The sequence below is a fragment of the Oreochromis niloticus genome, linkage group LG23 (genome assembly GCF_001858045.2).
Source record: "Oreochromis niloticus isolate F11D_XX linkage group LG23, O_niloticus_UMD_NMBU, whole genome shotgun sequence".
Lineage (NCBI taxonomy): Eukaryota > Metazoa > Chordata > Actinopteri > Cichliformes > Cichlidae > Oreochromis > Oreochromis niloticus.
Window position 1 is genome coordinate 1,600,163 of NC_031986.2, and position 120,660 is coordinate 1,720,822.

The window sequence follows — 120,660 nt, forward strand, 5'->3', positions numbered from 1 at the left end:
AGAACTGCGGAGCTTCCTGGGCCAAGCCTCCTACTACTGCCAGTTCATCAAGGGGTTTGCAACGATAGCCAGCCCCCTCCACCACCTGACTGATAAGGGCCAGCCGTTTGGCTGGGGTGATGCCTGCACTGCAGCTTTTGCACAGCTGAAGGAGGCCCTCACCAGAGCCCCAGTCCTGGCCTACCCTGATGCTCGGCGACCTTTCATTGTGGACACTGACACTAGCAATGTAGGAGTCGGGGCGCTCCTTTCCCAGCAGGATGAGGCCGGAGAACGAGTGGTGGCATATTTCAGCCGTGCACTGGGGCGAGCCGAGAGGAACTACTGCGTGACTCGGCGGGAGCTGCTCGGCGTAGTATTGGCGGTGCGTTTCCTCCTGCGCACTGACCATGCGTCTCTCACTTGGCTCCTGAACTTCAAACACCCAGAAGGTCAGGTGGCCCGCTGGCTGGAGGTCCTCCAGGGCTACGACTTTGAGACCCAGCATCGGGCAGGTCGGCAGCATGGCAATGCTGATGCCCTCTCCAGGTGGCCCTGCATGGCCGTCGAGTGCCGCTACTGTCTGCGGCAGGGGAGCGGGCCTAGGTGGCACTGGGCGTGGCTACTGCTCAGGCCACAGCCAGTGGAGGCGGATGGCTCCCGTTGACCACGCAGCAGGTGAAGCAGGAGCAGGAGGCTGATGTGATGTTGGCTCAGGTGGGGGACAGGGGTCCGAAGTGAAGGCCTACCGCTCCCAGTACAACAATCTGGAGACCCACAACGGCCTCCTATACCGGAGATGGCGGGCCCCTGGTCAGGGCAAAGATCTCCTGCAGCTGTTGGTGCCTCGGTCGCTGCAGTCACAGGTGCTCGAGCTTGTCCACGGCTCGGTGTGGGCCGGCCACTATGGGAATGCCAAAACTGTCCGCCGTCTCAGGGGAAGGTTCTACTGGCCTGGTTGTCGACAGCATGTGGAACTTCATGTGCACTGCTGTGACACCTGCACGGCACAGAAGGGCCCAACTTGACGCTCCACTGCCCCCCTGCAGCAGTACTTGGTGGGGGCCCCGATGGAGCGAGTGGGGGTGGAGATCGTAGGGCCTTTCCCTGTCACTGAGTCAGGGAACTGGGAAAGGCCCCAATGGAGCGAGTGGGGGTGGAGATCGTAGGGCCTTTCCCTGTCACTGAGTCAGGGAACCGGTATTTGTTGGTGGCCATGGACTATTTCACGAAGTGGCTGGAGGCCTGCGCGGTGCTGGACCAGAGTGCAACCACGATGGCAGAGAAACTGGTGAAGGAGATGTTCACCCATTTTGGGGTCCCGGCTGAGCTCCACAGTGACAAGGGGCGTAACTTCGAATTGAAGGTCTTCGGGGAGATCTGTCGGCGGCTGGGGGTGGAGAAGACGAGAATCACACCACTCCACCCGCAAATTGATGGCTTGGTCGAGCACTTCAACCGCACTCTGGCCACCCAGCTCGCCATTCTCACCAGCCGTCACCAGCGGGATTGAGACCGACATCTGTCCCTGGTCTTCTGGTCGTACCGGACTGTGGTCCAGGATTCCAGCCAGTGCACGCCTGCCTTGATGTTTGGACGGGAGTTCCGGGCGCCTGTGGATTTGGTGTTCGGGTCCCCTCCCCGAGCCGGAGATTGATGGTGGGCCAGAGATGGACTACTACAGAAGGCTGAGGGAGCGGCTGCAGGTGGTTCATGACTACACCACAGTGATAAGGTTTGGGTGTACTGCCCTGTTTGTAAGAGAACCCCAAGTTGTGAAGTCACTGACAGGAGCTGGCGGAGGTCGTGGAGCGACTAACAGAAGTGGTGTACCGGATCCACATGCCGGGCCTGGGGTGCATGGTGGTGTTGCATCAGGACAGACTCCCACCGTACCGACCGCTCGCTCAAGCAGTCGCCGGGGCAGGGGATGCTGGTGGCACCCCATGTTCTGATCCAAGTGACTCTTCCCCCGCCCGTCGAGATCGTCCAGTGCGCCAAGACACCTGGACGTTTGCAGGATTTTGTGTTGGGTAATGGGGTTGTCGGGGACGACTGACCCCTTAGGTGGGGGCTATGTAGCGGGTCAGGGCTGTTTGGGGTTTGACAGCTATGTTCTGTTGTTCCAGGCAGCAGCATTATGTTGCCATGGTTACAGTGTGACGCGCTATCTCTGCGACTGTGTGTTTCTGGGTGGAGAGAGCGCCTTTGTTGTTGTTGCTATGCTAAGCTACGTTGGGTTTAGCGGTGGTGTGTTCAGTGTTGGAAAATAAACAGCTGTGCTCCCTGGCTAACTCGGGGAAGCAAGACCAAACGACACCTCTGTCTCCTCCTTCTCTGAGCTCGCCCCAGTATTATTCCTTTAAATACCCTTCCTTCCAGATTTTGTGATCTGATGAATAAACTCTTACATATACAAATGCAATAAGCCACAAAAATAACAGCTGCAGTGAGAATTTTGCTATTAAAAGGAGTCTTCTATATCCTGCTCAAAGTTTGCTTCTACAAAGCAATAGTAAATCCAACTCTTTGTTAAGAAATTCTAACAAATCATAACTATTTTTCACATCCACACGCAAAAACATAAACATACCGAGAACATTCATATTCATCCACTGCACTGAAAGATCTTTTAAACTGCTCTTGAATGAAAGGTTAAATAAGTGAAAAAAGGTGAGTGCTTGCTGACAGGGACTAGAAAGAGACAGCAGATTTCTCCTGTATTGGTTTCCTACTAAATCCAGAATTGAATTCGAAATCCTGCTCCTCATATACAAGGTCTTAAATAATCAGGCCCCATCTTATCTTAATGACCTTGTAGTACCATATCACCCTATTAGAGCACTTCGCTCTCACACTGCAGGCTTACTTGTTGTTCCTAAAGTATTTAATAGTAGAATGGGAGGCAGAGCCTTCAGTTTTCAAGCCCCTGTTCTGTGGAACCAGCTTCCAGTTTGGATTCGGTAGACAGGGACTATCTCTCTAGCATATAGTTAGGGCTGGACCAGGTGACCCTGAATCCTCCCTTAGTTATGCTGCAATAGACGTAGGCTGCCAGGGATTCCCATGATGCACTGAGTTTTTCCTTTCCAGTCACCTTTCTCACTCACTATGTGTTAATAGACCTCTCTGCATCGAATCATATCTGTTATTAATCTCTGTCTCTCTTCCACAGCATGCCTTTATCCTGTTTTCCTTCTCTCACCCCAACTGGTCACAGCAGATGGCCCCGCCCCTCCCTGAGCCTGGTTCTGCCGGAGGTTTCTTCCTGTCAAAAGGGAGTTTTTCCTTCCCACTGTCGCCAAAGTGCTTGCTCATAAGGGGTCATATGATTGTTGGGGTTTTCTCTGTACCTATGAAGCGCCTTGAGGCGACTTTTGTTGTGATTTGGCGCAATATAAATAAAATTGAATTGAATTGAATTGCTCTTCTTGAATATCATCAGGCTAAATCTGTTCAAAAATGTGCATTCATTGTCATTTTCTGTCAGGTAGTCACACTGTCATGACTTTCTGATGGCAAATGTTCCCTTTGTGAACGTGGTCGGGTTTTTGAACTCTATATAAGCAGCGTCTCTCGCAGCGCGCCATCGCTGCTGAGGTGGGACGCAGTAAGACGGTCATTTGGAATTTCTTAAATGATCCTGAGGGTTATGGAACAAAAACGTCAAGTGGAAAACCCCTAAAAAATTTCACCAGCACTGAGTCGGAGGATCTAATTGGATGTCCGTCAAGACACTGGACGATCCTCAACCCAAGATAAGGCCGTTACTGGTGCCCACTGCAGCCCCATAACCATCAGACGTCATCTGATGTCAAAATTGTTATGTATGGACCAAGAGTTATTGTGTGCTATGTAAGCCATCGCCAGTAGGGGGCACCACGCCCAGTCATGTGTGTGTGTTACATCTGTGTTAGCAATAAAGAAGAAGTCACTTGTAAACAAACTATCGTGTGTGTAGTCTGACTCGGCATAAGCTCTAATGGTGTACTGACACTACAGTGGAAATATAATATAAATTGGCGACGAGTTGTGACGTCTAGAAGACTTGGCCGTCTACTGAGAATGTACTGACTGCGTGGCCGAGTTTGGACGGAAAACGGACGATCGCGTGGCGAATTAGCATCGGAGCTAGCTGCTAGCTGCTTTTTCTCCGACGAGTCAGAAACGACAGTGTTGGCTGTGGACAGCGGATACATCATGGCTGGAATGATTGGGCAGATGGACCCCTTTGATGATGCTGGTGAGCAATGGGCAACGTATATTGAACGTTTTGAGCATTACATCCTTGCTAATGACATTCAGCCTGAGAAACGGGTCCCGGTGCTGCTGAGTGTGATGGGTCCCAAGACGTACGGTCTTCTGCGTAATCTGGTGGCTCCAAGCAAGCCTGGGACAATGCAGTATGACAATATTGTGGGTGTTTTGCAAGCTCATTTTGCTCCCAAACCGCTGGTAATAGCTGAGAGGTTCCGGTTCCACAAGAGGAATCAGGGGGAAGAAGAAACGGTCGCACAGTATGTGGCGGTGCTAAAAAGACTATCAGAACATTACGAGTTTGGTGCGTATCTGGAAGATGCTCTACGGGACAGATTTGTGTGTGGATTAAAGTGTGAAACTGTGCAGAAGCGTCTTTTGACTGAAAAGGATCTCACGTTTCGCAAAGCAGTTGATTATGCCGTGTCGGCAGAGACAGCAACACGTGAGGTGCAGCAGTTAAGTGGTTCCCTTAAAGTGAATGCGGTGCTGTCACAAAAAGGTGATAAGTGCCGCCGCTGTGGGAAAATGAATCATACTGATGATGACTGCTGGTACAAGGACCGTGACTGTCACCAGTGTGGGAGGAAGGGCCACACGAAACGCATGTGTAAAGGTAGAACCAGAAGCAGCCAAGATTGGAACAGGAAAGCGAAAGAGGGAAAACCTGAGCTGAAAGGCTATGCAGTTAAAAACAGAGCAAAGGACAAAAAGAGGAGAATTCATCATGTTGCTGCAGAGGAAAGTGGAAGTGAAGGAACCAGACCTGACACTGATAGTGAGTTGGAGCTGTATTCTTTGTCTCGAAAAGAGAAATATTCACGTATCTCCCTAATGCCTGTAGTTAATGGGAAGAAAATGGAGATGGAGCTGGATACAGGGGCTGCTGTGTCTTTGATCCCATGGGAACAGTACAAAAGTATGCTGAGTCAGTTGCCGCTGCAACCCACTGACATTATGCTGAAAACATACACTGGGGAGCCGCTGGCACCAGAAGGGGTCATAAAGGTGCAAGTTGAGCTGAATAAGCAGCGTGCTACACTACCCTTGTACGTGGTAAAGGTGGATGCTCCACCACTGTTTGGTAGGGAGTGGCTGAGAGTTATCAAGCTGAACTGGAAAGACTTAAAGATGATTCATGCCAGAGAGCAGAGTGGGAATGACAATCTGGAGGCTGTGTTAAAGAAACACTCAGCCGTTTTCTCTAAGGAGCTGGGCACAATGAAAGGCATTAAAGCCAGATTGACTCTTAGGCCTGATAGTGTCCCCAAATTCTGTCCACCACGTAACGTGCCTTATGCTCTCCGCCCTCGGGTGGAGGCGGAACTGAAACGCCTGACTGAGCTTGGGGTGATCACACCAGTGGAGCATAGTGATTGGGCTACGCCCGTGGTCCCTGTCAACAAGAAGGATGGCTCAGTGAGACTCTGTGGTGATTTCAAAGTCACTCTAAATTCGCAGCTCTGTGTGGATAAGTACCCACTTCCACGCATTGAGGACCTATTTGCTTCTCTAGCAGGAGGACAGCATTTCAGTAAGCTACACTTAGCAAATGCCTACCTACAGATGGAGGTAGAAGAGGAGTCTAAGAAGCTACTGACTGTTTCGACACAAAAAGGGCTGTTCCGTTTCAATCGCTTGCCTTTTGGAGTGGCGTCGTCACCTGCATTGTTTCAGAAGGCTATGGATCAAGTGCTTCTCGGCCTACCATACACCCATTGTTATCTGGATGACATCCTCGTCAGTGGTCCAGATAAACAGACACATCTGAGAACCCTTAAGGCAGTTTTGGGCAGGCTGGAGGACTATGGCCTGCATCTCAAACAGGAGAAGTGCCTGTTTTTCCAAGAATCAGTGGAATACCTGGGCCACATAATTGATGCGGCAGGGTTACACAAATCACCAGAAAAGGTGCGTGCCGTTATGGAAGCTCCAGCACCAGCTGATGTCAGCCAGTTACGTTCTTTTCTGGGAATGCTCAACTATTATGGGCGTTTCATACCTGATTTAGCTACAGTCCTGAAGCCGTTGAATGAGCTACTCAGTAAAGAGAAGAAATGGCAGTGGACATCAGCCTGTGAGTCAGCTTTCCAGAAAGCTAAAGAACATCTGGCCTCACCAGAAATACTCACCCACTACAATCCTGAACTGCCTCTCCGTTTGGCATGTGACGCTTCACCATATGGAGTTGGAGCCGTGCTCTCACATGTCATGCCTGATGGCCAAGAACGGCCAATTGCCTATGCTTCACGAACCCTCAGCAAAGCAGAACGAAACTATGCTCAGATCGAGAGGGAGGCGTTGGCTATTGTTTTTGGAGTGCGCAAGTTTCACCAGTATCTCCATGGTAACAAGTTCACCTTGCTCACTGATCACCACCCACTGACCTCCATTCTGAGTCCAGTGAAAGGTACACCATCAATGGCAGCTGCACGAATGCAGCGTTGGGCGCTCCTTCTGTCAGCACATAATTATACCTTGCAGTATCGGAAGGGGGCACATCACGCCAATGCGGATGGACTGTCACGTTTGCCTCTGCCCCTTGCACAGAAAGAGAAACAGGGAGCGGTGGAGGTCTTCTACGCATCTCAACTGGACACATTACCAGTCGGTGTTGCTGAGATCAGACGTGACACCTTGTCTGATGTCACATTGTCTCGTGTCCTGGAAATGGTAACAACTGGACGCTTTCCAGCAGCAAAGGACGCAGATCAAGAGCTGTCACCTTATCTGATGCGCAGACATGAACTCACAATACAGCAGGGATGCCTCATGTGGGGCGTGAGGGTGGTAGTGCCACCTAAGCTGCGCTCTCATGTTCTGAAAGAGCTCCACGCTGCACATCCAGGGATGGTGAGGATGAAGAGCTTAGCTCGCAGCTATGTTTGGTGGCCTGGGATTGATTCTCAAATTGAGCTTCAAGCTAAAGCCTGCCACTCTTGTCAGCGTGTGCAAAAAGAGCCTGGGTTAGCACCTTTGCACCCTTGGCTGTGGCCTTCCTGTCCGTGGGAACGGATCCATGTGGATTTTGCAGGTCCATTTGAAGGTCACATGTACCTGGTGGTGGTAGATGCACATTCCAAGTGGCCTGAAGTGCATATTATGGATAGCACCACAGCTGGTAAAACCATACAAGTGCTGCGGGGTCTTTTTAGTCGCCATGGCATTCCTCACGTCCTGGTGAGTGATAACGGACCGCAGTTCTGTTCTGAGGAATTCAGGGTGTTCCTGAAAGCTAATGGAGTTAAACACATCCGCTCCGCGCCGTACCATCCTGCCACTAATGGTTTGGCTGAGCGTTTTGTGCAGACATTCAAGCATGCACTGAAAGCTTCCAGGGGTACAGCACCTGTGCAACAATGCCTTGACACGTTCCTTTTGACATATCGCAACACTCCCCATGCAACAACTAGAGAAACGCCAGCCATATTGTTCATTGGACACAAGCTGCGCTCTCGACTGGATTTTCTGAAGCCCAGTGTGGCCGGAGCAGTGCGTCGGGCACAAGATGCTCAACAACAATGCCGACAGCAACACTCCAGGGACAGACAGTTCACTCTGGGCGAACCTGTCCTGGTGCGTGATTATAGGAAGGGAGAGGACAAGTGGACGCACGGTGTCGTACTGGAGAAGACTGGGCCAGTGTCATACAAGGTGAATGTGGGAGCCCAAGGAGTGTGGAAACGTCATGTAGATCAGATGCTGACGCGACCCGAGTCAGTATCTCAGCAGGTCACAGTGGATCCTCCGACAAGCTCTCAGATGTCACCAGCCCAGAGTGGTAGTGACACCATGCTTCACCCTTGTACATCTCTGCAGGAAGAGACTGTTGAACAGGTTCTGGGGACCACCTCACCTCCAGAAACACTCCAGTCTCTTAAACCATCACCGACTGACTGTACGCAGGTTACAGAGTCTGTAAGACGTTACCCAGTGAGAGTCACTAAGCCACCCGTTCGTTATCGTGATGGGTGAGCGTATTAAGTAGTTCAGTGAGAATGTTTGTGTTCAGAGATATTGTTCTCAAATACAAAGAAATTCATACAGAAAGAAACATTAGTTCCAGTTTTCATGAATGTTGTAAAAAAAAAAAGGTACTACTTTGGTTATGGGAAATGTTTCTGTGGGTGGTGCCACGGTCGCATAGCTTAGTGGGGAGGAGATGTTATGTATGGACCAAGAGTTATTGTGTGCTATGTAAGCCATCGCCAGTAGGGGGCACCACGCCCAGTCATGTGTGTGTGTTACATCTGTGTTAGCAATAAAGAAGAAGTCACTTGTAAACAAACTATCGTGTGTGTAGTCTGACTCGGCATAAGCTCTAATGGTGTACTGACACTACAGTGGAAATATAATAAAAATGTCTTCAAAGGCCTCGTCTCTTTGAACGCCACAGAACTGACTGTTTGGACTTTGCAAGAGAGCGCCAAACATGGGACAGTGAAAGGTGGAAGAAAGTTTTATTCTCTGATGAGAACTGCCCACTACGAAACCCAGTTACTCATCTTTGTACATGGGATAACAAAAGAGTCTGAGATTACAGAGGTGCTTGGCAGCAGAGCACTCAGTGAAAGGGACTACAGGAGGAAGTTTACTCATGGAGGTACCTGCATGCTTGGATAGGCTGGGGCTGAAATGGGCCAAATTGGCAGGTGTTACATGTGATGGCTGTCCAAATGTGGCAGAAAAAAATTTGGGGCTTTTGAAGTGGATCAAAAAGTGAGTGAAATTAAATGAGAACTGAAATTGATATTTTTTGCTCTGTATTATATACCAGAAGGGGTTAAAAATGAACCATCTTGTTGATGTTTTAGCTAAAATAGCTAACGTCATCAGGGACAGATGACTGAATCACTGATATACTGTTGCACTTTTGGAGGGACACAAGAGCTTGGTGACAAAGGCACAGATGACAGGTGGCTCAGCCTGGAAAAAGTGTTTAAAAAGACTCCTAAGAGGAGAAAGAAAAACAGTCCTTAGAAGGTACAACACAAAAAAAGTTTAATCCCTAGTGGGAGTTGTCCCTTAAGAAGGTTGTTGACCCACTATTGATCATGTGCTAGACAGTTGGTATCACAGGCCACCCTGTGATACCAACCACCCAAGATGGTCGTTCACAGTGGACATAGATGCTTCTTTCACTCCACTTTAAAAACATTTGTCTTCTCTGCCCAAAATGTGAACACTGGCATCCTTGAAAGAGTGACCTTTGACCTTATCCTGTACAGCTGAGCCATGTCCTGTCTGGCTCTTCTATGTTGTGCCATGTGTTTGTCGAGTGGCTGTTTCGTTTCTCCAGTGTACAGGTCTAAGCACTCCTCGCTGCACTGCACCGCATACATGAAGTTGTTTAGCTTGTGTTTAAGAGTTTGGTCTTTGGGATGAACCAACTTTTGTCTGAGTGTGGCTGGGTGTGAAGTGCAATTGGATGTCATGCCTAAAGAAAATGCAGACACTTGGAGACAGAACTAATCTTAACAGAATCAAGCTGTTTATTGAGGCTGATTAATAACATACAAAATTACTAAGCAAAATGCAAATGGGAACTAAGACTTCCATTTACAGAAAACTAAATTGGGTAAACACTAGAACCATAAGCAGCACACATTTGAAAATGAACTGACATTCTGGCAAAGGACGAGGGGAGACTTGGACAATATATACTCAGATAGGTGATTAGGAGAGTGGAAACATCAGGGCAACACAGCTGGAAGAAATTAGACACAACAAGACAGGAAGCACATCAGAAAACAACTATCAAAATAGAACAGGAACCACGACAAACACAGAAACAGAGACAGTAAAGCTGTTCTAAAAAAGCTTTCACTCTGTGAGGTCTGTGTCATCATTGGTGATAACCCTAACATAACCCTAACCTATTGGAGAAACGCAAAACTGACATTTCTGGAAAACTGCAAAAAAGTTTTTCAAACTTACTGACAGTGTCTGACACTCTTAACCAGAATGGTTATTTTATTTGCTTGCCAGAATTAATATTTGGGAGAACATGTTTTTGTAAAAACTAAAATTACATAGACTTCATTGCCAGCAGTTAGACTGTTCGTGGTTGAGGTTGGAGTTGGGATAATCACCAGTGATGACTCAAATCTCAGACGGCGTAATAGCCCTCATTTTTTGCATCAACTTTGAGTCTAAACTGGAATTATTATATGTAAGTATGTAAAAAGGAAAGCTGTGAAAAAGTTATTAAGAGGAACACAAGGCATGGTTATTTAATCAAACTAAAGAGCTTTCATACTCAAGAGTCCACTCTGTTTTCATTTTGAGTTGTGAAGTGGACACATTATATAAATGCAAATGCATCAAAAATATTTTGAAAGTTTAAATCAAATCTAAATCAGACGACTCTGAAATCCATGCAAACTGAATCTGTACTTTACAGTTAATCAAATGAAGTCATTAACAGTATGTCTGCAGGGAAATGACCTGTGAGCTGCTTAGCATATGCATTTCTGTGTGCTTCTAATGACTGCTGTAGCTAATTATGCAGGTTTTCCTGGTCAGCATTTCCAGGCTTACTGTGATCAATGGAATTATCAGGAGAACATCCCACTTTGACCAGAGGCCTAAACAAAACACTGGAATGGCTAATGTCAGTCTGTGGATGTCTCTCTTGGTATTGATCATGCTTTGCCCATGGAACTGTGAGGGAACTTGCTGAATGCTCTCATCCTGTGATTGAGCTCTGACATTAAAAACAAAATGCCTCGTAGCCTCCTGTTTATAATCAGTTTGTATGCTGTTCAAATTAGTCAGGACATGGAATCTGTCTCCTTAGTGACTTACATGCCCTGAGGCATACAAGCATGAAATGCTGTTATGTGTCATGCAAGAAAAAAGGATCCCCAGTGAAATTAGAAATGTACCAACATCTCTGACTCCACTGGTTTATTTTAAGTAAGAATCAGCCCTCTCAGACAGCAGATCTGTTCTGGCAGAAAACAAGCAAAACTGCAACTTTTAAAAAGCTCACATGTAGACAATCTTTAATGGCAAAGAGCAAAAGGCAAAGATCTTTTTGCAGATGAACTTCTCATCCTTGAAATAATTATTGGATATCAAGGTGCAAAATATTTGTCAGAGTCAGTCCATACATTTATTTTTATCTGGACTGGATTCAAACCCAGCGCAGTATTGCTGTGGACTACAGTGCTAACTACCACACCACCTCGTTAGTATCTGAGCAGATCTATGGGCTCAAACTGTGGTCAGAAATTATTTTGTACTTGTAAATCAACAAACAACAAAAACAAACAAAAGAAACAAAATCAAATTGGTACTTGTGTAATTATTTTTTACAAATACAAATCTTTTTTACACACACACAAATTCTCATCTATGAATGCACAAACATAAAATTTCAGATATTTTTGTTTACAAGGTTGCAGAACTCCTGCATGATGGAGGCAGCATGTGAATAACATGTAAATTTATAACGCACTTTAAGTGTTTAAGAGAGCTATGTATAAATGAAAGCCAAGAAAACCCAACTAATTTTAAATAGACTTGTACTTATAAAGTGGTACTCAGTACTCTCATTGACCCAGTTACACACATTCATACAGCTTAGTTTTCTGTGCATGACACTTACTAACTTTGACACACACACACACACACACACACACACACACACACACACTGATGGATGGATCAAGAGCAACTGGGCTTTCCATACCTTGCTCAAGGCTACCCTGCCATGCAGACTGGAAGAGTCCAGGATCAATCGTTCATCTGAAGGTTTAGTCATGGACTGTTTTTCTACTGTTTTTATACTAATTGTGCATTTTGGCTTAAATAACGTCATGTGTTGTTTTGTATGTGTGTTTTGTGTTTTATCTCAGGTTGTAGTTACCTAATTTTAGGGCCCTGTAAGGACTACTATGATTTGTTCAGTTATAAAATTAGTTATAATATAATATAATATAGTATAATATAATATAATATAATATAATATAATATAATGATTTTGAAATTCATGTTTCATTTTCATAATTATAATGCATGAGAAAAATGCAAAATGATCCCTTTTATGCAGTATAAAATTATTTTTATTATCAGTTATTTACTTTTAAATTTCTTTTCCACCTAAATATTGTTGCAGTTTTTACCCACCCACAGGACTTAAATGCTCTGCTGGCGTTGTTTAGTGTCAAGACCAGATCACAGTAAAGCCACTTTAACACTTGTCTCTAACTTATCGACCATAAAAACAAAAACAATACAACAAAGCAATGATACAAACCCAGAGCAGTGGAAAAGGGATGGATGCACAACAAAGCAACTGAATGCAGTCTGGAGTCTCGTGGAAATAAAGTGGATGACTCATAAGTGTTTGGTTAATGGAGGAAGAGATATAGATAACAGTGAAGATGCTATGTGAAAACTACCTGAGCAGCTAGTGTGGAAAAAGACGCACAGCTGTACTAAAGAAGCTTTATGGTAATGTGATGAGGATGGCACTGTTTATTGTTCATCAAAGTTGCATGATATCTGCCCTTTTCCTTCGTGGTCAGATTTATTTCTGTCCCCCGAATGTTTGGAAGCTCTTTTTTTTAAAAAGCATAATCAGAAGTATTTTCTTCTTGCCACACACCTGTGACACACTAAGTGAACAGAAGTCCCCTCGATCGGCCTCAAATGATGTTAGCTCATCTTTTGTCTTATCTTGTCTTACATGTATGTTGATGTTGTGGTGGTCCCCCCGGTATATCCTCTGTATCATTTGCCTGCTGTCCTTTAATATGTGCAGAATGTTCTTTGATATTTATCTGGTTGCCATGCAACAGTAAAGCACCTGAATCAAGGTGGTCATAATGCTTTGGAAAAAACTTTAGAAATTTCAGAAGGCAATAACCCAAACAAAGTCTGATAAAGATGAAGGATCTATAATACGAGGATCTACCAATGTGTTTCAACCCCTCTGTTTGAAATGTACTTTAAAATTCTGAAGTGACCCTTTAATTCTGATGGCCCCATTATTAAGAGCTTACAGTATGAACAACAATCCACCTGTCACGATCCTGGGTCTTATGACCCAGTGTTTTGAGTTTGAGTTTATGTTGATATTTATAGTATATGGTTAAGCTCATTAGGTTTTCTAGTTCATTTGTTATTCGATTCCCCTTGTGTCTTCCAACCCCTGTTAAGTCTCCCTTGCCCTTCATGTGTTTCATGTCTGTCTTATGTTGTCAAGTTCAGGTTGTCATGTCTGCGTCTCATTATATTTCCTGTTTTATTTTGAAGGGGTCCTGTGTTTCCTATGTTCAATGTTTTTAGTTTTACTCTCTCCTTGTGACGTCGTTATGGTCATGTGTGTCAGCTGTTTCTCCATGTGTTCCCACTTCCCTCATTATCCTCCTGTGTGTATTTAGTCCGTGTGCTTTCAGTAATTCGTCAGGTCGTCTGCTCATCCACGCCACAACTTCAGGTATCCATGTCAGTTCACTGTGTTTAAGGTTTTTTTTTCATGTTTAGTTTTAGTTCACCCAGTTTAGGTTATTGTTTAGTTTCACCTGTGCCCTTTGTTTGTACCTTGTCTCCTAGCCTCAATAAACGGCTTGTTTTTTGTTAAATCCACGTCACGTTCAGTTTTTGGTCTGCGTTTGAGTCCTCTTTTGCAAACACATACAGTCTGCCTCAGCCAGACTGTGACACCACCTGCAAAAATACAATATGGAATACCTTCAGGATCATCTAAATAAGAGCTCAGTAGAAAAAAAAATTGATTGGGTTCTTTGTGCAGTGTTAAAGACATACATTCAGACGTCCTCAAAAGTATTTATTTAAGGCTGGATGTACATATAAAAGCATTTTGGCATTTCTGTAGGGTTAATTGAGGTTACATTTTAATATGCAAATGATTAATTTGAGGAGATTAAGATCCTAATTATCCTCCTTGACATTCCAAATCTGACAAAAATACATTTATATCTCTCTGTACACATCCATTTGTTTTGTTTTGAAATGTGCAATATTGCAGACATCGATCCAGCCCCTGGATGATGTGCTATAGTAAAATATAATGTCATATGGACATGGAACAAAGGAGAGCAAAGAATGTGTCTAAGGACTTATAACGATACAAAATCCCTTCTGTCTTTTCCTTCCTTAGAGATGGATTTTCAGATTTATTTTTAGAAAAAAGAGATAAATATTTAATCAGCTTGAGCAACCCACAGAGTGAGGACACCATCTGCAATTAGCTTCAAGGTTTGACAAATAGCAATTCATGACAATTAGTTTTATTCATGACCATATTTTTATGTTTTGTTTATGTTTTAGGCTGTGGCCCCAGCGACTTTGATGTGGCAGAGGATGGATAGACGGACGGAGGGACGGACAGATGGACGGATGGATGGACAGACTGACGGAGGAATGGACGGACGAATTGTTGAAAGGATGGACGGATAGACGGACGGACGGATTGACGGATGGTTGGATGGACGGATGGATGGATGGTTGGATGGACGGATGGATGGATGGATGCACGGACGGATGGATGGATGGATGGATGGACGGATGGTTGGATGGAGGGACAGATGGATGGAGGGACGGATGGACAGAAAGACGGACGGACGGACAGATGGGCGGATGGACGGACGGACGGACGCATGAATGGATGGATTGACGGATAGATGGACAGACGGATGGATGGATGGACGGACGGACGGATGGACGGACGGGCGGATGGATGGATGGATGGATGAATGGACGGACGGACGGACGGACGGGCGGGCGGATGGGATGGATGGATGGACGGGCGGACGGACGGACGGACGGGCGGGCGGATGGGATGGATGGATGGACGGGCGGACGGACGGACGGACGGACGGACGGGCAGATGGGATGGATGGATGGATGGATGGATGGATGGATGGATGGTTGGATGGAGGGACAGATGGATGGAGGGACGGATGGACAGAAAGACGGACGGACGGACAGATGGGCGGACGGACGGATGGACGGACGGACAGACGCATGAATGGATGGATTGACGGATAGATGGACAGACGGACGGACGGACGGACGGATGGATGAATTTTTTCTGAGCAATAACCTTTGTCCTATAATCAAACCTTGTAGTGGTTCCTCATGATGGAATAGGGAGTACTCTGTGTTTTGTTTCTTCCCTTTAATTTTTCTGTATCTAGATGACCACCAAAGTCAGCTCTCACTGGAGATCTGGGGGTCACAGTGTCACAAGTCTTTCAGTGTGAAAGAGAATATGCTGGTGATAAGAAAGAATGTAGTTCACACTGTGGTTATTTGTTGTGACACAACCAAATTAAAGCTGAGATTTAGAACACAGTAGTTTCTGTAAAGTTGTTCAGTAACAGCAAGACCACAAAACTTTTAGACCTTCTCTTTCAACTAAACTTGTCTGATTGCAGAAAACGATTGAGTTTCGACTGGGTATAATGTGATACAGAACACAGAGTTTTCTTTTTTCCTCCCCTGCCTGGGCATCCGTTCTAAAAATCGCAATTACAGTTGTTCCTCTTTTCTCCTCCTGAAGGATATCCAATTTTCTCTTCCTTAAATAGTTTGTCCTCCATTTTCCAGAGGAGACACTGTAAGATTTTAGAAATTGCTCTGAGACGCCGGGCTACTGCTCATTCCTGTGATCAATGCAATTCTACTTTTTTCCTGCTCAGCTTCTCAGAATGTTAACAGTCTCACATGGGCGTGACACTGTCCTTTCACTTCAGCCTCAACTCAATCTACACCGATGTTATTCAATCAGGGCTGCTTGTTTCTATTTGTTGTCTGTAAGCAACTAATCTTTAGTCCAATAGGAGATTGCTATGAAATACCACTAACACAGAGCTGACATTATGATGAGTCATCTCCCAGTGAGGTGAGTAATTCTCACCTCCTCGTCCTCTGTATGCAGATCTGCAGCAATATGACAAGTACATGTTTGTACTGTGTTGATGTGATTGGCCTAATGGCCTTTCAGCCAACCATCACCTCTCATCTGTCGCATCGTGTCTGTTCTCCTTTTCTTGTTGTTGTTGTCTTCACACCCACATGCTGTCTTTCCATCACAACCTCAGCCTCTCTGCTCTGCTTTCAATTTCACTTTGATTTTCTCCTCTCCTGGCTTGGCTACAGATTCCTTCTTTTTTTTTTTTATCTGCAGGAACTATTTGATCTTTTAACAGATTTTCTTTATCTGTATGACCTTGTGATGGCTTTCCAGCAACACGTGTGGGAGTATATAGGGAGAACAAGGAGGGGGTTTTCTTTCTCTATAATTGGCCCGTGGAAAAAAAAGCTCTGTCAGCTGGCCTGAGCCCTGAGAAGTATAATTCCTCCCACAATTTCCTCCGTCCACTCAAATACAAAAACATTCAGCCCATGTTCTCACAGTAAATGTGACTTGAAGGGATAATGCTTCCTCCATCATTTTTCTGAAAGTGCCTCTTAATTATAACTTTGCTCTGGATAATGACTCTGATATCTGAAATTGGAGTTCTTCGTTTCTTTTATCCCAGAATTTCACAGACTGTGGGATGACAGTGTGTCACACGTACACTTTCTAACAGCTAAGCTTCGCCACAGGCTTTCCACTGAACAACTACCAGCTCCTTTGTCTAGAAGAATAATTAAATCACAGCTCAAGGCTAAATAATCATGAATTTAACCGCTGCTGCTACTTGAACAATAATGAATGACTGAGGTTAACGTTGCTCTGGTACTTGTGTCACCGTGTTTGGGTATCTAAAAAAAGAGTTTCAAAATAAATAGACGAGACAGCAGCAGGTACATGTTTTATTTGTGCTCATGAACATCTCTTTATTTGTTTCAGTGAGCTCACATTTGAAGAAAATGCAGTGAGTGTTTGTGAAGAGCATTCACTTAAGGAAAAGGAAAAAGAAATGCTGTCTGGTTAGAATGTGACTTGATTCACTGACCTTCCCGTATGAGCATTTCCAAACCTTTCAAGGTTCTGTGGGCAGAGGTTGCTGTAAAGTGTAAAGTGATTAGCATTTTCTATTTTCTTACTGACCACCACAAGCCTCACTCATACATACATCTACGGGGCATTTTATTTTAAAGGTGCACACCTGATGCCTGAAAGCAGTTTCAGTATTTACCTGCCCTCAATGATCTAAGCACACATAAGCAGGCAGATAATTCTTTGACAAGTGACAGGTACATTGTCTTCTTTATCAAAATGTTCCCTTTTCTTTAGAGTTATACAACTATATGAACAATGGCAAATGCACTGCAAACATATATGATATAAAAGAAGACCTGCTAAAAAAAACACTGCATTAGTATGCATTAGACATAATTGGTGCTAGATTACACCAAAAACAAATGCAGTTGAGAAATTTTGCACAATTTAGCTACACACCTGACACATTCATAGAATACAACGCAGACAAGGTGTAATGAAACCTGCACAGTCACTATATGCAGTCTGTTTGTTGAAATGACCCTAAATATCTTTCATAAAAAATCACAAACATACTTAAAGAACCACAGTGATCATTAGAATTCTTTTCAACAACTAAAAGTTCTCATAGGCACTGTTTTCTAATAAAGAAGGGTGCCTCTAAAATGATAACAAATCTGACCTCTTCAACTTTCAACCCTGAGAGAACGAGCGAGTCACTCCGTGTCCGGCTTTACAAACTCCTGACTGGCTACTGCAACACACAAAGTAGGGACTCAAAAAACAATAGCGCCACCTGTTGGTGAGATTTCATAAAGAAACAGGACAAATAAAACAGGACACATAACTGTGCCTGACACGACTGTCTGGCCTTCAGTTAGCTGTTCTGGGTGTTTCTCATCAACTGGCAGCCGGTTCATCTGTGCTGCCAGATGCTCGTGGAGCGCACTCAGCTTCTTCAGCCAGTATGTGAACCATGTCAGGGCCTGCTGCTGTCCAACTCTCCATACTGGAGACCCTTTCTTGGATGTCTGACACTGTGATGGTTACTGGACCCTGTTCAGGGAGGTTGCTGTGGTCTGCTCTTAGATCCAGTAGCCACTGAGCATTGCTGTTGTGGGTTGCATCCTTCTCCCATATGCTCTCCAGCCTTGGTGCTGCTGTTCTCATATTGTTCACCTGCCACTGACCGTGGATGGTTCTGTGGAGAACAGCTGGTTTATTCTCCTGCCTTCTATCTCTCTGGTGTACCTCTTCAAGCGGCTGTCCAAGGCCTCAGGTATGGACAGCTCCCCCCTGTCGTCCTGGCTCTATAGAAGACAATGTACCTGTCACCTGTCACTTATACTGGGTGTGGGCCATCGCTTTGTTTTTTAGCATACGTTTTTCACTGGTGTGCACAAAGCCATGACTTGAATCTCTTTGAAAATCTATGGGATGAACTGAAGACCAAAGTTCATGCCAGAAAACCATCAAATCTGAAGGAGCAAGAGAAATTTGCCAAGAAAGAATGAGTTGTATACAGTAAATCATTAGCGAGATGTCTTTGAAAGCAACTAGACTTTGAAAATAAACAAGTGCAAATAAAGTAAATTTAAGAACTTGTAAAATACATATAAGAAAAGATCCAATAAAGCTACACCATAAAACACAGATAATAAAACATTAAAATCACTTCCACCCCATGACAATATGGGTTTTCGACATTTGCGCTGTTGTTCCATTTCCAAAGCAGTTTCAGTGAGGACAGTAGGTGCTCATTCTGAAGTAGCAAAATGCCAAGACAGCAATAGTCAAAATTATGCTCTATAATAAGATTATTCAATTATAAAGTTTTGCTAATGGCACGCAAAGGTTTATTAAATTTTAATTTCATTAATTTAGAGTTCAGATTAGATTTCATATGGACATTAGAAAGATTTTCACCTTTGGACATACATTTTGAGGGTCTGTGGGGTTGGTATGTTGCACAGTACTCTCATGAGTATATGGATTATACATGCTGACCAGAAAAGCCCAAAAAAAAAGAAAAAAGAAAAAATCCGCTCTTCTATCTCAGAGAAGCAGACAGATTCAACATCAGGGTCTGAAAATCCAGTTCTGACAAAACCTGTTGGAACAGTAACTTAGTCGACATTTAATAATGCTATGGCGATTTGTGTCTTTATCAAAAACCAAACAAACAAAAACATTATTATAAGCTAAAGAATGGTAAATGGACTGATTCTTATATAGCGCTTTTCTACTCTCCTGGAGTACTCAAAGCGCTGTATACAACACACCACATTCACCCATACACTCTACGCTTTGTCAGGGCTTTCTAACTAACGTACACATTCATACAAGTGGGGATTAGTATCTTGCCCAAGAACATTTGATATGTGGACTGGGGGAGCCAGGAATCGAACCACCAATCTTCTGATCAGTGGATGTCCTGCTCTACCTCCTGAGATACAGCCACCACTTTCTCTGCAGCAGCCAAAGAAAAGAAAAAAACTGAACTGAGCCGAATGCATGTGTTTAGTGCCAGAGTTTGGAGGGCCAGGAGTGACAAAATTAATTAATTAAATATGCCATTAAATAATTAATTAAATGTTTTATTAATTTATTTAAAATTTTAATTATTTATTAACAGATTTAAATCATTATTTAATGATGTAGCTATTTAATACATTTTCGCACTACTGACCCTGCGGCTGTCTTCATGAATTTATTTTATCTGTCAGCCTCACCCATCAAAGTCAGGGGGTGGAGTCAACACCATTGCTTCGGCCTAGCGGCCATGATTTAGTGGGTGTTTCTCAGTGCCAGCAATGGACATGTGGACAATAACTGAACTGTACTTTGAAATACCCTGTTTGTGTGTCACCAAATATACTTTAAATATTTTTCTAGCCGGGAATGTAGTGTTTTATTCTTCGAATATCTGGTCAGTTTGTCAAGATTTGTCAAGAAATTGGAATTAACTGATTAAATAAATATTTCAATGATTAATTAAATGCCCCTTCATTTCATTTAAAACATTTAAGAAATTATTTATTTATTTGTTTCACATCTTAATTTTAATTATTGACACATTTAATTATTTATTTATTTATTTATTTGTTTCACATCTTAATTTTAATTATTGACACATTTAATTATTTATTTATTTATTTGTTTCACATCTTAATTTTAATTATTGACACATTTAATTAATTATTTATTGGTGTATTTAATTAATTAATTTTCTCACTCCTGGCCCTCCATACACAGAGTTGAGGCCGCGTTATCGCGGGGTTGGTCTTATTTTGAATTCAGGAGCAGGGGCATCGTTTACTTCCGGTGTACACAGAAAGGTTTAAAACGGCTGGTTCTGCAAGAAAAGGTACTAAATATGTTGATAGTGATCGTTTCAGCATTAACCACTAAGAGCCGTATTATAGAAAATGTGTTTCGTCACTTTTTGTGTACGTTTTCAGCGAGCTTTGCTTTTCTGTCCTGTTATACGATCACGACGGTAAAATAAGCTTTTGGCATTAAAACTGAAGCTTGGTGACGCATACGCGTACACGCTGAAAAAAGGGACTTTCTATTGGACACGTGTTTTCATACAGTCACGTTTGGAGCAGAGCGGAGGGCTCAGTTTCCCCTGCCTTCTTGGTTTATTTTATACGGGCTTCGTGCTACTTATTTATGTTGCACTAAATATGCAGTAACCGCACGCCTGGATTCAACAACGCCACGTGTGACTCATGTCATGTTTGCATGTTTGTGCAGGTGTTAATGATGACAGTCCTGAATCTGTCCTTTGCTGCGTGTGGTTTCCTGGGGATCTATCACTTGGGTGCCATGGAGGCCTTTCTCCGGCATGGGCACAAGCTGCTGGGCTCCCTCAGGGCCTGTGCAGGTGCTTCTGCTGGGGCACTGGTGGCTGCTGTAATGATCACAGCTCCTGAAAAGTTGGAGGTATCGAGTACAGTCCAGGGGCATGTGGGGTTAGTGAAACACTCTGGTCTCTTTGAGCAAAATGGAGATGAACATTTAATAGTATTTCTTTCTCACGATTCTTGTTTCTTCTTCTTTAGTACTGGCAGTTTTTATATGTGTGTGTACGGGACTAAAGACTTTGTCAGGGTGACTGATGCTCAGGGATACTTGCTGTCTCAGACTTGAAGAACTGTCTGTTTTAGTAATACACACTGTAACAGCCGATGCATCCTATAAAATAACAACTCAGATCTTAGTATATGCAGAATGAGTAATTAACTGTAAATTCAGGAATCTAGATGAACAACAAGTGATTGAGTGAAATGTTATTTACAAGGCGCACTGTGATCAGCCCTCCATATTCTCTGTTATGCAGTTAGTTTTGCAGATTTCAGACATTGATTGTATTGAGATAAATTACCAGTTGTCCAGGAAAAATGAATCTATGAGTGTAGAGCTGAGTGAATGAACTTTGTTACACTAGGTGTGACTGAATGATATACGATGTGTGCTTTCATCTAAGTGTTTGTTTCCTTCTTCCAGCACTGCAAAGATTTCACCTACAGGTTTGCTGACAGTGTGAGACAGCAGCGGTTTGGGGCCGTCACACCAGGATACAACTTTATGCTCACACTCCGGTAACTACTTAGCAGATGTCTCCTCAAAAATCACCGGACGATCTTACACGATGGAGGTCTTGATGTCTCACATTGTGGACCTCTAACATATGTTGCTGTGAATGCTGGTTGGTGGTCAATAACCAGCTTAAACATTGAAAACACTGTGGAGATATTTTCCACCTGCTGCAGCGTCATAGCTCTGTTTCATGCGGTGGAAGGTGTACTGAGTTTGTTTAATGCCACAGTAGCAGAGGTTTGTAGTATTGGTCCAATCATCACAAAAATCCAAAGTGACATAGACGTTTTGCCCCGACAGATTCCTTATCCCCTGAGGTTAACTTGCAGTTACTTTTATGATCCTCGTGTTTCACTACCTTACACCATTATCAGGTCAGAAAGCTAATGCCACTGCCTTTACCAAACCACAGCAGTGAGTCTCTTCAGATTCAACAGGCATGAATCACAAGTTGTATCCATGGGTTAAAAAGCCTGTTTCAAACATTCTCACAGTTCACACTTCATGTCAGGACAAAACAAACTACGTAGTCCACATAACCCTGGAGCAACGTCGCCTGTAGCTGTGTAAAGATGTTTGGTTCTTTATAAAAAATTAACTGTTTGGCTGAATTGAGAGTCTGAGCAAGAGTTGTCTTTGGCACGGATGCTATCAGAGATCAGGACTTTGTGGAAGAACAAGATTCGACTGAACTCTTAAGACAGCACACACATGCTTTCTGTCAGTGAACTGGGACCATCTGTCAGAAAGACTAAACTGGTCAGAACTCCAGGTCTGTTAATCAGAGTAATCATAATTTGGTTTTTAATTTTCAGTTTTTGTTTTCAACTTTGTTTAGTTTCAGTGTGCTTCCACAGTGCAGTTGCATGCTTCAGTTTAGTTTTTTAGTTTTATTGCAGTTTTTGTTTGTTTTTATTATTGTTATTATTATATGTTTATACACTGCCAGTCAAAAGTCTGGACACACCTTGTCATTTAATGGTTTTTCATTATTTTTACTACTTTCTACATTGTAAATAAACTGAAGACATTTAATATATTTAGCAAGATATATGGAATTATGTAGCAAAGAAAACATTGATAAATGCTTCTAAATATGGTTTAGATTCCTGAAAGTAGCCGCCCTTTGCTTTGTTGTCAGCGCTGCAAACCCTCGGCCTTCTCTCAGTGAGCTTCATGATGTCGTCACCTGACATGGTTTCACCTCACAGGTGTGCCTGTCAGGGGTCATTGGTGGAGTTTCTTGCCTTCTTAATGAGGTTGGGACCATCAGGTGTGTTGTGCACAGCTGACAGCTCTATTTGACAACTGTTAGAATTCATATTATGGCAAGAACCAATCAGCTAAGTAAAGAGAAACAACAGCCCATCATTACTGTAAGAACTGAAGCTCAGTCAGTCTGGAAAATGACTGAAACTTTGAATGTGTCTCCAAGTGCAGTCGCAGAAACCATCGAGACCACGATGAAACTGTCTCAAAGGACAAACACAGTAAGAGCAGAAACTAAAAGCACAAAAAGGGTGTACACAAAGGTGTACACAGAGTTTGTGATCGAGACAGAAAACAGAGGTAAACAGGCAGAGGGCGACCTGCTGCTGGAAGTCACACCGGCAGCTGAATAAGGCCAGCATGCTTTGGTCAGTGTAAATGCTTGATAGCTTGATTAATAATCGCACGTTCCTGTAAAACAAACAGTTTACGATGCCCCGTGGAGATGATTTCATTAAAGCTCTGACAGATGAACATCTGTGTCTGGATTTTCCCACAGGGAGGGGATAGAAGAGATTCTCCCCACAGAGGCTCACAGTCTGGCCACTGACCGCCTCTATGTCTCAATAACACACTCAGAAAGTGGCACGAACCACATCGTGTCAGCGTTTACCTCCAGGGAGGAGCTCATAAAGGTACGCACCCCTCTCTGTAAACACATACAGCCCGTTCTTTCAGTTTCAAACATAGTCATAAATGTTTATGATTGTTTTACACCCTTGTTTCTCTCCAGTCTTCAGTTTAGTGCTTTTACTACTATAAATGACACCATGCTGTATATGAGCTGTTGCCTAACTGCACGTGCCTCATGACCAAAATGTTGAGTGACGAGCTGCCGAACGGGACTTTGATGAACAAGTGTTTTTCCTGGATAACTGTCCCCCTCTTGTACCTGTCCAGGTTCTGTTAGCCAGCTGCTTTGTCCCAGTCTATGCTGGACTCAAACCAGTAGAGCTCAGAGGAAAGGTAAGGGTTTACCCACGGTGCTGGGAGGATTCAGTGACTCCTCAGAACAAAATAAATTGGTTAATGATGTTCCACAGGAAGCAGCGACAGCTTTGCTGACTGACTTCAGAGTGTACGGTGCTAGAAAATGTTAAAAATACAAAAGTAGGTGTTACTGAAATAACTCGTGTCACAGGGTCTGAGAGATACTTGACCAGGGAATACATGTTAACAACAGCCAGATGTCACAGTCCAGGGTTAAAATGAGCTTTATGTACAACATGTGGGCATAAAAGAGGTTATGAATAATACCTGAGATTTTATTACGAGCCAAAATGCCTGGTAAAGAAAATATTTGAATGTGTCTTGAGCCACTTTTACACATGAACTGTGGATAATGATGGCATTATCTGAAGTTAATATCGGCCTTTCCTTCAAATAGCACACAGCAGGTCCTCTTCAGATGTGCTCTTACTACTGGAAACCAATGGAAACCTAGTTCCTTTGGTTTAGGTGAGGGTACAGGAGGCACGCAACACCCACTCACTGTAAATCCACCAGGCCTGTGCTGTTCTCACATGGATGTAATCTGACATCACGTGGACGTTATACTGTGGAGCTGGCAGGTTTCTCTGCTCCGGCTGCTTCGTGCACTAGATTTGAATGTGTCTGTGCTGGCTGGGTTGTAGGAAAGTTCAGGTTTGCAGTGCTTGTCTACAAAGTATTTAATGACAAGATTATTTATGCATTTGGTGTGGCTGTAGCTCAGCATGTCAAGCAGGTCATCTGCTAATCAGAAGGTTGATGGTTCCATCCCTGGCTGCTCCAGATATCCTTGGGCAAGATACTAAACCCGAGTTTCTCTCCAGTTCATCCATCCGAGTGTGAACGTCAGATAGAAAACACTAAAGCACAGAAAGACTTGCTTGTATGAATGGGTGAATGAGGCATGTTGTCTAAAGAGCTTTGAGTAGAAAAGAGTCCTGTTAGCATGTTTATGATTCTTTGAAAGTCTAAACAGTTTTCTTTGCTATAAACTTTATTTGTAGATGTTGTGTGACAAGAAGATTGTCTTTGTTTTCTTTAGAAATGGATTGATGGAGGATTCACTGACAGCCTGCCAATCCTGCCCGTGGGACGAACCATCACAGTGTCACCCTTTGCTGGACGGCAGGATGTGTGTCCAATCCACAGAGGGCGGTTCAAAACTCAACTCAGATTGGCCAACATGAACATAATGGTGAGAACCGGAGCATCTGATTGGTCTGTAAGGAGAAACCTGAATTACCTCATATCATCAGCAAGATTATTCTCCACGTAGCTGAGCAGCGTGTACGGCTAATAGTGCTAAAGATATGTGCCAGGCAACAAGCAGCCCCACAAACCCTTCTCACCCTCTGAAATAGTACTTCCTGTTAGTGCACCCAGTGCTCCAATCTGCTGGTTGTATTCAGCTTCTTCAGCAGCTTCGACCTCCGTCCAAAATGCCAAATTTCTGGAGAGTCCGAAACAAAAGTGCTGCAGTTATGAAAGAGTCATGTTCAGATATGTGGGAGGTGTCATTCACATCATCACAGTTCAAATATTATTCTTTGATATTATTTTAATTGTTATATAGTGTCAGGAAATCAATATCCTTAGTATCCTTATTTTCCTATTAGATTGTTTTATGTACTTTAATAATGAAGGCTTGTAGAGCAAGGCCACCTTTGACTCACAAACTAAGTGCTCAGCCAGACTGAAAAACAGGAAGTTGTAGTGCACAGGCATGTTAATAGATAAGACACAGAAAAGAGGAACTTTCCATATAAGCAATGTTTGAGACTGTGTGACGTGTAAAGTACCAAAATAACACCTATATGAGACACAGCTTATGATTCTAATGTTAGAGCTCTTGCAACTGGCGTTTGAGCCGTGCAGGAGTCTCTCTCTTCCGGAAGATGATTGAATAAAAAGAAATATAAATGTTTTAACACACTATGAGTCGGTTTTCTCTGTTCTGTCATGGGGAAAAAAGGATCGGGGTTTAATAATAGTTAAAGAGTGCTATAATCTTAGATGTGTTGCCAGAACCATAAATGTGGCTCTTTTGATCTCATTAGAAGATGAAGTCGAGCTGTAAATGTTACTTGACTTCATCCAGCTTACAGCACAGAGTGCAGCACGTTCAGCTGTGCTGTGAATGGCTGCTGTGAGTGCAGAACGACGTGTGTTTCTGTCACTGACTTTGTTGATGCGAATGCAGTGTTTCCATTGGTTTCCTCAGTTTTCCGTGGAGAACCTCAAACGTCTGAATCAGGCTCTGTTCCCTCCATCTGCCGGCACCATGCATTCGTTATGTGAAGAAGGTTTCACGGACGCCGTGAAGTTCTTAAAGAGAGAGGGCTGGATGAGCTGAGTGCACATCCCTCATGGACAATCGTGACACAGAGCATGTGAAGCCTGAAGTGTCATTTACCAAGAATGAAGAAACATCATATTTTCTGTATTTATACACATTTCCTGGGTAATTTATTAGCTCACCCAGGAAACAGATACATAGTTTGCTAGAAAAGTAACTGCACCGATGTTTGCATGCAGTGATGTTGGAAGTGATTCAGCCTTTCAGACTAAGTCTAGTCTTGTTGCATGTTTGGAAAGAACGTATGTGACATTGTGGGCTTCACTCAGATTCCTTTTATCACACAGGCATCCTCTCTCTGTGACAGCACCTGAAGATGGACTTTTATCATAGTTTAATTGCTTTTGACTTGAAGCAGAGCGAAAAATATCGGATATCCATTACCCGCTTCACAGAAAAGTTTGTGCCGCCATCGTGGATGCTGGTGGCTCCCCCAGGACACGAGGGTGCGTCTTTGAAGTGTTGGATGTTTGTGCAGGTTTGACTGCTGCTGGGTCAGCGTTTGATTTCCTTCAGGCGCCGACTTGACGGTGTGCGAGAGCTGCTCTGCCTCTGCACTCAGCCACATTCTGCAGTGATGTCCAAGCGGCTGGAAGAGCGAGGCTGATTTATCCTATGTTATCCACACAGCGAGGCAGCAGTTACACACATGCACTAGACTGCAGACTGTGGAGGACAGTCTTGGATCGGGAGTTTTGCTGTTAGACTTAATATTCCAGGAACCCTCGGTGGCATTTCCATCTTTTATATACAGTCTTTTTGGTAAACAACAGTGTGAAGGCTGCGACGGGGCTGTCAGTGCTTTTGATCACTGAAGTTCTGCTGATCTTTAAAACCAGAAACTTCATGTGTTCTGTTTTTTGAGATTTTATTTAGTCTCAAACGCTGATGTCCTTTAAATGATGTTTGTTGTAAAATGAGTGATTTGAATGAGTAAACCAAGGAATGTCAAATAATATTGTTCTTGTCATCATTCTCTCAGATCTGAGCCGGCTGTTGGGATGTCTTCAGCTCCCTTATCATCTCTTATTTAGCATGTCTGTGTTGACATGCACTCCAATGCAGCAGATCTGATGACCGTATGAAATCCATCACAGATACTGTGCATACTCATGAAAGTGACAGGGAGCGCCACAGCTTCATTTTAGGCTTAAGACGTGCAGAAGTCCATCCAGGGATGTGGATCATGAACAATCCTGAATAATACAGACCCTGAATGTTGTATCATAGTCAGTTAAACATTATTAGTATTAGAGATCTGTGAAGATCTGCTGCAAACACAGGAGAGGTCACTGACATCCTACTGTTTCTGCTGTCATCAGTGAACTTTTATTCTTACCTTTAAAAACAAAAAGTCTTCAATTCTAATGTCAACAGACAAACATGACATGTACCTGGGTCCACCTGGACAGGCTTGAGTTTGGTTTCATTTGGACACCAACACACGTGGCAGCTTTTGTTTGAGTTACATCTTACTGAAACGATTCAGGGTTGTTTTGCATTTTAAACTTGTTACATCTAAATTTGATTTAGACACACACACACACGTATCCCACTTGTGCTTCCTCAGTGTTATTATGTAAGCTCACCTGCTGGTTGTGGTAATAAGACTCATTTAAAGCTTCCGCCTGCGGCTAAGAAACCTCAGCTTGTGTTTTTCTCCATAATGTTGGGCTGTTGAGTCTCGGTAATGAACTACAGTAGGGGACTGCTGTGTGGACGGAGGCCAGCTGAAGGAGCTCATTTGTTAGTGTAATTATTCAGCTGTTGACTTCAGTGTATGGGACTGAAAAGCTGTTGTTCACACCTGCAATGTGTTACTTGGGTGATAAGCCGTTCAGATCCACTGAAAAGCAGAGAATGCCAGCTCCCAAAAGTTTTTCATCTGCGAGCTGCACTGTCCTCTGGTCCTAAATGAATGCAGTGGAAACTGATTCTACAAAGGCCCAAAGAGGATGGAGTGGAAAAAAGCAGTCCTCTCAGGTCTAGTATTTATGCAATCCAGGAACATCCGTGCCCTTTGTTGTGTTTCTGTCCACAGTTATTTGGGGAAATGGGATTCTGGGCTGTAACCACATTACTGTAGTAGAAGCTCCTGCTGTGCCCCGGGGCTGCTGGGAGATCCATTCAGCAGATATGATTGGTACCTTTGCACAGGCTCATAAACAACTCCACAAGCTTGCAAAGAATTCTTTGTTACCCTAGTCTGCACGCTGGAGAAATAAGCAAAACATAACGGCTGTTTCCTGATTGTTTTCTACACTGTACGATCTGTGTATGAAGGAACGTAACATGTATTAAAGTATATGGCCTAAACTGAGGGCCAATCAGAAGGCGTGATATCCCACCCCGTGTTCTCAACAGACAGTCTGTTATCACAAGCTCTGATGTGACGTCAGGTCTGCAGTCTTCATCATAGTCGGCCTGTCCACGTCTTTTCCCTCAAAGCAAAGAGCTCACTGCTGAAACGCACCAGGCTACAGTTCTGTTTAGTGATGCTGAGGGTTGATTTGATATTTTTTTGCATGCACATTCAGACAGTGTATCCAACTACAACAGGGCTGTTCTGCAGGTTTTAGATCTCACCCTGGGTCAACACACCTGAATCAAATGATTAGTTCATTACCAGGAAAACTTCAAGACATGTTGTTGAGGTCATTTAACCATTTGAATCAGCTGTGTTGGATCAAGGACACATCTAAAACCTGCAGGACCCCGGCCCTCGAGGCCTGGAGCAGGGGTGTCCCACTCCAGGCCTCGAGGGCTGGGTACTTCAGACCCAGCAACACACTCAGACAAAAACTAGAACTGAAGAAGCTTCTCGGACGAGAGGTGAAACGTCTTCAAGCAACTTAAAGAAGTCCAGATGCTTTTCTTTCCAGGCTCTTTAAATTACCTGGCTTGTTTGGCCAGTGTGCAGGTTTTATGCCTGAAACACACATTACAGGCCACATGCCCTGATGCTCAGCCCCAGATTAAGCTTTCATTGGTTGTTTGTTCACACGCTCACATTCTGTTCAGTTTAGGCTGATTTCTTTGGATATTGATGAGTTCAAATGAACTTTTAACAGGAACATAACACACTGTGAATCAGAGCTGAGCTGACAACAGCACTCTCCGTCACCAGCAACGGACGCCAGTGCAAAACCTACTGATTCAGCCTGTGACTCAGTACTGCCACTTCACTCTGTGTCCTCCAAAGTTGTTTATACCTGCGTTGAGCAAAGAAAGCTCGAAATCTTCAGAATGCTCACACTGATCAGACTTTTTGTTTAAATTATGACTGAAACAATCCATCAACCACCCGTCTCAGCAGTTAGCTAAGAAAATGATAACAGATGATTTCAGCAACATTAGTAACTGCCTCATCGTATGCTTCCCAGACTGACACCTGGAAATGACTGGTTTCCACATGTATTGCATGTTTGATTTCATGATGTGGATGGAAGGAGAAAAAAAAACTGCAGCTGCTCCTCTTCCTCATTCCTGAGCTCTGAGGAATGAATAAATACTGCTGTTCTCTAATCTCTCAATCCACTACCACCAGTGCCAGATATGATTACAGAGGTCCTGCAACTGTCATCAGCCACAGATGCACTGTTCATGGAGCTTTTCAGAGAAGTCAGGCTTGAACCTGTTACAGTGCTGCACAAGATGATGTTTTTCAGCCGTACATCTAAATGTGGTTCCAATAAGTTTATTTGAATTTCAAGCTCCAGTGACTGTGTACTGAACCTAAACTGGAACACACAGACACAGTAACTGATGCTTATAAAAAGGCTAGGGCAGGTCCTGACTTAAACACATCCTCAGTTAGATTTGATGGAGAATCATGAATTGAGGCTGTGGTGTGGAAAAGGGCTCAGACAGGACTGGCTGCAGGGACTGGGCTGAGCATAGTTCTGCTGCAGGTTACTTCCTGTTAAAAGGGTGTTTTTCCTTCCCACTATTTTATTGCTCACAAGACATTTATAGTTTTCACTGTAATTATAAAGCACCACTGACACCATCAGTGAACTGGTGCTATAAATGAAACTGAACTGAGTCTTCTCTGGGAAAATAACCCACGTGACAGCAACATGACTCTCTTCCTGCTGAAGGTTGTCCACTCTTCGTGTCACCCCTGGCTGAGGTCAGTGTTATCTTGGATTCCAAAAGGTTTCATGCTGAATGTTTTCAAGATGGAAAAACACAATGATAAAAAATCTCAATAAAATTTGTGACCACAATTGCTGTACACATGCTGAACGCTACTCCCACAGAGGTCGATTATCTAGTTAACAATTTCACTTCTTTACTACATTTACAACCTGCTCCTCTGAAAAAGAAATTCTCACATCAGAGGTATAACTTTCAAACACTCACCTTAAAGCAGATGACTCGTAAGCTGGAGAGGAAATGGTGTGTCACAAATTTAGAGGATCATCATTTAGCCTGGAGAAATAGTTTGCTGCTTTATAAGAAAGCCCTCCGCAAAGCCAGAACATCTTACTATTCGTCACTGATTGAAGAAAATAAGAACAACCCCAGGTTTCTCTTCAGCACTGTAGCCAGGCTGACAAACAGTCAGAGCTCTACTGAGCCAACAATCCCTTTAACGTTAACTAGTAATGACTTCATGAACTTCTTCACAAATAAAATTTTTATCATTAGAGAAAAAATTACCAATAATCATCCCACAGATGTAATATTATCTACAGCTACTTTTAGTACCATTGATGTTAAGTTAGACTCGTTTTCTCCAATTGATCTTTCTGAGTTAACTTCAATAATTACTTCCTCCAAACCATCAACGTGTCTTTTAGACCCCATTCCTACAAAACTGCTCAAAGAAGTCCTGCCATTAATTAATTCTTCAATCTTAAATATGATCAACCTATCTCTAATAATCAGCTATGTACCACAGGCCTTCAAGGTGGCTGTAGTTAAACCTTTACTCAAAAAGCATCTCTAGACCCAGCTGTCTTAGCTAATTATAGGCCAATCTCCAACCTTCCTTTCATATCAAACATCCTTGAAAGAGTAGTTGTCAAACAGCTAACTGATCATCTGCAGAGGAATGGCTTATTTGAAGAGTTTCAGTCAGGTTTCAGAGCTCATCACAGCACAGAAACAGCTTTAGTGAAGGTTACAAATGATCTTCTTATGGCCTCTGACAGTGGACTCATCTCTGTGCTTGTCCTGCTAGACCTCAGTGCAGCGTTTGATACTGTTGAGTTGATCATATTTTATTACAGAGTAGAGCATGCAAGACCTGGATGGCCGCTAACTTTCTGCTTCTTAATTCAGATCAAACTGAGGTTATTGTACTCGGCCCTGAAAATCTTAGAAATATGGTATCTAAGCAGATTCTTACTCTGGATGGCATTACCTTGGCCTCCAGTAATGCTGTGAGGAACCTTGGAGTCATTTTTGACCAGGACATGTCCTTCAATGGACATATTAAACAAATATGTAAGACTGCTTTCTTCCATTTGTGCAACATCTCTAAAATTAGAAATATCCTGTCTCAGAGTGATGCTGAAAAACTAGTTCATGCATTTATTACTTCCAGGCTGGACTACTGTAATTCATTATTATCAGGATGTCCTAAAAACTCGCTAAAAAGCCTTCAGCTAATCCAAAATGCTGCAGCAAGAGTCCTGACAGGGACTAGAAAGAGAGAGCAGATTTCCTTTTTGCTAAAGCATATAGTTAGGGCTGGACCAGGTGACCCTGAATCCTCCCTTAGTTATGCTGCAATAGGTGCAGGCTGCTGGGGGATTCCCATGATGCACTGGGAGTTTCTTCTTCAGTCACAGTTGACACCATGTTTATACTCTGCATCGAATCATACCTGTTATTAATCTCTGTCTCTCTTCCACAGCATGTCTTTATCCTGTCTTCCTTCTCTCACCCCAACCAATCACAGCAGATGGCCCCGCCCCTCCCTGAGCCTCCTTCCCACTGTCACCAAAGTGCTTGCTCATAGGGGGTCATATAATTGTTGGGGTTTTGTTCTGTTTTCTTTGTATTACTGTAGGGTCTACCTTACAACATAAAGCATCTTGAGGCGACTGTTGTTGTGATTTGGTGCTGCATAAATCAAACTGAATTGAACTGTATACAAACATGTCAGACCACACTACACTTTCCAAATCTAGCTGACTTTCTGTTTACATAGCTACAGTCCAATTCTATTCTGTTTTATCATTGCCACCTGTGTACTGACTAGATTCTAAATATGAAGTGTTACGCCCCAGTCTAGGGGTACAGGAACGCAACATAAGTTTGAAAAGTTTGCCCCGCCCTGGTCCCCAAAACCATACACAGGGAAAACCAATTTCTCAATGAATGGTGGTTTATTTTGCTACACTGGAATAAAGAAGCTCTGGGGTGAACAAAGGCCAAAATAACAAACAAAACAAGCTAAGTCAGGAGGAGGTGCTGTCTAAACCCTATGTGAAACCAAAAACCAAACAAAAGACAAGCGCTACACCTAACTCCCTAACTGTGATAAACAGGAGAAAACAGTGCAAGGAAAAACAATAAGGCAGCTCACCCCTTATGTTCCAGTGCTATTTACAATGAAAACTAATGTACACACTATATACAAAACTGAGAAAATCGCAAAAGTCACAGGAACAAATGTCATGGGTTTTGGAGGCCAGGATCAGGTCTGCTGCTGCTGTCAGTGGCTGCCCCGGGACAACTGCTGGTGATGGGTTTTGAATGCGGCCACATGATCCGCGGACCAATCAGCAGCCGTCAGCTCATCCAATCAGGGCCTGCAAAGATTTAAAGACACAGACAAAGAAAACACAGCCACCAAAACAGATTATGGCCAGGGCCATAACATGAAGCTTTTGTTACTACACCGAGTGAAATAAAATCAGTGCATCAGATGACTGCACCCTGACAAAACAAAGGTTTAATCATGGATTTGAGGAGTTCATATGAAGTGTCCATATTCAGATTAGTGTGACTAAACAGCAGCAAGGATCTTCCAATGAAGCCTCCACAGAAGCCTACTGGTACAGCTGGCACTGACAGAGCTGTGTGACTGTGGAGCAGCAGGGCTGCAGCCAGGGCTTCCACATCAGGTTCGCTGGACTTAACTGGTTCTCCACTGGCTTCAGTGAGCGCTGATGCATCTTCACAGCTTCCTTCATTGTGGCCAGGACAAAGTGAAAGGCAGGCTCAGTGTCTGGGGTCAGCGGTGTGCTCTCTGATGGGTCCTTTGAGAGATCGAAGAGCAGGGGAGGATCGTGGAAGGTAACGTAGTCCGGCGTGCAAAAGCAGGCAAGTGTATGGAAACATGCCTTCTTGTCTTCTGGGTAGAAGTTTGGAGTGAAGTAAAAAGCTTTCCACACCGAGCTACCTGAGAACGATAAATGAAAGCACTCAGTGCCACTTTCCTTCCATGAAGCAGGGTGTTGAAGTGCACACTTTCAGCCTTAAATCTAAGACTTTTACAAACCAAAGGAAGTTCAACATTTATACATTTTCAAATGCACAAAATTAATTCAACAAACTAACAATTTTATTTTAATGCTTGGATGAAAATCTGTTGTAGAACATGACCAGCTGGAGTCTAAAACCCATGGACATCAACAAATGCAGCATTTCCTCCTGAGAGACGCTCCGTCAGGCATTTACTGCATCCACCTTCAGTTTGTGGATCCTTCTGGTTATCATCTGAAAAGCTGCTCTGCTAGGTTGAGATCAGGTTTGTGCAGCATTTGTCTGAATCTGAGCAGAGTATCGTCCTGTGCACTTCACAGCTCGCCCTTCAACGTCAGTGCTCTTCCCCACACTATAACATTAGCTTTATTGTGCACTGAATTCTGTTTGGGCCTCTTATTTAAAATTACAGCAAGAAGCTATAAACTATTAATTCAATATTCTCTCCATGGACGCCACTCTCTTCCTCACTGTTGGTGTTCCAAAGTGTTAAAAATAGCTTTGTAAAGTCATGTTTTCCAGACTCATAGGTGTTAATGACTTTGGTTCTTATCTGTTCTAGAGTGTATTTTGTGTTATGATGTGTAACTTTTTGAGATCTTTTATCCTCCTTGATTCATCAGGTCACACAGCTTTCCATAAAAATGGATTAATCACAGTCAATTCCTGATTTGACAAGAGAGGGGGATTACTTTTATAGCTACGGCCAGGTAGGTTTCGTTTCTTTCTCCTAAATCATCATTTGGAAACTGCATTTTGTATTTACTTTATCTTTGTCTAATAGTAAAATTTGTTTGTCTGAAACAGGATGCGGCAAATACTTTTTCACAGCACTGTATATCTGATACATTTGATGAGGGAATAACCTCGCGTGGCCATGAAACTGCTTGTCATTTAACTACCTAATTAATTTTAGGCCTCTGTATGAAAGTGGCTGTAATTCAGTTAATGCATGTTTGTAAAACCCCTTAAATGAAAGCTGAAATACTTAACTTCAGTCACATATGGTTTGAAAACTACAAAAAATGATGTCTTTGTCCAACAAGTTATGGACCTAACTGTATTTGCCCAGCCTGCTGAATCTCTGTCTAATACAGCAGCTACATGTTATCAAAAGGTTGATGAACAGAATCAACCTTTTGTAAAGTGTGTAATGTATGTTTTGTCAAATAATATCAAAGAGAAACACATTTTCCATTTGCCTTTGCTAGTTATCTTTTCATGACCTGACATGGTATGTTACAAAGGGTATACCCTGCAGAGGCTGCCACTCTGTCGCAGAGCTAACACTTACAGACAGACAACCATTCACAATCACACCTATTCGCAATTTAGAATTACCAGTTAACCTCACACTCTGCACACAATGCTAACAACTGCACCAGCGTGCTGCCCCTGGATCTAGTTCAGCTAAATGAGCAGTTGCTACAATACACCTGGGATTGTAGTTTGTCATTTTCCTCATTTGTTCAAAGGTCTGGTCAAACATTTCCTGCAGAAGGCTTAAAGAGCCTTCTAGAAGCTCAGACGGCCTCAGCCTGAGCTGAGTGTGAAAATCTGCAGGAAATGTCTGAAGTTGTTTTCATCCATGCACTTGTATCATTTGGTCCTTGTGATGGCTCACATCGCCTGCTGGTTTCATGCTTTCACTTTTTAAATTATAACTGCAAACACGAGTATGGAGCCATGGTATACTTATTATCCATAAACTCTATAATGTGTAGTAATATAGTATATGTTTCAGTGTGCGGGCCCTTTGGCCAAACTGCTGTCTTTAAAAGTTACGATAAATAGAAATGCAGCAGCATGCTCAGGTTTTCAAATGAGATCATTGCTGCTAATGAACTCCCTACTGTAGTTTATCAACTTGGAAAAACTACATACGTAACTGTGGAATCTGTGAAAGTGTGGACACCAAATGAATCAGATCCTGTTTTCCACCATTCACGCTCCAGCCTGTAAAATCTTTTTGTGGCAGTCAATAATTTTAAGCTGCAGATCACTTCAGCTGAGAGATCTTTTCAGACTGTCTTGCTGTGTCAGATCTCCCCTGAGACTTTCTCGGATATTCAGGTCGGAGGACTGTTACTATATTTTTAAGTCTTCTGTGGATGATTGTTCTCTTGAGGAAGCCAGCCTCTTTTTCATCTTTTTATGTTGACTTTAAATAACACCAGAAATATGGCCTCAAATAGCAGAGTTTGTACCTGTCTGGTACAAAGTGATCCAAGAACTTTGTCCTTTAGTTTGGTAGGTTACATTTTAAGTAGTTTATTAATCTATTTCAGGAGTGGCCAACCCGCAGCTCCTGAGCCGCATGCAGCTCTTTGCCTGGTTTCATGCAGCTCTTGTTTATATTGAAGTTTGTGTTTTTTTTAAATCTGTTCGCTTCGTTTGAGTTCAATACGGTATTTTCATCAAATTCATATGTGCGTGAGATGAAAATACCGCAAAGTTTCCCAGTAGGGGCAAGTGTCATGATCATGATGGGTGTGACCCAGTGTTTTGTGTTTGATTTATACTTATTAATTATTGTTAACGAAGCTTGGAGTTTCTGTTTCTGTGCCCTCCCTATGTTTCAGGTTTGGTTACCCTTTTTTGGAATTTCCACTGCATCATCCACAGGGAGCAACTCGTGTCTAAATCATTGAATTCAGACAGCGTCATGAAGCCTGTGTTGGAAATCATCAACTACATCCGCACGCATGCACTTAACCACAGGCAATTCAAGAATGTCCTCGCTGAGCTGGACCTGGGGCTTCCAGGTGACCTGCTGCTGCACTGCACTGTGAGGTGGCTGTCAAAAACCCAGGTACTCTCTCGCTTCTTTGAGCTTTTGGATGCTAAGAAACTGTTAATGAAAGAGAAGGACCAGGGCTCGCAAAATCGCTAGCCCGACGTCCCGGGGCTAGCGATTTTTCCAGTTGGGCTACCAAAGTCTATCTCAGCCCTGCCCGTCGGGCTATCATAGGAAGGGAAAATATATGTCAATGCTTTTGCATTCTTTCGGAAATGTAGCTGAGTAATTATGTCATTGGCATCGATGAGCCTCTGCCAATATGTGACATATTGAAATCGCGTTTGAATTTGTGCTTGTTTTTTGCTTTCACTTTCACTTTGCGATCGCGCGAACGGTGTGTTGAGAGCGGCGGCACTGATTGGTGAGTGACGATTAATTGCGCACCGATTCCTCTGACATCGTCTTATCACTCATTAGCTTACTATTCAAACGTGACAAGTGAAATCTCCCACAGCAAGCTTAAACATGTGAGAGGTTGATTGCGCAGAGAATCGCTGACCGTTATGTAAGTACGTGTGTAAAAGCAGCAGGATTTACGCAGGTATTTTAGTTCTGCTGAACCAAATAAGACAAGTCAGGGTGAAGAAGGGGCAGCCAATGAAAAGCCGACCACAAAACAGAAAAGTTATGACAAATCAGACTACGAGGCAAAAAGAAAGCTCAGCTTTTTTGGTTTCATAGACAAAAGAATTTATGTGGCTGGAATATGACGAGCTAAATAACATCATGTTCTGCCGGGTGTGTCGTGAGTTTCATTTCATTTGAGTCCACAAGCGCCTTTGCAACTGGGACCAGTAATTTTAAGAAAGACCCCATCAGAACCCATGAGAAATGCAAGAAATGCATTATTGCCCAGTCTGCAATATCTTTCCCAGAACAAACAGCAATTGCAAAAAACATACTAAAAATAAACCAAGCACAAGCAGAAGTCCTGAAAAATCTTTCAAAAGCGTACTATGTTGCAAAGAGTGAACTACCATTGTCAAAATTTAGCAGTTTTTGCAAACTTCAAAAAGCAAATGTCCTCGATCTTGGTTCCACTCACCCCTTACCCTTGACTTCAGTGGAAATTTCAGATTCAGGATCTGACACAGACTGATTCATGTTCTACACAGTTCGTACAAGTTCATAGAAATTTCTGTTCAATTAGAACCAAGTATTTGAGTTGATGATATTATACTTTAATCTATAATATTGTAAAGGAAACAAAACATTAAAAAATTGCTCTCCTTTTTATTCGGGCTACTTAAAATTATTTTGGGCTAACAAAGACTGAAGAGTGCCTGCCCGAAGGGCTACCAGAGATTTTGAAATTTTGCAAGCCTTGAGGACTATCCCGAGCTCTCAGACCTCAAGTGGACTATGGATCTGGTCTTTTTGGTTGACAGACTGAACCTGACCCTGCAGGGTGAGTTAAAAATGCTGCCTGACCTGGTGCAAAGTGTGTTTGCATTTGTCAACAAACCGTAGAGGTTATCAATACAGCTTGCTAACCATGCTTGCTAAGATTATGTCATGATGGTTACATCCATCCATCTTTCTCTGTTGCACACTTACTGTTTTGCGGATGCCATCTGACAGCGTTCAAGTTGGCATTACAGTAATGGAAGAGAAATTCATGCTTGGAACTTTCAGCTCTCCCCTGTAGCAAATCCATGAGGTCATGACCGTCTATCTCCCTGCAGAAAGAAAGTGAACATGAATTACAATGGTGGCTGAAGCTGATCAAAGCCTCTGGATTACCTTAACACCCCACTCTTCATTAGCAAACATGTTTCCTCTGCTCACATCCAGGATTTCCCCCACTGTGAGCCCAGTGAATCACTCTCACTGCCTGTAAATGTGACCTAGATTTCAGGCTGCACTTGTTTTGACTGACATAAGGAAGGAGCACAGTCTCACCGCTGTGCAGCCTCACCTGTCCTCTGGGACTGAAGCTCCACTCAGCTGCACCACAGTAGGAAACAGGTCCATGTTGCTGGTGGGCTCATCTATCTGTCTGCCACCAGGGATTTTCCCAGGCCAACGTAAAATTCCAGGGACCCTGATTCCTCCCTCCCAATTCGTGGACTTCCCTGCTGCTCGGTAAAAAAAAGAAAAAAGAACAAGAAGTCCAGTGGAAATCAATATATTGTGTTTACAGCACATACCAATCAAATGTATTACAGTTGTAGTGGTCTGCAGCACTGCAATGTGCAACTGCATTCCTGGGTAAGTGTTGAGAGCTATGCTGGCATAGCTTAATGCAGTACTATACATTAAGCATTACCTCAGCATGTGTAGTGTGAAAACAGTGCTGAGTTAGTAACTAAAGGCACAACTCGCTTCTTAAGACTTGCCTCCTGGAGAGAAAAAAGGGCCGGGCAGTGAGTGGCTGCCTTACAAAAAGCTCACTGCTCTTTGAATCTAACCTGCTGAGTCCCAAAAAAATCACTGACACGGGTCTGCTGCTGACTGGGTTAAAACAAACTAGTGAATGTGAATAAAATTAAGAGTAATATTGCTAACATTTTTTGATATGGAGCTTTCGGCACATCCAACAGCAGAGCTTCATTGTCTCATAATTACTTATGAATTTTCCTGAAGGAAACAGAACGAAGCAAAGCTCAGAGGCAATGATTGGAGTTCTGTGTGCTTCCTGCAGCTGTTTATTCCAGTGTACTGACTCTAAAAGCAACTCAACTTAAACCACTTAAATATTTCTTTGTTTCTCTGTGTTTGCTTGCAGGTCATTTTCTAAGACAGCCAGTCTTTTAAATGTAAATGCTTATAACTGGTACATATTGTAATATATTGTAAAGCACCTTTAGTGCTCAGTAAGACTAGAAACATGTCGTACAAATGCTACTCTATTATATTCTGTTTACATAATCTACTTCAGGAGCTTCCTATAAAACTACTGAGGTCCAAATCTTTCGCTCTTTAGCTGTCACCAGGAAGAAAACGTAATACTGTAGCAGTGAAATGACATATAAACACACTCGGCAAAGTTACCCCTTCAACACATTTAGCCATCTGCACCACCCTGGTTGTCAAGTCCAGAAACTCCACATCCTCAGCATCCACAATGTGGCTGCCCCCTCCCCAAAACTGTGGGGAACTGCTTCAATGCCACTTGCTACCATAGTCTCATTCGTTTCCTGATGTTTGAACTATTACCGTCAGGCCGACGGTACAGGTCACATAAAACCAGGACAAACAGATTCAGGGATAGCTTCTTTCCCAGAGCTATCACCGTAGTAAATAAGCACAAAAACAACTGAACCTGCTTAACTATACCATACTGTCACTGTCACTATATTATGCTGCTATTCATACTATCATTATATTAATGCTGCTATCCTGTATATATCGTACTTACTACTGTTTGAGTACTTACGATTGTTTTATTGTACTTTTTATATTTTACATTTATATTTATTATTGTATTTTTGCACCAAGGGAGTGGCACTCCAATTTCGTTGTACCCTGTACAATGACAATAAAGGCTATTCTATTCTATTCAGATAAATTAGCCTGGTTCCTGTGTCTGCTCAAACTAAAGCGTTGGTCATGCCTTACAAGGGGCCTTCTTCATTCATTAAATGACCAAACAAAAAACAAACTGGCTTCCCACAATGAGTCCACCTGTTATGAAGCCTTGGTTTGTATACTTATTAGATCAATAACCGGCTTTGTAAACGCAATGGAGAAAAAACTACAAACTACAACTTCTGACAGACCTCGACAAGCATCTCCACTTCAGCAGCTCGCTTGGCCTTCTGTTTCTGGGTCCAGCGCTCTACACACTTGTAGGGAAAGCCCCACTGAGCCAGTGGAGTTCAGGAGAGCTCACCTCTCCTTGAAGGAATGGCGGAGAAAGAAGCTTAGGTTTTTGTCTTTGTTGAAGCCAAGTGACCTGCCTGGTGTGACCACCAGCAAAAGTGGGGATACCGGTGGATGGTTCAGAGACAAATGGACTGGACTTCTTTGTGTTTCTTGAAGGCATCTCATCCGAGAAGCTTCTTCAGTTCTAAGAGCAACTGGTGGAGAGTCCCACATTTCAAGCTCTATGGGAGTGTCCCCAAGGGGAATTTTATTGTGTTTGTCCTTCTGATTCTCCCTTGTTGGTGTCTGACCTTCTTTTCTGTGCATCTTTGCTGACTTGATGAAAGCCCAATTAGGATAACCACATGTTTTAAGAATCAAAGAGGATGTCCTCCTCTTTGACTCCCACCACCCTCTGGAACACAAACTTGGAGCAATCAGGACCCTACATCACCGGGCAGAAAATGTTCCCTCTAAGCCAGAAGGGAAAAAGAGGGAACACACACATGTAAAGGAGGCTCTTAAAACATGTGGTCGCAGGTCACCGGTCACAACTCCATGACCTCCACAGCAACAGCTCTGCCCCCATTCGAGTCAGCTCTGGGCTATCACCGCCCACTATTCCCAGTCATAGAAGGTGAGGTCTCTGTCAGTAGTAATATACCTGTACTTTTTTTGCCCCCCCCACACACACACACCCCACACCCCTCAACACTTCCCCTTTCCCTATATACCTGTACTTTTTTTGGTATACCTTGTTTTTTCAAGGTATAGCGTTTTAACTTTTTATTTTTTTGGATCCCAGACACAGCGGTGTGAGGTAATTAGCACACAGTTTGGACATGTAGAAAATATCGTTTGTTTGGAACACATCAGCAGAGAGGTAGAATTCATAGCTGTTCATAAGAGTTTAATTTAATCAAACCTCATTTTACGGATCTAAGTGGCTCCTCATCACTAGCCAATTCACCATTTTATTTAGAATACAGTTCAGAGGCTTGCATTAGAGTGCAGTGGTGCTTGGGCATCTTTTATTTAGCATGGTTGTACCATTGTGAATGTAGCTATATAAGTGTGCTCAAGAGTCTATCATATGTTTGACATGCAACTAAAAATTCAAAAATATATTTTTAAATCAGTAACTTTGCAAATTTAGAGGAAATGTTTTTGGATAACACATGTGTCACATTTTAAACAGGGTTTGAATAATCAGCACTGACACACAGACATTTATGCGCTGGGTATAACAGACATGCTTACTGTGTGAAAGGCCCGCTGATGTCTTGGAGCAGAGAAACACGCTGTGTTGTTGCTTTTCTCTGTTGTATAAGCAACGCGCGACTGTCAGAAACGCTCTGCGCGGGTAGTCGGCTCAACACACATCCAGGCATCCGTGTGAAAGAAAGGTGTCGCTGCAGCTAGGCTCTCAGGATAGTCGGGCTTTTATTCATATTTGCATTCTGGTGCGTTAAAACTAGCAGCCTCTGTGTCCCGCTTGGATCATCATTCCGAAAATTCTGATATTTAAATAAAATGGTGAATTGGCTAGTGATGAGGAGCCACTTAGATCCATAAAATGAGGTTTGATTAAATTAAACTCTTATAAACAGCTATGAATTCTACCTCTCTGCTGATGTGTTCCAAACAAACGATGTTTTCTACATGTCCAAACTGTGTGCTAACTACCTCACACCGCTGTGTCTGGGATCCGAAAAAATAAGAAGTTAAAACGATATACCTTGCAGCAGTTGTGAAGTGCTGAGGAAGATACTGTGTGTCTGATGTGGTGTTTTTATATAGGTGGCCTTGGTTTCAGTTGGCCTCTGAGATGATAAGATAAGATAATGGAACTGTTTGTAATGAAAATGTGGAAAACTATGGAACTACAGTTGGGATGTGCGTGTGCTGGGATGCTCTTGATAAGGATGGCTCTTTTTATTGTTTTATGACTTGTTTTGCTGGCTGTTGGGGGCCCTACCTAAAAACCCCTCTGTCTAACCGAGTTAAGAATATGTAGTTTAGAAGTGTCACAAGAAAAGTTTATTTCTAAAGGAATACCTGTTGTTTGTGGTATTCTGTTTAAAAACTATTAGCCTCTGTGTCTTTCAGAGCGCTAAAGAAAAGTAAAATGCTCCTAAAGCAGTTAAATCATCTATGTGTGTTTGTGACTAGTAGATAATTATATGGTTAGTTGCATTAAAGGAACGTATGGGGGATGATACAGTGCTAGTGTGGCTAGGTGTGAATATGTGTTTTTTTAGAAGTATCACAGTTTATTTCTAAAGGAATACATGTTGTTTGTTGTGCTCTGTTTAAAACTATTTGCTCCTGTGTCTTTTCGGAGCGCTAAAGAAAAAGTAAAATGCTCCTAACTAGCTAAAATAAATCATCTATGTGTAAATAACAGAGCGCTGAGACCTATACAATCCTTAAAAACAGTTTAATTAAAACACATAATAGTTTCATTAAATAAAACACTATTAAACACATGTGAACTCATATGACCCCCGAACTCACATGCACGTGCAAAGTCCGTTCACGCGTACACGCACTCACATGGACGCGCAGGGGATAGGGGAGGGAGGTGAGGTGTGTGTGTGTGGGGGGGGGGGGGGGGGGGGGGGGGGGGGGCGCAAAAAAGGTACAGGTATATTACTACTTCTGTCCCTTCTGTGCACCGTCACATGCATCTGTGGCAATGTTTGTGGAAATCTACTCAAATTGGCCTCCTATGGACTAAGTTGCAGAACAAAGGCCTGACCAATAACAAGAATTATGGATGTCAGAGGGTCTCGTGGAATGGGAGCGGTAAAATAAAGATTTGCCTGTTTTCTTGAACTTCACTAACAGAGACCCAAGCCTGTATCATTGCTTTCCCTGTTATCCTGTAATTATCTTATTAATAAAATATTGAAATTTTTAGTTTGCAGTCTGGCATGTGAGTCCAGTCTGCCTGAAAGGTTATGACAGCCATATTAATGAAAATGTATCAGCATGTTAACACAAACAGAGCTGCTTCAATATTCCTCTATAAAATGTAATAATATGACTCCAGCCTTTGGGTTAAATCTCTTATTGGTGTTATGGATATGGACAATTGTGAGGTTATACTGATGTTGCTACATTGAGGCATTTGTGATCCTGATTGGATGACAGGATGCTTAGATAGACTGAACCACCATTAATTTAATATTACATGAAAAAGGAGCTTATTAAATATCTTTTAGTATTTCAGTTATATGCACTATATGTCCAGATTTTTTTTAATTGAATAGCTGCAATAAAAGGAAGTGAAGAAGTGAACATTAAGAAACAGAGTGTCTTTGTTATGTGCAATCTAAAAGTTTTCAAAGGGAGTAATCTTTATCTTTACATTATCTTCATAGTAATCTCTTTTATGATTCCTCTCTCATTGCCCCGTAATCATTTGTTGCTTTCTCACTGAGCTCTGTATCTTCACTGTTACCTGCTCTTAGACCTGCAGTGTGTCTCTCACCACCTCGCCAGTGTAACAGTAACTGCAAGCTAACAACATTCTCTCATTTTTCTGTACTTTCTGCTAACGTGGTAATCTTTGGTGACTAAGACATTCACATGGACACTGATAATAACCACCTTCCCAGAGATGTCACATCCTGTCTGGATAGTTTTGGACTCCAACAATAAATAGAGTTTTCCACTCACTGTAAAGGTGTGTGGATCTGGTGTGATCTGCTGTTCTGGTGTCATTCCCACTGACTTCAAATCCCCTATCTGAGCATATGTTTATCTCATATTACATTCAGGAACATCAGAACCATCCATCTTGGCACTTTCTCATCTGCTATAAACAACCGCCCTTTAACTTATAGTTTTTAACTCCTGATGAACTGACTTCCTATTACAATACCAACCTTGAACCATAATATATTCACTCTGCTCAAACACAGATCTGTTTCCTTTTCAGCACCTTGGTTTACATCCACCCTCTGCCTTCTCAAAGTTAAGGGGCACTAAGTGGAACCCCTCTTTAAGAAAACTGGACTCACCATACACAAAGAAACGTAATAATCACAATAATCTCGTCTTACAAGAATGGTACAGCCTCGGCTAAATCGACATACTATTCTGGTTTAATCTGTTCTAGTGCATGTAACCCTAAGTCTTGGGCTCTTTTCCTTCTCATATGTATTCTGCTGACTTTTCTTACTCTCTCATGTCCTTCTTCACATTCAAAATCTCTGATATCCACCAGCAACTTAGGAGCCATAGTCTTTGTAGCTGAGTCATGTTCAAGTTTCCCACTGTCCTAGCTAAAGCCTGTCTTTCCCCACTCTTCAAGTTCATTTCCTGCTTTTGCTGGTGTGCCCCAGGGTTCAGTTTTGGGGCCTCTTTTAGTATTTAGTATTTACATGCTTGCTATCACATATTTCAGAAATACAATATTAACTTTCACTGTTATGCCGATGACACTGAGCTGTATATTGTTTTGAAACCCAATTTACCCTTCTGCCTGTCTCCCTTTGTGATTGCTTTATGGACGTTAAATCATGATTCTCTTCCAATTTTCTCAAACTCAAGAGTAATAAAACTGAAGTTCTACTTGTACAGCTTCTACTCTAACCAAATCCCACAAGTTTTCCATCCTTCCCTCCCCTCAGGTTAAGAGTCTGGGTGTCATCCTCAACAGCACTTTGTCATTTCAGTCTCATATTAATCACATCACCCAGTCTGCTTACTTCCACTTAAGCAAAATCAATCATCTCAGTCCTTTCCTTAGCCTCCATGCTGTTGCCATCCTGGTCCATAGCCTTGTCACTTCTGGGACTGATTAATGTAATTCTCTTTAGTCTAACAAGTCCCCTCATAAATTCCAACTCCTGCAGAATTCTGCAGCCCGGATCATAATACAAGTTTACAATACAGGTTTATTTATATAGCACATTTAAAACCAAAGGTACACCACAGTGCTTCACAACAAGGTTAAAACATAACAGATATAGGACCATAACAGGGGACAAATAAACTAACAAGTGAGAAACTCTAGTTAAACAATCAATACAGATAAAACAGGAAATAAAACATCTGAGCGTAATTTGAAAGATAGAATCACTGAGTATTTGTAAGTGTAAGGTGGGGGTATTTATACAGTCATGCATCAATAGAAGATAAATAACATAGGAATAAAATACAGGGAATGAACACTAACTAACCCAAAATGCTCACTCAGACAGGTAAGTTTTTAACTGTGATTTGAATGAATGAATGGAATCAGAGGCACGAATAGCAGCAGGAAGATTGTTCCAGAGGTGAGGGGCAGCCAGGGCAAAAGTAACTCACATACCCTGCAGAGAGCACATCACCCATGTTCTTCAACAGCTTCACCGGCTGCCCATAGATTCTAGAATCACTTGCTTCACATTTTCAAATGTATTCAAAACCTGGTCCCTCCTTTCTGCTCCCTTAGGTCTTTGTTCATCACTCACCTTGTTGTTCCCTCTGGCCGTCTCACCACTGCAGGGAACAGAGCAGAGCTGATCTGTTCCCCGGCTCTGGAATGAACTTCCTCTTGATATCAGGAATACTGGCTCTCTTCCCTTATTACAAACTGGCTTACTCTCTTTAAGCACTGACTCTAATTGTTTTCTATCCCTTTGCTATTTGTTTTTATGCTTTGTAACGTGACCTTTGCTTTTTTCAAAGGCGTCCACAAGTAAAATGTCTTATAATTATTAACTAAATGGTTAAAATTCTGCTGATGTATACAGGCAGAAAAGTCTTTACCTTTAAGCATTAAAACCAAACACAGTTCTCAGTTTTTCTTCTCGGTGTACCTTTATATATTCCGTTCGATCCCCCGTGGACATCGCCTCTGGCAGAGATTTCCTCCAGGTGAGCCCCTTGATCTGAAGTCAGGTAAACAAGAGTTTTTTCTCTCAAGCTGAGTCTGTCCAGCGTCTCCATGAGCTGACCTGAGAATACACACAATGCAAACTCCAGTCTGTAATTATTTGGAAACATTTTTCTGTTGCGTTTGAGTGTAAATAACACAATGAGAAAGTGAAACTGTAAAACAACACATATGTTAAAGATGGAGCGGCAAGGCAGGAGGAAAAGAGGAAGACCTCAGAGGAGGTTCATGTATGTCGTGAATGATGCCATGCAGGAGAGTGGGTGTGACAGAGGCAGAGGGACAGGGTGAGATGGATGCAGATGAACTGTGGTGACCCCTAAAAGGAGCAGCTTAAAGAAGAGGAAGGGGAAAAACACATCTTATATATTAGACTGGTCAAAGCAGGCAGTGTCCCGGTCCCTCAGTGCTCCCTGGCTGACCGCTCTAGGTTTGTTTTCTTTCTGTCCCTCTCTCCTCTCTTCTCTATCTATGCACATGTGTTTGTGTCCTCATCTCATCAAGGCCATTCTTCACTGGACCGTTTAACTACACAGTGAGTTCAACCTTCTACCAATAAGTGTGTTTCTTCAGTACAAATCCCTGGGTTCCCCTCCTTGGTGTGTGGTGAGCCTAACCCTGAGATTGAGTGTTTTATGTGGATTCTCTTCCCCCCGAACTTTATTTATATAGCGCAAAATCACAACAACAGTCACTTCAAGGCACTTTGTTTTTAGACCCTAATATAGAGAAAAAAGTGTTGGCTTTGAGAGAGCTGATGATGAAGTAATGACTAATAATTGACCGCAGAGTGGTGTATAAACACATAGTGAGTGAAGACGAAAAACTCAGTGCATCATGGGAATCCCCGGCAGCCTACGTCTATTGCAGCATAACTAAGGGAGGATTCAGGGTCACCTGGTCCAGCCCTAACTATATGCTTTAGCAAAAAGGAAAGTTTGAAGCCTAATCTTGAAAGTAGAGATAGTGTCTGTCTCCTGAATCCAAACTGGAAGCTGGTTCCACAGAAGAGGGGCCTGAAAACTGAAGGCTCTGCCTCCCATTCTACTTTTAAATACTCTAGGAACAACAAGTAGGCCTGCAGTGTGAGAGCGAAGTGCTCTAATAGGGTGATATGGTACTACAAGGTCATTAAGATAAGATGGGGCCTGATTATTTAAGACCTTGTATGTGAGGAGCAGGATTTTGAATTCAATTCTGGATTTAACAGGAAGCCAATGAAGGGAAGCCAAAACAGGAGAAATATGCTCTCTCTTTCTAGTACAGTAGTTATGCTGTAATAGTTGATGATGATGATGCAGTTCTTCACTCCTATTTATACTCCTCTATACACCAGTATTGCATTTAATTATTAGTAATCCTTACCCCAATCTAGTTGGCTCAGATGGTTGAGCGTCCCTGAGCCTAGTTCTGCTGGAGGGTTCTTCCTTTTAAAAAGGTGGTTTTTCCTTCCCGCTGTCACCAAGTGATACTACTGTGACTACAAAGCACAGTAAGATCAGTTCTCCATCCACGAGGTTTTATATAAGTGGATCTCCTCACATCTTCCATCTCGTCTCACTTACTGGTTCTTCTTTCCTCTGCAGCAGCAGCAGGTGAAAGCTGGGGGGGATTTCACAGAGCCTACCCTCCTAACATGATAAGATCATGACAAGATGTAACTGCTAGTGACTACACACTTATCTTCTGTTCCCACTTTAATGATTATTTTTGAAGCCTCTTTCTTTCTTAGTGTCATTTGACTGAACTGGGCAAAGAGGAGAGGTTCGAAGCTTCTGGGCTTTTTTTACTGGATTTGAAGGAACTCACAGACATAGAACAACAGCAGACTTTTCCTTTAAACAGACAGACTGACCTACCCACACTCCAGTCCACCTCCTGCACGGCGTCCCCATAGATACCATGGCGGCTCGTTCCTCTGAAAGCCGCTGAAGCAAAGATGGCTGTGTGGACTTGGAGGAAAGAGAAAAGCAGCAGGAAAGGCCTGTGTAAATTTCTGCAGAAACAAACAATACACTTTGATTACAACACATGTAGTGGAATAAACAGTTCAGATCAAATCGTTATCCTGTAATCTGAAGACAGTATTGGTATGATCCAGGCGAAGCAGCAAAGCTTCACGTACCTCTCTATGAAGTCCACTGCCTCATGGATCATCCTCTGTGTCATGTTTTCAGACTTATATGGCTGCTCCACAATACTGTGGTCCCTCAGCAGAATACAGTTTAAGTATGGGACAACCATGATGAACACTACTGCCAAACCAGTGACCAAAAGCACCAGAAACATCAAGCTCAGGATCAATCTTCTGCCGATGCTGATGACCCCGCTGTAGTGCAGCACAACTGCAGTGAGCAAAACGATGCCCATTGTTCTGTATGGCAAATATTTATGGAACTGGAAAACAGTGCCATGTCCCGGCTGGCAGTCCCTCAGGTTAGTCAGAGGGATGCCGAAGAAATAATTGAAGCCGTGGTTGTTAGGGTGGTGGCAGTGATCGTCACTGCTATTACAGTTGAGGCCCAGGTGCCATTTTCCTGCAGACAGGAAAAGAAAATGAAACAAAAATTCAGAAAGTAGAAACCCAATAAAGCTCGAAGCCACAATAAGAGAGGTTTTAAACTGTACACGTCCTATAAAAAACAAATCTCCACATGACATGACTCACTACAGTTACTGCTATTGTAAATATTGATATCAGTGTGAGCTCTGTCACTTCATTTTTAGCTGCTAATAACACTCAAAAACTGTCTGTGATGAGCACACGAGACACTCGGCCAAAGACCTCTTTATACAACTTGTTTGACATAACATTTAATACTGTACTTAATAGACTGGCGCTTACATAGCACCTTTCTGCTGTCTGCATTCATACACCAGCTTTTTTCTATGCCTAAGCACTTTTAACCGTATGTTCACACACTCACAGGTAGTGCTGGGCGATATGGAAAAAATATTTATCACGATATGAATTATTTTATATCACGATAACGATATATATCACGATATACTACCTGACCTGTGGTCATCTGGAAAGTATGCAGTCTGTAAACAGCGAGTGGAGAGGGTGCAGTCTTTGTTTTGAGTTACTGTAAAGCATGTCGCAAATCCGGGTGCACGTAAAGCAGCACCATGTCGCAAAACCACAAGACGGAGTTTCTTTGCGAAAAATATCATTTTTTTATACTTTTAACTTTATGCAAGAGAAAATAGAGCCAGAGCTCATCTTTACATTTTACATGCTGTGGAGCCATTTGTGGGAGCATTTCAAGTTGCTATACATCAATACAACCATTATAGCCCAAATTTTAATAATATGTATGCATTAAGTCCATAGTAACTACATAAATTGCAAAAAAGCGCAATAAACTACAAAAAAATTTAAAATCGTTTTTGTTTTGTTTTTTTACATACATTTCTAGTTAGAGAAATTTAAGAGGCTTATCCCTCCAAACTGTAAATACAAAAAAGTTGCACAAAATAGTTTCCAACCACGAGAAATTTATTTTGAGTGTCTTCATAGTTTTATGTTTGAGATACACAAATTTTTATATACTACAGGAAAAATGAAAATAAATATTATAATGCAAATTTGCAAAAACACAGCATGTGCATCAAAATAAACTATTTCCAACAGAGCAATTTGACTTCTAAGCATCCCAGAAACGATACAGAAAAGCATAAAGTCAAACATGACTTTTAAAAACACCAACATAGGCTTTGAAGCTAAAAAACTACATTTTGCGCGAAAATGACGTCACTTCCGGTTTCGGACAAGTAATAGCGGACATGCGTTGCGCTGAGTTATATTCCAACATAGGAAGTGTTATGAACAGCTGATCGGATCGGCAAAGCCTGTTTCTGGAATATTATGTTTTTGTTGCTGGAAGTGCTTTTTATGCAATTTTTGCAAAGCTATATGTGGAAGGAAACCGTGACCTCGGGCAAGCTAATGGAATAAGATGTAACTCCTACGGCTTCATATGCAAAAAAATTATTGCGCTACCTCAAGTGGTTCCAGTTCTACAGGGATTAAAAAACAGTAAAGCAAAACGCAATGTGCCTGCTCCGACAGGTTGTAAAGGGTTAATGATATATTTTATGTAATAATTTATAAAATTAGGGTTAGAAACGATAGAAGACAAATGGCACGATAGACACTTTTCTATCGTCCATGCGATATATATCGTCATATCGCCCAGCACTACTCACAGGTATGCACTGGGGTCAACTCAGGATCCAGTATCTTACCTAAGGATACCTCAAAACAGAGCCTAGGGGATCTGGGGCATTCACCACCTCTCTCCTTAACCCTAGCTTCAACCAGTCTTTCCCATAGTATACTTCATGGCATGGCTCATCAGCATTAGAGCTCTGTAGTTACTACATCTCTGCACACCACCCTTGTTCTTGAAAAATCTCATCTCCATTCCTCAGGCATCTTCTCACTCTCTGTGACTGTTAAACAGTCTGCTCAAAAAGTCCACTGCCCTGTCTCCTAGACATCTCCATCTCCAACCAACCACCTTTTCACTCTTCATACACCTTCATAGCTGCCCTCACTTCCTCCTTTCTTAACCTCTGCACTTCCGGATTCAGTCATTCCGTCCTATTTGATAAATCCACACCATCTGTCCTTCGGCATTTCTCTCCTTCAATTCAATTCAGTTTTATTTATATAGCACTAAATCACAACAGTTGCCTGAAGGTGCTTTATATTGTAAGTTAAAGACCTACAAACATATAGAGAAGACACCACACACATCCTCATCACCTCTGATTCCTTCACTTACATGTCCATTAAATTCTGCTTCAGTTACCACGCTGACAACATTCAACATCATTCCAGCTTCAAACTCATGACCCTGTCTGACCCTCTCCTCACCTGCACAACACTATTCACATAAAGATTACCACCACTCTATTTCTCTTCCTATCTACACCATGTAGAACAGTTTGAATCAAGCTCCCGTGCTCCTGGCTTTGCTTCCCTAACTTGGTCTCCTTCCATTAGCACACTGTTATCATTAACCTGGGCCCCAAACGATCCAGTGTGGAAATCTTATTCTTGATGATTGACATGTTTGATTTGGTAGAGACTTTACACCAGAGGGAATAAAAACTAGAAGTGCATTGGCTTGTACCTGTAAATGCACTGTGCTGGTAATGTCACAATCTCAAGCTCTATACACACAAACAGAATTTAATTAAACTAATAATACACAAAAATCGGATTCACAGGGAAGGATGGAAAAACCAAGTCTCTGTACTAAGACCTATCTACACGCTGATGTTTCAAAGTGGATTTTATTGCATTTCTATCTACAAATACAGCAACATAATAGTCATCATTAAGTCGTATCAGCAACGCAATCTAAACTGCAGATGTTAGAGAGAAAACCTTCCAAATCACTAAGTCATAAGTTAGTTCCACACAGAAGTTAAACAGGACTGGTTACACGGGTTTGAAATTTACTGTAAAACACTAAATCTTAGCATTCATGAGACTTTAACTGGTGCACTGCAGTGTGTACCAATGTACCAATGGTTAGACTCCCAATGACATTGGTAGTCTGCCAATGAAATGCCTATCCATGGTATAAGTTGCTAATTTCTTTCACCCGTGTCTTCTGCCATTAAAACAACGACACTGGTTTGTTCGCAGTCACCAACCTATCAGACAAATAACACCAAAGTACAGCGCTTATAATGTCCGCTTCTAAACATGTTTCTTCATAAAAACGCTTTTTCAGCGTTTCCACATATTCATAACAGATGTGTAAAGGTCTGAAGTGACAAGCTTTTTCTTTGTTTTTTCTAATAAGACAAATAAGAGTTAGGCATGCATGATACGTGCATCATACCTATAAGAGCAGTCTCATAGCCTTGTTGTTTGACAACCTTGGCAAAAGTAATCTCCTGGCTGGGGAGACCTCCAGACGCTGCATTAAATAAAAAGACACCTGGTCTGATATGACCAGCTATACCTGAAAAGAAAGAAAAACAAAAACAAACGTGACATGCATAAAAAAAAATGACTCAATTCACGACAATGTGCATAAAGAGTTTTATAGACAAAGTCCTTTGTAATTGGGCTCAAAGTGATCTTAAATAATTCACTAAATGAATGGCCTTTTCATTCAGAGTACAGCTCTGTTAAAGGTGGCTGTGTTTAACGGTTCTGTATTCTGGAAACTTCTCCACCAGGCCAACATGAAGCACTGCTCCTGTCGGGAAAGCTCGTTTCTGTCTGCAGCTTTTAACTGGCCTGATCGCACTGGGTATCGTCCGGTGAGGAACGCTGCCCTGCTGGGAGTGCAGAGGCTTGCTGCAGCAATGTGGTGGGTCAGCTTCACCCCTTCCTTTGCCAGCTGGTCAATATTGGGGGTCCTGCAAATCACATCATCAACAATTACAGAACAGGTTTATCATCAAAGCAAGATATGTCAGACTTGTAAATGCCTGAAATAAAGTTAAAGCAACTTATCTCCAGCTGTTGCTCAAGAATCTGTCACTCAGTTCTTAATGCCCAAATTTTCCAATCAATCACAAATCACCACTTTACTGTTATTACTGTTATTTTACAAAATCAATGTCCCTGTTTCATAAAAAAGGTCTTATCAAAGAAAAACTATGACTTTGAGCAAGCTTTTGTTTGGCGAAATCAGTAAACAATTCACCAGGGACGCACCGCTGTGAGCTAGTTATTTGTCTGTGATCATTCTGAATCTACTCAAATACACTGGAGATAAAAGGACGTAAATATTTGAAAGCATCAACTTCTTTGCAGAATTAATGCCCTATATTAAAATTCCACCTTTACTGTAGCGAGATAGAGAAAGAAATATCAGAAAGAGAACCTGAACAAATAAAACTGACTGCATGGAAACAAGAGCACAGGAATACAATCTCATTCAACAAATATGAAATGGTATGTATGTATTTTTATATTTGCACTTGGATCCAATAATAACTGCTTGACAGCAGTCATCTATAATAATATTGACCCTACAAGCCAAAACTCCCCAATGGGCAGCACTCGACAGGAAGAGACCTTGAGTAAAACCAAGCTTGACGAAAGGCTCTTCAGACAGAGGCCACAAACAGGAAACAGGACAAGAAACAAATTAACAGAGAAAGAAGATGAACTCTTTATTCTTAATTAGTCTGCCCCAATTAAGTCAAAGGAGACTTTTAGAGCAGTACATTGAGTCAAAGGTAGTTTGAGAATTATCTAAAAATATCTTTTAAAAAGGTTCCCTTGGATTTTTGTACCTAGCTCACATAGGCTTCATATTAGCTTATATTCTTGGGTAACCTCACTTTAGTATAATAAATGCTGAATTTTTGTTGTTTGCCCAGTATCCAATATTGTGAAGTAATCCCAAATTATATTATTTCCACTGGCACATGTCACAGTTTCTGGGAGAGGCTATCTTTGGTCTGCACACCACAGCTCCTGTCATGGTCCTGGGTCTGTGGGTCCGGTGTTTTTGTGTTTCCTGGTTTTTGAATATTCTTTGAATTAGTTAGTTTCTGGTTATATTTGCTGTTTCTAGTCCCTAGGTTTTTGTTACTGTGCCTCCCCTGTGTTTCATGTGTGGCGTCGAGTCAGTTATGTTCTCATGTCTGTTCTTTCCCGGTCCCAGAGTGGACTCCATGTCTCAGCTTGTTTCTCACGCTTCCTGTTTTATTTTGATAGTCCCTCATCATGTTGGTACGTTGTCTCTGATTAGTCCCAGCTGTGTTTCCCTCCTGTTTCCCCATCCCCTCATTACCCTTGTGTGTTTAGCCCTCTGCTCTCCTCTGTCTGTTGTTGGTCTGTCTGCTTTTTTTTGCTTTTGATCAACTGTACCACAGTCTGTTTCGGTTCAAGCATTGTTTTCAAATGTTTCGTTCACACCCATTTCTTCTGTTGCATGTTGAAGCTCTACTTGGAACCTTGTTAAGATCCAAACATGCAAAATAAGATTTTTTGCCATTTTTCAAGTGGTCTTAAACTTTTAATCGGGACTGTATATATATATAGCCTACTGGCTGAAGAGGCTGACTGCACTCCACGAGCATCTGGCAGCACAAATGAACCAGCTGCTCGTCAATGACAGACACCCAGAATGGCAAACCGAAGGGCGGACAGTCCTGATCCCCAAGGACCCCCAGAAGAGACCAGTCCCCTCCAACTACCGACCAATAACCTGCCTCAGTACCACGTGGAAGCTCCTGTCAGGCATCATAGCAGCTAAGAAGAACAGGCACATGGGTCAATACATGAGTGGGGCACAGAAAGGGATGGGCAAGAATACCAGAGGCGCACCAGCTACTGGTAGACAGAACAGTCAGCCGAGACTGCAAGACCAGACTGACCAACCTGTGCACGACCTGATTACAAGAAGGCCTATGACTCAATGCCCCACAGCTGGATCCTGGAATGCCTAGAAGATCAACAGGACCCTAAGAGCCTTCATCAGGAACTCCATGGGGAGGTGGCAGACGACACTAGAGGCCAACTTCAAGCCCATAGCACAAGTCACCATCAAGTGTGGGATCTACCAAGGAGATGTGCTGTCCCCACTGCTGTCCTGCATAGGCCTGGTGCAAGATGCTAGCAGGCAGAGCATACACGGAACGGCATAACCAAGTGGTCAGCATAGTTTACAGAAACATCTGTATACTATACTATACTATACTAGCAGCTGAACATATTGTGGTGGATTTTGTTTGATATGTATAACTATGTAACTATATACACCATATATCTGTGCGCACTGAACATATATATTTTAACTTTCATGTAGAGTCTTAAGCACAAGACATTTTGCTTCACCGAGGTTTATTAAGTTGGTACTGTAACAGGGCAGTTAATGTAGGGGGAGAGTTCTCTTGAATAATTTACTTAATAATTAATTAATTTAACGTCTTTAATGCAGCACAACCAAAACAGTAACATTGTAATAGAGATCCTGAACACATCACGATAAAATATCATACAAAACACACACACACACACACACACACACACACACACACACACTCTGAACCCACACTGAAGTGTTTTTAAGCATGTAACCTGTGTATTATATAAGATTGTGCCACTTGCTGTATAAGATTTAATAATTAGGATTAATGTGTGACCTTTGACCATGTTGTGACCTATTGTCAGAGGGTAAAGCAAAGGGTTAACCTATTGGTGTCACTTTGGACCGGGCCCTCAGCCAGCGCCAGGTGTGAACTCTGGCCGCTATCTGACCCCAGCAGCTGTGCTGGGCGTGTGGGAAAGTTACCCAGCAGCAGGGGGCGGGGATACTGGTCCCTATATTAGGGGACCAGAGGACGCCCCCAGGGCTCTTTTCCTCCTGCTGCTGCTTCCTGTCCGTCTCTGTGTTGCTCTGCTGTCTGTGCTTAAGGCTGTACACCCCGGGGTTTTGCTTTGCTTGTTTTCTGCTTTGTAATTTTCTTGCTAAATGTCTGTATGAATTTTTCCTGCTGTTCATATGATTCAGTGTATTAAACTCTGTTCCAAGAATTCTACTCTTTTACAGAGCATCTTTTTGAGTGTCTTGGTTTTAATTGGATTTGGATCTCCACATCGTTGGTGGAAGAAGGTTATCAGGATGGCTTCAAAATTTGCGACCACAATATGTACCTGATAAACTAGTTGATGAGCATATGTAAAAGTTACAACCAACTGAAAAAAGCCTTGGTCACCAAGAGGTGGACCAGGTCCAGATCTGGACCCAGATCTATTACTAGATTTTAATCTGCACAGCCTTTTCCTTTGTCTTTACGGCAGTCAGTCTATATACACAGGAAACACAGACGAGTCACATGCATTGTAACGTATCTCACATGGCGCTACTCAGCCATTCAAATCATTTATTCAGAGCACATGGGAAAACAAAACCAACTGTGAATTATGATCCATGTGGAACTTTATGATCTTCTGGACTTTGTTTGAGGATATTTTCCCCTAACTGGACCTCATTGAATTTTAATTGAATACCCCTTTTTTAAAGTATGTAAAGGTTTCGCCTTCAGTGAATCAAAAGTAGAAGTAGTGATACTGTGGCTGATATTACATATCATGCATTCCTTTATTCATTTTGTGAGTAATGCCTGAATTACGGATTACTTATTCATTCCTTTGATGCTCGCTCATGCTTTATGCCATGCAAGTGTCAAAGAATTTTCAAACAGCTCCCAAAATACTACAGATTAGATTGGCTTTGTTAAAACACACTTGGCTTTGGATGCCTTGCACCTCTGCCTTTTCCTACATATTTTTATAGCACTGTGCGGTCATCAGCTACATTATCATAAGACAAGCAAAACCTTTGCCCTGAACAGTAGACACTACATGTGTCAGCCTCAGAAATATTACCCCTGTGTCAGTTACTCTCACAGAAGTATGCCAAGTCTTCTATGAGTCCTCTCTCTTCTGTATATGTCCAAAATATCAGAGGAACATGTTGTGCTCTTCTACCCTCTCTGCAGCCTGCTGTCCTGTGTATCTAGAGATTCAGTAGTCTAACCCCCCCCCAGACAACTGTGAAGCAATCAACAGAGCCGCAATCAAAGATATTCACTCCAGTATGGGAACAAAACGGCCTACAATAACAGAAGGTAAAATGAAAGAGTTCTGGGAGTAGCGGCTTGAAGAATTACAAGTTTCTCCCATTTCTGCCAATCACCCCTCTAAACCCCAGTAGCCAAATTACACTTAAGCCCCACCGGCGTCAGTGAGAAGCAACATGTTTTTACCTCAGTGAGTTATTGCCATAACAGCCAAGGTCTCCAATTCCCAGGTCATCCACCATTATCAGGACAAAACTAGGCCTGTTGCTCTCCTGAAGAGAAACACTGCTCACCTCTAAGAGCAGCAGCCACAGAGAGGAAAGTGGCCACGTGGACTTCATGTTGTCAGAACAGAAACACTGGAGGAAAAATCAAACTAAATGTTATTGTAGTGTAAAGATACACTGACAGATACCTGTATTACAGCCAATAGTATTCTGGAGTTTCCCACCAATGATTCTGAAGCATCCATCAGTCACTGTCAGTTACTAATGAATATAATTTAACTGACCATAGTTAACCACAGCTTTGACGCTAGAGTACCTTTTTCACAAACATTTCACAAAACTTGGTGAAGTGGTCGAGCAAAGACATGAGAACAAATGACATTTTGCTGCCGATACGGCTCATCAGCATTAAGCAAGGACTGTACTCGTGTCTTCTTCTAGTGTTTTTAGTAATGAATAATACAAACTGGTTATGATTCAAGCACACAGCCGAGTGAAAGTTTGACACTGAAGACTGTTACAGGCATATTAGGCAGCATTAAAGCTGAGAAAAAGCTACTAACTCCTTTGACTGCTTTACATTATATTTGTGTTACTTGTTTACGTTTACATGCTTAGTCCTAGGGCTGCTCAATTAATCGAATTTTAATCTCGATTACGATCTGGGTTTTCAACGATCATTAAAAATGACTGAGCCGATTATTAGCACCTCCCTCATGCTTTACTCTCTCCATTATTTTAATAAACCATGTAACTTGGATGGATTAGATGCTGGCGTGACCACAGTGCACACGTCTGATGTCGCTCACAGTGGTCCAAGGGACGCTCAGGGAGTTTGTGTGTTCGCTCAGACACATGAAATATTTGAGGGAACATTGGTGGAAACATTATGGGTTCGCGGAGTCAGACATGGATCAAATATTGTGCAGTATTTTGAAGTTCACTAAACATAGATGTTTACATTTTTCATTTATTTTTTAGGGCAGCACGGTGGCACGGTGGTTAGCACTCTTGCCGCACAGCAAGAAGGTCCTGAGTTCAATTCCACCATCAGGCCGGGGTCTTTCTGTGTGGAGTTTGCATGTTCTCCCTGTGTTTGCGTGGGTTCCCTCCGGGTACTCCGGCTTCCTCCCACCGTCCAAAGACATGCAGTTTGAGGGGATAGGTTAATTGGATAATCCAAATTGTCACTAGGTGTGAATGTGTGAGTGAATGTGAGCGTGAATGGTTGTCTGTCCCTGTGTGTTGGCCCTGCAACAGACTGGCGACCTGTCCAGGGTGTACCCCGCCTCTCGCCCTATGACAGCTGGGATAGGTTCCAGCGCCCCCCGCGACCCTGGAAAGGATAAGCGGATGGATGGATTTATTTTTTTATATTGCAAACATTTGCACTGTAATCAGTATTTGCACACTATTTTATATTATTTTTTGACAATCTTTAAAGCCATTATTCAATACATTGTTATTGTTAAATAAATATCGTCAAATAATCGAGATCTCAATTTCAGTGAAAATAATCGTGATTATCATTTTTGCCATAATCGAGCAGCCCTACTTAGTCCCTTCATTTTTGAAACATGGGAAACTTGAACTGTCTGGATCAGTGCTTATAAACCATGGTGGAAATGGTGTCCCCACACTTAAAGCTGGCACAGACTAATCTTGAACAGGTAACAAAATCAGTAATGAGTAGTCAGACTTCAAGATTGTGGCCACTGTTCCTACAGTAGGAACCCTGTGGTGACCGCTGTGAAGAGTTCTCTGGTCATATGAAGGTAAAAACGAACATTCCTAACACTGAAGGTAGAAAATATTGAATAACTTTTGGTTATTGACAAAACTGAAAACAGCATTACCAACAATTACTAATGACATTCTTATGCACTTGGGAAATATTTGATTTTATTCCTACTTGACCTGCAGCGTGTGACACCATTGATCATGCCATTCTGATTGATGAACTGTGTTGGTATCTGTGACACAGCTCTCAAATGGTTCTCATCATACTTAACCGAGAGACATATTCATAATAATAGGAATTCTGAAATGTACGTATAAATTTAAATGAAGTCCCTCAGGGCTCAATCCTTGGACCAATTCTATTTTCATTACATATCCTATCCCTGAAACATCTATTAAACAGCTTCAAAAGCATCTTCTGTCATTGCAGATGATACACAGCTGTAAGGCAAACAACCTCAACAGCTACCTCAGGCAATCTTTCACTGCCATTAACTAACTGGATGTCTCAAACTGACACTGTTTGGGTCCGGCAGCTTCTCTGAGGAGAGCCATTACATCAGCCCCCTTGCCAGCAATATCAAATCATCTGATCAAAACCTTGGTATTACTTTTGACAAGCATTTGAAATTTGAATCTCACATATCAAAGCTTTTCCAATCTTATGTATTTAATCTGAAACGTTGCAAAAAAGAAACATTTAATGGTTTCAAAGGAGTTTGCAAAGAAAAGCGTCTGGACTTCTTTAAGTTGCTTGAAGACGTTTCACCTCTCATCCGTTATTATTACAAAGTGCAATGTGTGTGAAAGAAGTCGTAACATTATTTACCATCAGATCACGAGACGTTCCAGTTACTGTGTAGCGCATCATCACATGGAGATTAATCTAAGGCACTAACACGGATTCATTCATAGGACATTTCACTTGTTTTCGTTACAGATTCTTCAGACAGCCGTCGCCTGCTGTGTGCACACTGCTTAGAAAAAGAAGCGCATCACACCTCACTTCCTCACCCTGCGGACCGAGTGATAAGTTTTAGGACAGAGAGTTTTGGCACTGCGCTCACAGCTTAAGTGCCAAATATGCAATCGTTTTAAAAACATCTACCATTCCTTAAAAATCTTCAAATGTCGGCTTTATTCTAAAAATGATCAATAATATTGTTTTTTTCTTATCCATGTAACCCGCAAAGATCAACAGGGTAAGAACGCGTTGGTGAAGCAAGATTATTTCTACAATTCCGTTGGCACATGTTCAATGACAACAAAGGTCTATTCTATTCTATTCCGTGCGCATGTTGTCACCCATCTTCTCTGTAGTTTCAACACGGCGAACATACATCACGCGTCACGTGAGGTTGTTGGAGTTGTCAGAGCACCGTCCTGTCCTCAGTCAGTGTTCAGGAAAAGCGCCAGGACTGTGTGTCTGCATGCGGGAACGTTTATCTTTAATGTGTGGCTTTATCCAAACTGCTATAAAGGTATTATTGTTATTTATTGTTACTATTATTATTATTGTTGTTGTTGTTGTTACTGGTCTGCATCCTCTAACAGAGGAGTTTTAGTAGCAAATAACTTTTGCTTTTGAGTTTTACTTCTAACCTGCAGATAAATGGACAGAGTTCACAAGTATTCAGCACATTTGCTCCTGCAGACAGACAGAGGTGTTACTCACAGGTGCTGAATGACAGACGCTGATATGGACCGCAGGCTGTACTGTCGCTACTCAAATCTTGCAAACTTGTTTGAGCTGTGCTGTGAACCCAGAATCACGCGAGAAGTGGGGGCTACTCTGTTTTTCCGGGCAGAATCTTCTGTGTCCGGTTAGCTTTAATAAATAGAAGTACTTCCTGTCATGAATTTCAAAACAAAACTCCACAGTCAGACCGAGGAAAACAATTTTAAAAATCGCCCATCATATTTGACTAAGCCTGCACTGCCTGTCTTTGATGCTCAGCTCAGGTCACACTGCTGCTCACAGTACAAACTACTGGGCAATATGTGACAGATATGAATCATGAATCAGGCCACTTTTTCAAGAACGTGATTATGATCCTGTTTCACCACCTCAGTGATTATTTATTCTACTTTTCTTTCTTTCAGAAGTGTCACTGACAGCACCATTGTCTCAAACCTACACACATACACAGAGATGGTACAAAGAAAATGAAGTTTTTATGTAGCCCCCTTCTACTCTGCTTGAGCATTCAAAGCACTTTATATATCATGCCTCATTCACCCAAGCACCAAGTGCTTTCTGTGTAATATTCACACATGTTCATACAATGATGAATGCATCAAAGAGCAACTTGGGGTTCAGTATCTTGCCCAAGGATACTTAAGCATGCAGGCTAGGGCAGCCAGGGATTGAACCTTCAGATTAGTGGATGACCTGGTCTACCTACTGAGCTTCAGCCGTCCCCAAAGAGATGGAACTAGCACGCTTTCCATTCACACACTTTGCTCTGCACTGTCAACATATGCACAAATATTTGATTAAAGCATGATTCTACGAGTATCTGTAAACAAGACAACACAGTGATACTGGTCAGTGCATTTCAGAGAAAGACACCACTAGCTTCTTTCTTGGTGGTGCTCTCCCACTTTTTTGCTTATTAGGATTAGGATTCAACTTTATTGTCTTTACACATGTATGAATGCAGGGTAACAAAATACGGTTTGCATCTTATCAGAAGTGCAAAGAGTAGTAAGTGCAATAAGAGGAGATTATACAGGGAGTGCAGAATTATTAGGCAAATGAGTATTTTGTCCACATCATCCTCTCCATGCATGTTGTCTTACTCCAAGCTGTATAGGCTCGAAAGCCTACTACCAATTAAGCATATTAGGTGATGTGCATCTCTGTAATGAGAAGGGGTGTGGTCTAATGACATCAACACCCTATATCAGGTGTGCATAATTATTAGGCAACTTCCTTTCCTTTGGCAAAATGGGTCAAAAGAAGGACTTGACAGGCTCAGAAAAGTCAAAAATAGTGAGATATCTTGCAGAGGGATGCAGCAGTCTTAAAATTGCAAAGCTTCTGAAGCATGATCATCGAACAATCAAGCGTTTCATTCAAAATAGTCAACAGGGTCGCAAGAAGCGTGTGGAAAAACCAAGGCGCAAAATAACTGCCCATGAACTGAGAAAAGTCAAGCGTGCAGCTGCCAAGATGCCACTTGCCACCAGTTTGGCCATATTTCAGAGCTGCAACATCACTGGAGTGCCCAAAAGCACAAGGTGTGCAATACTCAGAGACATGGCCAAGGTAAGAAAGGCTGAAAGACGACCACCACTGAACAAGACACACAAGCTGAAACGTCAAGACTGGGCCAAGAAATATCTCAAGACTGATTTTTCTAAGGTTTTATGGACTGATGAAATGAGAGTGAGTCTTGATGGGCCAGATGGATGGGCCCGTGGCTGGATTGGTAAAGGGCAGAGAGCTCCAGTCCCACTCAGACGCCAGCAAGGTGGAGGTGGAGTACTGGTTTGGGCTGGTATCATCAAAGATGAGCTTGTGGGGCCTTTTCGGGTTGAGGATGGAGTCAAGCTCAACTCCCAGTCCTACTGCCAGTTTCTGGAAGACACCTTCTTCAAGCAGTGGTACAGGAAGAAGTCTGCATCCTTCAAGAAAAACATGATTTTCATGCAGGACAATGCTCCATCACACGCGTCCAAGTACTCCACAGCGTGGCTGGCAAGAAAGGGTATAAAAGAAGGAAAAACTAATGACACTGCCTCCTTGTTCACCTGATCTGAACCCCATTGAGAACCTGTGGTCCATCATCAAATGTGAGATTTGCAAGGAGGGAAAACAGTACACCTCTCTGAACAGTGTCTGGGAGGCTGTGGTTGCTGCTGCACGCAATGTTGATGGTGAACAGATCAAAACACTGACAGAATCCATGGATGGCAGGCTTTTGAGTGTCCTTGCAAAGAAAGGTGGCTATATTGGTCGCTGATTTGTTTTTGTTTTGTTTTTGAATGTCAGAAATGTATATTTGTGACTGTGGAGATGTTATATTGGTTTCACTGGTAAAAATAAATCATTGAAATGGGTATATATTTGTTTTTTGTTAAGTTGCCTAATAATTATGCACAGTAATAGTCACCTGCACACACAGATATCCCCCTAAAATAGCTAAAACTAAAAACAAACTAAAAACTACTTCCAAAAACATTCAGCTTTGATATTAATGAGTTTTTTGGGTTCATTGAGAACATGGTTGTTGTTCAATAATAACATTATTCCTCAAAAATACAACTTGCCTAATAATTCTGCACTCCCTGTATACAGATAAGTTAAATAGAGAGCAAATACACAGATGTACTGATATATACAGTTGAGGGTCGTTTAAATGGTGGAATAGTTATGCACTGATTATGTACAAAGAGACCAAATATACAGATGAACTACAGACAGATATACAGATCATCTGTATAGCTATACAGTCAGGCAGATATACAGGTGTAATATGAACAAATATACAGATGTATAAGGTAAACAGATCTACAAAGTGCTATGAATATATCTACAGTAGTGGAAGCGTAGCGCTCTGAACAGACTATAGTAGTGAACAGTGTAGGCACTATAACAGAGACAATACTATGTCAATGTCCTAAACCAGCGGTCCCCAAACTTTTTTGCGCCATGGACCGGTTTAGATTCGACAATATTTTCATGGAACGGCCTTTAAGGTGCAGCGGATAAATACAACAAAATAAAACCAGTACCGGCACTAAAAAAACGAAGATTTATTCATAACACACGGGAAAAGACCCAGGGAAACCGAGTTAACGATAAAAATGATTAAAATATAACAATAAAAACCCTTAAAACCACAAATTTCACACCTGAGTCTCAACTCTCGCGGCCCAGTACCAAACGACTCACGGACCAGTACCGGTACCGGTCCATGGCCCGGGCGTTGGGGACCGCTGTCCTAAACTATAGCCGTACCCAATTTGAGCATATGGTGAACGTTGAGAATGAATGACAGTCATGATCATGGTCATTGGGAGGGATAGGGGGGAGGAGGAGTGTCCAAGGATCAAGTGAGTGTGGATGGAAAGGTAGAAGTTACCCAGTATGTCAGCAGACAGGTGGTTCTTCTTCAGTGTGCTCAAGAAAAAAAAGGCTCTGATGGGCCTTCTTGACCAGGCTGGAGGTGTTAGTTGACCAGGACAGATTCTCAGAGATGTGGGTCCCCAAGAACTTGAAGCTGGAGACCCGTTCAACAGCTGTGCCATTTATGTAGATGGGGACATGGGTGTCTGTCTTCTCCCTCCTGAAGTCCACAATGAGCTCTTTGGTTTTGCTGGTATTCAGGAGCAGGTTATTGTCAGCACCACACAGCTAGGTGCTTTACCTTTTCTCTGTAGTAAATGTATCTACTCATGTGTTTCTTTACATCATTTAACACTAAAGCAAAATAAATGAATATGAAACACATAAATTGATACTTTTACATCCAGGTAGGTTACTGCAACTCTTTGTGTTCCTGTCTGACTCTGTATACAGAAAGGCAAGACCTGCAACTACCAAATTACCTACAGCTGTTATACATGTATTAGACCACCTGTCATTTAAACAAGAAAACACCAATATTTTTATTATTTACTCAAAGCGCACACATTTGTTGTACATTTGACAATTAACTTTTACTATAATACATTGCTCAGAAGGGGCTGTTAATCAGTGTCAACTGCTTTAGTGTTAATGACAGCAGATGCACTAGAGGGGCAACAATTCCCTAAAACAGGAATAGTTTTACAGGTGGAGGCCACTGACATTTTCTCATCTTTTCTGTTTTTTGTTTTTTTGTTTTACTAGATTTCCATTTGGCTAAGGCCACTATCACTACTGGTAACATGAAGTGATACTTGGACCCTAATGAGGTTGCATAAGTAGTCCAGTTACTCCAAGATGGCACATCAATACGCAACATTGGCATAAGGTATGCTGTGTCTCCTAGCACAGTCTTAAGAGCATAGAGGAGATTCCAGGAGACAGGCAGTGACTCTACCAGAGCTGGAAAGAGCCTTAGGAGGTTCTTAACCCACCAGCAGGACCAGGATCTCCTCCTTTGTGCAAGGAAGAACAGGATGCCAGGACTGCCAGAACCCTACAAAATTACCTCCAGCAGGCTACTGGTGTGAATGTCTCTGACCAAACAAACAGGAACAGACTTCATGAGGGCCCGACGTACTCCAGCCTGGCACCATGGACCCAGACTGGTATTAGCCATAGAATACTGGAATTGGCAGGTCCATCACTGGCACCCTGTGCTTTTACAGATGAGAGCAGCTTCACCCTGAGCACACATGACAGACATGAAACGGTCTGGAGAATCTGTGGAGAGTGTTATGTCACCGGTTACATTATTCTACAATATATGCAACATTGTGAAGACCCCATACTTCACTCTGCCCGCTCATATGTAGTTGATGCATGCTGTCCTAAAATGCATTTAAAACAGGAGAGGGGCATGGTGCCAACGACCCTCTGCCAGATAACAGCTGGTGTCAGCATGGCCCCTCCCAAGAATCCTCAATATCTGCACGTATTTAAAATTGAGAGGTGGGCACCAGCACCTGAGGTGAGGCTGAATAAATTCAATTCAATTCAATTCAATTTTATTTATATAGCGCCTTGAGGCGACTTTTGTTGTGATTTGTATTGTACAGTAGATCGCACAATAATAAATACAGAGAAAAACCCAACAATCATATGACCCCCTATGAGCAAGCACTTTGGCGACAGTGGGAAGGAAAAACTCCCTTTTAACAGGAAGAAACCTCCGGCAGAACCAGGCTCAGGGAGGGGCGGGGCCATCTGCTGTGACCGGTTGGGGTGAGAGAAGGAAGACAGGATAAAGACATGCTGTGGAAGAGAGACAGAGATTAATAACAGGTATGATTCAATGCAGAGAGGTCTATTAACACATAGTGAGTGAGAAAGGTGACTGGATAGGAAAAACTCAATGCATCATGGGAATCCCCGGCAGCCTACGCCTATCCGGTTGTTCAGTGATGACGTGACGAATCCTACTTCCGGGCCTAAAGTAGTCTGCGTTTAATATGGCTTTTGTGTTGTTAACATGTTTAATGTTTTGTATTTTCTTCTATTTAATCTCAAAAAGCTCCTAAAACAGTCAGTGATCACTGTTGACCTCCCTCGGCTTTTATTACCGCTAATCATTTATTTAAGCTCAGTTTTTAAAACCTTACGATGTAACTACAGCACAGCCCATGCAGCAGTATATGAATAACTAACCTCGTATTGTGGATGGATTATCTCACTTGTTCTCCTGACTGAAGTTTCGTCCTTTTACAGCATCCTGCCATGCGATTACATTTGTTCCTGACCACCGAGAACACTCACGTTAACTTTTATCGAGTGGAAAAAAAGTTAGCTTGTTTATGTTATGCTAACATAGCTGTGTCGCTAGCGGTCACGTAGCACATCATTATATACCAGCTAGCCAAACTTCAGTAACCCTACAAACGTCACTGCTGTTTAGTTTTCTGTCTTCATTTATGTTGGAAGTTATAGCAGAGCTGTACATTTGAATTTGTTTCCAAAACCCCGCAGTCAGGACATGCTATATTGTATTTAGATAGAAGCTAGCGAGCTAACTTCCTGCTAACTTCTAACGCCGTTAAATGTCATAAATTCCATTTTCATGGATGCCTGGATGTTAAACTCAATTGTTACACCTGGTAGAGCAGAACACTGATCATTTTATTAAAGATGAAAGACTTTAGACAGTTTTTCAACTCTCAGTAATGCCACAGTGATCGTTTGATATATGAACCTGCAGCGGAGTTTAGGCCCAGACACGGCCAGTGACGTCAGACTGAACAACCGGATTGCAGCATAACTAAGGGAGGATTCAGGGTCACCTGGTCCAGCCCAGACAGACCGTCCTCTGAACGCAGTTTAGCGTGCCCACCCCCAAGGCCCTATATGTATGTGTCATGAGAGTGTAAGTAATGTGAGTGTCTAAGGTGTGAAATAAAACTGAGACAGGTGGCCAAGAGGGGACAGAGGAGGAATGCCTCCCCTGCATCTCAGTGACACACCTGTACCCCAAGGCCCTGCATGTGTGGTGGGGTGATGGAGTGGGAGGAGGGAGGCAGTTGGGGATGGGGAGGGAAGGATTGAGAGAGGGCAAATTACCTCCTTCCTGGATCCAGCTCCCAAAGGAGCACCACTGCCAATCCCAACAGAGCATGAGGCGGCCCACCTGACCCCATTGCTGAGGAAAAACTACATCCACCTTAACCTTCAGTAAACTCCCAGACTACGTAAGACAGTAAACACCCAAGCTGAGTTCATCTTCCACCTCTGCTAGCTGGACATGGAGCCTTATGATTGGGCATACTTATCAGGGCTTCCTGGAGTTCCCCTGGTGTCAGGGGTGAATCCAGTGCTATTGTTTGACTGTGTGGTAATTTCAGAAGGGTTTACGTTGTCAAGAAACTGATAAATTTCCTTTTTTGATGGGTTTATCTGTGGTGAATATAAAGTTTTGTAAAAGTCCCTAAAAGTGTTGTTTATTCTTTCAGGGTCATATACTGTGTTCCTGGAAAAGTCTTTAAAAACACATATAGTCGTTTCTTTATATTTCTTTTCTATTTATTTTTAACTGGTTAGCTAGAAATTGACCGGATTTGTTACCGTGTTCAAAGTTTGCAAGCAAAGTCTTTGTACTAAGAATCAAGTTTTTTTTTTATTCATAATTTCCTTCAATTTTAGTTTTTTTAAACATATTTTGTTCAGTATTTCCTGTTCCTGGCAGGACACGTAGGCTTCTTTTAAAGATTTGATGATTTCTTGTAATTCCTGAATATGTATCCCCATTAGGTTCTGACGTGTTCTCCAAGTGTTTCTTTAATTTTTTGAGCTGTGTATTACACTGGACAGTACTGTTCTTAGCATATCCTGAAAATGCTGTGGTCAGTTTTTTTTTCTTATTTCATTTCAGAAAATGTTCCATAACAGATTAAAATAGTCATGTTATATAATTCATTCAACCTGTTTATTGATTTGCCTTTTATACAATATCTTTCTTTTGTCTTTAAAGTGCATTTTCATGCCCATGTTTCAGAGTTACAAAGCTGTGGGAAGTTACTGTGACTTTTCAGACTGACTTGCTAATTCATTCATTCACAGTCAAGCATAACCTCAGGTTGTTTTCTGTCCACACAAATGGCATCTGTCCTTCCTATTCACATCCCTCTCTACATCATGTTAATGCCCTTTTCCTGCCCCTGATATGCTGGTGAATCTGGGAAGCAGTGGAAGAGTGAAGAAATACTGGCACCTGTTGTTAGGGGCCAATATTACAGATTCTACACTTTTACAGGGATCATCAAAGCTACACATGGTTCCAGGATCCTTCGGGGGACTTTAAGGAGGTTCAGGCAAAATGACAGGTTTGATTTTGACAAAGATTGTGTCATCTAAAGGATGTTTTTAAAATATATTTAAAATGAAAGACCTAGTATGACATTCGAGAAACGGTAAATCCACAACATCCAAGGATTCGAGAGCATAAATACTGTGGGTCTTTGACCCAAAAGGTTTAAATATCTGTGAATGCCTATGAACATCTTTTTAAGCTTTGTGAAATGCAGTAACATACTTGCAACTAAATTGTTGAGGCAGCAATTTGAGAGTTCAAAGAATATGATAATGACATATTGTCTGATATCATTTATTTGACCTCTAACTTTCTGCTTCTTAATTCAGATCAAACTGAGGTTATTGTACGCGGCCCTGAAAATCTTAGAAATATGGTATCTAACCAGGTTCTTACTCTGGATACCTTGGCCTTTAGTTTAGTTTTGGTTTTGGTTTTTTAACCAGGTTATGTCCTTCAATGCACATATTAAACAAATATATAGGACTGTTTTCTCCCATTTGTTTAATATTGTTAAAACTAGAAAAAATAGTTCATGCGTTTATTACTTCCAGGCTGGACTACTGTAATTCATTATGATCAGGATGTCCTAAAAACTCCCTGAAAAGCTCTCCATTGATGAAAAGTGCTGCAGCAAGAGTACTGACAGGTACCAGAAAAAGAAAGCATATTTTGCCCATATTAGCTTCTCTTCATTGCCTCCCTGTTAAATCCAAAGTCAAATTTAAAATCCTGCTCCTCACACATAAGGTCTTATTCTGCTGTTTCTTCTTCTCTCACATTTTTTCACTCATCGTGTATTTATCTACCACTCTGCATTTAATCATTAGGTATTATTAATCTCTGGCTCTTTTCCACAGCATGTCTTTGACCTGTCTTCTTCCTCCTCTCACCCCCAACTGGTTACAGGAAATGGCCAAAACATCCCTGAGCCAGGAAGAGGTTTCTTCCTATTACAAGGGAGATTTTCCTTCCCACTGTCACCAACTGCATGCTCATAGGGGGTCATCTGTTTGTTGGGTTTTTTTCTGTATTATGGCACAGTCTTTAGTCTACAATATAAAGTACCTTGAGGCGACTGTTGTTGTGATCTGGTGCTATATAACTAAAAGTGCTTTGGATTGAACTGAATATTTATTTTAAAATGCATTGTGCAATGACAGACTTTGACATTTAAATACTGTTTAAATGTCGATTTACAGTTATGTAATGAGCACAGTACCACCTAAAAGTAATCTTTCAACTGCTCATGTAGTGCAGTCAGCTTCTTCAGCCAGTAAGTGTGAACCATGTCAGGGCCTGGTGCTGTCCAACTCTTCATACTAGAGACCCTTTCTTTAATGTCAGCCAGTGTGATGATTACTGGATCCTGTTCGGGGAGGTGGCTGTGATCTGCTCTTAGATCCACTAACCACTGAGCATTGCTGTTATTGGTTGCATCTTTCTCCCATACACTCTTCCAGTAGTCCACTTCTCATCAGTGTGTCCTGGTTCCTCAACACCTGACACGGACCCTAATCCAGGCGAAGTCCAAGCCGGTATGGCTTCAGTTTTTGGTCTCTCACTCATATCTGAGGTTGGCTTGGTTTACATGGGGACCTAGCCTAGGGACCATTACTGGGTCCCTATCAGTGATGGGAATAACGGCGTTACAAGTAACGGCGTAACTAACGGCGTTACTTTTTTCAGTAACGAGTAATCTAACTAATTACTATTCCTATTATTACAACGCCGTTACAGTTACTAACAAGGAAACGCGGTCCGTTACTATTTTTCAACAAACAGACGGTTGAAGCTGTGTTCAGCTTACCGCATCTTATATCAGCTGCAGGAAGTAGCTGTAAGTAATCTGGACACTACAGCTTTAAGCAGCTGCGCGCTCCCGCGGACGGTAATCACGATCACTGTCTAGCACAACACCTGGAGCTCAGGGGGCAAAACAATCGAGTGCTGCTGTTTGACTGAGGAAGAATAAAGTCAGACCTAATGTCAGACCTGCAGGTATCAGGCTGTGATGTTCTCCTTTATAGTGGACAGAAATGATTTTTTTGGAGTGGCACAAATAATTTGTGTGGCATCTTATTGAAGAACAGCTGATTGTTCTGTAAATAGTTTGAAATGGTTATTTAAAAAATCAAGGTAAATGGATGCAAATAACTTTGTTGTTTGCAAAACTTGTGCATAGGATTTTAAAATTGACAATTAATATTTGCATTTGAAGTTATGCTTCAAGGCCACCACCATCGTCCCTGTGCCCAAGAAGTCTTCTGTGTCCTGTCTCAACAACTACCGTCCTGTTGCACTTACACCCACCATCATGAAGTGCTTCGAGCGGCTCGTCATGAGACACATCAAGACCCTGCTGCCCCCCTCACTGGACCCATTGCAATTTGCGTACCGCCATAACCACTCAACGGACGACGCCATCTCCACTGCACTCCATCTTGCCCTCACACACTTGGACAAGAAGGACACACACGTTCGAATGCTGTACATAGATTTCTGCTCAGCATTCAACACGATCATCCCCCAACAACTGATCGGAAAGCTGAGCCTGTTAGGCCTGAACACCTCCCTCTGCAATTGGATCCTGGACTTTCTGACCGGAAGGCCTCAGTCAGTACAGATCGGGAACTTCACCTCCAGCACCACCACACTGAGCACTGGGGCCCCACAAGGCTGTGTGCTCAGTCCTCTGCTGTTCACACTGCTGACTCATGACTGTGTAGCAACACACAGTTCAAATCACATCATTAAGTTCGCTGATGACACGACCGTGGTGGGTCTCATTAGCAAGAACGACGAGTCAGCGTACAGAGAGGAAGTGCAGAGGCTAACGATCTGGTGTAAAGACAACAACCTGTCTCTGAATGTTGCCAAGACAAAAGAGATGGTTGTTGACTTTAGAAGGACACGAGGCGACCATTCACCGCTGAGCATCAACGGCTCCTCTGTGGAGATCGTCAACAGCACCAAATTCCTGGGCGTCCACCTGGAGAAGGACCTCGGCTGGTCCCTCAACACCAGCTTCCTGCACAAGAAAGCCCAACAGCGTCTCTTCTTTCTGAGAAGACTGAGAAAGGCCCAGCTTCCACCACCGATCCTGACCACCTTCTATAGAGGAACTATCGAGAGCATCCTGAGTGGCTGCATCACTGTCTGGTTTGGGAACTGTGCCATATCGGACCGCAAGACCCTACAGCGGATAGTGGGAACAGCAGAGAAGATCATCGGGGTCTCTCTCCCCTCTATTAAGGACATCTACAACACACGCTGCATTCGCAAAGCCACCAGCATTGTGGCTGATCGGACACACCCCTCTTACACACTCTTCACACTCCTGCCATCTGGAAAAAGGTACCAAAGCATTCGGGCACACACATCCAGACTGTGCAACAGCTTCTTTCCACAAGCCATCCGTCTCCTCAACAGAAAGGGATTGGACTGATGAACACACACACACACACACACACACACACACACACACACATACACATACACACACTATCACTCAGCTTAACTCAACTACCTCAAAGCATTGAGACTAACTATCGTACACACCAACCTGTAAATGCTCTTTTGCACAATATGATAACTGGACTTTTTTTGCACTAACTTCTTTACTTCCCAATTTTTGCTGCTACATTAAGGAATGTTTACTGTTCCTGCACTACCTACCTACCAAGTTCTCCTTAGATAGTTAGATAGTTAGTTTTTGTTAATTTATGCTGCAATTTATGTTAGGTCAGTCTGCCCTCTTAGTTAGCGAGTTTAGTGTTTTCTGTTAATTTATGTTGTAAATTTATGTTATGTTGTAAATTTATATTGCATGTAGCACCTTGGCCCTGGAGGAACGTTGTTTCGTTTCACTGTGTACTAACTGTATATGGTTGAAGTGACAATAAAACCAACTTGACTTGACTTGACTATGAAATATGATTCATTAAACATGTTTGTGGTTGTTACAGTAAAAATATAACTTTTTCTACTCTGATTTTATGGTTTTTGTCTGATTTTAGATCAATTCTGGTTGTACAGTATGACAAAATGAGAACATAACTGTAAATTCAGGCACGCGAGGTTGTGCTAAAAAGAATGATACCAAACAAGGCAAAGCAAATAGTTTTTACAGGTAAAATGTGGAGAGAAAATCAAGAGTAGTAAAAAAATGGCCAATTACACCCTGGACCCCAGGGGGTTAAACGTTCTTTGTTTTTGTTTTTTTAAGTAACGCAATAGTTACTTTTCCAAGTAATTAATTATTTTTAGAATATTGTAACTCAGTTACTAACTCAGTTACTTTTTTGAAGAAGTAAGTAGTAACTATAATTGAATTACTTTTTCAAAGTAACTTGCCCAACACTGGTCCCTATTAAACAAAACAAAACAAATCTCCTGTCGCCCCTGTGGGCGGTCTTTAACCTTCAAACTGAGGTCCTCTACCAGAGGTGTGGGAGTTTCAGCTTCCTGCGCAGTATCTTAGCTGTTCTTAGCACTGTGCTCTTCTGGACAGAGATCTCTGATGTTCCTCTATCTCCTCCTTTGACCAGGTTATTATCCCTGCATGGGATCTGATCACAGGCAGGGCATAGGTGTTAACTGCCTGGATCTTGTTCTTCCCATTCAGCTGAGTTGTCCAGACTTGCCTGACTGCCTGGAGCTATTTAGTGGCTGCAGCTTTCCTGGCCACCTGTTCAGTGAGCCTTTGTGCTCTATGGATGTGGGAAGATCAACCAGGATAGAATTATTTTTAAGATTAAAGTCAGCCAACAACTTTGTTTTGAACCTTACGTCTAAGAGGACCCAAACAATGTCAGCCAAAGCTCTGTCACAGCATGACAGAGCTGCCAAATTTCATCACTGTAAAATTCATTTTTTTTCTGACTGAAATGACTAACTGAAGAGGGGGAGCTGTGAGTCAAGCCCTGATCCCTCCAACTAATCACTATCCTATTTACCAGTACTACACCTGTACAGTCCACAAGTAACACAGACTACAAAATTCTGATAACTGCATCTACACTATGTGGACATATTTCAAGAGATGTTTGGCCATGGAAACCCATGCCCTGAAGCTGCTGGCGCACAGATGTCAGTGCCACAGTAGGTTTGGAGCTCTGCAGTTACTGAGTTAGCAGTGTTGGCAACATTTATGCACTATGCACAAATTAGTGACCTAATTCTGTAACGTTACCTGTTCTGCCACTTTGTAAATGGACTGATTTTTACATAGCGCTTTTCTACTCTCCCAGAGTACTCAAAGCACTGTATACAACATGACTCATTCACACAAGTACTTCTAAACTCAAGTGCAAACTAATAAACATTCACACTCTGATGAACGCATCGGAGGGCAACTTGGGGTTAGTATCTTGCCCAAGGATATATGACATGCAGACTGGGGAAGCCAAGGATCAAACCACCAACCTTCCAATCAGTAGCTGATCCGCTCTTCCACCTGAGCCACAGCCACCCCTGAACTCAGGCACTCAAAGAGTCTTTGATTCTTTAACTCTCCCAATATGCAGTGAAACCATTTACTGTTGATCGTGGGATATTTAGGTGTGCAAATTCACAACCTGACTTGTTGCAATAATGCCATCTCACTACACTCCCACATTCAAACATTTGGGAAATACTGACCCATTCAAACAAATGTTTGTAAAGGCAGGAGGCATGGCTAAGTGCCTGATTTTATACAACTGTGGCATTAGGACTGAAAACATCTGAATTCAAAGACTAAGATCTCTGACCCAGTATTTATTTATTTATTTATTTTTTGCATATGGCATACCTTGCCATTGTGCAGAAAGCTAGTCAAATAACGTTCACTTAATATTCTGAAGATTCACTAAGTTAAACAACCTCCACACATTTAACTTGTTTGTTTTTATTTTATCTAGCACAAGGGATAGTAACGTTTCTGCATATGCAGAAAATGTGCATGCAGAAAATTTTGTTCACTGTTGCCTGTGCACATGTACATCTCTTTCTTGAAGCAGTGCATCGTGGCCAGGTGGACCATCTTGTAGCTTGCAGTGAAGATAATAAACCATCAGCACTTGACTACACCACTATTGATCTGCCTCAAAACCCAGCTATTAAGCATCGTCATGAACAGTCAATTCACATCCCTGCAGGTTTCTGCAGCCCCCACTGTGCAAAGCTCTTAAAAACACTCCCCTCTTGTCTGTACTATCTGATGCATTAAAGAATTTTTATTCTCTTCAAAGACTGTTTCATTGTCAGCCTCCTACACAAAGGTTGGAGAACACAGCGCACCATCCTCTTGCAGGCTGTCTATTAAACACCTAAGGAACTGAGAGGTATCAAATGCATGCTGATACGATCCACTTATGGCAAAGCCCTTTGAACTAATACTGCGTCACAGGCATTAGGACACAAAGTACAACAATATATAATACAGAGTATGAACATGAAGTAAATAGAAAGCATGTTGGCAAGGTCCAAACAAATGAACATTTTTAACTAAATGAATGCAAAGCTGAAGCAGCACACAGCTCTGCAACCTTCAGTTAATGTTTGAATGGTTATAACAAACAGTAATGATCTTACATACTAAGAAATCTGATTATCCAAAAGATAATAATAGATCTCTGCATCTAATGTGATGTATAAACTGTTTTGATGATGGAGAAAACTACAAAGTACCGCTCAGATGGTTGGTGAATGTTTTATTGTTCAAGCATCTGAGTGACGACTTGTAATAGGTCTGGAAAGAAAACTACATATGCAAAAAAATGTAAGCACAATACTACCCTAATTGTTTATCACAACACATGATCACATGGCTTTGGGGGCTCGAGGCAAAGCTCTCCATTTACCTGATTACTTCTTGTTCCGGACCTCACCTCATGCCACTGTCACCAATCAGAGATCACGAGAGTTTGTAAAACTCAGTAATCCACACTGATCCACAGTGTCCCTTTGTTGACACTACTTGCTAGTTTGAATACCAGTTAAACAAGCCATGTTAAATGGTACAGAGAATTCATCTGTTTGATGGCAGAGACCTCAGGATGGACCAAAGACACAGAGGGCTGTGAGAGAAAATGTAAAATACACCATTTACACCTTCATTTCATAAAAGATGTTGAACAAAATTAAAAAGAAAAATGATCATGAAACAAACCAAAGTGAGAGAAAACAACAAGAACACAGTGAAAAATAAGCTCATGAGAACACATAGAAAGATGTGTTATAGGCTACTGGGATGCTCTGCCTCCCTTGCATTTTTTATTAGCTGGCTCGGTCCAGAGATTGTGTCAGGGTTTAGGGAAATCTCTAGTATTTCCCCAGCAGTAGTTAAATGTGATCCATTACAATATGAAAGAGTCACAAAATCAGAATGTGGTGTCAGAAAAATAACACAATCAGCATAATATGGGCGATTATTCAGATTTTGGCTCTAGTGTCTACACACACCATTTTTAGTGCATTTTACATAGAAGCTAGTGAGCAATGAAGAATTTCAGCAGCAGCTATAATCATGTGAAACACTGCATATCGGCAGAAGGCTCACATGTGTTTCAGCTAAGTGCAAAGTCTGATAAAGTTCCACTGGCAAAGTTTCCTTTCAGGATGGTGCTTGTGCTCATTGTCTCTCAGCTCTCTACGGTGTGTTTGCTCCCTTTTGATTTAGCTCCTCAGACTTTACCTTCAAGTGAGATGACTCATGTTCATAACAAAGCACATCATGTGTTGTACTGTGCCTTCTATTTTGTTAGGAATAACTCGGGTGGAGCCAGGTAGCAGATCACAACGACACGTTTGAAGTAATGAAACCGATTTTTTTTTTTTTTGTACTGTGAAAGAATATTGAAACAATTGGATACTGGGAACGTGGGGTCAGCTGGCAGAGACAGTCAAGCACTCTATGGGGGAAGGAGAGAAAGTAGTGGTTAGGGCACGGTGAGAGGGAAGACGGGGTTATGTGAGGAATAGGGCTGGAGAGCGTACTTGTCACACGCTTATTTATAGGCTCGGACAGGAGCGCGTGGAGCTGGTGGCTGAGGCGGCGCAGGTGGACCTGGTGATGGATATCCAGAGGGAGACGAACTCAGAAAGGCAAACTGATGAGCGTGGAAGGGGTCCTCAGGCTGTTTGGTGGCCAGGGAAAACGAGGCAAGCTGGAGGAAGGGAGACAGGCAAAAACGGTCCCATAAATACTTTGACGGTGGTAGAATCGGACACTAAGCACAACTGACATATTACTACCTGTGGGTGAGACAACACTTTGACACCAGACGGCTGATGATGCCTGATGCTCCACAGGTGTGTCGGGGAGTCTCGAGGATCACAGCCCAAAAAAGGGAAACACATCTCAGGTCCTAATATACTGAGCTTTTTGAGTTCTCTGAAACACAGTGGACCTACAGTGAAAATGAGCCTCACCCAGTAAACCAGCAGGTAGATGAATGTGCAGGGTGATTCAGTCAGCAGCAGCTCGTTTGGATGCAGGACCATAACCAGTTAGCCTAATAGATTTTCTAAAAAGTCAGACTCGGATTAATGTGTCTCATGTGGAAAGCATACACATTTGCAATGCTGTCCTGTTTATCCTGATACAGAAGTGTGTGCGATGGAGGTGACATGCAAAACAAAATCCATACAGACACAAACGCCTATTCAAGGAAATGCACGGCTTAAATGAAGGTTAGCTGTGTACACTGTAGAGACGTTATTCACAGGAATTTTGAGGTTGTGTTGACGGTGCATTCATACACCAACCAGTGACAATGTTATTGGTGTCAGCAGTGCGAACTTTAATATTCAGTATGAATATTAAATTCCTTTTTTAAATTCAATGCAATGTACAGAAAATATATCTGATCAAAACATAACAAAACATGCACCTTTGACTCACTGTGTCAGCAGCATCTTTTTCTTCTGCCTAAACAAGACTAGTTACAGCAGCTTCATCTGCTATCAGCCCAGAATCTCATGAATGTGACATTCCAAACAGTCCAAAGGCACTGGTGCACTAATGACTATGTAGAAAAACCACTTGACTTTTTGGAGTCCCCTGAAAAGTCTCAAATCCCATGCACACGTGTAAGAGCATGTGCAGGTTGTGTACAACAACTAAGGCGTCATTTAGAGTTTTTAATCTTTTCATTGAAATAGAAAAACAAGCTGTGTAAAAACTGATAAGACAATGTTACGCTCATTTGATTTCATGCAATGCTTCAAAGCAAAAAAAACGAGTGTTTTAGGTCAGGAAACTTTCACCAGGATACTTTTCCCACTCCGCTGTCAGATAAACATTCTTCTTGTCTTCTTGTTATTTAGGTAGAGGATTTTTGCGGTGGTAAAGCTGTTCGGCTGCTTTGTGGTGTAATATCAGTCAAGGCTGGAAACTAAATTCAGCAATAATCAACTTGACAGCTGTCTCCTTATTGTACCTGGTAAAATTTGAAGCATACATTTGAGGCTGTATGCTTCAGTTGTGTGGCTAGAAGTCAGTTTTGAGCATGAAGTCTGTCTCTGGCTGATTGTCTTTGCAGTGCAGTTTGCAGTTTCGATTTGAAGAATATTCTAGATATTTCTTTGGGCTTTTACATTGATCTCGTATTCTTTGTTTTCCTCTCCACCTCCCTCTGCCTCAGTCTTCACTAGGTTTTCTCTTTTATTAAGCGCCTTGAGGAGACTATATAAACAAAACTGAATTAAACTGAATTGAATTATTAAAGTACCTCAAGACCCGTTGTTTCAACTTACTTTTGATTGCTGTTCTATTGTTTTATCTCAGTAAAAAAACTATTTTTATACCGTGTTTGTTTTTTCTTCCACTGTGTTGTGTTTGCCACTCTAGAAAATTGCTGCATCAATAAAACTCATTTAATTCTTTGCCAGAAAGTAACAAGGAGCTAAATGTTAAGGTAGCGCAGTATCAGCAGCAGGGAGCGGTGCTGTTAAACATTCCCAAAGGGCATTTAGAGTATCATTCAGGTCAGGATGCAGTAACCAGGTACTGATTGTGTTCCTGAGGTAGGAGATATAATGTTTCATTTGAGTCACATACAGAAGACCCTTCCATGAACAAATGTACTGTACATTTGTAACCTGTAACCTGACTACAGAGAACCTGAAATATTAGATATATGTAATATAAGTGTTTTCATTTTTTTAAAACTTGCAAAATGAAGGTTCAAATGATCAGTTATCATTCATATGCAATAAGAAACTATGAAAGCAGTACATACAGTGACTTTACAGTCTTCTTCTAACATGCCTCATTCACTCATTCATTCATTCATTCATTCATAGATAAACAGTGTGAAAAGAAAGACAGCTTGTCTCTGGGTAATTCATGGATTTGAGCCCAACTACAAATCCCTAAAGCAGGAAAATCGTCTTCACTGCATCGTTACCTTTGGAGGGCACTGTATGTACGAGGGAACAGTGACAGAACTGATTAGCCTCCATATTCACCACAGTTACTATTTCAGTGTCACTAACCACACATGCCTCACTCTGGTTTGGTTTTGTTATGGTTCACAACAAGACTAAAAAGCTGCACATGCATAAGCTGAGGCAGTCTGAAACTATTTGCACTTATTTATTCGCACATGGAAATAAAAATACAAATAAAATAAAATGATCTTTACTAAAAAAAACAAATGCAGTCTCTGTTGCTTGAAACTCATCCTCGGTTTTAACACTGTTACAGCAGAAGGAAGGGTTGGATGAAACTCAGTGTAGAGCCCATGAACACCAAGAACATCTGGTCTGTCAGAGCACACAAAGTCTATGTTAAAAGGTTACTGTCACTTTTATAGCAAACAAGAAGAAGAAAAACCATAGCAGTGATAAAGTCCAGCCATGTCTGAGATGAAGAGAGTTTTTAGTTGCTGCCTGAACCAGAGCAAAGGCTGCAAACTGCTGTAGTGGGATCTGAACCACAGCAGATGCTGATGTGTTTGACTTTGCTCACAGTTTGACAATCATGAGTCAGCATTCCAGCCGATCTGTACATTACTATGGAGTAATACCATATATGTATATTTATATTTCAGAGAGCATGCGCGTATTTCCAGGGTAATATCAGCAGCCACACTGTTTTTTTTCCCTCTTGATTGCTGAACTATGTGTTCACCTTCCTCTCTACACACATCCACACACACTCGCTCTCCAGGTCAAAACCATGAAAGGCATCCGCAGCCTGCAGCAGTTTGGAAGAGCTCCCATATACTCAGCTCTGACAGCAGAATTAGGTCAGAGCGTGCATGTGGCAACAGGGAGATGCAGATGTATGTGCACATGAGTCAATACAGCAGTGCAGAAACACAAAAACAAAAATCATGAAAGAGACTTGATCAAAACTCTTGGCCCTCGGGGTTTTCTGTTACACAGAAAGGCAAGATTCTAATAAAAATGAAACAGCTTTCTTTTGATTCAGAAATAAAGCAAACCTTCACAATAGTTTGTTTTCTCTGAACATGCGAATGTTATGCTTCTTTGCATTTAATTCTGTTTTTATCTGCATGCAGTTGCTGACTTCAGAGATGACAGGAGACACATTCAGACTAATTAGATGGATGTTGTGTGCTGGCATTTGAACCGGCTCTTCATGATTTCGTTTGGCTGAACATGCAAAGGTTGAAAGTGTTCATTCAGAGGCCCAGCGCTCTCAGTCTACACTGACAGACTTCAGTCTTTGCTTTCAGGTTTCTCTGCTTTTAATGGTTTTACACTCCTTATACAATATAAAGCACCTTGAGGCGACTGACATTGTGACTTGGTGCTATATAAATAAAACTGAATTAAACTTAGAGCTGACCTGGACCTTTAGTAACTATGTGTGGCTTTTTATGTATCCAAGCAGTAATTGCTGCATATTTGTAGTGTTTCTTCAAGATTTGAAGGTACAATATCAGGATGCAGCCCTTGTGAGCCAACGTAGATCCATCTACTATTGAATTCTAAGAATATAACATTCCAATTTCTGGAGAAGTGATCCTGAAGAACATCACAGAAAGCTGGTTTTGTTGGACAGACCTGGCCTGTGGAGGCTGGAATAAAATAGGAGGCTTGCATCAGGGATGAGGAGCAGTCCAACACTGATGAACACAAAACAAAACAGTGTACCCCAGTGGTGAGACACGGTCCAAGCAGGAGCCTGATGATTATATGGCAGCCTTTTGTCTGGGATTATAGATTAATGAACTAAATACACAGCTGTATTATCATTACATCAATGCTGTAAAAATGACAACTATTTAATAAAATATTTCCACACTTGCCCTACAGCTTATACTCCAGAACTGATATTTACTTGGGCCGTTTCTCAGTTCTCAAGTACGCGAGTACGTACTCGCGTTCTCGGTGAGTACGTACCCGCCGAGAACGCGAGCACGGACTCGCGATATGTACAATTGGAAGACCTGCGTATGTGATGATGTCACAGGTCCGGAGTTTTTACTGCCGTCCCCTCCTAATTTAACTGTGAGTAACATGTTATGAAGCTTAACTTTAATCACAGCCAAACCGGTTTACTCAGGAACAAATAAAACACTGAAATAAACCAAACATTAACATTTAGAAGTGATCTAAGTGACTTATATATCATTTTTAACCTCAGTAGTGAAACCTCTATTAATAAAAATAGTGTACATGTACATACGTGTACATACCTTAATAAAAACAAGCAGGTGAGATGTTAGAACGCTTTTATTTCTATTCTAGTGGACACTCAATACTATAGACAGCTGCTGGGGTTTCTTTAACCTGAGTAGTGAGAAGTCCGCGAGCGGGGGGGGGGGGGGGGGTGAAAACGATGTGCCGGGAGTCCGCTGTTGAGTTTTGGACGAAATGCATTCTGGGATATATAGCTGTCCCAAGTCCACACCGATGCATGCTCGATAAAACGGGCGGAGCGAGAACACATCCGGGACTTTTTCGCGTTCTCGGCTTGATGCGTACTTCGAATTGGAACAGTACTTGGTCTCCGACTGATGACGTATCACGAGTACACGAGAACGCAAGTACGCACAAGTACGCATATTGAGAAACGCCCACTGTGTTTGCTACCTGGAACCTTTAAAAAGTGCCCAGGATGCTTGGGGACTCTTTCGGTCTGAACACGCTTTAGAGGTCAACACAGGCCTCCTGCTCAAACATTTTTGATTATCCAAAATGAAATTTTGGTCAAAGCTTCAAAATATAGAGCTATTGCTCTGAAATTTTAGCTTTATAAATCAAATATTTAAAACTGGTGCCCCCACCCATTTCTAGGCCTTTGCTTCACACATTGAAGTCTGATGTTTGACCATGAATATCTCAAAAACTCTTAAAGATGAAAGCCTGAAATTTTCACTTGCCTTTCTTACCATCAGAATGAATCCAGATCTGTAATTTGGGACCTACATGTCAAAAATATCTGAGTGTTAGCTAGCTAATCTATAAAAAAGGGGCAATTTCTGAATGGTACATACTTGTATTTCACAATAATGCAAAAATAAAGCAGTTCCAGGAAGAGACAACCAGGAACTGGTTCTAACTGCCTGCTTTAATAGCCCAGACTGTGAATGTACCATAAAGGCTACTTAGTTTCAGTTTTGTAGAACATTTGTTTGATTCTTGTTCAGAATTATGAGTTAGTTGCACATCTTCACTGACACTGTTGTTTGTACTGAACACATCGGACAGCCCACCACTCTTCACCGTTTGACTCTTAGATTTGGTGAAACTATAACAGAATTTAGTTTTCTTGAATATTTCAGACCTTTATTGGATGTGAAGTAAATCTTAAACTTCTGTGTAGCTTTGTGAATATGTTTGAAGATCATTGAAGACAGGGAAATGTAAGGCCTTTTGATATTTGTTCATTTGCCCACCAAATCTGGTTGTCTTGGTGAGCTTTGCACAAAATTAATTTAGCACAGATTTAGCTGTCAAAACATTTTGACTGTGTATCTCAGAGCAGAGAGAACTAAAATAGATACTTTGTGTTTTTTACTGAAGGGCAGCGTGAGGAGAGGAGGAGAACATTAACGCCTAACTGCTGGAGCAGAAACAATGTGACAAAATGTTTTTCAGCTGTTACACCACTGCCTACATTTGCAGTGTAAACTGCAGAAGCTTCATGTTGCACCTACCCATAGTTATGATGTCACTGATCCCTTCTCCCAACACTTTCTTTCATTTCTTGGTCTGGATGCCGTGAACACCTTAAATGGCAATGTCTCGGTGGTTCTGCTTCCAAACCCCGACAGGAGACTGAATTTATCATACGTCTGTGATGATTTAATTAAAAATGTGATGACATAAGACATCTGCAAAACAATACCAAATACTGTCAAACTAATCAAACTAATACTGTTCAAAGTACAAATACTTGGACTCTCTCCCCCAATCAGTCTGGTTTGAAACAGCAACATAGCACTGGCACAGCTTCAACGAAAGTTTTAATTGACGTTGTGGAAGCTTTGGATGCCAAGGACTACTGTGTGGCACATTTTGTACATTTGTCAAAAGTATTTGACACTGTAGATCATAACCTGTTATATCACAGATCTTTCCCTACAGACCAAGCTATTTACTGGTTTTCAAATGATCTTTCTGATCATAAGCAGTTTGTTAAACTCCATGATTGTTCTTCTTGTTATCTAAATGTCATCAAAGGTGTGCCTCAAGACTCTTTATTAGGGCCAACACTTTTTGCGATTTAGATTATTAATTTACAGCAGAATCTCTCCAGCTCTACATGTCAGGCTCCTGGGTCCCCTGACCCAGCATGTTTAATTCTTTATGATTTTTGTAGTATTGTTCTTGTGAGTTATATCGTTTCTAGTTTCGATCCCTTGCCCTTCGTGTCTCTCTGTGTCCCCTCTGTTCTGTGTAGTCTGTCTGCATGTTGAGTTTCCCTCTGTGTCTTTCGGTTCTTAGAGTCCTCTGTCTTATGGTTTATGTCTCTGTGTTTCTTAGTTGCTGTCTCCACTGTGCCAAGTTCGTGTCTCTGTGTCATACCTGTTTTACTTTGAAGGTCCGTGTCTTATGTGAATGTGTCCTGCTTTGCTTCCTTGTCTCGTCAGTCCTGATTTCTCCCAGCTGTGCTCTCCTTCTGTGTCTCATTCCCCTCGTTACTTCCCAGTGTATTTAAACCCTGTGTTTCTCTGAGTCAGTGTTGCGTCATCCCTCATGCTGTGTGTGATTCTCCCCGTGTCTCCTGGTATGCGTTATGATTAGTTTTTCCCAGTTTAGTTTTGCATTGCTTGTGTTCTGTTCTCCAGCAATAAAGCTGTGCTTTTGAGTTCAAGTTCTGTCCCCGTGAGTTTGCGTTTGGGTCCAATCCCTGCCTGCCACACAGCGAAACATGACACTACACCTTTGACACAGTTGTTTACTGTCTCACAAACTCGACTGCCCTGGTGATTTAATGATTGTACAGATTGCAGATTGCATTTGACATTATTCAGTCACATTTGTTCCACCTCAAACTGGTACTTAATGCTGACAAAATGAAGGGTATGTGGTTTTCTCCCTACTAATATGCACAGGGTTCCCCAACTGACTTTGTGTCTTGTTATAAATACCTAGGTAAAAATGGTAAATGGTAAATGGCCTGTATTTATATAGCGCCTCTATGGTCCCTAAGGACCCCAAAGCGCTTTACATATCCAGTCATTCACACACACATTCACACACTGGTGATGGCAAGCTACGTTGTAGCCACAGCCGCCCTGGGGCGCACTGACAGAGGCGAGGCTGCCGGACACTGGCGCCACCGGGCCCTCTGACCACCACCAGTAGGCAACGGGTGAAGTGTCTTGCCCAAGGACACAACGACCGAGACTGTCCAAGCCGGGGCTCGAACCGGCAACCTTCCGATTACAAGGCGAACTCCCAACTCTTGAGCCACAATCGCCCCAGGTAGATTAAAACTAGGGCTATAGAAACAAATCATAACATTTAATGTGAACAAACGACTTGTTGCTGCTATGATTATGGTGACATTATTTATATGAACACTCGTGTTAGCCCTTTACAGATGCTGGACGATGTTTTTTTTTTTGTTTGTTTGTTTGTCTTTTTTTTTTTTCGCCTGTCCCGTTTGGTTCTTTTGCCATCTGAATAATACATATATCAATCACCTGTTGAGAAAGAAAAGAGAAAACAAGCAAAAAAGAGCAATATAATAAACAACATCATCGTGATAATCTATGTGAAAATAACAGTAAATACTAAATATTAAACATTATTGTGCAGCATGTAGGATCAACAGCTCACAGTGTGCTTTGAGGTAGCAGCCAAAAAAGGTGTAGTTTGTGTCTGTGACCACCCGTGTGTACACCTGTGAGCATGAGCGCGCTTGTATTTTAAAGGTTCCTTCATGTAATGATCTGCTAGAGCAGAGATTTCCAAAGTGTGGGGCCCGCCCCCTAGGGGGGGCGCAGAGCCATTGCAGGGGGGGGCGCGGTATGAAAAGAAAAGAAAGAAAGCTTGGACACTGCTAGCATAATGGACAGGTTTTTGATGGGGCTCCCACACAAACGCAAAGCAGAAGCTGAAGCATCACCAAATATGTTTCCAAACCAACTTCCTTCAAGCCAAAGACTAGAAAATATGGTGAAGCATATCTTCCCTTTGGCTTCACCTGCACAAGTGCCAAGGTAGGTCTCCGCTGCATAATTGGTTTTCCCTTCGTCGGGAGCAGCGCTGGGCTCTCCAAATCACGGACAAACAGTATCCTACAGTTGTTTATGTTTTTGAACCTATTTTGCACAGAGAGGCATATTTTGAAAATTGTATTGACAGCAATGTTGAACATTATTACACAGGAAAAAAAAACTACACGCAAAATAATTACACCGTGACGCCTCTGCCTTTTTAAACGGAGGGACAGTAACTGTGTGTGTATATAAAACATGAAGATAGTAAGATTAACAGTATTTTGTCTCTATCTGCCATTCTGCAATTTATTTCATGTGAACAATAACGTGGCTCACAGAGTGACGTGAAAAAAGGCACATACCTTTGTCGTTGCGTGACGAACTCCATATTCCTCGTCCACACGTAAACGCAAAAACAGAGTTTTTGAAAATCTCCAACCTGACAGGAGTTTTAAAAAATCTCAGTTTCCGGTGATTCGAAACGCCGTTTACGTACGGATGAAAGGCCCAAACACATAGAAAAAGCTGTGTTTTCAAAAATACCCATGTAGGTTTGGATGTAGCGTAAAGGAGTTAGTAGTGTATTTTATTACTAGCTGTAATTTATTGTACAGGGTGGGCCATTTATATGGATACACCGTGATAAAATGGGAATGGTTGGTGATATTAAAGTCCTGTTTGTGGCACATTAGTATATGTGAGGGGGCAAACTCCTCAAGATGGGTGGTGACCACGGTGGCCATTTAGAAGTCGGCCATTTTGGATACAACGTTTGTTTTTTCAATAGGAAGAGGGCCATGTGACACATCAAACTTATTGGTAATGTCACAAGAAAAACAATGGTGTGCTTGGTTTCAACGTAACTTTATTCTTTCATGAGTTATTTACAAGTTTCTAACCACTTATAAAATGTGTTCAATGTGCTGTCCATTGTGTTGGATTGTCAATGCAACCCTCTTCTCCCACTCTTCACACACTGATAGCAACACCGCAAGAGAAATGCCAGCACAGGCATCCAGTATCCGTAGTTTCAGGTGCTGCACATCTCGTCTCTTCACATCATAGACAATTGCCTTCAGATGACCCCAAAGATAAAAGTCTAAGGGGGTCAGATCGGGAGACCTTGGGGGCCATTCAACTGGCCCACGACGACCAATCCACTTTCCAGGAAACTGTTCATCTAGGAACGCTCGGACCTGGCACCCATAATGTGGTGGTGCACCATCTTGCTGGAAAAACTCAGGGAACGTGCCAGCTTCAGTGCATAAAGAGGGAAACACATCATCATGTAGCAATTTCAAATATCCAGTGGCCTTGAGGTTTCCATTGATGAAGAATGGACCCACTATCGTTGTACCCCATATACCACACCAAACCATCACTTTTGTTGTTCCAACAGTCTTGGAGGGATCCATCCAATGTGGGTTAGTGTCAGACCAATAGCGGTGGTTTTGTTTGTTAACTTCACCATTCACATAAAAGTTTGCCTCATCACTGAACAAAATCTTCTGCGTGAACTGAGGGTCCTGTTCCAATTTTTGTTTTGCCCATTCTGCAAATTCTGTACGCCGATCTGGGTCATCCTCGTTGAGATGCTGCAGTAGCTGGAGTTTGTAAGGGTGCCATTTGTGAGTAGCTAATATCCGCCGAAGGGATGTTCGACTAATGCCACTCTCCAGTGACATGCGGCGAGTGCTACGCTGTGGGCTCTTGCTGAATGAAGCTAGGACAGCCACTGATGTTCCTTCATTAGTGACAGTTTTCTTGCGTCCACATTTTGGCAAATCCAACACTGAACCAGTTTCACGAAACTTAGCAAGCAGTTTGCTAACTGTAGCATGGGAGATGGGTGGTCTCGTAGGGTGTCTTGCATTGAAATCTGCTGCAGTGACCCGGTTACTGCGTTCACCAGATATCAACACAATTTCGATCCGCTCCTCACGTGTTAACCTCTTCGACATGTCAATGGCTGTGAACAAAGAGAAACTTGTAAATAACTCATGAAAGAATAACGTTACGTTGAAACCAAGCACACCATTGTTTTTCTTGTGACATTACCAATAAGTTTGATGTGTCACATGGCCCTCTTCCTATTGAAAAAACAAAAGTTGTATCCAAGATGGCCGACTTCTAAATGGCCACCATGGTCACCGCCCATCTTGAGGAGTTTGCCCCCTCACATATACTAATGTGCCACAAACAGGACTTTAATATCACCAACCATTCCCATTTTATCACGGTGTATCCATGTAAATGGCCCACCCTGTAGTTTACTTGTATTTGCTTAATTGTTTAATAAATGTTTGAAAACCGCAGTGGAGTTTGAAAACAAAATATGTGTGTGTGTGGTTTGAGGATGTGTTTGTACAGGGGGGCGGGGGTGTTTAGGTGGTGGGGGGGCACGAACATTTTTCTTGTAAAACAAAGGGGGCCTAGCAAAAAAAGTTTGGGAACCACTGTGCTAGAGGGTGTGGGGGGCCACAGCCCCGTCCCCCAGGGCATGAAGCAGGTATGGAGGAGATCCAGGCTCCAGACATCCAGAGGCCCCCAGAACACAAGAGACCAAGGAAGACCAACAGAGGGGCAGCCGCGTCACTATCCCAGAAAGAGCTGAGGAGAGTCCCAGATGAGGGGTCACTCAGCAGCCGCAGAGCAGAAGCCAGGGGGGTTGCAGTGACGTGCCCGTGAGCTCCGCCGGCAGCCAGCTGTGCCAGAGTGAACGAGCTCCAGGCCGAGAGGCTGAGGGCACCCCACCCCCGAAGGGGCCCGAGCGAGCCCCAGGCTCCAGGCCCCGATAAGCAGCCACCATGAGCCGGTGCGTACCTGGACGCCCATCCCCGGACACAAAGAACCACCAATTCACCGATGTCTGAGGGCGTCTGCCACCGGCAGGGGGAGTGGTGGGGGGAGATGCTGGATGGTGTTTATCATGGAGCACTGAGATTCATCACAGGATGTAAAACTCTTATACACCATTGTACTTTACATTCTGTGTCCACATGCAGACTATTGCATTGGTATATTTTCATTTATAAATCAGTCACTGGTTTACTCCCAGTGTATCTAACTTCTTATATGTCACCTAAACAGAGTAACTACAGCCTCTGCTCACAAGGGTTCATTACATCCACTGTTCCTTCAGCACTTACAGAACTTGGGGAAAAAGGCATAAAAAAGATTTGAAGAATCAATGCTTTTTTGTTTCTGATGACAAAATGAAGTTATTTCGGTGAAATATTTGAGTATTTCTTACAAGTGTGTGAGCTTTGATTGCTTAAAGCAGTTTTTGCGATCAGCTAACACTTTTCTCACATAGAGGAGATGGTGATGATCACCCGAAGTAATTAAAGGCCAAAATGAGATCAGAAACATTCAGGTCAAGACCAAACGTCTCAAAGGCAATTTTAAATGTGTTTTTCAGAATAAAATTCCCGCACTAAATAACAGTTTATCAAACACTGCAGCTTCATGAAGAGCTCACCTTCAGTGTTAGCAGTGCATTTCTGAACTATTGATATGATATAATAAACCTCGATCAGAAGCATGTGAAGGAGCCAGTGAGCATTTAGTCAATGACTGAGAGGCCAGTTTGGCATGTTTAGCTATTTTACATTGACTAAAATCATATTAGCCATAATAACTCCAGATTAAAACTGTACCAATGTATTGTGAGTAAGCTCTGCAACCTCCATCCACCAATGAATGTAATGACAATTTGTTTATCCACAGACATACAGGTCATACCACATCATTATGCACCAAGGACCCGACACATACACAGGCAGCTTAGCAGGGTGAGTGTACATTTACTTACAATGCCTACAACACAACACCACTAATCATGCTCGCACGCTTCTTGTGTCTCCAGTTCAGTGCTGCTCAGTTCTCCTCCAGTCCCAGCAGGCTACCAAAATAGGGAGAGCATGTTTAGACATCAGTCCCAGCTGCCCTGCCAGTCTCCCTGCACTGCCCCCTGAACACACCACCCCTCCTCTGCAGAGCTACAGACCACAGCCCTGTCACAGTGGAAAACACTGGTCTCATTCTTCTTGATCATCGTGACAGCATGCCAGGTTACTGCTTTATCTGGATGAATGATTTCTCTGATTATTCATTATTTTCATTAAAAATTAAGCAATACATAAAACATATAATGGGTTTCATAAAAACTGAATGTGAGCTATGAGAAGCATTGACTACACCAGCAGTGATGCTTTGACTTACTTTAGTTCAGCAGTTCATTCAACTTTCCATTTTCTGTCACTGATCTGACTGAAGCTTGACGGGTCATTTGAAGCACTATTGTGCTACATAAGGAATATATAAATCCCTTGTTTTGTCTGAAGAAGGTCATCAATTTTGGACTTTTGTCTGTTTTTTCATGATTTTTTCTGCTGCTAAAGACTTCCCCCATGGCCTTTCATGCCACACCAGTGTAAGTAAGTAATACATTATGAAACAACAGATATTTTTTCACCATCTACCCTAGAGCTTTCCATTTTTACAGTAAGTCCACAAAACAACAAAACAAACAAACAAACAAAGAACGCACACAAAAAAATGTAAAAAATTTTCTGTGGATTAAAAAACACTTTGGTTTTATAGTTACAGGCCAGTCTGGCCAGTGAGCTACCAGATCTTTTTCTGTAATTTTAAACATGTGTGAAGGAGAAATACCGAACAACAAACGGAGACCAAGCAGAGGCTTAAAGATTGTAGCATTTTTTCATCAGTTTGTTTCTTTGAGTTTAAGAGTTGTGCTGTTTATGCTGTTTGTGATGTGCAGTTGACCATCATGCAACATAAAGTGTTTGTCATTGTATGGTGCAAGTAAAAAGTACTGTTACTTTTGTCCTGTTGGTAACATGGTTTCTTCCTTGCTGGTTTAATAGAAATTCTACATTTTCTGCTCCTTTGAGTGTCGTTACAGCGTTTCATTCGTCATCTTTCTGTAAACCACTTCCATCCTCCTAGCTCACTTTCACCCACGTTAATGTCCAGTCAGATGTGCTTATTACTCATAGAAGCAAAAACATAACTACGACTATGCACGCGTGTTCGGTCTACATCTAATTTGTTTCTGCTAGTACTCTGAGGTAAAGCAGGCTGACCTACAAAGTAACACAGTGATAACACCACACTGTGTTATCACTGTGTTGTGTGTCCACATTCTTAGACTTAAGAGCTTAAAAGCTCCTCTCCTCCTCCTGTTCCTCCACTCTCGTCCTGCTTCTTCTTTTGACTGGTCACTTTAGGATCACAGATAGCTCTATAAGAAGGCAAGCGCTCTTCAGCTCTTTAGAATTTTGACAAAATGAAGCTTTTTCGAATTAAAAGAAAAATCCTCTGTAGTTTGGCCCAGTGATTTCACATGACTCTGACAGCAGCCGAAATCACAGTCGTTCTTTTTTTCAGATTATTTTAGACAGAAGGTACTGCTGTCAGTGTAGATTACTGTTAAATGAACCATGTTTGTTGTTTGCTTATGATTTCATGCAGATATGCAGTACTTTAATATTCTTAAAAGTCATGTGTCCAATGAATCCATTTTTTACTTTGCAGCAGCTGCCAGGCTGTAAAGTCAAGTCTCCATGATCAAAAAGACAAAGACGGTTGGCCAAATATTATTGTATTTGGAAGCTTTTAATTTATATACATTGAAACCCAGGCTCATTAGGGGAAGGAGCATAACATTAACCAACCAGAGGGAGAAGTTTACAGTTAGTTTAGTTGTTTATTGTATAAGAACAAGAAAAAATAGATTCCACGTAAAAAAAAAAAAAAAAAGGACTCTAGGGTGGATGGTGGCTATTCAAACAAGCAAAAAATAAAAGCCAAAGTGAAATCTAGTTGACTGAAATTACAGACACTTGATTATGCATGTAGGTGTCAGTCACTAGCTCCTGGCTCTACCACTCAGTGTTCCACAAATACCTCAGTCTGAATTAAATAAGCACACGTCATTAACGACACTTAGCAGGTAAGGAGCTAGCAACACTCTGCAGCCCAGATCCTAAAAATGTGTCCGCAGCCAATTGTCTTTCCAACCTTTCAGAAGAGTGAGGCGCGGCACAGACTGAAGAAATACCAGCCTTCCTTTTGGTAAATGGTAAATGGACCGGTTCTTATATAGCTGAGCACTCAAAGCACTTTACACAACTTGCCTCATTCATCCATTCACACGAGCACTTTTTTCAAAGTGTCTGGTCTAATTCATGACCTACAGCTTTGAAATGAGATTCTGGACTCATCTTCTCACTGTGTGAAAAAGAACAAAAGGCACTGGTCTTCCTCCAACACCACAGTGTTTGGGATTTTCACATAGCAGTCTAAATCAGCCTTACAAGACTTCATCTGGTGTTGGGTCTACATGCAGAGGTGTCTACTCTCTTCCTCAGTGCTGGATAATTCTGTTGATCCCAGAGGACCTGATCTGTGTTGGATCAAACATGTAACACTCAGAATCAGGAAACATGCTGAACTGCATTTCTTCCCCATCATATGGATCTTGACAGGATCACAGGAAGCAACTACTTTTTTTCAGTAGTGTATTATTCAAAAGCACATTTGGTTTCCCTCCTCGTTACATGTTCTCAACACTCTCTTAGCTATTTTTCACAGTCCATCTGCTCAACACTTAGTGTGGAGGAAACAGTTCATGATGGAATTTATTGTATTTAACTTAGAGCTTTGTTAGATGTTTGGATTTCTACTTTTGTACTTCAGTTTCTAATTCTGTCCTTCTACTTATTCATTCAAGTGTTTGAAACTGGATTAAAGAAATCAAATACTGCAGTGGTGTCGATATCCACTACTTAAAGAATGTGAATGTATATAAGGATTAGTTAATCCAGGGTTGCTGTCAGTACTGTGGTTCAAACTAATGACTAAAGGCTGCAAAAATAAAGCAATGCACAGCTCTCTGTCATTGTTGTTCAAGCTCTGAGCAAAAGCGGATGCCCCACCTCAACACCATCAGCTGGGCTACATGCAAATAATAATGAGTTTGTCCTCCAGTCACTCAGTTCAAGTTTTCCAGAGCACTGATATATTGATTGGGGTTGAATGCAGACTGACAGAGGTCAACGTTCATTCACGGTGCATTGCTTTAATCCAACAGCAGCACTGCCAGTACATTTTGATTGTTATGGCTGGGCCTCCTTAACCATGAATTACTGCATAAGTGCAGGGCTGAGAGGGCAAAAAGAACCTGCAGGAGAGCTAAGGGAAAATATAGAAAACATAAAATAGAAATTAATTTTGAAAAGATGCACTTTACTGATACAACCATGAAATCAAACCATTCTGCACCTCCCAACTGATCAACAATAACAAGCCTAATTCTGCTTTTTTATTTTCATCGATTGATAAATGATTTATTTAACTGAATTGGTTTCAGCAGATAAGTATAATGAATTTGCATTTTTCTACCAAAACAAAGTTTCCAATATTAGATGTTATATCCCAGTAATTTATCTAGCACTGCCTCAGATTCTGATGAAATCACAATTCTCACCTGTCATTTCTAAAGATCTGGAAGAAATTCTTCAAAGTCTTGGATCTCTTTGCTTCAACTCATTTCCACCAAAGTATTCAAATCTGTATGTCACTGTCTCACAAACCATTTAGAAAAGATTTAGAAAACAGCTCTCTACAGTCTGGCCTTTTGTAACGACACCACCGGTGAAGAAAAATAACTTGGATTCATTAAGACTCACAGTCCAGGGTTCAGAACCAATCAGAGCACAGAAAAAGCTCTTACTAACGTCATGACCTAAGGATCATCATGGGGTCAAAACTAATGATGTCGGATGTCTCAAAACTTTTTAGAACGGCAAAGAAACAAGACAAACAAAAACAGTTCATCATACATTTCTCTGAAAATGGATGATCTCAGGAGACTTGGCATGATTAGTGACCCATCTCAAACTGACTCTGAGAAATTGATCCATACATTCATATCAAGTAGGGCAGATTATTGCCATGCTCTATTTGCAAGAGTCTCCAAATCATCAGTAGGACACAATGCCACAACCAGAATCCTTACAGGTAAATTTGACCACACCGAAGCACTGAAGGCATTTCAACAATGCAATATAGAATTACCCTGAAAATTCTTCTTTTAGTTAGCAAAGCTGTCAGTGGTTTGGCCCCCAGTAAGTAAGTAAGTAAGTAAGTAATTAAGTAAACTTTATTTATTAAGTGCTTTTCACAGACAGACAGTCACAAAGTACTGTACACAAATATTAAAATAAACAATAAAATCAATAGACATTATACACAACGTAAAAGATCAAATGTAAATAGTGTAAAAAATATCAAATATGTAGATCAACAAAAGGCTTGTTTAAACAGAAAAGTTTTTAACTGTTTTTTAAAAGAATCCACAGAGTCAAGCAAACGTAATTGTAGTGGTAAACTGTTCCACAGCCTTGGTGCCACAGACTGAAAGGCTCTGTCCCCTTTTGTCTTCAGTCGTGTACGGGGAACAACCAACAGACTCTGAGTCTGTGAGCGGAGACGACAAGCAGCAGTGTATTTTATAAGAAGCTTGGATAAATAATCTGGGGCCTGGCCATTTAGTGCTCTATATGTTAAAACAAGAATTTTAAAGCGAATTCTAAACTCTATTGACTATGTGCACGTTAGCATATGCTACTTCTGGTGCGGAAACTCCTGTGGGGAGCTTTGTTTCCGGTGTCCTATTCGTGCCTTGTTTACGGTCCAAAACAAGTTAAGCAAATGAATGAATCACGCGGTGATTTACATTTCTATAGATGTCTTGGGCATTTACCCAATATATCTGTAAATGATGTTCATCGACTTGTCGATATTTTTCCCCCGCACCTCAGAGCAAAAGAGAAAAGGGATTCAAATGTTATATTTCTCAGCTGTCCCTCGTTTATCGCAGGTGTTATGTTCTAAAAATAACCAGCGATCGGTGAAGTCAAGTAGCCAGTTTTATTTTTTGACGCGTGGACATCGTGGACATCGTGGACATCCAGTACTGCACTTCAGAGTCACACTGCTAGCGATCGATGCAGCGATTCTGTACTGTACAGGAGAGACGTCACGGAGGAGATCGTCTGCAGCGATCAGGACACAGGACACAATGTGATGTAAAAAAAAAAGCATGCAAACTTGCACTAAAAAAAATCTGCGAAACAGCGAGGTGAAAGGTGAACTGCGTTATAGCGAGGGACCATTGTAATTTTGAAGGTAAGTCACAACCCTTCGTAAATACTAATGTAGAGAAACCCTTACCAGCAATCGTTCATTTTTTGTGTGGCTTTTTTTCATGGTTTGTTAACATGCTGTGTAGGTGTGTTCTTGACTAGCTGATATCGACATAACGGGGAAACATCTGGTTTGACTATTGTTCACTTGTAGTTTGAATGCTGAATATTTGCCTGTTTAAATGTCTTCTGCATGCAGTAATGCAGTTCTGCTTGTGTTGAGTGATGTAAACAACTGATCGATCTAAACTCTTTAAACGTCAAAATTGACCATTAGATTTTTTATGACACAACAGTGATGAGTGTTCCCACCTTCTCCTCTTTGTAACTTAACGCCATCTTTCCGTTTTCGAGTTTTGGACATAATTTTGGAGTATATCTTCGCAGCAGCGATTGACCGCAAAGTAAAGCTACCGGAAATGTACAACCCCACATCCGGTCTCAAACCAGGAAGTTAGCATTTTCTCGTGCACAGGGTCAATTGGGAGCCAATGTAAAGAATATAAGATGGGAGTGATGTGAACACGCTTGGTAGAACGAGTTAGTAGTCTGGCTGCTGCGTTTTGTATTGCCTGGAGGCGAGAGAGAGATGATTTATCCAAGCTAGTAAACAGGGAATTACAGTAATCTAAGCGTGATGCCACAAATGCATGAATTAGTTTTTGCAGTTCAGCTGAGGAAACCATATGTTGCAGTTTAGATATGTTTCTTAAATGATAGAAACAGGAACGAGACAAAGATTTTACATGTGAGTCAAGGCCCAGAGAAGAGTCAAATATTACTCCAAGATTTCGAATATTTGACTTGACAGATGGACAGAAGGAGGCAAGAACCTGACTAATTTTAGAATGTAGCTCAGGAGGCGCTATGATCATGGTCTCGGTCTTGTTAGTGTTTAGAACGAGGTAGTTGCTTGAAAGCCAATCAGAAACCTGGGTTAAGTACTGGACTAGGGTGGACAGCCTATCCAGCTGATGAGACTTAAAGGACATATGGAGCTGGATGTCATCAGCATAAAAATGATAAGACAGGTCGCTAAAAGATTGAATGATACCAGCTAAAGGAAGCATATAAAAAGAAAATAGTAATGGACCTAAAACTGAACCCTGTGGAACTCCACAGGTCAGGGCAGCAATGTCAGAGGTGAACCTGTCAGTCCTAACAGAAAAGCTCCTGTCTGATAAGTAGGAAGAAAACCAGTCTAGGGCAGAGCCAGATATACCAGCCAAAACCTAGAGTCTGTTAAGTAGGATTTTGTGGTCGATGGTGTCAAAGGCTGCACTAAGATCAAGCAAAATGACCACAGAACAATTCCCTGCGTCAGAAGCCATTAATAGATCATTATAGACTCTTAGGAGAGCGGTCTCTGTAGAGTGCTGCTTTTGAAAGCCAGACTGAAAAGGGTCAAGGATGTGTAATTTACATAACAGAGACCTCTGTAACAGAGACCGCTTGCAGTGACCAACAGACTCGACCCGCCAGGCTCAGAGTGGATGCGACCTGCTGGGCCAAAAATTCCACCCTATCAGTTGGGGGAAGACATTGAGAACTATTTATTGCGTTTTGAGCGGGTTGCCAAAACCTGGAGATGGCCAGAGAGTGAATGGGCCTGTCGTCTGGTTCCACTGCTATCGGGGAAGGCGTTGGAGGCCTACACTGCAATGGATGAAGAAAGAGCCCATCATTATGAAGGTTTAAAAGCTGCGTTGCTAACCAAATTTGACATTTCCCCTGAGACGTATCGGCAGAAGTTCCGGTCCAATACAGTTCCACCTGGGGAGAGCCCCACTGAGACCTACTATCGCCTGAAGGGCCTCTATCGGCGCTGGATTCGACCAGAGCAGCATACTAAAGAAGAGATGGGAGAAGCTATCATCTTGGAGCAGTTAATCCGGGTACTTCCAGGGGAGGTGAGGACCTGGGTGAGGGAGCATGAGCCAGCAGATGGACTGACCGCTGCTACACTGACGGTGTAGCCGGTAGAGTGCTTAAAGCATGTGCAGACCAACTAGCAGAGGTTTTCACCACCATCTTCAACCTCTCACTGCTACAGTCTGTAGTACCATCCTGCCTTAAGTCAGCCACCATCGTTCCAGTGCCCAAGAAGAACACAGTGAGCTGCTTGAATGACTATCGTCCAGTTGCTTTAACACCCATAATTGCCAAATGTTTCGAACAGCTCATCATGTCACACATTAAAGCTGCCATCCCTGCAAACCTCGATCCACACCAGTTTGCATACAGGGCAAACAGGTCGACAGAGGACGCCATAATAACAGCTCTTCACACAGCCCTCACACACCTGGACTGTAGTAACACCTATGTGAGAATGCTGTTTGTGGACTTCAGCTCTGCCTTCAATACAGTTCAACCCCACAAACTGGTTAATAAACTAAGCAACTTAGGACTCAGCAGCTCACTGTGCAGCTGGATACTGGACTTCCTGAGCAACAGACCCCAGAACGTAAGAATGGGAGAGCACACCTCCTCCACCCTCATTCTGAATGTGGGTGTCCCACAGGGGTGTGTCCTCAGTCCCCTCCTATACTCACTTTTCACCCATGACTGTTCACCTATCCACACCAGTAACACCATTATAAAATTTGCTGATGACACCACTGTCATAGGACTGATCGACAACAACAATGATTCAGCCTACAGAGAGGAGGTTCAGCATCTGAAGCAATGGTGTGACGACAACAACCTGCATCTGAACACAGCCAAGACCAAGGAGATGGTAATCGACTTCAGAAGAACAAAGCGATCTGAGCACTCTACCCTCTACATTGATGGGGAGGAGGTAGAAAGGGTAGAAAGCTTCAAGTTTCTCGGAGTCCACATCTCGGCCGACCTTACCTGGTCCACAAACATCTCCCACCAGGTAGGGAAAGCACAACAAAGGCTGTACTTCCTCAGGAAACTACGTCAGGCTCAATTACCCCAAAGACTGCTAGTAAACTTCTACCGCTCCACCATTGAGAGCCTTCTGACTTACTGCTGCACACTCTGGTTCAACTGCTGCACTGCGGAGGACAAGAGGAAACTGCAGCGGGTGGTGAGGGCAGCAGAGCGGGCAATCGGCACCTCACTAACTCCCCTCAGAGACATCTATACTGGCAGACTTCAGCAGAAAGCCAGCATCATCATTAAAGACCCCTCACACCCTGGACACTCACTTTTTTCCCCCCTTCCCTCTGGTAAACGCTACAGGTCCATCAGGTCGAAGACAAACAGACTCAACAGAAGTTTTTACCCACAGGCTGTCAAACATGCCCTACCTCCACCCTGATTGGAGGATAACTGCACTGCCAACACTCATGGACATTACACCTTATTTATAAATCGTATTTCTGTTTATACTTCAATGCAAACAACACCCCTACCTCTTTAAACTGTATTTATTATAACATTATTTAGTATAGTTCCAACAGCACCCCCCACCCCACTCAATGTGCAATATCACTGATCACACTGCACCTCTCAATGCACCTGCTAGTTAGATGGCATGTATGTGTAGGTATATAGATGTAAGTGTGTATGTGGAAATATGTGTGTGTATGCATGTACGGATGCAAATATGTATATATACATATATGTATGTATGTGCGTGTATGTTTGCAGGTGTATGTATAACTTGTACATATCTTTCTTGTGTAAATGTAAATTTGTCATTGTGTAAATACTTACGCTATTGTGTACTTCACACACATGGAGAGATGCCAAACTGCCTTTCACTGTTCTTGTAACAGTGACAATAAAAAGCTATTCTATTCTATTCTATTCTATTCTAAGCTGGTGTCACAGTACTTCAATGCGCGTAAAGGAGCCCCACCTGCACGCTCATCTGGGACACCACAGCGACCACCACTTCCATCATCGGGTCTTCTGAAGAGGGAGAGCAACCCAGAGCCACCAGAAAACCCCAGGGCCTCAAACTTACGAGCAGCGGGTAAGGACTTTCTTTGTTTCGTCTTGATGCATTCTCAATCATCCAGGAAAGTAAATCTCCAAAAGTTGAATCTGTTCATCTGGACGTAGCGTTTTGTGGGAGAAACATTTCGTCACTCATCCAAGTGACTTCTTCAGTCTCAGCTGACTGCAGGTTTCCCCAAACCTTATAAACAGTACATTTGCATAATGACTGAAACCAGCCCACTGAAGGAACAATGGGCTGTGAGGTCAGTTCCTTAATCATAATTATGCAAATTCCCATGACCATTGATCAACAATCACTGACCAAAACCCACTGATCAAAGAACACTGATCAATGGCCATGAGTACCATTCACAGAGAGTTGGGGAATGGCTGCAATCACAGCATTGTAAGATGGCGAAAGATGTACCCTTTCTGTGAGACTGTGAGATTTCCATCAGTAATGGGGGACATCTAAAAGCTGACGTGTACAGTAAACCTACACATACGGATCAGTATCTAAGGTTTGACTCTCATCATCCACTGGAGCACAAACTGGGTGTCATCAGGACGTTACAACACAGAGCGAACACCATCCCCACTGACACAGCGGCCAGGGAGGCAGAAGAACAGCACATCAAGAAGGCCCTGAGTAAATGTGGTTATCCCAGCTGGACTTTTGTCAAAGCTGGGAAGGCACCTAAAGAAAGCTCCAGCCGATCCAGGAGAGAAGGACAACCGCTGCCCAGGTGAAAACCTGTAGTGATCCCATATGTGTCAGGAGTATCGGAACAGTTGAGACGCATTTTTTCTAAACACTGGGTCTCTGTGGCTTTTAAACCCCAAAATACGCTGCGCCAAAAACTGGTCCACCCCAAGGATCGGGTCCCCCGACACAAACAGAGTAACATAGTGTACGCTGTTAAGTGCCAGGAGGATTGCCAGGATTTATACATCGGGGAAACCAAACAACCTCTAGCGAAGCGGATGGCACAACACAGAAGAGCTACCTCATCAGGCCAGGACTCTGCAGTTTATTTACACCTACAGGCCAGTGGACACTCTTTCAACGATGAGGATGTACACATCCTGGACAGGGAAGAACGCTGGTTTGAGCGCGGAGTCAAGGAGGCCATTTACGTGAAAAGGGAAAGACCATCTCTGAATCGAGGAGGGGGCCTAAGGGTACATCTTTCACCATCTTACAATGCTGTGATTGCAGCCATTCCCCAACTCTCTGTGAATGGGACTCATGGCCATTGATCAGTGTTCTTTGATCAGTGGGTTTTGGTCAGTGATTGTTGATCAATGGTCATGGGAATTTGCATAATTATGATTAAGGAACTGACCTCACAGCCCATTGTTCCTTCAGTGGGCTGGTTTTAGTCATTATGCAAATGTACTGTTTATAAGGTTTGGGGAAACCTGCAGTCAGCTGAGACTGAAGAAGTCACTTGGATGAGTGACGAAACGTTTCTCCCACAAAACGCTACGTCCAGATGAACAGATTCAACTTTTGGAGACTTTCTTTGTTATTACTGCCAGCAGCCAGGTCATAAAGCCTCGGTATGCCCTATCCGGAAGGCTAAAGTCACTGGTGCCTGCTATGCACCCCGGCTGGAGATGGAGCCCACAAGGGTCCAGCCAGTGGATGTGCAACGCTATAAAAAAGTAAAGGTAAATGGTCAGCAGGCTACTGCTTTGCTGGACACTGGTAGTTTTATGTCTTTGATTAAGCATAGGTTGGTACCAGTGAACAGTGTGGACTATAGCAGACAAGAAGAAGTTTTATGTGTGCATGGTGATAAACATCCCTACCCAAAAGTGGAGGTAACAGTGACTATTAATGAACAGCCCTACCTGTTGTCAGTTGGGGTGGTACAGAACTTGCCTGTAGAGGTTATTCTGGGGATGGACTTGCCTGTACTCATGGACTTGCTGCAAGAAAAAGAAGAACAGTGGAAAGAGACTGATGTGGGGGATGAGGGGAATGCTAAATTAAATGTGTCTGGCTCAGTGGTCACTAAAGCCCAGGCGAAGGCGGGATGCCAGCCCTTGCCAGACTTTGACAGTAGTCTGTGTGAGGGTGGCACTAATGGGCTAAGAAAATCCCGTCGCCAACGCCGCTTTGAGAAGCAGCTATGGTCAAAGGGGCCGGACACTAAGAGCATAAAATGGGATGTACCAGAAAATATCACTTTGTTGCAAAGGGAGGATGAAACATTGAAAGTTTTGTTTGCTAATGTGACTGAAGGGGGAACTGGAAAATGGGGAGGGAAAGAGAAGTTCATTGTTGACAAAAATGTGTTGTATGCAGTTGACGGTGACCACCAACAGCTTGTGATACCTTCTAGTTGTAGACCACTCATTATGCACCTAGCACATACCCTCCCCTGGGCAGGTCATCTGGGTCGCCAAAAAACCTATATGCGAGTTAGCTCACGTTTCTTTTGGCCGTCAATGTACACAGACATACAAAAATATTGCCGTACCTGCCCTACTTGCCAGAAAACTTGTCCAGCCCGCAAGTCTGACAGGGCCCTGCTACTGCCACTGCCTGTCATCTCCACCCCCTTCCGTAGAATAGCTATGGACATTGTGGGTCCTCTGGTAAAAAGTAGTCGGGGTCATCAGTACATTTTGGTGGTGTGTGATTATGCGACTCGTTTCCCAGAAGCTTTCCCTCTGCGTGCGGTCACGGCACCCAATGTTGTGCGCGCACTGGTACAGCTGTTCTCCCGGGTGGGGATACCAGATGAGATTTTGACAGACCAAGGGACTAACTTTACCTCTAGGTTGATGCAGCTCTTCCACAACCAGCTAGGCATCTCTGCCATCAGGACGTCACCCTACCATCCACAGACAGATGGGTTGGTGGAGAGGTTCAACCAAACTCTGAAGAGGATGCTGCAGAAGTTTGTGTCAGACACTGGGAAAGACTGGGACCAGTGGCTGCCCTTCCTGCTGTTTGCGTACAGAGAAGATCCCCAGGCTTCCACTGGTTTCTCACCATTCGAGCTACTCTATGGTTGGGATGTGCAGGGGCCGTTGGATCTCCTCCGGAAGGGTTGGGAGTCTCCTGCTTCTGCTTCAAATGATAAAGGAGTGGTGCAATTTGTGCTGGAAATGAGAGAACGGTTGGGAAGATACCATGAAGAGGCCGAGGTCAACCTGCGAGATGCTCAAAGAAGCCAGAAGACCTGGTATGACCAACAGGCCCGGCAACATGAATTCCAACCTGGTCAAAAGGTGTTGTTACTTCTCCCTTCAGCCAACAGTAAACTTCTGGCGAAATGGCAAGGGCCATACACAGTTCTTCGCAGAATGGGGCCAGTGACCTATGAGATTTATCATCCCGAAAAAAAGAAACCGAAGCAGACCTATCATGTGAATCTCCTGAAAGAATGGGAAGAGCGTGCCCACCAGGCCCCTGCGAAAGCTCTGATGGCAAGAGAAGTGCCAAGAGAAGGGGAGACAGAACCCGAGCAGGAATCCGATCCAATGTCTCCGGTGCTGACTCATCTTACCCCACAGCAGGCTGCTCAGCTACTCCAAATCCTTCGGGAGACGCCATCTCTGTGTTCAGGTAACCCCGGCAGGACCACCCTTGTCGAACATGTGATTCGCCTAAAGGATGGACATCCCATCCGCCAACGTCCATACCAGGTTCCACAGCACTTAGTGGATAAACTGCGACAGGAGGTGGAGAAGATGCTGGAGCTTGGGGTGATAGAGCCGTCCTGCTCAGAGTGGTGTAGCCCGGTGGTCATCATCTTCAAGAAAGATGGCTCACTACGCTCCTGCATTGATTTCCGGAAGCTTAATTCCATTTCAGAGTTTGATGCCTACCCCATGCCTCGAATCGAGGATTTGCTGGAGAAGATTGGAGCAGCCAGGTACATCACCACCCTGGATCTGTGCAAAGGTTACTGGCAAGTGCCACTGGAGGAGTCTTCTCGACCATACACCGCCTTCAGGACACCTGCCGGCCTGTTCCAGTTCACGGTGATGCCGTTTGGGCTACATGGGGCACCGGCCACCTTCCAAAGGCTGATGGACAAATTGCTACAGGGGTGTGACCCCTATAGTGCCGCCTACCTGGATGATGTAGTGATCTTCAGCAACACCTGGGAAGACTATCTGCAGCACCTGTCCGAAGTCACCGAAATAATGTGCCCGGAAAAAGTGCAGGACTTCAACAACGTCAGCATGTCCAGAAATACAGTTGTGCGACGCACTGAAGACTGTCAGCCAACATTAAACTGCAACTGTCTGATAAAGCTGTGCTTTTGATTTTTACTCCATCGCATGCGATCCGAGCACTGATGCCACAGACACCGCACAGCTGCTAATTTTTTTTGCGGGGAGTGGACGAGAGCACGAGCGCTTTAGGTGAGTAAAAATATATTCCACAGTACCCGTGTGTTAATAAGCATGCATGTGCAGGTACACATGCTTCAAATATCAATAATGCGCATCAAATCTGTCACTACCCTGCTTTTGCGCACCACTTTCTTATATGCGTTTTTCTTGTTAACACACAGAGTACACACCGCTGTGCACAGCGCACGCACACGCAAAGTCAGCTGATCTCATCTGATGCAGATCTGCTCCTTGATCAAGTGACATTTGTCTGGATTTTTGGCACGAGTGGCGTACGATCAGCACCGCAGCTGGATGGCCCCATTTACATACCCAGCGCAGCTGATACTCACCAGAATAATTTACTAAAATTATATGGACTCCTGTTATTAAGTCCAGTTCAGTCTGTTAATGTTGATAACGGTTTCAAACGAACGTTAATAGGTCTGTTGCTAAGCCTAATAACTTAAATAACAAGCTTGAAATGTCCCCGTCCCATTTTCCCCTTTATTGTTTTTTCTCTGTGCTGTAAATCTTCTGTCCAAGAAGAAATCTGAGGCTGCTGTTCTGAGAATGAGCTACCAAAGCTTTTTCTGAATAAATCAATAAAGATCCATTTATGGAAAGCTGTGATGAAGGCAGTTTTGTCTTTAATTATATTCAATCATATAACACATTTGACCACTTTTAAATGATTTTTCTAACTTTAATACGCTAAAGTTAAGGTTATATACCTAATTTCTTTTTTTTTTTTCTTTCTTTTTTTTTTTCTTTTTAACCTGTCCCGTTTGGTTCTTTTGCCATCAGAATTATTGTCTAAAGGCAAAGAAAGATGCCCAACGGATTTACTTTACCAAATGGACCATCCCAGCCTTGCCGTAATGGTCCATCTGATTCACTTTTTATTGTTTATTTTATTTTCACTTGCTGAATACGGGACAGACTTGACTGGTGGAAAGAAAGGGGAGAAAGAAAGAGGGAAAGAAAAAAAAAAGAAAAAAAAGAAGAAAAAAAAACCTGAGAAGAGGGACGGGGAAAAAGGGCAAAAAACAAAGACCAACAGAATAAGCAGACAAAAAAAAAAAAAAAAAAAAAATACATATCGATCACCTGGATCACCTGTTGAGAAAGAAAAAAGAAAGCAAGCAGAAGAAGACAAGAGTAATAAACAAGATCACAATGATCTATGGGAATATGACAGTAAATACTAAATATTAAACATTATTGTGCAGCACGTGAGATCGACAGCGCACAGTGTGCTTTGAGGTAGGAGCCAAAAAGGGTGTAGTTTGTGTGTGTACACCTGTGAGCATGAACGCGCTTGTTTTTAAAAGGTTCCTTCATGTAATGATCTGCTAGAGGGTGTGGGGGGGCCACAGCCCCGACCTCCAGGACATGAAGCAGGTATGGAGGAGATCAAAACTCCAGACATCCAGAGGCCCCCAGAACACAAGAGACCAAGGAAGACCAACAGAGGGGCAGCCGCGCCACTATCCCAGAAAGAGCTGAGGAGAGTCCCAGATGAGGGGTCACTCAGCAGCCGCGGAGCAGAAGCCAGGGGGGGTTGCAGTGACGTGCCCGTGAGCTCCGCCGGCAGCCAGCTGTGGCTGAGTGACCGAGCCCCGGGCCGAGAGGCCGAGGGCACCCCATCCCCGAAGTGGCCCGAGCGAGCCCCAGGCTCCAGGCCCCGATAAGCAGCCGCCAAGGAGTGAGCCGGTGGGTACCTGGGCGCCCACCCCCGGACACAAAGAACCACCAACGCACCGATGTCTGAGGGCGTCTGCCACCGGCAGGGGAAGTGGTGGGGGGAGATGGGCCTCCAAACCTTGGAGGGCCTGAGATGTCCCCAGAGAGGTGGGGTCTGATACCCAACCTGACATATAGACACAGACATACAGGCACACACAGATACAAACATCTATTCCCACCCTCATGCTCTCATAGGCAATTACTCCACACTCACCCAACGTGGAGACAGACATAGAGAGACACTGTACACACAATCACTCTCCCCAAGCGTACTCTAAGAACCGGGTCCGGGTACCCTTGCCCCTGGAGGGGGAAACTGCGCCCAGACCCAGGTGGTGTTACCCTTTTCCCTGCGGTGGGGAGAAGCAGACCGCCCCGACTCCGCAGCAGCAGGGAGGCCCCACATTCCAGACCCCAGTCGGACGGCCAACTCCTCCTCCTAGCCCCCCCGCTCCAGCAGGCCGCAGAGAACGGGGGTGTAGGAAGACTCCAAACCTCCCTCCACCCGCTCATATGTAGTGTTGATGTATGTGTGTTCTAAGGTGCATTTAAAACCCAGGAGGGCATGGAGCTACCTGCGAGAGCAGCAGGTAAGTGTATAGCCCCTCCTGCTAGCCCTCAATGTCTACGTGTATTTAAAATTGAGAGGTGGGCAGCGACGCCAGGGGTGAGGTGTACACCCTGATGGTGATTGGAATCCGTGTAGCGTGCCCACCCCCAAGATCCTATATGTATGTGTAATGAGAGTGTGAGTAATGTGAAAGTCTAAGTTGTGGGATAAAATTGAGGCAGAGGCAGCCAGAAGGGGACAGAGGGGGGGGATGTCTCCTCTGCACCCTGGTGACACACCCCTACCCCAAGGCCCTACATGTGTGGGTGATTGTGGTGGAGCGGGAAGAGGGAGGCAGCTGGAGATGGGGAGGGAGGAAGGGAGGGGCAAGTGACCCCTCCCTGGGGTCAGCTCCCCGCTGACCCCAGTAGGCACCCCCATACTCTGCAACCCGCCAGGGAAAGGGGGGCCCAGGCCCATCCAGACCGGGGCCCAGTGGAGCAGCGCCTCCCGGCCCCACAGAGCCCGGGACAGTCCACCTGACCCCACCACAGAGAAAACTGCACCCACCCCATCATCCACTCATCTTCCAGACTACACAAGACAATAGACGCCCAGCCTGAGATCTTCCTCCACCTCTCCTGTATCTCCTCCTCCTGCAGAGAGAGTTCCTGAAGAGAGGAAGGCTCCTGCAGGATGTGACAACCTCCCCCACCAGTTGAAGAGCCCCCCAGGTGGTTCGATGCACAGGCGGCACCCTGCGCCAGGACTGGGCCCCATACACCCACCCGCCCACAACCCCGGCAACACACCAACCAGGACCCAAGCCCCTGAGGCTTGGCCAGGGCCCCAGCCCAGAGACGGAGTGACCCCAGAACCTCACGCCCATCCCGGACCCACCCAGGGGCAGCCAGGCTACCAGGTCAGTAACCCACGTCCGTCAGCACAGACCCTCCCCTAGCCCTGCTGCACGCAGCCACGAGGAAAGCGTCACCTAAGAGCCAACAGAGCCCCTAATTGGCCATGACCGCTACCCCGGGTTGAGCCCCCCAAGGAAGATGCTCCCGGGGAACCCCCTGATGCCCTAAGCCTGTCCCTACCCCCACACCAATCACAACAGTGAAGGTGGGACCAAACTAAGACCCCCCACCCCCACTAGGTGATGGAGCTGATCAAAGGAGCCCAGAGCAATTGATCTGATGTGGTGGCAGAGGCTGTATCAAGACTAATGTAATCTAATAGATAATTTCTATATTGGTTAGAATTAAGATTATTTTTATTTTTCCAGTTCATGAGGACTGTTTTCTTGGCTATGCATAGTGCAGTGAAAACCATATGGGCTATATTCTTTTCCGGAGTGACATTATCTAAGCTGCCCAACAAACATACTAAAGGGGAAGTTGGAATGTATATATGTATATATATTACTAGAAATTATATATACCTAATTTCTAGTAAGTGGCCCAGCCCCTCCTATATTTGTATGTATGTGGCCCTCAGTGAAAAAAGTTTGGACACCCCTGGTCTAGAGGATTAGTTCCTGCTTAGTTCAAACGTTCCCTTAGACAGCGAGGTTGAAGGAACCTGAAGCTGCTCTTCAGATGTCCCGTGTGTTATGGAGGGAGTCATTGTAACAAATTTCCCACCTGTGGGACTAATAAAGGTCATCTTATCTTATCTTATGATTACCAGCAATCTTGTCCACGTTCTGTCACTGATCGTCTCCTCTGGGGTTTCGAGCTCCGTGCCAACAACAGACTGGGCCTTCCTGATGAGTTTGTTTGCGTCCTTTGCTTTGATGCCTGCATAAACACAGCGGGAACAAATCAGAGATAATGAGACAGGGGAAGGAAAGCTTACACAAGGTACGAGGACTATCAAAATAAGACAGCAAACATGACAAACAAAGAGACAGAAACCCAAACTCAAGACACACAAACTTGATGCAATAAACACATGTTCAAGTTCAAGTTCAAATTTATTTATATAGCACTTTTTAAAAGCAACAAGTGTTGACCAAAGTACTGTACAATAAAAAATTTGACATGACATGGCAGAGAGAGAGAGACCAAAGGTAACCAAACACAGGGACGCTGCAGACAGATGACAAGGCTGACTTACTGCGGAAGATACAAAAAGATAAAACAAAAAGACTAGGAGACTGGAGGGAAACGCTAAAGGGAATTAAGCAACCTAAAGTCATGTAAAATATTATGAGGTAACAACAATACAGGAATCAGAAAAACACATAAGCAGAAGGAAACTAAGCTACACCAATAGAAACTAGGAAGATAAAAACAATAATGAGTTAACAAGATTCAAAACAGAACTTGTAGTCTTTGTGTGATCAGTACAACTACAAAGAAAGCTACATAGATACCAGTCTCTTTCCATTTATGGAAGGGAAAGTCAGAGGCTCACCCCGACAAACACAGAGTAACACAGCTTGCATCCATAGTTGTTGTAGTGGTGTACCAACTGACAAACCTGCTGCAAAAACACATTATTAATTTGTGATTATATCTCTCCAGTGTGCTGTGAACGCTTCTTATTCCACAAAAACTAAATATTTTTCAGAATATTAGAAGGGAGAGGAGTTAGCTTCCTAATGGATTCCTTCACATTTCTAGATGTGATCTGACACGTCTGATTAGGGTTACATTCACAATAAATGTCTCTTTAAAACCTTTGGCCTAATAAGAAGTGTTGAGAACTATCTACATGCTGGCAATGTGATTGTTGTCCTAGTAGAAATGTACATGTGTAGTTTATAAGGGGTCTTTATAATGCAGGACCGCTGTAAGCTCAGTAAATAAAAGTCTTCTCAAGAAGAGTTAATAAATGACTGTTTTTATGTCATATTATAAGGTAACGCTGTGATTGCTTAGTTATCCCCTCGCCTGCCTCTGAGGTCTCTCTCTGGGATCAGCCATAAGCCTCCAGTTTTGCTTATTTAGTTTTTTGTTAACTGCTTATTGCATAACAGATGCTGGAACAGATAAACAGATCAACAGGATGGTCGAGAATTTCAGTAGGCAGGGAACACGCCGTTAAATTATATTTCTATTTCAAGGTCTTCCCACTCATTAGGAGCCAAGAATTCATTATCAAATCTCTCTGTGTTGCTGTGTCCTTGTGCACAGGGCGTTAGCACCAAAGCAGTGCCGCCTGTCATATAATCAGTAAAAGCACGGTGTGGAGGGCTAAACTATCGCTTTCCCACATTACGAGCTAGAGCACCCACTCGGATATTATCATTAATTATGGTTGTCTACACCATCATAAAACACTAAATGAACTCCTGAATGAAAAGACGGAATAAATGTCTCCAACAGATGTGTGCAATCAAATTAAAGTTCTAATCAAAAGGACGCATTTGTAACAAACATATAAGCATAAAACATTTCTTACTGGGCTTCATGATGCTCCCCACACAGCAGGTTATCATCTCATTCCAGTTCCTTTAAAAACGCGCTCCACACGGTCCATTTCAGGGCAAAAATAACGTGTTGCCTTTCATGTTTAACACATCAAAAGTTTCAATTTATTCTTCCTGAACAAGTTCTCTTAACCAAAGCCAATCTCTGTGTTTGAGAGGGAGGGGGAGCTCTTCTGAACTCTCACACTGTGCAAGAGATGTTGTGCAAATTCAAAAACACCCACTGCCATCTCCACTTTCTCTCATGCACAGTCACTACGGTTGCTTAAAGTGAAATACACATTTTCTCTGTAAAGTTTCCACAAACAATATGAAACACACAAAGTACATTATGTTTATCACACTGTTTAATGAACTCAAACTGCTATAACTTCAGTCTGTGATACAGTGAAATATTTTAAATGTAATCTAAGATTGTCTTGGAATATAATCTGATCCACACAATAATCCAAAAGTAATCCACAATGATTCCTAAAATAAGGACTAAGGTTATGTTTTCAAGGATAATGTCTTTGTTTGACAGGAAGGAAAGAAACATTAAGGATAAGCAGGCAGAAAGCACTCAACATTTTTAATGTGGAACATCATCCATAACGCTTTGTTGGGAACAGTAGCAGCAAACAAGAAAAACATTGTTGGTGGGCCCAACAACCACAGATCAGATCAGGTGTTATGACGCCCTGAAGTCACAAAGCAAACTGAGGAGACATAATGTAGCATGTAACTGACCTGCTGACGTCAAAGTCATCATAGGTGATCATTCCAGTCCTAATCTGTTTTGGAGAAACTGAAAATACAAACAATATTACATATTCTGACAGAATTGATTAGAGGCAGGGCTAGGGTTGGGGTCGTCACTTCATGTGACTTAATGTGCGTTACTGACCTCCTACAGCAGGTGATTCCACAACTGCTGGTCCCAATAGGAAAGTTTCCTATTATTTTATGGTTTGAATGACCTGCGACTGTCCCTGAGACAGTTAAAATAAAGTTGTTCATTTCATATGTTTCTGTGATAGATTCATGCTCAATTTAGTTCATTTATTTATAAGATCAGATGATAAAAGTGTAACATTGATTAAAAAACGTGTCTAAAATATGTGATTACAAAATATGGGTTTGTTAAATACGTAAAGTGCTGTAAGTTTGTATGAGGTAGACTTTGTAATGGTCACATGACCAGAGGTTTGCTGAGAGCACAACCATGTGGAGCTAGCATGGATACAGAGCTACAGATGCATCTACAGCCTCAACATTAATGTTATTCTGCATGTGGTCCAAGAGGCGCACACGGCATGGTTTCATGTATATTGTTTCATATGTGTTCTACATTGGTAATAAGAGGACATTTTAGTGATATCCATTGTTGTGCATTTTTTCTGTTCTGCTTGCTCAAGACTGTTTATGGACACTGACATGAGACTCTGATAAGCTCAAAAGATTTATGTTGTAAACTTTGTGTTTCTTCAGTTTTCACGATGTCTGAAGACAGAGTGAGAGCGAGAGAGAAATAAATTTCCGAAGACATCAGTATGATGCGTGGCCATTCTTTGTTGGACCCCTGTAGTTACATGACCTATCTATAAGTGCATTTAGGCTCAAAGGAGGTCAGGATCATAAAAATGGTCAAATACAGGGAGTGCAGAATTATTAGGCAAGTTGTATTTTTGAGGAATAATTTTATTATTGAACAACAACCATGTTCTCAATGAACCCAAAAAACTCATTAATATCAAAGCTGAATGTTTTTGGAAGTAGTTTTTAGTTTGTTTTTAGTTTTAGCTATTTTAGGGGGATATCCGTGTGTGCAGGTGACTATTACTGTGCATAATTATTAGCATTATTGGCAACTTAACAAAAAACAAATATATACCCATTTCAATTATTTATTTTTACCGGTGAAACCAATATAACATCTCCACATTCACAAATATACATTTCTGACATTCAAAAACAAAACAAAAACAAATCAGCGACCAATATAGCCACCTTTCTTTGCAAGGACACTCAAAAGCCTGCCATCCATGGATCCTGTCAGTGTTTTGATCTGTTCACCATCAACATTGCGTGCAGCAGCAACCACAGCCTCCCAGACACTGTTCAGAGAGGTGTACTGTTTTCCCTCCTTGTAAATCTCACATTTGATGATGGACCACAGGTTCTCAATGGGGTTCAGATCAGGTGAACAAGGAGGCCATGTCATTAGTTTTTCTTCTTTTATACCCTTTCTTGCCAGCCACGCTGTGGAGTACTTGGACGCGTGTGATGGAGCATTGTCCTGCATGAAAATCATGTTTTTCTTGAAGGATGCAGACTTCTTCCTGTACCACTGCTTGAAGAAGGTGTCTTCCAGAAACTGGCAGTAGGACTGGGAGTTGAGCTTGACTCCATCCTCAACCCGAAAAGGCCCCACAAGCTCATCTTTGACGATACCAGCCCAAACCAGTACTCCACCGCCACCTTGCTGGCGTCTGAGTCGGACTGGAGCTCTCTGCCCTTTACCAATCCAGCCACGGGCCCATCCATCTGGCCCATCAAGACTCACTCTCACTTCATCAGTCCATAAAACCTTAGAAAAATCAGTCTTGAGATATTTCTTGGCCCAGTCTTGACGTTTCAGCTTGTGTGTCTTGTTCAGTGGTGGTCGTCTTTCAGCCTTTCTTACCTTGGCCATGTCTCTGAGTTTAACTGCCATAAATGTAAATTATGTCAGTTTGTTTAATTTATTGTGTTCATGTATGTTATTTATTTCCTTTATTTATTGTTGTTCCTTTTGAGGTAGGAACTAAGTTTCATTCTGTGTTGCACACAGGCCCTTTTAAGTGACGTAAAGGGAAGCCAAAAGAGCATGTGCAAAGAAGCTAAGCTATAACTTAACTAAGTCATAAGAAGGAATAAATAAGCAGTTTTAAAGTAAAGGAAAGCTGTAAAGAAGAAGAAGAAGAAATTGGGAATTACTTTCGTTAAGTTTTTGTTCCTGAAGCGGACTCATTCCCTCACGGTTACGTGCAGCCAGCGAGGTATGTTAACTGTGTTTGTTTATCGCGTATTTGTTAACTTGAGTTTAAATGTTTATTTGTAATATTTATGTTTGGTCATTCTGTACTTTTATGTAATGACCGTTTGACGGTGGATTTTATGGTGTTTCGGAGGAGAAGTGTGACGGAGGAATAAATCCATCAGTGAATGAAGAACCGTGGTGTCGTGTATTAACTAGAGGGAGTGATAGTCAAACTCGGACCTGCCCAGACCCGCCCTATCAGCGCAAATTCGACAGCTCATCAAGACGGGAACACAGATAAGCCACTGTTTAGGACACACGGGTTCATAAGGTTTTCATGAAGAAGTCTGTAAGTCAGACTCTAAAGTTTTTGGTCTGAAAAGTGACACAAGAGTTGGAAACTATAAGGAACTGTGTATAGCCTGGCAGCCACGGTGTTTCACGTATATGAATGTGCATTTACGTAAGAGATGTAAATTCATGTTCAGTTGAATGATTATAGTTGGCTCTTAAGGGGCAGAAGTAAACTTTGTACATTTTGATAGAAACTCACAGTTTGTATTTATGGTTCAGTGTCTTTTACAAGTTCAGTGTGTGACAAGGTTATAATAAGAACTCCGTTAAGTGTACTTACTCTGTAATATTTTACATCTATGGGCTAATTTGAAGGAGAGTGACTTCATTTAGTTAAGATCATTCTTTTAGTATTTGCAAATGTTGTTGCAGCTTGCTCTTGTATGCTGCCTGTGTATATCTGTGTCTAAGTAATCAAAATGTCACATACAAGTAAAGAAGCTCAGGGTGCAGCAGCTGCTCTGGAAGAAGAGACAGAGTTAGAGCAGACAGATGAATCAAATATCGGGCAAAATATAGCACCACCTGAAGAGCCTCGTAGAAGTGAAAGAGCCCGGACATTAACAGAAAAGGGAAAGGAGTTTCAGAAAGAGCAAATCAAGGGGCTATTGCTTCGCTTTGACAGCAAATATGAACGATGGAAAGCTCTGATTAAGGTAGCTAAAAGATCTGTGTTAAAACAGGATCCTAGTGACATCCTACAAGAACACATCACCAGTATTCAAAGGGAATTATCTGAGTTGAACATTGCTTATGATGATTACCGAAGAATTGATCAACCAGGCCATGACATGCGTCGCAAGATGGATAACTGCATCTCGATCACCAAGACTGTAGTGCAAAACGCTCAATCTGAAATGCAGGGAACAGCTGAGGAGTTGATTTGGCCAGATCATAGTTCTGTATTCTCATCCTCAGCTTCCAGTGTTTCACTTCCTGCCTCTAATGGTTCTAAAGCTTCTTCTATTCACTCAAATGTATCTTCACTTAGAAGACAAGAAGCTGCTGCCGAGTATGCAGCTACACAGGCTGTGCTGCAGATTATGGCTGAACAAGAGGGCCACCAAGAGAAACTGCAAAACCTTGAAGCTGAAGAGAGGTTGATCATTGCAGACCAAGAAGCAGCCGCATTAGCTCGTCGTCTTGAAGGAGAAAGAGAAGAAACTGAACGTAGGCTAGAAAGAGAGAAAGAAGAGGCTGCTCTCTTAAAGAAACAGCAAGAAGAGAATTCTGCAAGAAGAAGGTCTGTAGAAAACCTAAAGAGAGAACTTGAACGTTTGGAGAATTTGAAAAGGCTGAATGCAGCCAAAGCAAGGCTTCAAGTGTATGATGAGAATGAGCTCAGTCCAGCCCAAGGGAATGCTCCACAGAGCCTGGATCTACATAAGGTTATGCAGCCACTCAGCCAGATGAAGCCTGAGGACCAGCACTCACAACCACCAAAGGATGCAGTGCCAACACATGTGCTTCAAGATAGCACAGGAGAGCTTGTGAAGGTCTTAGCTGAGGCTATATCAGCAAATAGGCTACCCATTCCAGAGCCCACAGTTTTTAGTGGTGATCCACTCAAGTTTAATCATTGGAAGTCATCCTTCCAAACTCTTATTGAAAAGAAAAACATTCCAAGCTCAGAGAAAATATTCTTCCTCCAGAAATATGTTGGAGGAGCAGCTAGAGAGACATTAGAAGGTTATTTTCTGATTGGTTCAGATACTGCATATGTTGCTGCATGGGAACTCCTCAATGAGCGATACGGCCAGCCTTTTATGATTGCCAAAGCCTGCCGAGACAAATTACATGCCTGGCCAAAAATAGCGTCAAGAGAGAGCACTGACTTAAAGAAATTCGTGGACTTTTTACGCAGTTGTGAATGTGCCATGGCTCACAATGAGAGTCTGCGTATTCTTGATGATGGCATTGAAAATCAAAAACTGACAGCCAAGTTGCCTGATTGGTTAAGCAGCAGATGGAACCGAAAAGCCATACAGTATCAGCTGGAGCATGGAAGGTTCCCAGATTTCAAGTATTTTGTAACTTTCCTGACATTGGAGGCTAGTATTGCTTGTAACCCTGTTACATCTTACTATGCTTTGCGGCAAGGGGAGCCGGAAAGGACAAGATCTAAACCTCAGAATGTAGTGACCTCTAAGAACCAAGCAGCAAGTGCAAGGATTTTTACAACTAACACCACTGAGAAGAACATAAGCACATGTATGTTTTGTAAGAAAACAGGACATGTCTTACACAAGTGCCGTAGACTAACTGCATGGCCAGTTGCTGACCGAGTGAAGTTCATTCAAGGTGAGAAACTGTGCTTCGGCTATTTGAGTCCTGGCCATCAATCCAAGAATTGCAGCAACCGGATGGTCTGCGACACCTGCTCAAAGCGCCACCCCACATGCTTACATGAGGATCGCTCAAAACAACAAGAAAATGACGAGACAAGTTGCAGTAAGGAAAGAAAGCCACAATCACCGCAAGACACCACTCAAGAAACCACATCCAATAGAGTTGTGCATGATGGTAACAGTGCTCAGACTTCAGCAATAGTTCCTGTTTATGCATCAATGCCAGGTGATTCAAACAAAGAAGTCCTTGTCTATGCTCTGTTAGATTCACAAAGTGACTCTTCATTCATTCTTGAAGAAGTGGCAGATGCTCTTGATGTTAATGCAGAGCCAGTCAAGTTGAAGCTGTCCACAATGTCTTCCAAGGAGACAATTGTACCATGCAAAAGACTCAACCCTCTTATTTGCAGACCTTTATCTTCTTCTAAGAAGATCACAGTGCCAACGGTCTACACTCGTGAATTCATACCTGCCAATCGTACACACATTCCAACGCCAGAGACTGCAAGGGCATGGCCTCATTTAGAGCATCTTGCGGAACATATTGCCCCGCTGAAGAAATGTGAAATCGGTCTTCTGATTGGGTATAACTGTCCACAAGCACTAATGCCTAGAGAAGTTGTATGTGGTGAGGACAACCAGCCCTTCGCACAGAAAACTGACGTAGGCTGGAGCATAGTCAGCTATGGTGATCCAAGCGAACACTACAGTGATGCAATTGGATTAAGTCACCGCATCATTGTAAAGCAAGTGACCCCTGAACCCAAAGTAACAAGTAAGCTGAAAAGCGAAGTTCATTATGTTTGTAAAACAAGAATTAAGGAGATGACTACTCCAGAAGACGTACTTAAGGTGCTGGAATCTGACTTCAGTGAAAGGCTTGGAGAAGAGGCAAATCTCTCGCAAGAAGATCTCCGGTTTTGACTAAAATGAAAGAAGAAATTAGGCACAAAGAAGACGGACATCTTGAAATGCCTCTGCCTTTTAAACAGAGCAGGCCAGAGCTACCAAATAACAAGCCATGTGCTGTTCAACGCCTCATGTGCTTGGAAAGGAAGCTCAAGAGAGACCAGAAATATCGGACAGACTACATGAACTTCATGAAAGACATTATCAGTCGTGGCGAAGCAGAAAAGGTCCCAGAAGAAGAGCTTCATAAACAATCAGCTTGGTATATTCCCCATCATGGCGTATACCACCCTCAAAAGCCAGAGAAACTGCGAGTGGTCTTTGATTGCTCGGCAAGATTTCAAGACATGTCATTGAATGACCACCTTCTTACAGGGCCAGAGCTCACAAACACCTTGGTGGGAGTTCTTTGTAGATTTCGAAAGGGCCCAGTCACTATTATGTGTGATGTGGAACGAATGTTTCATCAATTCCATGTAAAGCATGAAGACCAAGACTACTTGAGGTTCTTATGGTGGGAGAATGGTGATCTTGAGTCTCTGCCATCAGTTTTTCGGATGAAAGTCCATTTGTTTGGAGCAGCTTCCTCACCTGGCTGTGCCAATTTTGGACTTAAACATCTAGCCACAGAAGGTCAGGATTGATTTAACCAAAGCACTGTCAAGTTCATCCGAAGAAATTTTTATGTTGATGATGGACTGGTGAGTGTAAGGTCTGATCCTGAGGCAATCGAGCTGATCAAGGAAGCGAGAGAGCTCTGCAGTGCAGGCAAGCTTAGACTACACAAGTTCATTTCCAACAGCAAGAAGGTATTGGAGTCAATACCGAAGGAAGAGTGTGCTGACAGTGTCAAAGAGCTGGACATAGATTTAGGGGAGCCACTCCTAGAAAGAGCACTGGGCGTGCAATGGTGTGTATCCTCTGATGACTTTCAGTTCAGAGTAACTGTCAAGAAACACCCAATGACGAGAAGGGGAGTGCTATCCACAGTAGCTTCCATCTACGATCCTTTGGGTTTCGTAGCACCATTTGTTTTACGTGAGAAGTTGATCTTGCAACAGTTGAGTCAAGAGAAAGCTAGTTGGGATGAACCACTTTCAGAGGAGTGCAGATCACAGTGGCAGTCATGGTTACAAGATCTCCATAACTTATGTCAAGTAAAGATTAAGAGGTGCTACATGCCAGCAAGCTTCATAGATGTCAAGCAGTACGAATTACATCACTTCTCAGATGCTAGCTTCACAGGTTATGGGGAGTGCACTTATCTAAGAGCAGTCAACTCTAATGGCAGCGTACACTGCTCACTTGTCATGGGGAAAGCGCGTGTTGCCCCCACTAAGGTCACAACAGTTCCAAGGCTTGAGCTGTCTGCAGCAGTGGTTGCTGCGAAGATGGGTGCCGTGTTAAAACATGAGCTCGAAATAGACAACCTTAAGGAATATTATTGGACTGATTCAAAGGTTGTTCTCGGGTACATTAATAATGATGCCAGATGCTTTCATGTTTTCGTGGCAAATAGGATCCAGAGAATCAAGGCCACCACAGATGCCAACCAATGGTATCATGTGCAGTCCGAAGACAATCCGGCGGACCATGCTTCGAGAGGGTTATCGGCAGATCAGCTCGTTGCTTCAAATTGGTTCACTGGCCCAGACTTTCTGTGGGAGAAGGAGCTACCCACAAAAGATGCCAAGGTGGGAGAGGTTAGTGACAATGATCCAGAACTTCGAAGGGCTCAGGTGCTCAACACCAGTGCAAGGGCAAATAGAACATTGTTGGACCGCCTGACTAAGTTTTCTGACTGGAAAAGAGTTGTTAAGGCTATTGCTTGCCTTAAACGTCATGCTAAGCAAGTTAAGGGTCTTAGTCCCAAACTCAATGGAAGTACAAATGTTGAGGAAAGACAACAAGCTGAACTTTTCATAATCAGATTGGTCCAAAGAGAAGTATTCAGCAGTGAAATCAAGAATTTACAGCAATGCAAGGACGTAAAATCCAAAGACAAAGCAAAAAGGCTATGCAAATTAAGTCCATTTTTGGATGAGCAGGGTGTGCTGAGAGTAGGCGGCCGCTTGACAAGAAGTGAGCTTCATCCACATGTTAAACATCCTGCTATTCTGCCAAAAACAAATCACGTGTCTTCTTTATTGATCAAGCATTATCATGAGAAGGTACAGCATCAAGGAAGAGGTATGACTGTAAATGAATTGCGATCTAATGGGATATGGGTCATTGGATGCAGCAGTGCAGTTGCCTCACATGTCTTTAAGTGCGTCACATGCAGAAAGTATAGAAGGAACACACAAGATCCAAAAATGGCAGATTTGCCAAAGGACAGAATGGAAATGACCCCTCCATTCACATATTGTGGCATAGATTGCTTTGGACCATTCTATGTGAGGGATGCAAGAAAGGAACTGAAGAAGTATGGTCTTCTCTTCACTTGTATGTGTTGCAGAGCTGTACATATCGAAATGCTTGATGACCTTAGTTCAGATGCTTTCATCAATGCATTGCGCGTATTCATTGCAATACGTGGGAATGTAAGGCAGTTGAGATGTGATCAAGGTACCAACTTTGTGGGTGCAAAAAGAGAGTTCATGGACTCAATGAAGAACTTGGATCATGAGCAGGTGAAGAAATATGGCTGTGAGTTTGTAATGAATCCCCCATCATCCAGCCATATGGGAGGAATTTGGGAGAGGCAAATAAGGACAATCAGAAGTGTTCTAACAGCAATCCTTGATCAGTCTGCTAAAAGACACCGCCTCACTTAGGACATTTTTGTATGAAGTGATGGCTATTATAAATAGCAGACCGCTGACAACAGAGCACCTGAATGATCCAACAAGTCTTGAACCGCTCACACCAAATCACATTCTTCTGATGAAGTCTAACATCATATCGCCACCTCCGGGTCAGTTCGTGAGTCAAGATTTATACCTGCGTAAGAGATGGCGTCAGGTGCAGTTCTTGGCGAATGAGTTTTGGACAAGGTGGAGGAGGGAGTATCTTCTTAATCTCCAGCAAAGACAGATATGGCATGGGGATAAAAGAAACACCAAGGTCAATGACATTGTTATTCTACAAGAGGACAGTGCTCCGCAAAATCACTGGAGACTAGCAAGAGTCACAGACGTGTACCCCAGCTCTGATGGAAGGGTCAGAAAGGTAAAGCTGTTGGTTAGTGACTCAACTTTGGACAAACAGGGAAAACGCACATCTAAGCCAGTTTATCTTGAAAGGCCAGTGCAAAAAATAGTTCTACTTGTTGAAGCAGAATAAGCATGTGTTAAACTGTTGTAAATGCTTATAACTTGAAGATTCAAATCTGTGAAGAAATCTCAAGTTGAGATTTGGTGGGAGTTTAACTGCCATAAATGTAAATTATGTCAGTTTGTTTAATTTATTGTGTTCATGTATGTTATTTATTTCCTTTATTTATTGTTGTTCCTTTTGAGGTAGGAACTAAGTTTCATTCTGTGTTGCGCACAGGCCCTTTTAAGTGACGTAAAGGGAAGCCAAAAGAGCATGTGCAAAGAAGCTAAGCTATAACTTAACTAAGTCATAAGAAGGAATAAATAAGCAGTTTTAAAGTAAAGGAAAGCTGTAAAGAAGAAGAAGAAGAAATTGGGAATTACTTTCGTTAAGTTTTTGTTCCTGAAGCGGACTCATTCCCTCACGGTTACGTGCAGCCAGCGAGGTATGTTAATTATGTTTGTTTATCGCGTATTTGTTAACTTGAGTTTAAATGTTTATTTGTAATATTTATGTTTGGTCATTCTGTACTTTTATGTAATGACCGTTTGACGGTGGATTTTATGGTATTTCGGAGGAGAAGTGTGACGGAGGAATAAATCCATCAGTGAATGAAGAACCGTGGTGTCGTGTATTAACTTGACTTTTCTCAGTTCATGGGCAGTTATTTTGCGCCTTGGTTTTTCCACACGCTTCTTGCGACCCTGTTGACTATTTTGAATGAAACGCTTGATTGTTCGATGATCACGCTTCAGAAGCTTTGCAATTTTAAGACTGCTGCATCCCTCTGCAAGATATCTCACTATTTTTGACTTTTCTGAGCCTGTCAAGTCCTTCTTTTGACCCATTTTGCCAAAGGAAAGGAAGTTGCCTAATAATTATGCACACCTGATATAGGGTGTTGATGTCATTAGACCACACCCCTTCTCATTACAGAGATGCACATCACCTAATATGCTTAATTGGTAGTAGGCTTTCGAGCCTATACAGCTTGGAGTAAGACAACATGCATGAAGAGGATGATGTGGACAAAATACTCATTTGCCTAATAATTCTGCACTCCCTGTATAGTATAAAGAAAGTAATGAACTACACTTGTTGTGATGGCAAGCCACACATGGTAAGCTCCACACCTCACCACCAGTTGATTCACTTTACTTTACTTTGCAGTCACTACTTTAAATATATTCTACTATTGTCCAATATTGTTTCTTTATTAAATGTATTTATTTTTCCATCACACCTTCCAATGTTTATATGGCGTGCACACATATTAACACTGTGAGGTCAAAGTTGAAGCTGAAGTACCACTGACAGCCTAACTGGATGAAACCACATGCTTCGTTGCCTGGGGGGTGTTTCAAGTTTGTTTAATTGTTTTGTATTAGTTGGTTATATGGCAGCCATTTTGTTTCCCCCCATGTGTGTCATTTGGTTTAGCTAAACCAGTATTTAAGTTCCCCGTGTGTCATTCCAGGAGGTCAGTTTGTCTTATGTTTGTTTTGAAGTTTTGTTAATTGTTATCTTGAGTTTAGTCTATTGAGTGGACCTCTTTTATTGGTCTGCCTGTTTAAGTTTTGGCTTTGTTAAATATCTTTTCTTACTTTTGGTTTAATAAAACCCCTTTTTGAATTAAACACCTGTGTCCTTTATGTCTTTTACTGCTTGGTCCCTGACACTTGTGTAAGTGTTAATATTAGATAATGGAAACATGAACACAAAGCCAGCAGCACAAAGAGACTTTAAAGTGATCGCCACAGTGATTCTGCTTTAAAAACATCAACAGGTACAAACTGAGGCTGCAGCCTGACTGCTTATCACTGCTTGAAGGTCACTTTGGGCTTAGCATTAGCATGCTGTCTGTGCAGATGCTTGCAAAGAGCAGCATAGTGCAGTTGTTTCTGTCCTAGATGCTATATTCACGCTGTAGACTGCACCACAATTTCCTCCCTTGCCACTTGAACTGAAATCAGCTGATTGCAGCCTAAGTGGAGCCGATAAACGGGATGGCAAGCTGGCTAACAAGTCCAAGGAACTGAGCTATTAGGAATCAGTTCTCCATTCCTGTCCCAGATCATTAGTTAAGGTTAAAGGAATAATTGCCTCAAGAAAACTCTGACTCTGTTAACCTGGCTACAGCGCTGAAGGGAAACCTGTGATTGTTCTTAGTGTCTTCAATCAGTGATGAATAGTAAGCTAGCTAGCTTTTATAGGACTTTTTCATAGCCTCTGTTCTCTATTCTATTTTATTCTGTTCTATTCTATTCTAGAGCAAAAAAGTTCTTTCCAGAATAAAGATCTTCTAAATTAGTGAGATGGCATTTCTTTCAAGCTTATGGGTTATCTGCTTTAAGGTGCACACTTGAGAGCTATACCAGGGAGTCAAGCACTTCGATTTGGTGCTTTCTTTTTCAGAGGAGCCACAGTATCCACAGTCATACAGTGTGAGGATGCTTTACAAATAATAAGATACCTGACTGTACACAGTACAGGTTCAGTAGCTGCTCTGGACTGTGTTGCAAGTGGTATTGATGAAATTAGCAGTGGAGGAATTATGTCCTTACATTTCACTACAGCACTTTCCAAAGACATCTGCTGTAGTGAAATGTATTCA

At 42.6% G+C, this 120,660-nt stretch overlaps 4 protein-coding genes and 2 long non-coding RNA genes across 13 annotated transcripts; 4 read left to right on the forward strand and 2 right to left on the reverse strand.

Annotated features, from left to right (window-relative positions):
• Nucleotides 1-3,849: 3,849 nt before the first annotated feature.
• On the forward strand, nucleotides 3,850-8,253 carry LOC112843774 (uncharacterized protein K02A2.6-like). The gene has a single exon (XM_025902747.1). The coding sequence runs from the start codon at nucleotides 4,180-4,182 to the stop codon at nucleotides 8,209-8,211; it is 4,032 nt and encodes a 1,343-aa protein (XP_025758532.1). The 5' UTR covers nucleotides 3,850-4,179; the 3' UTR covers nucleotides 8,212-8,253.
• Nucleotides 8,254-20,422: 12,169 nt separating this feature from the next.
• pnpla4 (patatin-like phospholipase domain containing 4) lies at nucleotides 20,423-27,337 on the forward strand. 7 transcript variants are annotated; one of them, XM_005459200.4, is made up of 7 exons: nucleotides 20,423-20,528; nucleotides 20,921-21,109; nucleotides 21,674-21,768; nucleotides 23,535-23,670; nucleotides 23,936-24,001; nucleotides 25,068-25,220; nucleotides 26,247-27,337. In XM_005459200.4, exons 2-7 carry the CDS (start codon nucleotides 20,927-20,929, stop codon nucleotides 26,376-26,378), a joined length of 765 nt encoding a protein of 254 aa, XP_005459257.1. In that variant the 5' UTR covers nucleotides 20,423-20,528; nucleotides 20,921-20,926; the 3' UTR covers nucleotides 26,379-27,337. The 7 variants fall into 7 exon arrangements, with proteins under 7 accessions (XP_005459257.1, XP_005459262.1, XP_003454776.2 ...); XM_003454728.5 differs by lacking the exon at nucleotides 20,423-20,528 and adding an exon at nucleotides 20,542-20,610; XM_005459202.4 differs by lacking the exon at nucleotides 20,423-20,528 and adding an exon at nucleotides 20,542-20,610 and having other exon boundaries at nucleotides 26,669-27,337.
• Nucleotides 27,338-32,703: 5,366 nt separating this feature from the next.
• Nucleotides 32,704-60,681, reverse strand: sts (steroid sulfatase (microsomal), isozyme S). Of its 2 annotated transcripts, none has more exons than XM_003454729.5 (10): nucleotides 60,536-60,681; nucleotides 57,080-57,252; nucleotides 52,590-52,711; nucleotides 52,186-52,308; nucleotides 48,447-48,858; nucleotides 48,181-48,317; nucleotides 46,245-46,382; nucleotides 38,543-38,702; nucleotides 38,182-38,303; nucleotides 32,704-33,741 (listed from the first exon to the last, which is right to left on the reverse strand). In XM_003454729.5, the coding sequence occupies exons 2-10, from the start codon at nucleotides 57,232-57,234 to the stop codon at nucleotides 33,389-33,391; spliced, it is 1,722 nt and encodes a 573-aa protein (XP_003454777.1). In that variant the 5' UTR covers nucleotides 57,235-57,252; nucleotides 60,536-60,681; the 3' UTR covers nucleotides 32,704-33,388. The 2 variants fall into 2 exon arrangements, with proteins under 2 accessions (XP_003454777.1, XP_019207661.1); XM_019352116.2 differs by lacking the exon at nucleotides 60,536-60,681 and adding an exon at nucleotides 59,690-59,828.
• On the forward strand, nucleotides 60,225-65,439 carry LOC112843775 (uncharacterized). The gene is made up of 2 exons (XR_003216259.1): nucleotides 60,225-60,341; nucleotides 64,700-65,439. It is a non-coding gene; the product is annotated as an uncharacterized LOC112843775 (long non-coding RNA).
• Nucleotides 65,440-74,875: 9,436 nt separating this feature from the next.
• LOC109196888 (uncharacterized) lies at nucleotides 74,876-76,659 on the reverse strand. The gene is made up of 3 exons (XR_002058224.2): nucleotides 76,533-76,659; nucleotides 76,275-76,444; nucleotides 74,876-76,189 (listed from the first exon to the last, which is right to left on the reverse strand). It is a non-coding gene; the product is annotated as an uncharacterized LOC109196888 (long non-coding RNA).
• Nucleotides 76,660-95,644: 18,985 nt separating this feature from the next.
• On the forward strand, nucleotides 95,645-96,140 carry LOC109196815 (zinc finger and SCAN domain-containing protein 23-like). The gene has a single exon (XM_019351239.2). It carries the CDS (start codon nucleotides 95,658-95,660, stop codon nucleotides 96,138-96,140), a length of 483 nt encoding a protein of 160 aa, XP_019206784.1. The 5' UTR covers nucleotides 95,645-95,657.
• Nucleotides 96,141-120,660: the final 24,520 nt, after the last annotated feature.

What these genes read in the sequence shown, in the direction of transcription:
- LOC112843774 (XM_025902747.1), top strand. Translation starts at nt 4,180, where the DNA reads ATGGCTGGAATGATTGGGCAGATGGACCCCTTTGATGATGCTGGTGAG.
- pnpla4 (XM_003454728.5), top strand. Translation starts at nt 20,590, where the DNA reads ATGTGTTTCGTCACTTTTTGT. An exon ending in AACTTTATGCTCACACTCCG is followed by an intron (nt 21,769 to 23,534) that starts GTAACTACTTAG and finishes ATTTTCCCACAG; the next exon opens with GGAGGGGATAGAAGAGATTC. An exon ending in CAGTAGAGCTCAGAGGAAAG is followed by an intron (nt 24,002 to 25,067) that starts GTAAGGGTTTAC and finishes TGTTTTCTTTAG; the next exon opens with AAATGGATTGATGGAGGATT.
- sts (XM_019352116.2), bottom strand. Translation starts at nt 59,731, where the DNA reads ATGATGCGCTACACAGTAACTGGAACGTCTCGTGATCTGATG. An exon ending in CTATGAGACTGCTCTTATAG is followed by an intron (nt 48,859 to 52,185) that starts GTATGATGCACG and finishes TCCTGTCTGCAG; the next exon opens with GAAAATGGCACCTGGGCCTC. An exon ending in GGAGGTGGACTGGAGTGTGG is followed by an intron (nt 46,383 to 48,180) that starts GTAGGTCAGTCT and finishes GTGTATTCTCAG; the next exon opens with GTCAGCTCATGGAGACGCTG.
- LOC109196815 (XM_019351239.2), top strand. Translation starts at nt 95,658, where the DNA reads ATGCGACCTGCTGGGCCAAAAATTCCACCCTATCAGTTGGGGGAAGAC.